Source organism: Blennius ocellaris, assembly GCF_963422515.1.
Source record: "Blennius ocellaris genome assembly, chromosome: 21".
NCBI lineage: Eukaryota > Metazoa > Chordata > Actinopteri > Blenniiformes > Blenniidae > Blennius > Blennius ocellaris.
The window spans coordinates 3,877,302-4,018,487 of record NC_137670.1 but is presented as its reverse complement, the minus strand read 5'-3'; the positions used below and the strand labels follow the sequence as shown (position 1 = coordinate 4,018,487).

Sequence of the window (141,186 nt, the reverse complement as noted above, 5' to 3'; positions counted from 1 at the left end):
AGCAAACTGGGGAAAGTCAAGCAGGTACATGTGATATTCATGCACAAGTTATACAAACACTGGAATTTCATGTGCAAATACTGTGCAGCGTGTAAATCAAATCCATAAAGCACAAATGGGAATATCAAATAAGTGGAAAAATGCCTTTATACTTCACCAGGGAGAACCTGAAAAAAAAAAAAAGGCCTTTTCCTGGCCTCCTATGCACAGATCTAATGTATCATAATGGTGAGTGGTGCAGTTTCACATTCAGGAAATGGACTCTCAAATAGCCTGGATGTATGGGCCATTTCTGAGTGAAATGAGTTGCCACATCACTGACCACTTACTGTTTGCCAATTATCTCCATCCGGCATGTTTAAGGGGGGGGTAAAAAGAGCTCACGGTGGACACGGAGGGCTTATTATCAGCCAACACAACATAATTATGGTCGATGGGCTGGCTGATTGGACCAATGATAGGCATCTTGAACGTGCACACCCAGGCCAGGCCAGAAGCAGAGAGCAGCGAGAACATGATGTCCTCACGCTCCAGTGGCCAAGAGCAGACTCTCAGAGAGGTTTGATTCTTCTTTTTTCTTTTTTGAGGTGGGGAGGGATGGGGGGGGGGGGGGGGGGTCATTATCAACAAGCATGCAGCATTCAACCCACACGCGCAATTATCAATTATCGTAACAACTCTTCTCAGATTCTCAGATAAGAACAGGACGGTTTTCCTCTCTTCCCGTCAGGCCATGATTGCAGAAGTCCCAGAGAGCTTCACAAAGCTCGCTAACTCCCATGTCCGTGCAAATAGAGTTCAACTCTTTTGAAAGCAGGACAGATTTAGGAAACACACAAACAGTCAGTACAGCTGAGGCACATTTAAACTGAAAAAATTTTAAAAAGAAAGAAAGAAAAATCCCCTGTTGGAGACATCAACGCTCTGGGGAGTTTGCATGTTCTCTCAAGTGAACACGCATTGTTTAAGAACGCAATTACATAAGACTCGACTATAAAAGTGCAATATGGTCTCGAGGGTTGTGTCAGTCTGGAGGACGCCATGTTTGTTATTCTTGTGCGTGTACATGTGCAGAAGAACTATTTACCACAGCCATGGCGCCCATGCGCAGCATTTCTGCGATCAACAAGGAGACGGGTGTTTTCCTGTTTACACGGCAATGAAGTCGAAGAATTTTCCAAAAGTTCCACGTTGAGAGCCGTGACATTTGCAGTGGCTCCAAGCACCACCAACGAAGGTTTTTCATTTTTCACTTTGGATCATTTGCTGTGTAAACTTGCCCCAAATCGCTCTGTTTTGATAATAATAATCCTAATTGCTTAAGATGAAGTAATTTTCTTGAGTATTTGTTTCTTTTTGTGAAAATATGGACATCTTCATCCCGTGTACTCTGCGCCACAACAAAGAAAAACTTTAAAGTTTAAATTTAAACACTTATATACCAATCAAGATGAAATTGGGTTGTACAGCATGTGGCCGCTGAACTAAAATGTGTCTGACTCGACAGATTATTTATATCCTCCATAATAATATATATATTATTATTTCTGGATCAGAACAGTCATTAAGAGTTCTGCTGTTAAAGAGACAAAACAGGTGGTGAATTGGTGTCTGAGCACCATCAACAACCCCCCCCCCCCCCCCCCCCCCCCCCACACACACACACACACACACACACACAGACTGAGTACCCCTGCTTTGAACAAGACATCTGTTAATGAAATAAGTAGCATTAGCAGAGGAAACAACAGATCATCTCTTTTGTCTTCTTTTATTATTGCAAGTGTTACAGCTCTTTTTAGTAATGCTTTTAAAGATTAATCCCAGTCTGGAAATAGGCCAACAAATGGCTTATTTTGGAGGCCGATAATATGCAAATTGAATCTTTATCATGTATAAAGTACGGTCACGGTGTGAAATCCCTTCAGCTCTTATAACAAAATGCAGAAGTCAGGCTTATTATTATTATTATTATTATTATTATTTTATTAACAGCATTGGTCGCGCTGCCGAATTTAGCCTGGTTTCTCATTAATCTGGCCACTCTCGGGGCTCCATGCAGCCTTGTTTTACTCCTCTGGAGCAGAAAGGCTTGTCTGAGAGCTTCGGGGTTAGTCAGGTATGACCTTGTTCTACATATTTAGAATACAGGCCAAAGAACCGGTTGTGCTGGAACAGGCTGTGAATCTGGGGTATGTTATCTTCATCTCAGAGCGCTGCACAGGGAGTCTCTGTGATTGCAACCCAAAGCACACTGGTTCCGTCACTTTACTGGACACAGAGCTCAAATTAGAACCAGCTCGAAGACGAGTGGCGTGACAATACTCTGTGGTGAGGTCGTCTTGTGTTTTTACCCCTCTTGTGTTTGGTGCGTGTGTGTGTGTGTGTGTGTGTGTGTGTGTGTGTGTGTGTGTGTGTGTGTGTGTGTGTGTGTGTGTGTGTGTGTGTGTGTGACAATATATTATATTTACAATATAATGATCACATGCACATTTGTTTTCTCTTTATTGTGAGTAAATGGGTGTAAAGTGGATGTGTGCGTGTGCAGGTGCGCGTTCACGTGGTGAAGAGAAGTAGTACTCAGAGACCGGAAACAAAAGGGAAGTTTCAAAGTTGACTTCAGAATAACAGCACGTGTGCTCGTGAGTGAACTGTACAACTTGTACTCAGGTCAAATCTGTTTCTGATCATTTAATCGTGCATGATCAAGAATATAAATGATATATTCTACTTGTTAAAACCTGTGATGTGTGTGTGTGTGTGTGTGTGTGTGTGTGTGTGTGTGTGTGATTTTAGATGAAAAAAAATTGGCTTTATGTTGAGATTGTAGTAAGTTTCTGTAAATGCATGTGTTTGTATGTCATTTCCTACTTTAATCAGTTTGTTCTTGGCTTCTCTCTATTACATTCCTAACATATGCAGAACTAATTTACCCGAAGTGCCACATGAAAAATGAATCCGAGACACAAGTTGACCTGCGTTTTATCCTTTCACTGAATCGGTCTTTTTATGTATTTCTTTTTAATTTCATTTATTTATATAGCACTTTTAAGAACAATTGTTACACAAAGGGCTTTACAGTAAAAACACACTAACAAATAAAGTTAATAAGTAAACAAAAAAATATTGTTTCATAAACAATATTGTTTTTCTCCATCAGGTTTATTCAAACTTCAGGTGATGTTTATAAATATACAACACCAGGTTAGTTTCCATGCAAATCTGTTGAATTTCCAGCCACTCATTGTGCTCAGAAGCAATTTTTTTACTAAGTAGGTTATCTTATTTTTGAAGTTCCTCACCGGATCCAGTCTTTATTATCTTCTCTTGCTTTTCTGGGTGGTATAAAACTAGGAGCAGCGTTGCTCCGCCTCCCACACATCAACACACACGCTGCAGGAAGGCGTTGCACACAAACTCAGAAACAACAGAAACACTCAGTAAAGTCGCGCATTTGTGGATAAAAGAAAAAGAAAATAAAAAGCTTGTTTGGATGCAGACTTTCTCTTCCAGGACTGAGGACTAAACACTCCACCGTGCATGGTAGGTTTACACTGGAATTGTTAATTGTATTATATTTTTAATGTATTTCTCAAATAATTTGGTTACTCCAAAAATGTTTTCTTTGTTTGTTTAAATATATATTTTAATTAAGTTCAGTTATTACTTACTACTGTCTATAGAACTTCGGCAGATGTTCATCTGTACGTGTGTGAGGCTGAAATCTATAATTCACATCAATTTCTTTGAAACGGAGTTAGTTCCTTTCCAAGCGTCACAACACAAACTAAATTAATCCTATTAAAAGTCAGAAAAAGGCACATTAAACGTGTTAAAAATGCACTTTAAAGTGGTGTGCAGCAAACATTGCAGCAGATAAAATCAACATGCAGAAATACCAGTTTAAAACGGACACAAAGGGGCTTTGAGAAGGTTTCAGAAATGCAACTGGAAAACTGATTATATGCCAGCCTCATATATGAAACTTTCTTCCTCTTAAAACAAAAAACCGAATCAATAACCCTGGGAGGTTCCCAGGTTAATTTTCCCGTGTGCAGCAGACATGACAGGTTGGGTGACTTCAGACACAACAAAGTGCTTCCAACTGTATGTCCTGACTCATTTCCTGCTCTGGAGTTTCAGTCCTCATTATAAATCAACTGTTTCCGTGTCACAGGCTTTAGTGTCCCTCTGATCTCCGAAAACAGGGTCAAGATAATGTTTAAATACTTCGTTTTTCAGCTGTGCTGCAGAATTGTCAACATTCAGAGGGTCTTGACTTGTTAAAGTAGCAAAAGTTTGAAAATGAACACCAGCTATTTATGAGAAAATCTGTTGGGGAAAGTGGGAAGACGCACATATTCCATGATTTAGAGCTTCAAACTGTTTCCAACTTGGGACAAGTTTGATCCTAGTTTCATGCTCTTCACCATTTCACTGTTATTTGCAACCAATTTTACCAAAAAATAGTCTATTTTCACATTTTGTCTTTGCACATTGTGATTCACAATGGGGTCACATTTTCCAAATTTCTTTTCAGTTGAATGCATCAATCCGGTGACTTGGTGCAAAACCTGGGAGTCGGAGGTAAAACTATGTGGGAAGTTTAAATGCTTTGTCATTATTTCCTCATTAAACGGCTTTAAGTCTTCTTCTGTTCACACGAGCCTAAAACTCTGTTGACTTTTAAGTTGATTGGGTTTCTTTGGAAGTACATTCATAGTGTTCGTAGTAACTTTAAGCGTCATGATATTCTCGGATCATTCGGCCTCGTCTGGTCCAACACATCTGTTGAACGCATTAGCTGCATTAATGGTAATAAATCATATAAATGGGAATATTTGTTCAATGACGTCAGACTATTTATGAGAAATGTTGGTGTGTCCGTGAGATTTTTTCAAAATTATACAAAATCACTGCTCCCGTCTGCACTTTACTGTTTATATGAGGAGACCAATCATCTCATAAGTGCAGAAATGAGCTAATGAAGAGATTTTAATGTGCATGGAAACGGGTTCATTGTTTGTCTTTACTTAAAAGAGAATTACAGACTGTGATCATGTAGTAGAAAGGGTTGAATGCGGTGAGTTCAGCCCAGAGTCGGTGAGCTTGTTCTGCTGCTTCCTAAATCATAGACAAAACAAAGAAACATAACCTTCCTCAGATCGATGCCTTCTCTGTAGCCACGGAGCAGGATTGTTTTTTGGGGGCTAAAAATGCTTTGAGAGCTTGGTTTTTTCCCCCCCTGAGATTTCCTTTTGGTTTAGAGAGGTCTCAAATGTTTGAAATTGCCGAGCTCAGTCGGTAGGGACAGTGGCAGATTTTACATCCGAGTGACGGGCCAGAACAATCCCCCACTCTATTTCCCAGCTCGTATGTGAGAGAGAGACACAGAGGGGTTCACAAGTGTTGTGTGACCTGCCCTGGGGTGCAGCAATAACATATGTGAATTCTTAAAATGAATGGCATTCCCACTCTGCCGCCACTTCTGGCTCCGCACAGAGACACTTTTCACAGATGTAATGCATTGCCAGGTCTGTTATGAGGCCGGTTTGTGTTTTTACTAAAGAAAGAAATAATATAAGCCAGAGTTTTGCTCGATTAGAATTCTGTTGCAGTGGATTCATGTGTGCAGAGTACTCTACCACTCTGCACACACTGAGTTTTAATAAGTGTATTTTCTTTTTGCCTCATGTGTTAAATGAAAGCCATGGATTTTAGAGGAGCTGATGCAATAAACCACAAATACTAGCAGCAGTGTTGCAGGATGTCATATTGAAGTTTCCTCATGTGAAATATGTTGGGGTTTTTTTTTTGGGGGGGGGGGGGTTGTCCGTTGCAGAACTACAGATTATTTGCATTGATAATTTCGCATGGCAATTATCCCTCAATCCCCTCCGACCACATCAGACGCAGTTTGACTTAACTTTTGTTGACATGGTTTTCAGCGTTTTTTCCATTTCCATGTAAATGGCCCTCCAAATGTGAAAACCATTCTGCAAAGAAAATGCAAAAACAATGATTTAAAAAAAAAATTTTTTTTTACTTGAAACATTGTGCAAACAAGAGCTTAATCATCAACAATGGCACAAATCAGAAAATAAAAATGTTAAAAACAAACAAATAAAAAAAACAATTTAAAACTTTGTATTGGAAGGGCCAGTCCAAGGGTGTGGATTTGAACCAGTCCTCATAGTTAAGAGTCTGGGGGTCGTCCTTGATGGCACAATATCATTCCAAGCTCACCTCAGTAATATCAACTGCTTTTACTGCTACAAATGTGTTCTGCACAGTGTCCGCGGGGTGTTTTGATTGTTGCTGAAATATAATGTATTTTATATTTAATCGGAGGAACAAAGCCAAGTTTGATGCAGCCTAATGTTCAGGACCTGTTGAATTCCAGAAACTCTTGAATTATTGTGTCTGAGGTTAAATGTTGACTCCTGCCTTAAACCCCCCCCCCCCCAAAAAAAAAAAACATAAATTTTAGTCTCTGATAGTCTTTAACAAAGAGCTGCATGTGCAGCTGATGAGCCGGCGCCTGAGTACATGCACTCCCATGTTTGTCCTCCAGTGTGTAACCTGCACCCTGCTTTGCTTATGCTTGAGCCAACGGACGTGAAATTTCCCTTTAGGCCACTCCCCATCTTTGGAAAATATTTACCCTCCCTCTCATGCATGCTGCCAGGTATTTTTGCCCTCCTCTGGCCTCCAGTATTAAAGCTCTAAAGGAGGCACCCCTCACCTTTTCACTGTTTATATATTGTTGAAGTAAGAGCAGGTTTCACTCAGCTGGAAGGTGAAACGTCGCTTCACACTGTTTTGACAGGAGCGTTTACCCAGAGATGGGCTCATGTGATCCATCTTTTTCAACCTTGTTTGGTTTGGAGATGAAGCCCGAGAAGTATAATCACAAGGCCGTATTTCTTCTGATATCGGGTTATCTGTTTTTCGTCAGCGACCCGTCTCCTTCATGCTGTGATCGTTGCCCTTGAGCAGTTCAAACTGGGAGTCAAGCCGCCCCCCAGTTGTTTGTCCGAGGTTTCACAAACTGTTTCCGGGAAGAACAAATATAAAGAGGGAAATTTTAGAGAAGCAAACAATCAGAACACGGCAGGAGCTTGTTGGACGGCGTGAAAACTGTCCAGTGTTTAGTTTGCCTCTGGCTTCATTTTGTCTGTTTCAGTGTTTCGTGGTTTGGTTTTTCTACACTTCTCACTGTAACTACTCATTTTGTGGTTTTTGATGCATCTCGAGTGACTTTGCACATATAAACTGATACTTACTTAACAAAAATGGTCACATTGGTGGTTAAATCTACATTTGTTCTTCACACTCGGTGTTTTTGAAATCTTCCTATCGACAGACTAAATTTAGTTTGGTGTTTTGTATTGTAAAGGGCTAATGAGGGGCTTATCTACCGGGGAAGCTACAGATCAGGGAAAACCTGTGGCAGTGTCATGACACGCTGAACAAAAACATGCTGAATCCTCGCGCGCAGCATGTTGACAAAACAAGAGGAACCGAGGTCACGCTAACCGACGGAGATTCCCTCTCAGTCCACCTTAAAGATGTAAACGATTAACGCTTAATTATATAAACAAGGCCTTTGTGTTTTTAAAGCTGATTTTGAAGAAATATTTTGGACTCTGTTGTTTACATTCCGGATTACCACATGGAGGGTTTCACACGCCGGGGCCCACGATGCTCTATTTCTATGTGCAAACGATGAATTGAATAATGGAGAAGATTCTTTGGAGTCACATTTCTAAAGTTGAATATCTTTCTGCTTGGCTTCCTTTTCTTGAGTTTTATGCACCGCTAGCCACCCAGATAGCTGTATATTGTCACCCCTTCTCCCTCTAGGAGAGGACTCGGGGGTTTGAAACGTCATGAAGAACATCAAAACTGTATTACTCTTTAATCAAAGCAGAAATGTTCTCCTTCTTGGTCTCTTTATTTGAAATATGTGACTTTGTATCACTATTTCTTAAACAAAAAATATAGGACAAGGCAGCCCCCAGACGCACAGGAAGACCAAGCCCACACTTTGAAAACCTGTGCTTGTTCCTTCCTGTCGTTGACTTTAACAGTCCACACATGACTTATTCAGTGTTGTTTTTCTATTCCACCATCAGCAGCACATTTCATCCCTGGAATACTGACGACTATGACTAAATCATAACAGGCTTTCTGTCTCTGTGAACTTCTAAGGTCTGCGTGTCGAAGAATAGAAATTTAAGCTCCTGTGTTTGTTTATCCAATCGCGGCTGTATCCACATTAATTTTCCTAATTGTTCCCAAATGTTTGCCCCTCCCCTCTACTTGTTTCTTTTGTTTTTGCTGGAACTTGACCCTTGTTACTGCGTCTTATCCTGCAGTCACTTTGTAAATGGGCCCGAGGAGCCGCTACGGCAGCAGTGATTAGATTCGCAGTTTCGTCCTGATAAGATGACAAATGTGGCTTGACTCCCATCATTAAGATATCTTAATGACTTGGAAAGCGTCCTTGCTGAGGAGCAACACAAAGTTAAATCAAAGTTGTGGATATTGCTGCAAAAATATCTTGAGTGATCCAGTTTACACGCACACTGAAAATCCTACCATTATCCAATTTCTGAAGTTATCGGATTATAGCAAACATCATAATGAGATCACTTTCAGATAATGTTTGATTATGAGAAATAAGATTAAGATTTGTCCCAATACTCCAATGTATTCATGGATGTATACCCATTTCTCTAATTCATTTTTTTTTTTTTTTACATCTGCTTATGATGAAAACCATCCTATCCTCTTCTGCTTCTAAATGTCTACTGATGAGAACTGCAGATATAATGAGGGGCAAGCTGAGGTATCACTGCATGAATGGACATTAATACAATAATTAATTTGTATTTATCATAAATTATATAATTTTCACTATACTTGAGATAAATACATGTGTATGAATGCATTATTCAGTATAGTTTGACCTCAGTGGGGGCCAGAGCGGTAAAAAGATGGCAAACGAGCTATATTTCGGCCTGGTTTTAGTTAAAAGAAGTAGGCTTGCATTAAAAACATTTTGCAGAAGTTAATTAAACTTAATTTCTTGGGGGGGGGAATGAGCCCTGTACTGCACAATCCCAGCTGTGAAATCTGACTTAAGTTTGCAAAAGTGTGTTCCCTAATTTCTGCAGTAGGTTCTCAGGAGCGTCTTTCATCTTGGGTCTTTCATGCTCTTAATAAAACAACAGAAAAATCCATCAAGTGCTGTTAATGATTCCGAGGTCCTGTTTTTACACGAGGACGGCATCGTTGCTAGTTTGGATTTCAGACTTCAGATCATGAAGCTTCCTCATTCTTGGTTTTATTTCGATGCTTCCTCCACAGTGCGTCGTGTCTGGAGAGGAATGTAATAACGTGAATGTGTGTCACGTCATTGCTTGTCACCCGATGATGATGATGACGTGTTTGCAAAAGAGAGAAAAGATGCCCTTTTCTCGCAAGCGGCTGTGATTGGCTGTGGTATTTAGTGTGGTGGCGACGGCAGCTGCACCGAAGCCTGATGTACGGAATCGCCTGCAACCTCTCCGACTCCTGCTTCTGTTTTGTTTATTTTATTTTATTTTTTTTCCCACTCGCTTTCAGCTGCAACTGTTTTCTCTCGTCTCTCTTCACCACCCATTTTCCCACTCACTCACTTTTCAGCTGTATCAACTCTCTGCAATCCCTCTGTAATCCCTCTGTGCTGTGGTGTCTTTCACAGCAAACATAAAAATAACAACAAAAAAACAAAAACATTCGCTTTTTGAGACGTTGCAATTTTTTTTCCTGCTGGACGTGGGAAATGAATAAGCAGAGTGGGATGCCAACTTAATGTGATGCATGTTTTTATTTTTCCTTTCAACAAGTACAGAGTGGAACTATTAAAACGCCAGCTTTACTTTGGGGTCCTTTTGAGAAAAATCGGTCTTTAATAACAGAATTGGTGTCGTCTGCTGTGAAGATGATCAGTTTCTCTTAAACCACTTCACATCGCCACTGTTTTCAGTCTCCTCCCCTTTTCTTCGCCGTGGTACAGTGTGTGATGGCGAGTAAGTGGGACGCCCCCTTCCCAGAGGTTGGTTGTTTCGATATTTTTAAGTACATTTCTCCTCGCTCTGCGTGATCCCTGGCCTGATTATCTCTTGACTGAGCGGCCTCGCTGTCGACTGAGCACACGTGCAGAAATTCAGAACAAAAAAAAACCAAACAAAAAAACGTGATTGGCTCAGAGATAAGTGGCGGTTTTTTCGAGTGGGAATGCTGAAGCTGTGTGGTGCTGAAGAGGTGGTGAGGAAGCACCAGGTTGTGGGTCAGGAGCTGCGTCACAGCGTTGCATAAGGGCTTATGCAGGCTGAGGGGGGGGGGGATGTGAGGTAACGAGCGTGGCGAGCCGCCGGTGCTGCGTGGGAACGCTGACGGGGTGAGAGACGCAGAGGATCTGAACCATGAGCTGTCCATCCAGAACAACCGATGATGAGGCACTTGACTCTTGATTTTTTTTTTTCCAAGTTTTTTCAATTTTTCCATTTTAGCTGAAATATTATGGAGGATATGATATTTGAAGATGCCATATTGACATAAAGTCTTACCAGCTGATTGTGGAGAACTTTGTTGAATTTTGGACTAAAGAGGACTAAAGTATGTCGAGTCAACCATGGAAACTATTGGATGGTGTGAAAGAGAGGTGGAGAGGTAGATCATGTATGCAGAGGATGGAGCTGCCAGACAGGAAAGGAGGAAGGCCATGGAAAAAGTTCCAGGAAATTGGTGGAGGAGACGGGGAAGTGGAAGGAGATGATAATGAATGGCTGTTCCCTTGGAATCATGACGGTCTTTATCTGATCATTTAGGGTACACTGTTGTACAATGTTTTGCTTTCATGAAAGGAGCAAAAGTATATGAGTGAATGTATGAATGAACAAACTTAAATGGGTCGACTTGACCAAGTTTCAGCTGGTTGTGAAGTTGTTGGTGTCTTTTCCCGTTAGCCGTCTTTACGCAGAAGAAATGGTGGGACGTTTGAGGTTTTGGCTTAATCGCTTCTGAATGAGGAACATTAGGATTCCTTAAAGTGTTCCAAGATGGAATGTGATGTTTTCCATGTGGGTCGACTTGTCATTGTCCAAATAAAGTTCACATTTTTCCCACGTCGGCATCTGTACAACTTCAGAATTTCTCTAAACTCCACGACTCTTCTGTGAATACGTTCCTGACAAACGTCCTCCTGTTTCTCCTCAAGCAGCCAACAGTCAAATACAAAGCGTACGAAGAAGTGCACCTTTGTTGTTCCACTTTCTTTATCCTCCAGTTTGACCTTTGTTCTGGGCGGGATTGACCTTCTGTCTGGTGTTGCGTTTATACGTTTCCTCGAAACTTTGGCACGTGGCTGAACACCTACATTAATAAGTGTTTGGATAGAGAACAAGCGGGAACACCACCCTGTTCCTCTATCATCTGCTGGCTTTGTGTTTATGGATTTCTCACGTGTGTCTGTGTGTTCATATGAAAGCCTGGAAAATAAGAGGCCTAAATTCTCATTACTTATTCTTCAGAACACTCCCTTTTTAAAAGATGTGCATTTACAGTGCAACCCAGTCCATTAAATGTAACCTGTTGACGCCTGCACAATGTGGCTGTAAGCTCACTCTGTGTTAATGATGGTGGCTGTTCATGAATGTATCTGGTGCATGAATACTGGGATTTTATTAATATTTACAATGGCCCTTTTTTGCTGTGATGCATTATAATGTCGCCTTTCATTAGGCTGTATGTTTGTTTAATGGTTAGAATGACAAACCGCTGTTGTGTAAACGGACATGCAAGAACAGTGAAAGATTTTTGTTTTTACTTGCGTCGTCGTGTGAACGGGGCCAAAGTTGTGACTTTCCAGTGAATGTGTGAGTGATTACACCGTGTTCATAAGTTAGCGGTAAAGAGAAAACCCTATTCACAAGCAGATAATATGTAGATTATACAAAGTGAGCTGAAAGTCAGCAAATGCATGCTCAAAAGAAAACATTTAGTTTTTTACAGGATTGCTACAGAAATCTGGGTTTTTTTTTTCCTCCTAAGGGCAAGGTCAAACATGTGACCTCTCAATCTCAGAGTTTTTCTTTTTTTTTCACCCTTCAGCCTGCAGATTAAACTGTAATCTCAATTCCCTTTCTTTTGTTATCTCTGCCTTTTTAAAAGTCCTTTAAACATCTATTTGTATGTTCACATTTGTAGTTTGGGATATGAACACACCATTTCCCAAAGTTTATTCTGCCTCAGATGCGATGAATGCTTTTCTTTCGTTCAGTTAGTCTTCCTTTCAGTGACATTTGCTGCTCGACTTGGCTGTGACCGCTCAGAAACTCGTGAATGATGTGAGAAAATCCTTGTCACTGCCAAGTGATGGATGGACATTATTCAATCGGCGAGCTCTGAATTTTGAGTGTGAAAAGGTAGAGGGAAAAGAGGCTTTATTGTTGAGCTATGGGAACACCTCTGAGCAGTTTTTAAAGGTTTTGCCATGTCAATTACGTGTTGCACGTGGTTTTCAAAATGTTGCCGTGTAAACGTGAAACTTTTCTGAAATAAATATATGCATTGATGCGTTTTCATTCACAACATCATTGTGTAAACGGGGCGCGGGGCCAATTTTCGAAGTTGTGTTCTCGGGCACGACACATTAATTTGTCTTTTGCATTAAATCATAGAAGTAAAAAGAAACGTAATTAATTTCACCACCATATCCAGGTTCTGCCCTCTGGAGATGAACTTGTCGCCATTTCCTTTTCACTGCTTTTGTGTTTTAGAAGGTGAAGAACATAATGAGAAGCTAATGATCGAGTCGCCCCTCTTCTTTCTTTGGATACCTTGTTGTTCGGTCCACCCATCAATTAGGATTATTCCTTATGGAGCAGCAGATGAGAGCAGCGTCTCTCTTCAAACAAACGCCTGTTTGTGACCTGGTGGGATCGACTGTTAAGTCGCCGAACTCGATGTATAGTCGCTGGCTTGGTGGGATTGCGGTGCGACAGTAAAGTAGCTGCCTTGGATCCGTCTGGATTGACCTACGTCACGTGTGGGAGGCTGCAGCGCTCCCATCTGTCCGTCACACCCCGACACAGCATGCAAGACGCACACGGATACTTTTCTTGGCTCTGAGTGACGCTCTTACTGTTGCATCAACCCTGCGAGGCAGTTGGTAACGTGAGTTTGAGCAAACGTCCCCAATGTAAACACGGTATTTTGATATATTGCGTGTTTAAGGACGCTTGTGCACATGTTCTGTTCCTTTGCAAAGATTTATAACTTCGGCAGTTTAACTTCATTCCCAGGGTGTTCATTGTTTGCCGTTTTGTGGATCTGTGAATGTATTTAGTGTCAAACAAGTCCCGTGCTCTGTACAGAATAAACAAGTACAACAAATAACTCTGAGAGCTTCATGTCGCAACACAAAGAGTCACATGAATGCATCATGTGCATCATGCATCATTTTCATAATTCTTGCCGGTCAGATGTTGAACTATATCTTAAAATCAAACTCGAGGAATTGTAGCTTGTATGGAGTTTCTTAGAAACATGCCCTTGGTCTTCTGTTGTCGAGTTTGTGCCGATATGATTATTAAACCATGCACACACGCCGTCTTTTTGTGTCTGCACAATGCGTTGCTCATATTTCTTCTTTCTATATTGTCAGCTGCTTTTTGTGTATCACATCATGTAATTGACAGGAAAACATGCCGCTGGCATGAGCAATATAAAGTTATAGCGTCAGTCGCTGCAACAGAACAAAAGTAAGCTTCGAAATAAAAGTCCCTTTTCTCCACACCTGGCCCTTTTCTCATGGATTTTTATCTCGAGCTGAGATATTGCATTACCAGTAATACGTCATTTTAATGAGCTGCAGCTGGACTCCGTACTTCTTTCCACATGTTGGCATTGGGCTTTTGTCATTATTGAGGTTGGGGTAGTAATTAATTCAGACTGCATGTGTGCCGTCTTCATTTTTCACTGAGGACTTGCATTTATCAGTTTCTGATAAAAGTCTCTGTCTTCACCAGCATGTCGGGTAATGTGCAATATATTTAACTTTGGTTTGGTGAACTTGGTGCTTGGTTCCGCTTCGGTCTCCCCTCTTGTTGACATGGAAAATCCCCCTCAGTCCGAACCTTCCGAAATGCGAAGCCTTTCTGCCGTGGTGACTCAGACTTTCCTCTTTTCTTTCTGACATCCATAAACACACTTGTCACATTTTAAGGTTTCCAGCTCTCTGCTGTGGTGGAAGTCTCTCTCTTGCTTATTTCTTCTGCTGAATCAACACTGTGCTATTTTTTTTTTCTTCTTTCTTTCCATTTTTCCTCCTTTCAGTCCCGGGGAACAGAGCGACGGCGTGAAAATGAAGATCCCCTCATCAGCGTGAGCTCCTGCGATGCTCAACAGACCTGTAATTGCTTTTCTAAGGAAGCTAAGGACAGGGTGTCATTGACAGGTAAGATATTAACTGTCCGCTGATATGGAAAGCAGGATTCAATGCCTTCTTGTCTGACCTTGATTATGCAGCCTTGTCATAACATCGATTCAAAAGTTGAGACGAAGATTTTTCTTAACTGAAGCAATTTCTCATCCAGATTGTGAATTGGCATCACAGTGCTGTGTACTTCCTGCTTCCTGTGGACGACAACACGAGTTTGCAACAGATTTTAATCATCCATCTTGTATTGATGTGATTACGACGGTGAATCTACTTGGCACATCGTCGGTGTGGTTTAGTCGGGTCAACACCGCCATCCCATTTGTGTGGATTAATTAGTGGACCTGTATGTAGTGGATCGAGGAAGGTCTTGTTGTTCTTAATTTGTGTCTTAAACTGGTGAGTCACCCTGTGGCTGCCGCTAATTCGTCTCTGTAGATTTAATCTAAGGTGGATTGCTTTGGAGGTAAGTGACCTCGCTGATGCTAGTTTTAGCTGCAGCGTCCAGTGGGAGCGGTGTCCCCGTGCCGAGGCAGCGTGGACACTGATGGATGGCCTAGCTTTCAGTCGGTTTCTGCTCCCAGGCGTGAGCCGTTGTTATGAAAATATAGAAGGAAACGGGCTGAAAGGACCGCCGAGAGATGGCCGCTGGGCTTGTGATGGATGACGACCTGCTGGGGGATCGGCTGTAGATGGAGACGCAGTAAAAGTGAAGCCTCTCAGGAGCCACTTTCAATCTTCACCAGAGAACCGGCAACGTTTTGTGCATCTCTGGAGGATGACCCAGAGAACCAGCAGACACATGTACCCAATATCACAGCGAAAGCCACACGCCATTAAAGTTCCAGCTTCGACGAATGATTACAGCTTCCTTCTCGGTTTTTCCCCTGGCAATCCTGCAGGCGAAGCCGCGGACTCGTCATCTTCTCCTGCTCCTTCGGTTTGTAAATCAGCTCCCTCAAAAGGCGCTGAGTCATGTTGTGTGCCCCCACCCCCCCTGCCCATAAACAGAGGTGGTGTTAATGGTGGCATTCACCGAGGTGATTTGCAGCCTGCGTCTTTATTCCGGCGCTGGTGGCCTCCGGGCTGCTGATTGATGGTGTTTGTCATCCACTCTTGGACTCAAGCTGGGAGCTGCTGCTGTTGCTTTGGCTGCGGCCCAATGGCCTCCGCCAGTGACACGTTCAGTGCGTCCTCCGGATCGCCCATCGAGACGCCATGGAGAGTAACCTTGAACTCCCTCCCCGGCACGGCGTCTCGCTGCCTGAAGGACAAACTCTGTGTCTAAAAGTGTGACCCAATTCTGTGAGTTGCGGGAAGAAAAGGACAGAAGTGTGTGTGTGTGTGTGTGTGTGTGTGTGTGTGTGTGTGTGTGTGTGTGTGTGTGTGTGTGTGTGTGTGTGTGTGTGTGTGTGTGTGTGTGTGTGTGTGTGTGTGTGTGTGTGTGTGTGTGTGTGTGTGTGTGTGTGTGTGTGTGTGTGTGTGTGTGTGTGTGTGTGTGTGTGTGTGTGTGTGGCGACAGCGGGGCATAGCCTACTTCTTGTACCCTACTTTACCCCCTCTCTTCATCTGGGAGCCGAGCAGAGGAGCTCTCCTCACTGCATCGTCTCTTCCTGCTGTTTTTCCCATTTCTTTTGACCATATTGGGGGGGAGGGGGGTGTTAGTCAAGGAAAAGACTGAATAATGTTACCGTTACATCTCGTAGGAGTGGGTTAGGGTTAGATATGGTTGGATTGTTATTACAGTAACTGTCAACTATAAAACTACCAAATTCCCAGAAGAATATGCACCGGGCGTCGTGACACTCTGGAGGAATTATGGTTCTTATTGTCCATCTCCTGAGCATGTGCAGAAGAGCTGTTTACTATAGCACGAAACGCATAATTTTTGGTCGTCTACACGACGACTTTGACGGAGCGTTTTCAAAAAGTAGTGTTTTCAGTCACTTCAAGCCATGTCCACCAGGTATAAAATAGTTGATGCGTTCAATCGACTTTTTAATTAGTTAATTGCACAATTCTTTTAATCAATCCCTCTTTTCTTTCATGGCAGTCTTTTGCAATGTGTCTATTTTCCCCTGATGACCTATATCGGCAATGAATTTGTGATGTATTGTGCAATCTTAGGAAATACAAACCTTATTTCAGGCATCAAACCAAAAAAACCCTTAACTTCAGGAGGAGACCTTAGGACTCACTCCTGCAGCAAATTAACCCTTTAATACTCCAATAAAACTGAACGACCTGCACAGCATCAAACAGTAAAGTGACACTGCGAAGCCGTTAGAAGCTAAAGAGACAAGTGGGGCTCTGAGTTGCTTGTGGATGAGTTCAGAGGATCACATTGCTCCATGTTTGGTTGTATGAAAGAAATGTTCTTAACTTCTATATTTGTTTCAACGAGCTCATGTCCTTAAATCACACTGGCTGTAAAAGAAGCTGTAATTAGTAATAACAGTGTTATATAATCCCATCGTTCCCATCGGGTGTTGATCTAATAACAGGATGGCCGATTGTGATCCTGAAGCACTTTTGTACGTATGAATAGCTCTCAAGCTGCTGTCATGTAAATCTGGAGGTGGTGTGGGATGTTTTTGGGGGATTTTCAGTGTGGAGTTTGCATGTTCCCTCTGTGTATATGTGATGAACTGGATGGATTTGATGTATTTTAAAGGTGTCAAAAATCGCGTGCTACTCGTTGACCGTCTTAATGTGATGAATGAGCATTTTGCCTTTTTGAGCTCCAGAAATGAACTAATCAAAGGTTTCCCTCAGAGTGAAAGCTAATTTTTAATTAATCAATTCATCTCTAATTAAAAAAACTTTTTTTTTTTCAAAGTCCTAAGCAGGAGGGCAGTAGGATCGTGATGTGTTGGATTAAATTTTAGTCTTATTTCAGTTGAATTCTCATCCACACTTCAGACGTCTCAGTTTTTGAGAAACAAAAAAGCTGAAAACCTTTTCTTCTTAACTTGGGGAGATGTTAATCTTTCTGCGTTTCCCCTTCCTTTTAACAGCCTCGTCTGTTTGAAAGGGGCCAAATGATCTTTAAGTGACAGCTCGCCTTTCCTCTACCTTCCTTTTTATTGCCAGACAAAGGCAGCAGAGGACTTTCCAGAGAGGAGTTTTGTTGGTCAAAGGAAATGGCAGAGGAGGAGTAACTGTCAGAAAGAGGCTGGACTGTGCTGAGGAGGAGGAGGAAGGAAGAAGGGGAGGGGACTGTGCTCTCATTCACATTGGCGGCATTTGGCTTCTTCTGGTACAGAGAAGTTTTGGTCAGAAACTGAGCCAAACGTCCAGCAGAGCAGGAGCAGAGTGTTTGAGCTGCAGGAGCTGGACACACACACACACACACACACACACACACACACACACACACACACACACACACACACACACACACACACACACACACCCCACAGCAGCAATGCAGGAATCTGACTGGGGTAAGAAAACGGAGCAGAAAAGAGTCAATTACTTAGGAAGATTGATAATTATTATGTTTTATTCACTGTTTTGTGATGTGTGGATTTAGTTGTTTTTTGTTTAAGTTACATTTTAAGCTCTCGATCACCAAATTTGTGACCATCTTTACCATAGATCAGTGGTGTCAAACGTAAGGCCCACAAGATGATCCAATCCAGCCGAAAGTTTTTTAAACAAATGTCTTAATAGTAATGGACATGACACAAAACTGAGGCCAGAGCTGAGATATCGCTGTTGCTGCCATGAAAAATGTCAAAACAGCTTTAAAGACATGCTGCCAGGTTGAGCCTGTAAAAACACCCACTATAGTTTTTGTTTTTTTACCTTTCGCTGTATTTTACACCAGAAGGTTTCATAAAATGAAACTTTGTGTTGAGATTGTCATCATTTTCAGTCATAATTGTTTGTTATTGCTAAAGATTTTGAAATTTTCATGGTGTATACTCTGCACCACAGCAGAGAAAAAACTTTCAAGTTTAAATTTAAACATTATTGTTATGACACCATTTTACTGGTCTGACCCACTGGAGATGATGCCCCTGAACTCAAACATGTTTTACACCCCTGCCATAAAAGTAATTGTACTGTTGTATGTTGCTCTTTTGTTCATGTTTGTTGAGAGAAAAGACGAGTCGCGAGATGAAGACTTGAATTCAAGTGCATGCGTGTGTGAATAGAAGCGTCGACTCTCTTTCAGTTCAGTATAATCATTGGCGGCATTCAGACCAACCTGCACGTCCCGCTCTGGAATTCGAGCAATTGAAAGTTAGAGTTGTCTATTTACATGCTTAAACGTATGCCCACATGCAAATATCTGACCGTTATCTGTGCATATGTGGCATTATTCATACACATTTCAATGCATACATGTAAAATACGGAATGTGACGGTATCGGCATACATGTGTCTGTAGGGATAATGCAAACTTCTTAAAATAACAACTTCCTAAACGTGTAATATTATTTAAATGTATCCATGATGGCAATAGTTAATTCTCGTGTTCTTCCAGCTGCTGCAGACCGATTTTAAAAGTGAGATTCTTTGAAAAAAGTGCTCGTCGAAGTAATTTGCTGTAAAATGTTTAAAAAATTCCGTTTGTTCTTTGCTGACATTTCATCCCCCTTTAGATTTACACCTTCAGATGGAGAAAAAGTGCACTCTCCAGTCTGTTATGAATGAGTGCACACTGAATGAGCATGCAAATAATTGCAGTTGATGGTTTTGTTGTGAATATTAACATTTGGCATGATGGATCGTCCTCAGGTGATGAATATCTTTATCACAGTTGTCCCCTTTGCTCCGGTTTTCCACGGTGGTGGGGGAGAGAAATAAGGGGGGGGGGCACAGGAAAAAAAGAGAGTGGGATTCAGACGTTTGGGCTCGGGGAGATGAAAAGTGGAGGAGGGGGATCCCCACACTCATTTGTTTGTTCCCTCATGCAAGACGCTCCCTGCTGAAAACTGAGGCGCTTCCTTTCATTCGGTCCCTTTTCTTTCTTTTTGTGTCCCCGAGTAAATCCGCAGACGATAGCCGGGACACTCACACAGCTTTTCTTTGCCGGTCCCTGCACTTCACCTGGCGTGGGGGGGGGGGGGGGGGTAGTATTTTTAGCTCTCACCTCTGAGGCTGTGTGTTTATGGCGTGGCGCTAACAAAGAGGGATTTAGTGCAGGGCTCTTTCAGTTTGTCTCAAAGCAGGTTTGTGTGACGTTGCAGGGCCAAGGAGCTGTAGATACTGTTTCTGTGTAAATGGCTTTTATACTCTTTGCTTCTCCAGTTGCCAGTGTGAGAGTCGGTCCAGCCCTGCGTAATAAAATATGAAGCTGAGACATAAGCGACCCGACTGTCCGCGTTCAGACTCGGGACTGCAGACTCTTGTTTCACATTTTGTCTTCAGTAAAGATTTTGCAGAGCGACACGTCAGCAGGATTTCTTTGAAATGCATTGATCCCCATGTATTGATTTTTTTTCTCATCTCCGCCAGGCTCTCGATTCACCGCAGAAATGAGTTGCAGCAGTGCATTTGTGAAGCTGGGAACTTAAAAATACCCATTTCTGAGTTAAAGACAAGAATCAGCAAACATACCATCAACCTCACATAATTTGAAGATCGTCATCATCTGCATAAAGAGAAACTTCTGTTCTCATGAAATGCAATGCAAATTGATTGAAAAATTCCCACTTTTTCAAAACTTAACAAGTGTTTTCTGTTTTCACTTGAACGTTGTCATGAGCTAAATTAACTTCACGTAATGGTTTTCGAGTGTGGGACAAGTTTTCTTTGGATTTGGTCGGACAACAGCCGGATCTTTATGCGCCTCTTCGTAGTGGATCAAAACGCAAAATAGAGGAGAAAAATTAGCCGGGATTGTTTGTGCTTTTCTTCAGTGTTTTATGTTAATTGGGCTCTGCAGCGCCAACTAGTGGCAGCTTGGCAATCAAGCAGCCTTGTGCAGTCATTTGTTTGAATAGGCTAATATTTCTAATGCCGACTAACGACGAAACAAACTCATTAGTTTACCTACTAATCTCCCTTTTGGCACTTCGGCTATTTAAAGTACCTCTCACAAAGTGTGTGATGTTTATTTGTATAATAGAAATAAATGGGTATAATTTTTTGATTAATGGCTCTGAGATATGTGACTTCATTTAAATCTGTAAAAAAAAAAAAAGAAGAAATGTACAAAGTCTTTGGTGCTGTCATTTCATTCTTAAAAACTGCATCAGGTCCATATTTTCCCGGTGCCTCTTCCTTTGTGCTCCGTCTGTACAAATAATTCAATAAAACTGTCGGTGCCGAGGGCCGGGGGATAAAATCCTAAAGCCTTGTTGTGACAGCCGCTCTCCGAGGTTCGCTGCTGCAAAGCAAAAGCCCTGACGCGGAAGAAACATTGCGCTCCTCCGAACATTGCCTGGTAAATGATGAGACATCAGAAAAAAAAAAAGGTGGCTGAAGAGTTTCCCTGACCACACTGCTGGTGTTGTTTAGTCTTCCCTCTCCTGATCTGCAGCTCCACACATTCCTGCTGCTGGAGGAGGGAGCGACTCGGCGAGGGCATTAAAACCTTCTGAGGGCCGTCTCGGACAAAAAAACAGTCTGCTCATAGTCAGAATCAGCTGACGCTATGAGGAGGGGAGAAATTCTACCGCTGTGCACTGTGCCGTGGCTGTATGCGTGGGAAACGAAAAGTTCTTCCTATATCTTAGTCTTGAACTGACTTGTTCTTCAGTTTTCTTTTGCTTGACGGGTATATTTGGGAATTGGATTTGCTTTTAGGTTTTTCTTTTCATTGTCTGTTTAGGAAGTTTTCACGCATCTTTTCTTGAATGTTCATGGAGTTGTTGTAATCACAAGTGAAACATCTCGATCTGCTTCTGACATCTCTTCACTTCATCTTGACCTTGAGTGCGCGTGTGAGTTCAAATCCCATTTGTCAAAGAAGGTTCCAATCATTTGCTGTAGTGACCCTGTGAAAGACTGTCAACAAGTTTGTGACGCGTGTCTTAACTGGCATTTTAGACAATCTAAGCATTTAAGTGCTTTTCATTCACCCACCCCCCGCCAAATCCATCCGTCCATCATTGCTTGTTAAAGTTAATTTATCTTCCATTAAGCTAACTGGGAGTGTATGGGTGCCTCTCGAGCTATTGAGCGACAGAAGGCTATGAGATGCCTCGGTATGGGTCCCGCCCTCCCCATCGGCCCTCTGACCTCCTCCAGTATTTGAGGCCATTGTCGCCATGACAACACAAGGGGAAATTGGAAGGGGGGGGGGGGACTTCAATTAAGTGGAGCCTGGAAAGATTACAGCTCGAGAGGATTCTGGAGGCCACAAATGATGCGTTTTCAATAAAAAAATGGCCACAGTTTGATGGTGAGCCATAGTTTGAACTCTTACTGCATCAATTTCTTATCTGAATAATATCCTTTGGGGTAGTAAATGCAGCAAAATGGATGTTTAACTCACTCAGAGACGATGATGTAATGCATTATGGGATCATTTCTCTCTTTATGTGGCGAGAAATGTCCCAGGTAACATCCCTGCTGAATTTTAAATCCCAATTTCTTGAAATGTTTTGTGCCACAGTCTCTCTGTGGATATAACTTGTGCACTGCAGCTGAGAAATGGCTGTTACCTGACGTCGTGGATGATAAAAGCGGCAAGATGTCATATTCCAGTGCACGTCTGTGGTAAAAATATTCACCCATCATCTTCAATGCTGCTTCATTTAGTGCTCGCTGACTCAAGGAAAATACATGAACATTGCTGAAATTGCTGCTTTTGACCATCATCCACAGGTTCTGTATTCTCAACCTAAAGAACCGTAGTCAACAGTTTTTATTCCCACTGATATCCGTTGGCACAATTAGCCTCATCCGCCTCATTCCAGCTGGATTATGTGTAATAAATATTGTCAGACTAATTAGCTTTGCTCGGAGAGAAATCGCACACTATTAATCCAAACGGCTCTGCTTGTTACACCACATGCTGCTCCTGCTGCCGTTCACCGTTACTTCAATGATGTAGTGCAATGATAAAGGTGCATCATGTACAAATTAAAAATTACGCTTTAGTGATGATTCATGCCCATCTGCACGTTTGTTATTTCAGATGCAACTGTTGACAAAGGTTCTTTTGCTGTATTAGAGTGGCTGGACATTGCAGTGGCTCATTACACCACACCGCCTTCTGGTTGAAAGTGGTATTACGATTCATGATGCACTATGTCGACACGTTTAGATGTTGGCTTCCAAAAATATCGCTGCAGCAGAAGACAAAAGGAGTCATGGAATATTTACTGTTGGTTGTGTCTTTCATCTGTAACTCCACCACAAAGTACATTTCCAATCACTGCATGCAATTTCCACACTTTTAACGAATAATGACTCAAATTTTTGTTCAAGTGTCGGTCTGTACAAAGGATAAACTAACAAACCTTTAAAGAAATAATACATTTGTAAAATGTGGCCAGAAGTATCAATAAAATTCTAATCTCGCCTATAATGCTTAAACAAAAGTTGTTTATCCTTAACAGAGAAGTAAGGAGATTAAACGCAGGTAGAATCCAGGGCATGTGTCCTTTAGCCTTTTTGATATTGTGTCTCTTTGAGTTATTTTTAACGTGTGACTTGTCATGAGTCCAACAACAGTAGTACTTGTTCTTTTTATTATATTCAGTCACTCGAATATATCTGCCAATCGAAATCCAGCCACCGTTTGTATCGCATTCTACGATTCAGTCAAGTTTCTACAATGAGAGACCGACCACCACACACAGTCACACTCGCACTCATAATTGATTCGAGTCACTGCTTTTTGGACTGTGGGAGGAAACCAGTGTTTTTACTATTAAGTCGAAAGCCCTTTGTAGGAGTTTTGTCGTGTTTCTTTGTATTTATCCAGTTTTTGACAACATACTGTGGAACAGATTTGTCTTAGTCACTCATAATGAGCCTAAGCAGGGATCAGCCAGATTTCAAGGGCGCTAATTAACATGCAGTAATCACCGTCAAGTCGCTGTAGTAGCCTCGAAGGCTCCCAGTAAACTTGGCAGAGTGGGAAATGACTTGGCATGGCTCTGTCCTGGCTGCCGCAGTCTCCAAATGGTGTCTGGCCGCCGCCGCTCCTGCCGTCTCTCCTTTCACCTTATTAGCCACCTTCCCTGCTAATCCCAGACACGGACCGCGTTATCCCTGAAGTTTTATCGTCTTTGGTGTGTCAACAGGTGGGATGAGAGGGTTGGAGAGCAGGTGAGAACAAGAGGGCAAAGTCTCAGTCGTTCTCCTGTACTGTGGGACTGTTGCAGTCTTGTCATGCTTTGCACGTCACGCCACTCTGACATTTCCAGAAACTCAAGAAACGACACACCTGCTGTGAGAAAATCCCTGATGTTTTCAGAGCAGAACAGGCTCCGCTGTTGGTTTTTGTTGTTGCTGCTCGGTGACCTCATCACCATGCGTCCTTTCGACCATTGTTCTCCACGCTGAACGATTCAGCGGTCACGGGACAAACTGTTGATATCACAGTCTAAGTGTTTGTCTCGTAAAATGTCAACATTTGCCGGCAGTCCTGTGACAGTCGGCAAGTAACGACGTAAGTCTACGTGTATTTATAGCTGCATATTTGTGGCGCCATTAGATTGTAAAGATATCGGTGTGTTGGAGTTGTTGTTCTCGTCTGTGCTCGGAGATGTTATCCAGTTCTGAACTTTTATTGGCTGTGATGGCTGATGAGATGTGTGGAGACAGTCGCCTTTGTTGCTGTCAGGGGAAAATGCCAGCATGTTACAAGCCATTTTATATCTGAAACGAAAAGACAGCCCTCCCTTGTCTCAGCCTCATGCCTCCTAAGCCTCAAGCCTTGTTTGTGCTGCTTGAATGGGTTCAATGAAAGGGCCGTCCTGCTTCTCTGTGTGTGTGTCTGTGTGTGTGTGTGTGTGTGTGGGCCACGGCCGTCTTGAGAGGGATATTTTGTATCCTTCAATCTACTGTATATCATCTCTGTTTGTGCTCCTGTCACAGTGACTGTGTACTTTTCTCTTTCGCTGAGGAATTCTTTGAAAGCTCTCTTCTTCTGCAAGGGTCATCATACTGTTACGCCCTCACACTCCTGTGCACACGCGCCTAAAACACTGTCGTCCTACACATCTCGTACTCATTATCTGTTTGATTACAAAAATGCAGCAATAATAGAATTACAAGCATTCAGAAGTAGTTCATCATGTCTTTTTTTTTCAGTATTTTGAGTTTTAATAGCTTAGAAAAAAATAAATAATGAAAAGCCGTTACTGAACATTATGACAATTTTATGAAACCATTTAGTTAAAAACAAAATGATGCAATTTAATGGGATTTTGGCGTTAAAACAATACATTACAGCAGTAAGTCTTCACATTAGCTACTGAAAAGCAACCTCGATTTGACAAGAACGTTCAAATATTTCTTACTTGTTTTGGGTTGTTTTTTTTTAATTGCAGATCTAAAAATAAAAGCTTGGCTTTGATCTTTGGAGATCTGTTTTGTTGATTAATTTCAGTGTGTACGTGAAAACATGGATCATGTATTTGATGTGTGACTTTAAACTTGACTTGGAACTGTTTTTAAGGACTGGGACCTGTTATTCGAGATTTAGGAAGTGACTTGGACCTGTTGTTGAGGACTTGAGAAATGACTCGGACTGGTCCAGAACCACTTAAGAAGAGACTTGGACCTGTCGTCAAGCTGTAGCTTGAAGCATTTCTCTGAGTCTCACGGGGTTTTTGTTCTCTTGCAGAGCGAATCGCCCCGCTGAGCTGCCGCCATGGCCCTGGTTCAGGCTCTGCCCATCTCTGCTGAGCCCCACAACCCCAGCTTCAGTGGAGGAGCTCGCAGAAGGCACCAATCCGGCCCTTCGCCTCCCCTCAACCCGCCACTGCCCACCACCACTCTGGATCCTATGGGATCCGTCGGGAGCCTCATCAGCACCCGTCCCGGTTTCTACCAGGACCGCCGCTCCGCCGTCGAGTCGGGGACTCGTGGCCACTGGCCCGCCCCTGCTTCCTCTTGCCTGGGCTCCGACTCGCCCCAGGATCCATTACTGCAGAGCATCCCGCCACTGAAGAATCAAAACTCCACAGCGTCCAGCAGGGGGCTGGAGAAGGACGGCGGGAACGGGAACTACGCCTATCTGAACCAGGATTATGTGGGCGATTGGAACGACAACCATGTGACACCCGGCAGCCCGAATTGCGAGGCGGACGAGACTAAAGAGGGGCTGGGTTTGAATGGGAACGTTGGGGGGCCTCCTCCAAAACTCATCCCCGTGTCGGGAAAACTAGAGAAGGTGAGTCGGATCAATACTTTCAGTTTCTGTTATCTGGGGGGGTTTATCAACATTTTTAAGAACAAAAAAGTCAATATAGGAAACCGTATTCACGGCAGTTCAACCAGGTGTTAAATGCAATGATTCACTGGAGGTTTATTGGACTTGATCAATAAAACACACGAAACGTCACCATTGTCTGCAGGGACTCTGATCATATTTCAACATCAATTCATGGAGAAAACTAGATTTCCAAAAGTCACGTTTTCTTGTCGGCGTGTATCAATAAATCGTGCTATTTGGGTAAATTAAATAGAAAAAACGTGCTCATTAGGATTATTTTGAATGTTGCTGAAAGACATTGTATTTTTGGTTGTTCTGTTTCGGATGATTATAATTCTGGTTTGTACACTATACTGCAACGCCTAGTGTATTTTGTAAACGAACAATTAGTTCATAACAACTGTGAACGTGTATTTTCCATTTCCTGTGGTTCCGTCAACATCATCCGCTTTTGTACTCCTTGACCAGAACATGGAGAAAACAGTGCTGCGACCCACTGCCTTCAAACCAGTCATTCCGAAAAGCCGCACGTCCATGCAGTATCTCTCCCCTCGCCATTGTGCCAACATCACCGAAAGCCAAAACAACTTGAACTTGTTGAGCCCGGCGCACAGAGACGTGTCGCCCTCCTGCTCTGAGAGACGCAGCTCGTACAGCAGTGGGCGGAACGTCGGCGGCGGCAGCGGCAGCCAGTCCTGCTCGCTGTCCGACTCGGGACGCTACTCCCTCTCCAGCCTGCCGCCCTACAGCGGCGCCAGCTACAGCCTGGCGTCCGGGGAGGCGGGTGCGGGACACGTGGAGCCAACAAAGAGCGCTCCTCTGGTCAGCACGCACGGACACTCCAACTCGGACAGCGGGCGCTCGTCCTCCAGTAAAAGCACGGGCTCGGGGTCGATAAGCGGGCGCGGACAGCCGCTGTCGGACAGCGGGTCCAGCGGGCGCTCTCCCGGCCCGGCGGAGGGGTACGAAGGCGTGGTGAGGGACCTGGAGGACAAGCTGAGGGAGAGAGAGCTGGAGCTGCAGCAGCTCAGAGACAACCTGGACGAAAACGAAGCTGCAATCTGTCAGGTGGGGGTGAAGAAAGAAAAAAAAAAAAAAATCATCCAGAGGATTTTATTTTGAAGAAGACCTGACGGCATTTGACCCGTTTGTGCTCCTGCTTTTCGGTCTCGTCTTGTAGGTTTATGAGGAGAAACAGAAGCGCTTTGAGCTGGAACTGGAGGAGCTGCGGCAGAGCTGTGCCACCAGGATGCAGTCCGCCTCACAGAAAGCCCAGCGTGCACAGCAGGTGCTTCAGCTGCAGGTTCGATGCCCGCGGCAGACGGCTGCACCCCCTATGCCACGCCAGTCATCTACAGAAATGACCGTTGAATTGTGTGAATGCAGGTCTACCAGCTGCAGCAGGAGAAGAAGAAGCTGCAGGAAGACTTTTCTCAGCTTCTGAAGGAGAGAGAGCAGCTGGAGGAGCGATGCACTTCTTATGAGCACGAGAAGATCCAACTGGGGCCTCGGCTGGAGGAGACCAAGTGGGAGGTGAGCGGGCGTTTCTGACCTCTTTAGACTTAATTTACTGGCCGTACCACAGTTTTAACTGAAGATACTTCAATACATTATTATTTCTATTGCAGTAACGTTGGGCTCATTCTTTGAGGTTTGATTTGACTGTTTATATTAAAGCTTTTTTCAGAAAATGTCAATGATACTATGATTACATTTACCTGCTTTTTCTTCATTTGCTCTTTACATACGGTTGACAGACACGGCGTCCCCCAGGAGAGCTGGAGGAAGTTGAGGGGGACGGAGATGCGTGTTGCATTAAGCTGTATGCTTCTCTCTTCTCTCAGGTCTGTCAGAAGTCGGGAGAAATCTCTTTGTTGAAGCAGCAGCTGAAGGAGGTGCAGGGGGAGCTGGCTCAGCGTGTCGGGGAGATCGTCTCGCTGCGGGGTCAACTCAGGGACACCCGCGGCGAGCTGACCAACGCCCAGGTGCAGCTCCAGGAGGCCCACGGCACGACGCGCACCCGCACCCTGGAGCTGGAGGTGTGCGAGAACGAGCTGCAGCGGCGCAAGAGCGAGGCGGAGCTGCTCCGGGAGAAGGTGGGACGCCTCGAGGGCGAGCTCTCTCACCTCAGAGACGCCCTGGCCAATCAGGGCCCCGGGAACAGGCAGTGTCAGGTGTTCCCCGAGGACGAGGAGCGCCTGCTGGCCTACGAGAGCGACGAGGCGAAGGCCCAGCGGCAGGGCGGCGGCGGCGAGGCGCCGCAGAGCATGAAGGTGCAGATGGACCGGATGAGATCGGAGCTGGCCTTCGAGCGGCAGCGGGCCGAGGAGCAGATGGGCAGCTTCGAGGAGGAGCGCAAGATATGGCAGGAGGAGAAGGACAAGGTGATCCGCTACCAGAAGCAGCTGCAGCAGAACTACGTGCAGATGTACCGCAGGAACCGAGAGCTGGAGCAGCTCCTGCAGGAGCTCAGTCTCGAACTGGAGAGCCGAGAGGATGACGAAGGCAGCGGCAACGAGATCAACTTTGACGAGATTGCTGCGACAGAAATTTGACCCTCTCTTCTTTTTTTTTTCTTGCACTACTGTCAACAAATTATATTTCCCTCCGAATATACCACAGATTTTTGCTGTCTTGATTAAAAAAAACCCCAACAAAAAACATGACAACTATCCACATGTTCCACACATTTCAAAACCTGCATCCACGCTCTAAAAGTCTCCCTTAAATTTCAGTTCATCCACTGTTCTCACACCTCGGTCCTCGTCGTTAATGTCTGTTAGTGTTTGCGCTGACCGGACTTCCACAGAAGTTCATGGGAACCTCTATTGCATGTAAATATCCCCTCATGACTCTGCCCCCCCTGCTGGCTTTAGCATTTCACTCCCACTCCCCCCGTTTGCAGTCGGCTGTCATCAGTTCGCTCCATTTGGAAGAAGCCCACGCTGTTGTCAGATGACGGCGAACGTGGGAAACCACACGTTCGGCATGTCGTGATTGGAAGGAGTGAATCAGAGCGAGGCGCAGATGACGGGGTGACGTGAAGCGAATCGTTTGCTCGGAGCTCCTCTGACCTTTCTCTAAGCGGCAAAACCTCATTATCCAAACGCATAAGGCACAAAAATGACTAATTTTGTTTTTCTCCCCACTTTTCTGATATTGGCTAAATGGTTATCATTTATCCTTTACGTGTGGAGTTATGTTATGTTCCCCCTTTGAGCGTCATCTGTGTTTGTGGTTTTCTGTCAAACTGTACAGGGTGTGAGCTCAGATGGATGTTTATTAGTTAAAACCATGAGTACTTTAATTTCCTGGATACTGTGGAAATTTCAGTTTGTGCCAAAACATACCAGTTAAGTGGTTCATTGCAGAGTTTGGGCAACACGGCAACATTTCTATATCTCATCACTGAAATCTGGATCTTTTGCACTGACTGATGTTTTGGTGTTAAGTAAACTACTTTTTTTTTTTTTTTAACTAACCTTTGAAGCATAGGAACTGTTTCATGTAGATTTACTTCCCTGTACAACAGAAGAAGAGTTTTTGTTCCTGTTACTGCTGATTGAATAACTGTAAATAACAGTCACTCATTATAAACGTGTAAAGTTTTCTCCCAGAGATATCTCCCCATCTCCCGATAGACAAACATAGCCACTGTGAATAGACCAAAGCAATGTTGGCACACGTTATACTTTGCTTCGACGGACACGACGCCTGTATTTTATCCCTCTGTGTGTGTGTGTTGTTTCTTCTGGTTGCACAGTATAATTTTTCTATATCACAATATTTGTATGAAGACATTAAAATGTATATTTTCACGCTGTTCATATGTTTAACAAACCTTTTGAGGTTTTAATAAAAAAATTAAATAAAATACAAACTCCTACAGTTGTGTTGTTTGATTAAGAATGGCCGCTGAATGAAACTTTATAGCGTTTAAACCTCTTCTTCCTGGGACCTTTTATCAAAAAGGTTGGATACAATGTGGACAGAAAATGAGTACAAGTATTTCAGTGCTTTTATTTTTAAACTTTTCCCTCATTAAAGAAGTCGAATCTACTTTTTTTACTCAAGTATCACTACCGAAATTGAGGATCTGACACTTTTGTCACCTTGGCCCCCCTTTTCCATGAGATGGACCTCCGTGCGTTAACAATATCACGATCAGCAGCTTCCTTCAGAGGGAGCTCAGTCTGCCCCCTTGAGGTCAAATCTGTAACTTCCACACCTGCTTTAATTTGTTATACATTATTTCGGGACTTGACATCATAAAAAAAAAATGTAAACTTGAAAGTATTATGCACTAATCTGGGTTTATTCAACACAAAATGTAAAAAGAGGATAATAAAAAGAGAATAATGGACAGGCACCTGCTCCTGGGTTAATTAAGGCACAAGGAGCAACATTTTCTCTCACAATTTCTCGATATACACACACAAAAAAAAAGCCATTGTGAAAGTTTTATTCCATTTCTTCTGTTGTTCAATACTTATTTTGTCCTTTGACCTGCTTCCAGTCACTGTGGTCCCTCGTTTCTCTCAATTTTAAGACAAAATGGCAAAAGGACACACCTGGCCTGTGTCTTGAGCTGCTAATAAACCGCGGGTCATGGTTCTACTTTTCCGATGATCGCCTCCTCTCAAATCTCTTTGGGGACTTTGAGCACAAACACCATGGGGTCTTTGGCCTTGTTGCTGAAGGCTTTTCGGATCACGTCCACGGCGTGTTGATGTGTGACTCCTCGCAGTGAGACTCCGTCCACCGAAACCAGCTCAAATCCAGCCTGGGACACAGAGCAAGGCGTCATTCAGAGACAGAAGTGATCAGAGTCGGTAACACGCCGTTAGAAATGAACTGTGAGGTGCATAGAGACGCCATTAAAACGTATGTGAAAGACAAAACAAAGCAGGTTTTATGTGTAAATTATTCCAAAACATGGTGTACATTTGGCAGAAAAACACAAGTAACTTATTATTGTTACTTTTTTCCATATTACGTAGATACTTATTTCCACATGGATTTGGAAATCTGCTGTCTACTCATGAGAAATAGCATAAATCAGGCATGTCGAGCACATTTGAGTTCAAACAGTCCAATTTCATCCAGAGTGGGTAACTTTTTAAAGTTTTTCTCTGTTGTGTTGCAGAATATACGTGATGAAAATGTCTATATCAGGGGTCGCCAACCCTGGTCCTCGAGGGCCCCTATCCTGCATGTTTTTGTTCTCTCCCTGCTTCAGCATACCTGAATCTAATGATGACGTCATCACCAAGGTTGTGAAAAAGCCCAGTAACGAGCCCCTCATTGCAATCAGGTGTGTTGCAACTGGGAGAGAGCAAAAACCTGCAGGACAGGTGCCCTCAAGGACCAGGGTTGGAGACCCCTGCATTATACACTAAAATCCTTTTTTATATATATATATAAGTTTAATTAAGCAATATTATCAAGAGTCAGTGTTGTATACTGATGGAAACCAAAAAAAATGTGCCCGATGCACCAGCCCATGTCTGTGGCTGTCTGGTTACCTTCAGCACTTCGCAGGTGGAAGCGGCTCCTCCAGGAAAGATCTTCTCAATCTTCACCACCGGCTGAACCTTCGACTCCATTCCACCAGAAATGCTGATCCCTACGCAATAACAACAACAACATGCATTTACTCCAGAGGTGGAAAGTAACGCAGTATCTTGTTGACGGAAGAGGTTTTCAGGTGAATCTACTTAATCTACTACGTCACACTCACAAGGGATTTTAAGTTGCTCTAAGCGACCGTGGCTCAGTTCATGATTCAATTCCTCATCTGGTGTCAAAGTGTCCCGAGGCAGGACGCCAAACCTCACAAGTTGCTCACAAATGTTATCTGACTGTGGTTACAAATCTTTTAAATCTTTTTTTTTATTTTTACAATTTTAATGTTTTAGGCTACAAAGATTTGGATTGCAGCTGCATGTGACCGATGCTCTTATGTCCAATCATCTTCTACAGGGCTTTAATAAAACCCGGTGGCGTGGAGCTTTGGAGCGGACGATACCAGCTGACGATGGGCGAAGACGGGTCGTCGACGCACAGGGAGAACATGGAAACTCTACAAAGAACTTGGGATTTTAATGCTGTGAGCTCAACTGTGTGACACGCTTATTAAGGTAAAGCATTATATGAATGATAAATGCATATTTGCCACCGTTTGGCACCTTTGAGGTGAAAGGGTGAATGTGACTAAGAACAATTTGACCTCTGAACAGAGGGAGATAGAAATCAAAGTACCTGGCGGCTGGATGACAACCTGTTCTTATAACTCAGCCACAGTATATCCTATATGTCAAACGTGTTTAGTGCACTTGGCTGCTGGTGGCCACGGCAGATCGCGTGGCGTAGTGTTCCGCTTTTCTGCCCTCACAACAGTACAATTACTCAAAACCCATTTACCCAGTGACTGCTTGGTTTTGGAGATGCTGACGGTCTTGAGCTGGAATTGGGTCTCTCTGCCGTTCAGCTGGTGTTCCGGCGGCGCTCGATGCCCGTTCGCCTGTCGATCGGGACTCGAGCCGAACACCTGCGACAGCGAGGGCCGATTCCTGCGAGCGGCGCTCTGCAGCGTGAACACGCTCTCCCTGCTTCCGTCCCCACCCTTTTCCTTTTTGTCTTTCGCGTGACCGTTTCTAAAAGGGGGGCGCCCCCTCTCTGAGTTCACGTCCCCCTTGTCCGAAGCGGAGTGCAGTGACACCTCGTCGAAGTGGACGGAGCGGATGGTGCCGATGTCGGTCCGGAGGGGAGGGTGGAAGTCGCTGCTGCGGGCCAGCAGCCAGTTGGGGGGCGCCGGGCTGGCGGAGGGGGGTCTGAGGTCTCTGGGTTCGGGGGCGTATCCGTCCACCGGTATGTCCAGCAGCGGGGTGAAGGACCTGGAGGTCTGGGGCGTCTCTCCGGACCGGCGAGGTCCGCTCACGCTGAGCTTCTCCAGCTCCTCCAGCAGGTGGCTCTCCTTCTCCACCTCCTCCGCGCTGTGGAGCTCAAAGCCTCCTCTGTAATCTGAGGTTTACACAGTGCAAGAAGGTTTTATCCATCATGAACTTCACCAATTCATTCTGAGACAATCTAACAACTTATTGTCTCAAATATTCATTATTTTGATTAGATTCTTTCAGATCACTACCAAAATGTACTGGGGTTCTTCGCACCTGTGTACAAATTCTTATGAAGAACCACTCCTTAGTTTTTGAGGTATTTTGTCACAAGACAGACAAATAAATGTGGATGATTTTATAACCTCTTATAGAGGGAACTGCATAAGAATGACAGAGTGATGGAGGAACTGACCTGGGATGGGCGTGATGAGGCGCCGTTTGGGTGCTCGGCCAGAAATGGGGGAGCGGAGAGGAGGAGTTTTGACTGAAACACACACACACACACACACACACACACACACACACACACACACACACACACACACACACACACACACACACACACACACACACACACACACACACACACACACACACACACACACACACACACACACACAAGTCATGTCAGAATGTCATAGTTAATGATTATTCACCTCTGTGAGGTCGACAGAATGTCTTTCCGTTTAAGATCAGACACATTTTCAGGAACCCGAAAAAGAGCAATTAATCTGATAAAATTTTCAGTGAGGAAAAACTGCAAAGTCAGATTTCTCTCATCTTGTTATAGTCACCTGAGCGATACTTGAGGATGTCGTAGGCTTCGACTTCTATCGACGTCACCATGCGGTTGAACACGCCCAGATCAGATGGAGGAAGCAGCATCCTGACAAACGGAGGAGAAAAAGTTTAGCTAAACTGCAGAACATTGTCCTCTTCTGTGCTTGGATTGGAGATGAGCACACTGATAAATCCTCCAGGATTTGTTGGTGTATAAAAAACAATTCATGAGATGTGGCCCTAAACTATCAAATCAACTGTAAATGTTTAATTTTAGCTGCAGATTCACTGGTCGTGGACTGGACGAATCTAAACTAATCACAAAAATGAAATGACTTATGTTGCAACAACTTTCTGGTAACTCATCCGGTCTTGTTAAAATTATTTCCAGTTTAGTTAGATTCGTAAAAAAAGAAGCACTTGTGGGATGTGCAGCCGATCACTATGAGAAACACTTAAAATCTTCTCTGACTATAGTAGGAGTCCCTTATCTATCGGTACACATTTCCTTTAAACACAAGCTACACACCTGACCTCCCTCAGCAGCAGCAGCTTTTCAGGTCGGTCCAGCACGACCAGCAGGTGGCGTATCAGGTTCTCCACCGAGCGCTCTGCCACATACTGCCAGAGGCGGTATCAGGACTTTAGTTTCAGGCATAATTCACAGTGTGGTCTCGGTGAAGGAAGCCGCCTACCCTTCGACACGCTGCCAGCACGACAGCCACCTCCTCCTCGCCCAGCAGCCTGCGGGCCATGTCCTCCACCACCCCGAGCATCTCTGAATTTGGCGTCGCACCACTGGCCTGTCGCGCCTCTGAACACGTCACAGTGTGAAATCGGCGTGGAGAACATTTAACCGCACACAGTTTAGTTTCACAGGCCACATTTAGAACAGTTTTATCTGGAGAGGGCCGCACTGGTAAAATGGCGCAATAGCAACCTTTTAAAATTAAGCTTTAAAGAGCTTCTACGATGTGGTGCAGAGTATACGTGATAAAAATGTCCATATTTTCACAAAAACCAAATGATAGCTATGGAAAATAACTACAACCACCACACTTTCTGGTGCAAAATACAATTAAATGTCCAGAGAACTTCTCCTATCGCTGTTGCATTCTCTGTGTTTTTACAGACATGTATACCCACACACACACAATGATATCTAACTTCCAGCAGCTGTCACGGGGCTGCAGGGTGATTTCGTGGTGACGTGTGCGATGGATGGAACTCGCTCAACCTATGAACTCAAGCCAAACCTTTGCCACCCTTGTTCGCGGAAGGAGACTTGGAGCGCCCTCGAGAGGCGTCTCTCTTGCGCCCCCCCTTGAAGAGCAAGTTGACGAAGGTCTTGGAGCGTTGCAGGGGGCTCTTCTCCTCCGGGTGCTTCCCTTTTTGCTTCTTCTCCTTCTTCTGCTTGATCTCTGTGGCGGAATGCACGAGCGGCACGTTCATCCCTTGCGCGCCACGCCATCTATTTCTTAATGCTGCCGACGTACCTGCCACCGTGACTTGGCTCTGCGACCTGCTGATGGGCCGGCTCGGCCGGCTCAGGGCCAGAAGCACGGCGGTCTTGGTGGACTCCCCGCTCCCCCGGGCCTCCTCTCCGCGGATGACGGTGTCCTTGAGCAGAGTGGTGCGGCCCAGGCTGCGAGTGGTGTCCGCACCGCCTCTCTGTGAGGGAAGGTCCGTCTGGATGGCCGTCTCCGTTCGCTCAGACTCTGACCTGAACATACGAATGCTGCGTTGAGAACAGATTTTCCTTCACTGGAGAATCGAGTGGGGTTATTTTTAGTTAAGGTATGACCTCCTGGCTGTAGGCATTTAATTCACCATGGTGCTCAGTGCACAGATTCTTGCCACTGTATTTATGCACAACTCAGCATGACAACAACACTTTTTCAAAACCTTTTTCTTGAAAAAGAAGTTTGTCTCATGTTCAGACTCATACTTTACGATTTGCGATAAGACTGATCTTTGCAACCTGCAACTTCTGGAGCCACATGTGGCTCTGTAGCCATTCTACAACGGCTCCCTGAAGCTCATTTTTAGCACATTTATACACCCGCCATTTTCAAAAGGACTCTTAACTCTTGGATAAAAAAGGGCTTTAGAAAATTAATAAATTGGGAAAAATCACTAAACGCACCGAAAAATGGGGAAAATTGTAAAACCAGCAAAAATAACTGAAAATGTCCCGACTTGCTAAAACAAAAAAAAGCTTGAAAATGAGGAGGAAAACATGGACAACTCAACCAAAAATCGTTCAAAAGCTTATATGTCAAAATATGTCAAACCAGCTGAAAATGGAATGAAATGAGTTCGCCTCATTTTAAAGGTGAACCTGGTTTTGCGGCTCCATTTGAATTTCATTTGGAGATCCTGACCTCTGGTCCTCAGTGGAGATGCAGACGTCCACCATGTCGGATCCAAACGGCAGGCTGGGCGGGAACATGACCTGCGACAGGCCGCTCAGCGAGCTGACCGGAGTCCCAGACGACAGAGACGAGGCTGAAGAGTTGGAGTGGGAACCCTGGGACGAGGACGTCTGAGCGCCGTTGGCCACTGAGGGCGAAACCAAGACGAACACGCACTCAAAAAAAGAGAAAGACGCACATTGGATGAAGGGATGGCAGCTTTGTATACGTACGTTTATTGAGCCACATGTATTCCGCCACCATCTCTTTATACGCGGGGTATCGTCCTGCTTCCTGCGGAGATATGGACGCGGATATGCAAATGAGCTGGTGTGGAGCGCTTGAAACTTTTATGGGATCTCCATATTCAATAATCAGTAACCCTAGAACCATGAAGAGGATCAAAACAAGCAATTCTTTGTCATTGACCACGCACAAGAGCACGTCTAACCTTTGATAGCTGGGATGCTTTCTGAACTCCTGACGGGAGAGAGGGAGAGAGGGAAAGATCCCCAAAACAAAACTCGCACAAAACGCCGCCTCTATGCTTTGATCAGCACCCGATCCCCGGCCACCTGGTGAATAATGCACACGGCCTGGCTATTTTTCGCAGCGCGAAACCCAAGCTCCGACAAGTAAAGTGAGCGAGGAATATTACGACTGCGTGCCAGCTGTCGGCCCGGCCGCACAGGAGCCCGGGCGAGTCTGTGTTTGCTTTGTGGCGGGCGTGAGACGACTCGAGATTAAAGGTACCCGTCAGGTCAGGTAATCCAGGACGGGTCATCTGACTGAGGCATTAATGAAAGAGCTGATGCACTTTCTGATAACAAGGAGTTGGAACGGAACGCGTCATGGCCTCGTGGACCCGACGTTCACAGCAAACATCCTCATAATAGTCCAAAATTAACAAACTGTCCATCTAAATGTGACATCATACTGACAAATGGCACATTTTCTATGATTATGTCGCACGTTTTTGTAATTCCTGGATAAACTGAGACATCATTTTTCATAAAAGTAGCTTTTTATAGAAACCGGGTGCTTCCTGATGTTCACTTTACGCCTTTTGTTTAATTTTTCTAAATTTTTCTGATTAATAAAGCTCCATAATGACCGTTAAATTGAGGCTTTAAACTTTGTATTTGTTGTAGCAGAGCGAATGAGATAAAAATGTCTATTTTACACAAAACCAAACAATTACAAGAACCTTCCACTAAAGCTGCTTGCATTATTCATGTTTTTACAACCTCCCCCTGACAGCACCATGTCAAGTTTGACACCCTTGGTTTAACTGAAGCACTGGAAGCTTTAATGCTAAAAAAATTATTACATTCTTTCGATCAGTCAAAGTACAGAAACAAAAGTTACTTAACTTAAGTACAAGTTCTCAATTGGACTTAAATACTTCAATGTTTAACTACAATCAGACACAATTAATCTTTTTGAGGCCTCTTGAAATGTTTTGAGTTGTTTATACACAATAAAGTAAAACCACATTTGAAACATCGCTTTTGCAACAGCTTTAAGCCACAACTTAAATTTTCATATTAAATTTACAGGTAAGAAAATGGCAAGACCTTTTTTGAATAAGTAATAATATAATTTATGTTATCTTTTATGAATCAATGGTATATGAATTTTTTATTGTTAACGGCTGCATGCAATGAGTACAGTACAGAACTAATACAAAAATATATTTCATGAAGTTTCTATGAATGCCTTGAGGTTTCATAACCAGATTGAATCAGCATCACTTATTGAAAGTAGGAAGTTTCATCTATGTGTCTCCTGCAGTTTTTCTCTCTCTCTTTCTCAGGAAATTGTTGCTGCTGGTGATCGGAAATAACACACCCACATAAACAACTATGTCATTTTCTAGGTATTTTACCGCTCATGTGACTTATACGGTACACTTTAGGGGTTAACAAGATTTTCCCAGAATAGTGAAACCGTCTGTGTGTGGTCACCTTGATGGTCAGCATGATGTGTGTGTGGCTCTTCAGCACCTCCACCGCGTTGCTGTGGCTGATGTCCTCGAAGCTCACCCCGTTGGCAGCCAGGATCTGGTCCCCCATCTTAATCCCGTTCTGCTCGGCCAGGCCGCCAGGATCCAGTCTGAAAACCACAGCAAGCTGTTTATTTTCAAACACTTGCTGGCCGTGCCGATGTTCCTGGCATCGGATATGTAAAGTTGCAGAGTTTTAGACAGCTTACTGAACCAATGACAATAAAATCATGGGTGTGAAGCTTAAGGTCCAAGAGGCTCCAATCAGGCCAAGCCGCCAAGAAAACATTAAGAAACAGATTTCTTAAGAGTAGTGGACACAAGATAACACTGAGACCCGAGCTAAGATATCTGAGGCTGAAATTGAATTTTTTTTTTGTTTGTTATTTCACAGTATTTTGCACCAGAAGGTATCATCAAAATTGGCTTTATGTTGAGATTGTTTAAATTTTTGGTTTTAATTGTTTTGTTTTGCAAGAATAAAGACATTTTCATCAACTTTAAAGTTCAAATTTAAATGTTATTATGACATTATTTTACTGGTTCAGCCCGCTCGACATGAAACTGAGCTGTTTATGGCCATGTGTAACACGTGTTTGACACTCCTGATTTACATAGTTCCAAATAAAGACAATTAGCACCAGCTTTTGTATGTTCTATGCATAAATGTGTTCAAGAAATATATAAAAACATTTAAAATTGCTAAAAATGTCTTGAACTACAACAAATAAAAAAACTAATGGCAAAAAAAACAGGTAAAGCAAGTTGGCAAAACTTCAAAATGGTCAAACAGCTAAAATGAAAAAAAAAAATGTTCAAGCCACAAAAAGAACGTAAAACACAGGCAAAAAAGAAAAGACAAAACAAAAATAGCTGAGTCAAAATGGTTTTGAAAAAAAAAAATGGATGACTCAGTTAAAGTTGCCAAAAAAAGGGAAATCTGTTTAAAACAGCTGCTGGCAACCGATAAAGAGCAATAAAATGTCCTATTTTACATTATAGTTATGAAATGTCATCAATGCCATTTTAGGCAAAATGTTATGCAAAACTTTATCACAAAGTGACATAAACATCTGTTTCAGGTACTTTTTTGTTTGCAGCCTTTTCGCTCTTGTGTCGTTACCTACTTTGAAACATAGATGCCCAGACCGAACTCCTTCCCTCCACGTATATTGAAGCCCAGGCAGTAATCATCGGAGGTGGTGTAAAGGTGGACGATCCTCCGGAGAGCGCTACCAGAGCTGGCCTCTGAGGGCGTCCGCCCGCTCTCCTCCACCACCATGCGTCGGTGTATCAGGTCCACCCTGGCAAATACACACGACGACCGTTTGGTTTGACATTTATCGCACAGTGGCAGCGTGGAAAAATAATGCTGCTGTATCACCAGGTCGTCTTCTCCTTGGAGTAGCGGATGCCGGGAACTTTCCCAACGCGCCTCACGACCATCCTCAGTCTGTTGTTGCCCGTCAGGACTTTGACAGCGCTGCTCATGGTGATGCTCTCCAGGCTGACGCCATTCACCTCCACCAGTTTGTCTCCGACCAGCAGGCCGGCTTCCTCTGGACACAACCACAGAACGGACGCACGTGGACACCGTGCCTCGTAACATTTGATGGCATCTGGCGTCTGTGGTTTTCAGCCATTACCTGCCGTGCTGTTGTCCTCCACCTTACTGACGAAAATGCTGAGGCCGTGCTCGGAGCCTCCACGCACGCTGAATCCCAGCTTCCCGTCCACGCTTTTATCCACTGTGATTGTGTGGAGGTCCTCGCTATCGTCTCCACCTGTGAACGGCACCGAAGTCAAACGTCAAGAGGACAATTTGCGGATATTTCCTGCAACAGCTGTATTGGTGGGGCCTGACGGTAAGATGCAAACATACAGCGTGAGAGAAAGTAGCACAAAGGTCAAATTCAAGTTTCAAGACTGATAACACATTTTCTTTCAAAAAATAGGACATCAAATCTACACGACACCTTTGAGTTTCAAGGCTTAAAATTAGTAAACAATTTTCAGTAAGCAACCCAGCTACATAAAAGCACAACTGGTTGGTGGAGGATTGCTTGGCTTACTCACATCAGGTTAGGTTTTTCATTTCACTATCAATGGTTTAATTGTCTCTGGTGTTTCTGTTGTGACTCTTGTGTGTCTTTTAGTGTTGATGTCTGAGGTTTGTGGTCAACCGTCATTAAAAAACAAACAAACAACACAGACTCTCTCTTTGATCTACAGCATTATTGTAACATAGACCACGCAAGCAATTCCGTGCCTCCTCACCGTCCACGGGAGAGTTGATGAGAATGACCCGGCCCATCGGTGAGGAGGATCGGATTCCACGCCGCCGCTGCTCCTTCTTCCGTAAGAGGTTGCGCGTGGCTGTGTGTGACCCGTGGGTCGCGGGGGTCTTCTCCCAGCGGGACGGGTCTGACGAGTGAGCCATGGAGGCTGCTGGGGTCTCCTTTCACACACACTCCACCTGGAGTGTGTGTGCTCAGCTCCAGGTGGAGGAGCCTGACGGTGAAAGTATTCTTAAGCTCATGTTTGGAATAGCGGGCAGTCGCGGAGGCGACTTTTGAGTGCATGCAGGGGGGTTTTGTTTCAGTGAATCTGACTCACGGATGAACGCTGCTGCTGTGTAGCATGATAACTGACTCCCCGGTGTCATGGAGTCACACTTTGAGCCATGCACGCCCATGTTGCATCTCTCACCTTTCTACATCTGCAAAAAGAAAAGGTGGTGTAAAGAAAAGAATCCACTCCTTTTCTAAAAACACATAAAGGTGTGCCAATTAGCTCTATTTACTCAGTCAACTCGCACAACAAACTGGCGATTTGTGGCTGCGGGTGAAGTTGGAAATAGGATTTAAAGGGTTTATTTAAGTCAAGCCTGACCCAGTTGAGAGTCAGCATGTCACATGGTATCGTTACCATGGTTACACGTCACTAAAGTTAACCCGTGACGAGCGTGATGGGGGTTCCCCCAGGTTCCTTCAGCACCCTGGACAGCACCCCAAAAAACAACAACAAAAAAGGCGTCAAACCTATTTTAACTAGAGGGAACAGATATCATTATCCTTCTTTATTCCCTCGTTAATTTGGCTTAAATTCTGGGAAAAAATTTTTTGTGTGAAATATCTTGCGTAAATACGCAAATACTCACCACGCATTTTTACTCCCTGCTCCAGAACACAAGCAGACTCTTCAAATGTTTTCTTGAACTCTGAAGTCCCCACGATGGCTTTTAAAACAAATCCCACGTTTTGAAAAGATCCACAGTCTTCACGGAGTGCCTCGCAGTGTCCATGTTTGTGTGAAGCGTCTCGGAGCGCCTGGCTCGAGCGCCTCTGACGTCACAGAAGCCCCGCCCACAACCACGTCGATTGGCTACATTGTATCCTGTTAAAAGGATCTAAATTGGACAACTGACACGTCAATCAACTGACAGCAGGGCACCTTTATACATGCAATTTATTTTTAACTTAAATCAGTTAATCCGTGCAGCCAAGACTTTTATTTATCGACTATTGATTAGTTGGTTTTTTTAGCTTAGTTCATAAAATGAATGACCAAGTTTTCAAGTTTTACTTCTTCCTACCCCTTTTCAGGAATGTTAGACTATAAATATGACGAATGTATGTATATAAATTGGATATAGAATAGTTTTGTGTAAATGTATTTTTGTGAAATACAAATGTAATAATTTATATAGATGATCAACAAAAGGATTTGTATGTATGAATTACATTTTCAAGATTTGAGGTATTAAATATTCAAGTGTGTTGTAGGGTACATGCAAAATCTGAACAATCAAAAACAAAGAAAGTGCACAGAACAGAAAATGCATTTTATTGCTCAGAATCTTCCTTATAGAGCTCTGCAGCAGCACTGAGAGAAACAGAAAGCTGAAAGTTAAATATCAGGTCCGCTTCCTCCAAAGAGTTTAAAGACAGACCATCATGAACACGTTCAGTCTCTTCTACACAGTCACACTGCAAAACACTTCAGTGCATTAAACACGTTCACAAACCAAACATTCAGTTTTTGCCCCGAACAAAAACCAAGGGTTCTATTCAAAGGATGTAAGTTCCTGTGCTATTCTCGTTGCAGCATGGATGACGTCTTCGGTGTTGACTTTATCTCCAAACTCAATCTCTCTGTGCTCCAGAAGTATCCCCTGCAGGAAAACACAATGAGATGCTGCCTTCACTTCCCTTTCAAATGCAATATGACTGAATCAACTCACTGCAACCTTTAAAAGTCATCGCTTCGCTGTCGGTTGGTTGTACCTGATATTCACGGCCGATGACAAAGACGCCACCGAGGACGAATCCCTCTCCAAGAATGTTTCCCATGAAGCCCTTCTTGAAGGCCCTCAGGCCGCTCATCCACACCCCGGCACGCAGGAAGCCCAGCAGACCCATCTTCCTCTCACGGGGTCCATAAAACCGCCTCTGTGAACCAGAACCAACCGATTCCTCACACATTCTGCAGGCCTTCAAGTGCATTGGGTGTTCGTCTAATTAAGAGGGAAAACCTCGGTATATCAGGCGCAGGATGACCTCACAATAGACCGATTCAATACAGAAAGTAAGAACTCCACCGTTTCATCCAGGAAGATCTCCCCGTTGAAGTAGGATCTGAACTCCTGGACCTCGGTACCGACGTCCTCCTTCACCACCGCGTACAGGGGAACCCCGAGCTCATCGAGCTGAGGTTTTAGAGAGGACAGCTCTGCAGCCTCCTGCAAGTTCACATGAACACTTAATGTAGTTTTAGGCGTGAATTCAGCTCCATATATTCTAAAGTTGGCCTTGCCTAGTTGACAACAAATCTTAAATATGTGATTTCAAACTATTCGGCTTTACCCAATATAAGATTATGTTGACCATTTACAAAGCTCAATGATAATGTTGCATCTTTTGGCAGATTTAAAACAAACCAGTGTTTGTCAAACTATTTCTTTTTTTTTCTTTTCTTCTTGACTCGTGGAAAGAAAATGTCCATAAATTCATTTTAAAGTGTTTTGCATCCACGTTGCATTTTCTCATGGAATTCTTGTTCATTTTTGAGAAACGCCTATCCTGGTGTGGAAGAAAATGAAAACTGAAACTGCAGGGGTTTGGGGTTTTGAAATGCCAAATGAAACACAGTGAACAAGGCAAGGTAGTTTGTTTTCTCGTGTGGGTGAATTATAAAAAAAATTCCAAAAGGAAAAAAAAAAATCAGTGTCTTGTTTTTGAACACTCCTCCTCCTCCTCTTCCTCACCTCTCTGCACAGAAATCATCCGGGCCGGCGCACAGCCATGATGACCGCCCCGGTTGTGTCCCACAGACGTTTGGCTCTGATCGTCTGTGAATCTGAGGAGAGAAATCGGGTGAAAGGCTGCGAGTTGAGCAACACGCTTAACAAATTCCTGCTGAACAAAGGCTGCATTCAACAGGCTCACATTAAAAATTATAATAATAAATCTATTGAGTTCTTTTAAGAGGATAAAAAAAAGTTGTAATGACTTACCTCCTGTCAAGGTTTTTAGTTGGGTGTCCTCTAAGTATTTGAGCGCCGCTCTACGCGGCGGAGTCAGAAACAAATCCGTCACAAAATTCATGACATTGGTGATCACACCGCCGACTGTAGCCACGGAGTTTCCTATCAGCGTAAGAGCCATTGTCCTTCCGTTTTAACTCACTTCATTCTCTAGGAATCGTCACCAGGACGCACGGACTCTTCAGACTGCGCCTCTGCGTAAAAGGACGCGTCTGAAATCCAGTCCAGAGTTTCCTAAACCCAGCCCCCTTTCCTCCTCGAAGTTCTGGATGGAAACACTGGTCACAAGTCGTGATTAAAGCTGATTTAAAAAAAAAAATCTGTGACCTCGTCATGCAGCCTGGAGATACAGAGGAAAAACTCAATACAGAGTGCGCCAGAGTGTCTCCTCCTCTTCCAGTTCAAAGGTCAGTAAAGATCAACTGCAGCGTGATTCGACCAAAAGTCAAACAAGAAAGCAAACCTGGTAACAGCGATTTATTAATTAAAGTAGATTTAAAGCCAAAAACAGTCAGTTACTCATCAATGTACAGTCATATTAATTTGCCTGTTCTGATATTTGTGCAACATTTCTCTTGCATCTACTGAATGGGTTAAAGTTTATAATCAACTGAAATCTGTGGATTTCCCAGGAGGCTTTGTCACACTGAGTGTTTCTGCCCCTGAATGAAACTTACACAAGACTCCAGGGAGCTCACACCATGTTCTTAGTTTGTTAGAGCAAGTTTTAAGCTTTTTAATGGTTTAAATAAGTCTCGGTAAACATCAAAGATGCTAAAAACACACACAAATGTAGAATGAGCAACGTTAATTATCTCATGTTGGTGGTTTAATCAAGTGAGGTCTGCTTCTTCTGCTCCACCCTGAAAAGCAACACGATACAATATATTTTTATTTATATAGTGTGTGACACAAATGTTGTGTTTTAAACAACTAAATCAAATCTCGACCTTCTGCCGGGACTCGTCCTCGTCAGGTGGATAATTTTCCAGATCCTCTTGTGAAGTCGGAGGTCTCGTCGTTCCCTCCGCCGCAGGGTCGCTCTCGGCTTCACTCTCCTGAAATGAGTTGAAAAGCATTAAAGTACTGTCTTCAACCACACCAGCAATGATTGCATCCAAAACAACAACCAAAAAAAAAAGTAAAAGCAGTCAATAATGTGGGGTTAAGAGGTTTTTATGCCACAAACATTGATGTTCAAGCGTGACCTCGACCTATACTTCTCATTCACACAGTTGTATGATAATGTTGCCGTTTCTTCTCTGTAAACATCCTTCTACAGCGGAACTGGAAGTTTATTATCAGTGCAGGTCAGCAGTGCATTAATCATCTTGTTTCTTTCTGTCCTCCATCCTTCTCTTTTACTATCTGCTGCCTCTGAGTCTGGTTTCTTCCAGAGCCAATAGTTGAATAGTACGGAAACACCGCAGTCAATTTAATCTCTCTCTCTTTTTTTTTAAACTGTAACTTGACAGTCCGTAGACTGAATGAGCCACCTTCTCCTGGTCTGGAAGCCGGGAAGAGTCCGATTGTTGTGCCGCCTGTTCAGTTTCCGTGGGTTTCTCTTCTCGGTCTTCATCAGTCGTCTGGTCTGGTCGGCGGTCTTCACTCTGTGAGGCTGATGGCGGCTCCATCAGGATGGAGTCCTCAGATTGACCACCGGCCTTCTGGTAAAGAACGAAAAGTAGTTGGGGAAACACAACAATCCTGTCTTTTCTGGCTCCTGCCTGTCTCCTCTCTGTCTGAAGCTTTGAGGAGAACCAAACATGGGATTCCTCCTTTTCTTTCTTTCCTCTCCTCTCTTTTCCTCTCCTCTGTGAGATACAAGGGGAAACTGTAGGAATATACCGTCTCCTCACCATATGTTCCTCTTTTGCATCAGTGCTTTCCGCCGCCTCTGTTTTCTCCACAATGTTTTCATTTCTTGTCTCTATGTCAGTTTTTTCATCAGGGATTTTTACAGACTCCTTTCTGATGTCGGTGCCTTGGACCTCGGTTGAGGAGGAGCTTCTGGTGTCTGCGGCTTCGGTTCCCGGCTCACCTGTCAAGTTCACCTGGAAGACACAGCATCTCCTCAAACCACCTCCAGTCAGTTGTTTGAAGCATTTGGAAACAAACGGTGAGTCATGCACAGAATTAGAGAGAGCTCGTCACTCCAGCCAACACCAAGAAGACCCCAGAAACCAGCGATTCCAAACAAAAAACAAAACCCAAAGACCACAGCAGAAACAAAATCAGAAAACGTGAGGGAGCCGCCACCTTCAGAAACACACAAATCTCAAGGTGTTCACCTCATGCTGAGGGTCGTTTTCCTGCACTGAAACTTCTGTGGGCTCTTTTTGGTTTTCTGGATCAGGAATGTTTGATTTCTCTTCTTGGTTTTCTGGATCAGGAATGTTTGATTTCTCTTCTTGGTTTTCTGGATCAGGAATGTTTGATTTCTCTTCTTGGTTTTCTGGATCAGGAATGTTTGATTTCTCTTCTTGGTTTTCTGGATCAGGAATGTTTGATTTCTCTTCTTGGTTTTCTGGATCAGGAATGTTTGATTTCTCTTCTTGGTTTTCTGGATCAGGAATGTTTGCTTTCTCTTCTTGGTTTTCTGGATCAGGAATGTTTGCTTTCTCTTCTTGGTTTTCTGGATCAGGAATGTTTGCTTTCTCTTCTTGGTTTTCTGGATCATGAATGTTTGCTTTCTCTTCTTGGTTTTCTGGATCAGGAATGTTTGATTTCTCTTCTTGGTTTTCTGGATCAGGAATGTTTGATTTCTCTTCTTGGTTTTCTGAATCATGAATGTTTGATTTCTCTTCTTGGTTTTCTGGATCAGGAATGTTTGATTTCTCTTCTTGGTTTTCTGGATCAGGAATGTTTGCTTTCTCTTCTTGGTTTTCTGGATCATGAATGTTTGCTTTCTCTTCTTGGTTTTCTGGATCAGGAATGTTTGATTTCTCTTCTTGGTTTTCTGGATCAGGAGTTTTTGATTTCTCTTCTTGGTTTTCTGGATCTGGAATGTTTGATTTCTCTTCTTGGTTTTTTGGATCTGGAGTTTTTGATTTCTCTTCTTGGTTTTCTGGATCTGGAATGTTTGATTTCTCTTCTTGGTTTTTTGAATCTAGGGTGTTTGATTTCTCTTTTTGGTTTTCTGGATCGGGAACATTTGATTCCTCTTCTTGCACTGGGTTTTCATCGACAGGATCTTCCGTTGCGGCTGCAGTTTCTGCATCAGGCTCTGGAGGAGTTTTCTTATCAACCTGTTAAAATAACACTCATACAATCTTGAAATACTTTCAATAACTGTCATGTTCGGTAACAATCCACAAGGAAAGACAATAATAATAATAATAATAATAACAATAATACTGGGCTCTGGCTTCCTGAACCTGGACGTTAATAGCTGCACTGAAGAATTCACAGACCCTGGAGTGAAAATTTACATTTGGAAAGGTTTAAAATACACTTAATTTCAGCCACAGTTTCTGGTTCAGTAAATATCCAGAAAGGGTTTTATGAGCAAACTTACGTCGTCAGATGCTTCCAAAGTGCTGCTGACCATCGTCTCCTCCTCCTGCAGGTTCTCCTGGTGCAGCGCTTCTTCTTTCTCTTTGGCTCTCTTCTCCTCCAACAAGGCCAAATGGGCTTTTTTCTGCTAAAGGAAATACGGTACATTAATCCCTCGAAATGACACACAAGTCCAATCAATTCAGCACCTATTACTGTACATCTGAATTTTTCCCATGTTTTAATTTTTTTACCTCTATAGGCACACCTTTTTTTGCCTACAGGCGTTGTATCATTCATCCTGAGGAGCTTAGACTGTCTAAGCCTCTGCGAGCTTTGACAGGAGTCCTAAAACTAGTAATTGTAGATCAGAGCTTTTAGCTGGTAAAGTGGCGGCAGAGCAGGAGCAGCTTCTGGACTTCCAGTTTAATTTTTCAAGTACGTTCAATGTACAACACAGTAGAATTATTAAGTACTTTAGTACTGATTTGTGATTTAAAACCAACTGTATTACTTTCTCCTGAACTGCTTTCTCTCCTTTGCCTCAACATGCCTGGATATAGATGTTTCCTGACAAAAGCAAGACTGGATTTACGTTCCAGAGGACAGTTGTTTTTTTATAAATCATTTATCCACTTATCTTGTCCTCATCAATAATAATATGTTCAAGTATTTCTGTTATCATATGATCCAATTTCTGTCAAATTCAGTTGGCCACCATCTTTTATGCTTCATCAAATGATCTCTAATGAATATTTATTACCTTTAGTTATTTATTTATCAATTTAATTGATTTTTAAGCTGTTCTTACTACGGTCCAGTTTTGTTTTCTCTTAAGAATGTTTTAAAAGTTGTTTTTTTATACAATCTCATATAATTACTACAACATCAAGAATACTGGGTAAAATACATGCAGGATTGTATATTTTGTTCCACATTTATTTTAATTGTAAAGATATTGTGATGATGGTGATGCTTGGCGCATGGTGAAGCAATGGTTAGTGTTCTAGCTTTGCAGCGAGAAGGACGTGGTCCAACGCTCTCTGTTTCTTATTTTGAATAGGATGAAAAAAGTATGTGTTTTTTTGGATGGTATTTTAGTTGTCCGGCTTCATCTGACAACATACGTCGTATTGAAAATTATTCACTGTTCCAGTGTCCAGTTATTGTCATTACAGCACCTGTGCTTTAATGACAATAGACCCCCCCCAAAAAACTGAAATTCTAATCAGTTGTCTTTGTAGTTGAGTTGACTGTTTGATTATAGAAAAGAATGTCGATTGTCTATTCTATTCCAGCTCTCTTTGCTGGTCTGGTGTGAACTGTTTGTGCTCCTGTAACCTTCAACCTCTAACATATACAACCGGTGTCCAACTACCGTCACCCTGTGTTTAAAATAATGCAGCAACAAAACATATTCAAATAACCAAAATAAGCCGACGCATACCTGATGGAGAAAAAGCGCCTTTGCTGCAGACAGTATGTGGTGCAATGCTGCCCCCTGCTGACAGAAACACCAAAAAGCGTCTCACCTGCGACGCGTGCTTCTGGTTGGACTCGTACTTGTAGAGCCAGCGGGCCAGGAACAGGACGGGATCCGCAGGCCGCTGCTCGGCCACTTCGGCCAGTCCTTCCGCCAGACATCGTCCCAGATGTTTCTTTATGTACTCCGAGTCCATGTTGGTTCGTTTTGACGGTTTATATCCGCTAAAACCAACAAGATGCGTTTTAAACCCGAGAACGAGTCGCTCATATCCAGAATAATAACAATACAGATGTGAATCTCAAAACGTGAATGCCTTGTGGCATTCACATAATAACAAATAAGAGGACAAACGCACAAGAAGACAGACCTTTTTCACTCTGCGACACTGTGGTGGATTCGTCTCCATGGTAACGGCGTTGACGCGTAAACACGGCGACGCCATAGAGCAACCTCGAACTTGTTATTCACGTTATTTTTGCACTTTATCATTATTGTATGGATGTTGAGAAGTAAAGCAAATATTACTATTGACCAGCACATTTTACCAGGTGACACAGGCTGTATTGTCCCCCTGTAATTCTTTCACCCTGACAGAAGTAAGATTCCTCTCATGTCTTCCCAACCACACTGACTGAGAAACGACAGGACACCATGTGACTGGAGAATAGATTGAAACACTCACAGTTTCAGCAGCTTTGGTTTATTATCAGCATATATGAATCAAAATATGAGTTTTGTTGAGGTGTGTGCGCGTTTCCTCATTTTTGCTGGAAAAGGGCAGAACCTGCAGAAAAGCTGCAGAGAGGCTCTCTGTGTGTCCAGTTGGGAGTATGAACAGGTTATGTTAGACCGTACTTCCTGTTTCCAGCAGGTGGCGCTATGGATGAAGGATCGTCATATGGGTCTGATCAGAATCGGATTCGAGTGCAACATGTACAGTTACTCGACACTTCCTGTTTCCAGCAGGTGGCACCATGGCTGATGGTCATAATTGTTGTACGCTGTAATGAGGGCAGGGCTCCAATGCAACATGTCAAGTTTGAGGTCAGTCGGACCATGTTCAGGCTATAGTACATTGGACTTCCTGTTCCATGGCAAACATGGCCAAAGCCATGCCCTCAAATGATGCCACGACTGAGAGTCATGATGTGGTTGTGATGAGAGTTAGACTGTGATGCAGTGTGTCAAGTTTTAAGGTTAAATCTGACCATGTTCAGGCTGTTTACAGTGCACTTCCTGTTCCATGGCGAGCCATTTTGGGCCAAAGTTGGTGAAAATCCGATATATATTTCAAAATAGCAGACTTCCTGTTGAGTTTTCAAATTTTGCAGCTTGCGCAGTTGAGCCACATAACAGTCACATCCCCTCAAATTATCATTTTTTTTTACCATGCCTGATGAGTGTAAAAGTTTTGCAAAAAATTAAGTACATTTAGGCCCTGAAAAACGCATTGGGAGAATAATAATAATAAACCAACGAGTTTCGAAAGGGTCCTTCGGCAATCTCAATGCTCTGACCCTAATAATCGCTCCAACATACTATTATACTTTGACAACTTAATACATTATTATCCATTATTACATTATTGGCTGTTATAAGAAAGAACATCATGTCCACCCTCATTCATCAAGCACACACTTTATTCATAAAACACTTTTCACACAGTCAGAGTTCAACACATTTGGCTTTACACAATAATGTTTGGGTGAATTTAGGCAAATATAGAACAGCAGAACCATCCAATCATGCGGTAAAATACTATAAAAAAGGGCCTGTAAATAGCTGTGCTGGACATTTTTGCCTTGGACATGTTTGGTGCTTATAAAAAATAAAACCCTAATGCTTTATGTTTGGCTTCATGTTTGGCTGTGGCCTTTCGTGTCGATGTCTGTGGAACAGGTTTCTCCAGTGTCCTTTGTTGTTTCAAGAGTATTTCATGTCCACCTTGCCGTGAATCCAGGACACTTTACTCACAGGGAAAAAGAGAAGGTGGGAAAACTGTAGCAGGCTCAGTTTCCAAGAAACTGATGACACCCAGTTAACATTTGTAATCGCAGATATCATTTTGCTTGTATAATCATAGTACACACCTTACAGCCAAATATAGACCCCATATATCGACGGTAAAACTCTCCGCGTCGGACTGTAGTAAGTCGACGCAGCCATTTTCCTCAAACTGAATCGCTTGATGTGATCCAAGCGCAGGATCTTTACGTATATTCATCTTTTTGTGACCTTTCCTGACAGCCTTTGTACCATTTCTCTCATCGGTACATAAAAATAAATATTGTATTGGTTCATGCATGCACTCTGTTGGTTTCGATTAATTTATAATGAAAAAAAAAGTTAGTTTAGTTCAATTATTATAGACATAATTAGTTCAGGAGTTACACAAACAAATCATGTCAAGCAAAACAGAATACAGCAATTCAAAAGCTGATGATTTCAGGTGACTTTAAAGGTTTCCGGGTTTAGTGGGCCTTAAAATATGTTCTCAGATTTTAGATCTCAGTTATTTGTGGATATGTGACTCAAGCAAGCTGTTAATATGTCTTCCTGCAGAGTCGATAGTTTTTATCCCTCCAGCTTTGTAATCAACACTTTAACATCATCTCAAAGGAGAGTCTGGACTTGAAACTCTTTATACACCTTGACCTGAAAAGGAAACTTTTAAACAGAACAGAAATAATGTGAATTCTTTAAATAATACTCACAATATTAAAAGTTAACATGGGTCTATTTAAAACACCTGGGTTAGGTTTGTATTTGACTTGACATATTTAAACTACACAATAATTATTTAATGCAGAAATAAGCTCTTTCAAGCAGATTTAAATTACATTCACCAGAATTTGAATCTTTGTGTTTTCAGAGTATGTACATTACATGATTTACACCCTATTTGCAGTCTCATCTAATTATATTGATGCGATTATTACATAATATAGCCTATTTACATTGGCTATATATGCATTCATGTCCTCCACCTAATTCAAAACATGCATTAATCCTTATTTCTTAACGTTAACTGCAGCAAAACCTTCTTCATCAGCGCCTGAGCCATTTGGGAAAGTTATTGGCAACTACCGTTGAGTTTCGTAGAGCCGTGAACAAGTAGAGAGGTGGATAAAAATATATGCCTTTTAAAAATATAATAATAGAAATCAGACTTTCTTCTCAGATTTCACAAGTCAGAAAATGGCCCTGATCCTTTTTCGTAAACAAGAAATGAAACAAGGATATGAAAATCACCAAGGAGGCCTGTGCACACCGCCCGAACTGAAACACTGCTATGTAAAATACATATATCCCGCAGTGTTTCGTTATGGCGCACTATTGATCCACGATAATAAGGGAGTGTCTTCAGTTCAGGATGAGAATATTCGCGCATATGAATTCGTGGTATAATAAAAGCGTGATGAATTGCATCAATTGTGTTATTTATCAATTTTTGTATTTTTTTTTTTTTTTTTTTGTGGTGCTGCTGAGGGATCAATGTCCGGTGAGGAGATTCTGCGTCCCGGCTGCTGCTGCAGGAGGAGCAGCAGCAAACGTGCGACGCGACGCGACGCCTGCATGCGCTCGTTCCGCTCCGTCGCGCGCCGCGGCCGCCACTTCGGCGTTTTTTATTCTGGCTTTTGACGCAGTGACACCGGAGTCGTAAATGTGCTTCACCAGCTGTGTGGGAACGGACAGGAAGCGCTTCCGCTGCCGAAAGTGTCAGCGGTCTGATGTGATCCTACCTGGAGCGACTCCTCCGGTTTCACTGCCGGACGCCACACTGCGTCAGCAACAGCTGTCCTGCAGGCTGCAGCCCCGCGCCGGCTGCCAGAAGGGGCACAATTACACCCCAAGTGTAAGGCTTTGACGCAAGACTTTGGTTTTTTTTTTTTTTTTTTTTCCCCTCTACTTTCTTGGATTCTGTGGGAATATTTGGTGTAACGTGTAAGGTAACGACCCAGCTGACTTACTCTCTCTAATCCGTGCGTCAAAGTCCTGTACGTATCTCCTGAGCGTTGAAGAGGTTCTTGTCAGGTTGCAGGTTGGAGTGTTTGTCTGCAAGTTCACCATGTGATAGTTGCCATTTGATGGATTGCTTTTGCTTTATGCTCAAATTAATCAGAATCAAAGGCACATATTAATCATCTTAACGGCTTTGGACTGGTTTTAAATCATTTGATTGTCTTTCTTTCCATTCTAGAACTGGGGAACACCTATTTGTTCAGTTTCCCAATAGTCTAATGTTTAATTTTAAACTAAGTATTTTCATCTCTTGCTTATGATTATGTGAAAGAGAGTCTGCCAATTCCTTCATTGATATGCGTCAATTTGTTCCCATAATAAACAGAGCTGCATTTGAGCTTTCGGTCAAACTGGAATCGGTGTCCAATTGAGTTTTAAACTGCTGTTTTACAGTACATTATGAGAAAACTGAGCATGAGCATCATTTATTCACCTGCCAGACATGTGGCCTTAATGGCACTTTGCAGCCTTCGCAGCCCTCCGTATACCCTCTTCCCTCAGGGGGCAAAGTTTAATTTTTATTTTTAGCACCATGTCTTCATAGCAGGTGGGCAAGATACTGTGATGCTGTGGATGCTCACACCGCAGCGTTTCTCTGCCGTTAATCCATGTTGCCCAAATCAGAGGTGCGGGACTATGGAGACGGCCTGGCTCCATTCAGGCAAAGTAGATCTGTGGACACACCGGAGATCATGTCAACAGAGTACCTGCAGCTTCTTATGTAACCGGATTGGCTCCTACAAGCCCATGCGGCAGGGCTGAGGCACACTTCATTATGGATGGGGACCTTCAGATGGTGCCTTTAAACTCCTAGAGTGAGTTGTATTTTCAATATTCCACAGTTTCTGAGATACTTTCATTGTATCGCCTCCGGGAACTCCTGAATGTTGGTCTTCTTTATCGTAGTTGCAATCTGATAGCACAGACACCCTGCATTCGTAACTTTTAACATGCATATTGCAGAAAGATGTGCATGGATGTGTTGTATTCCTGCGCCGGAGTGTGTTTGTGGGTCCAACCATCACATGTTCTTGGACGCAGAAGGTGTCGGTTTTGAGTTTCTTTCACCAAGTGAACCCATGTGACTGCTTGGCCAGGCTTCTGTATTTTCCAGAGTGTTCAAAAGGTGAAATAAGGTTAAACATGAGTAAAGCTTCTTTTTTTTTTCTTCTTCTTCTTCTTCTTCTTCTAAACCTTCTAAATTTGCTGAGTGATCAAATTCAATACGCTAAAGTTTGATGGAAGACTTTGCTACTTAACACATACATTTTTTTTTTCTCAAAGGAATTGTCCGTGGATCATTTCCACATGTAATCTACTCAGATTTCTGTGCAGTGAGAGCAAAGGCCAAATGGGTCAGTTCAAGAGAGCAGATTTCCATCCAGAATGACATCTTTCGCAGATATGGACATTATGTTTACTTCCAAAGCAGCTTTGTTTGACTTTACTAGTTGCCGTTGGGTCTAAGACCTACCTTAAGATCGAAATGAAGGAGGGGTAATCCATCCAATAAACACACGAAGAACTAAGATTACTGTGGAGAGCTGAGCTGTAAGATTTTCTCAGTTCTGCTCAATGTTATATGATTTTAAAAAAGATGCTTCTCTATATCAGTGGAGTTCTTGTATTTATTTACATGTTTACCATAATAATGGTAACAAGTCTTATCTAATGGATGATATTCTGTTCGTAGCTTTAAGTTGTCAGACGGCCATTATTAAGGAGACTAAGCCCGTCGTCAAAGCGTTTTACCAAAGCCTCGACTGTCATCGGCCAAGAGAAACATTGTTAGGCCCTATTAAAGGTCTGGATTTATTCGCGAGTGGATCTATACGTCCGGCCGTCCGACTCCGGCCGAGGGATTACGCCGGGCCTTCACAGCTCCTCGGTATGCAGCGACGGACGCATACCGAGAACGACGGCAGCTGTCCTCTTAGCCGCAACATAATGCCGGCGAGGGAATGGTGCAACCTCTCTGCACACATCCGATAAAGACGTTGACAAATGAATGGGCGTCGATCATTTCTCGTCTGCTTGCAGATTTTGTTTGTCGGCAGCGTCTGAAGACGCGGCAGGAAGCAGCGACAGGTGGCGCGGGCCCGTTTTAATGCGGCTCCCTATAGGGTTTGCAGCACAAGGTTAACTGACGGGTGACAGGGTGTTGATTGAGGCCGGGAGAGAGCGAACTACAGTGCTGTGATTTGACCCCGTGAGAAAAACAGGGAGCAGGAGCACGGCAAATGTCAAAGGACGCGTGGATAAAAAGCCCTTGTTTGCTCTGCAGATCTGTCGTTTACAACTTAACCACATTCCAAGTGCTGCGTAAAGAGGGGACTGTCGCGCTGCGTCGCCGTTCCAGATCCCCCAGCATCAAGTTTTCCACGAGTTATAAAAGCGTCAACAGGAAACCGTCTTTTTTTAATTATTATTATTATTATATATCAAAGTGGAGAGCTTCAAACTTCTTTCCAGCTCGCCGTCTTCCTGCCGCATGAACTCGGGTTGCCCTTGTGACAAAAGCCAGAATCTGGTTGGGCTTGTTTCCGGAGGTGAATATTGGTATTCGCATTCCGCGGCCGGCTAGTGTGACGAAGAGGTGTCTACATTACCCCGTCTATATCCTCAACCGGAATGTCACAGGTCACATGGCCCTCACCGACATGCAAGCTGATATATACATTACTGTCAAGGAAGGTTTCTGAAATATAACGTCGCCTCGCTCTTCCTCGGGTCGCCACACATGTCTAGCGTGGCCCAGTGAGCACGGTCACTCAGAGAGCTGTACCCCTGTCAGATGAACCGTCCCTCAACACCACGCCGGCACTTTACAGTCAAGTGTCGCTCGTTGCCACTCTCTAAAAATCTATTTTATTTGAATATTTTAAACCCTAAAGTGTGGCTATTGCATGGCTGATATTCAATCCTACCTCACGTGAAGTGACAGCAAACTGAGCAAAATTACATATTTTCACCACTTCTGATTGTGTCCAAATGGGATTTAAAGGTTGTGTCTATACTTTAGAATAGAATAGAATAGAATCACTATCGTTTTCAGAGGAAAATTCTTTACAGTGTTGGTCCACACAGAATAAATATATACGAAAGTTAAAAAATTAAACAAGTAATACTAAATATTAATATGTACCAGGCTAAGCAGTGACAAATATATGCATGGACACAACACAACACAACAATCAATATTTGCAAAGAGGAGTTATAGAGTCTGATGGCCGCTGGACGGAAGGAAGAATTTCCTGTTTGTTTAGTAATAGTTACCATTACTTACAGTAGTTTAGATTTCAGTTTAAGTCTATTGAAGACACAGTTTTATTAACAACTTATTCTTCTAGTTGCAATAATATTAAATTAAGGTACCAATTAAAAAAAACAAAAACATGTGAATCATTGAGATTTTCTCACTCTGAGAATCAGACTTCAGTGCATTTATCATTGTTGTTGGCGCATTAAAAAAAAAAAAAGAAAGAAAGTCTTTTTTGGGATTATCGTTCAAATTCTGATAGCAGAAAAAGCGGCAACATTTCGGTGAAAGTGAAGTTTCGGTGACTGTTAAATATGAAACTACCAAGTCCAAAGAGAAAATGAATTAGGAGTCATGATGCTCTGGAGGAAACATTGTTCTGATTGTCCGTCCACTGAGCATGTGCAGAAGAAGTGTTTACTGTTACCGGTGCACATGCACAGTTGCAAAGATTCATAAAACTTGAATTTTCCACCCGTTTACGACGACAGAGTCAGAGTATTTTGAACAGTCCTGTTTCCAGTGACTCCGAACACCATTGCCGTGTAAACGGATGTACAAAACACACAGAAATGTTAGCCTTTTAACTTGCAAAAATTGTATAGATGGGATCTAAGTTCACACAAGTTTTCAAGATGCTCCTGTTTAGATGAGATAAGGCACACTGGCAACATCGAACATCAAGATGGAGAATATCATGGACGCAAACTGTAAAATGGAGTCAGTTTTTATTAGTTTCCACAGTCGCTTATGCGTGTTCATGTGGATTTGTTGGATTTCTCTCTGTAAAAGGCACCTAGAAATGACTGTATTGTAACTGGCGCTATATAAATTAAGTTGAAATGAATTGAATTGAATTTCTATTCTGAAAGGAAAGACTCAATCAAGCAGAAAGAAACCTTTGCAGTCGTGAATCCTTTTGGTATATTTATGTGACTCGCTTTGCATTTCAGTTTACTGAATGTATTTTTATGCCATATATATATCTCAATTATTTTATATAGTTTTACTCCTGTAGTCCACAAACATGCATTTCATGTTAGCGTGTGTCCAGGCGGGTAACCTGCCTTCCTCTGTAATCATCTGTGATCAGCTCCAGTATATAAAGGCACAACTGGGATAAATCAGTTTAGATTTTATGGTGTGTATAAATATATATATATATATATTTCATGATTGTGTCTTCTAACTTCTGATTTCCTTATTTTAGTATCTTAAAAAAAAGAAAGAAAGGTGGGCTGCCAATTTGATATTTGTTGTGGCCAGCATGAATTTATAAATGTAGCCTGTATCCTATAACAAAACTTTCTGACACACACACACACACGCACACATATCGCTGTAGCCACAAAACCTCCCCTGATGCCAGCAGGTTGGCTTTACTTACCGAACTGACTGCAGACGCAAGGCAACGACTGACTGGACGGGACTTTTTTGAGATTGGCCGGCCGTCAATAAAGAGACTTGGTTCCTTTAAAAAAAGGACCTTTGATGGCTTCAGCAGTACCGGTGTGACGTAATGCAATCAGAGGTGTTCTCCATAAGCCACAAGAGAAACACATCCATTCTCAGGATGGGTATTTTAAGGTTGCCTCATGGCTGCGGGGCCCACGGCCCGAGTCCGGGGTGGGGTGGGGGGGGGGGCTCGACATGGGGATGATGAGAGGGGGAAGTTGTGTGGATGGAGGAGAGAGAGTGAAGGAGGGCAAGCGTTTCGACACGGTACCCGATGGATCGGCTCAGAGCCGCAGTGTGCATGATGAATTAGGAACGAGGGGCTTTGGGGTCAGAATGAAAGCAGCAGTGGGGTTTGTGAAGTGTGTGTGAGTGCATGTGTGTGTGTGTGCACAGACACAGAAGCTCAGTGTGTGTGAAAAAGACGGGCAGCAGAGTAGAGTCGGCTCGGTAAGATGAGTTGGCGTGCCGTCCTGTTTACCGGAGGGATGTGAGGCACACCAGCGAAGACTCGGCCAAGAAGGAATGAGCAGAGTCATCGGGCTTCTGTAACACGACGCTCCGTCCTGATGGCCTGGAGCAGCTGGTCAGCCACCGTATCCGTGCGAGCGTGTGCGTCCCCTCACATGTGTGTTAATGCATCATTTTATGTTCAAGTGGGGTCGCTGGAGCGACGCTCCTGTCGGTAAATAATAGGCGCTTTCACTTTGCAGCAACCTGTGTCCCGACCTGTGAACTCAAGAGCTCCTTTGTGCATTAATTGCTTTTGGTTTGATGTGACGATTGTTTTTTTTTTTGTTTTGTTAATGTGCAGTTCAAGCCACAGTCTACCATGGCAAAGCCAAATATTGATAGGTTTTGATTTTAGTGAAATTAATGAACTTTTCATTGTTTTATTTTCCATTTATGACTGCTGCTTATTTGGATTTTTCAATATTTTCTATTCAACATCTTCGGATATATAAGATAATATAAATACATATATTTTTTTAATTTAAATCAACTTTTACGAAGGAAACATGTAAAAAAAAAAAAAGACTTCACTGTACATTTTGTACAACTAGTTCACTCTGATCTGCATTTTTTTCAATTACATAAACTACCAGAATTTCTCAATACAACCTTCTGTGCGACTCATGGTAATAAAAAGGCAAATTACAGGGAACTATAAAATCACTCACAAAGTTGTTTATTTATGAGTGAGGCCAACGACACAGAATAATGATTCTTTTTCTCTGCTTGTTTGTAAGTTTTGTCAAGTTTTGTCACTTTTTCTAAATGTAATGACTTTGAGCCTGGTTGGATGACAAACTGGGCGACATCGTTCGGGACCTGTTCAATGCACTTTCTCCATTTCTGCAACCAGACAGCGCTCCATTCATGTCACAAGCTCTTGTAAATACGTGGGAGGAAAAACAACTTCTGTGCAATTCAAAGAAAACCAAGGTGTTTTGTCCACATGGTGGAGTTCACATCCCTATATATAATTTTTTTTCTTCTTTTAACCAAACATTGAACATCATTTCATTCTCTTCACTCACTCCTTAAAAAAATCTGAGTAGTTAATGTTTGATGAAATGACACTTTAAAGAAAGGTAATCCTCAATTTGTAGTCCAGCAGGTTCTGGAGTGTCTGGATTAATTCACAGCTTGAATATCTGAGTATAGCAGGAGCCTAACCGCCTAACCTCAGGAGGGAGAGGGAGAGGGAGAGGGAGAGGGAGGGGGCTGGACTTGGATCAGAGGGGCTACAAGTGATGATCACTACTGACCAACACAACTTTTAGCAGAGTCTGCCAGCATGTGGCCTTTTACTGAATCGTCATCGAGTTACTAATGTTTTTTTTTTTTGTTGTTGTTTTTTTTAACAAGTTGCTGAGTTAGAGAAAAGTTGAAAAACATGTAGTGTAGTGGAATTTAGATGATAAAATTGTACTAGGTTGCTGATTTCTAAAATAACTGTTCATCAGGGTACACTATAAATAAAACTGTAACTTCATTCTATCCGCTTATTGATTCCACTTGTTAACAACATTTAAAAACAACGGGAGCAAGTGGGATTCGGACTAAAAACCAATCATATATTTGCAGAAGTGAACTTTGCGTTATGCTCTTAACTTTTTTTCTTCTAAACTGTTTTACATTGCCTGCCTGTTCAGCTGAGAGCAGAATCTAAGATGCTTGAGTTCACCTCCAAGTTATTGGTTGTCATTTCATTTTCTTTCATGGCTGAACTTTTCAAACTTTACATTACAAATGTGAGGAAAAACACATCAAGCTCAAGTCTTATTTTATATGTCTTCTTCTTACCAAAACCACCAAGCAAATGGTAAAAATTGCAAAGAAAACATAGGTTTGTACAAACTTTTTTGGGGGGATACTTCACTGTATTTGCACCAGAAAGCATCCTTAAACTTGGCTTTATGTTGAGATTGTAGTAATAGTGATAGTTTGACCGTCATGTCACACAGTTTTTCAACACTTTCACATGGGTTTCATTGGTCCAAAAAATCTTGTTTTCAAGGTTTGTTCCCCCAAATTCAGATTTTCATTGATTTTCAACCATTTGAATATCGGGTCATCGGAGCTGCATTCAGAATCGACTGCGTCTGTGTGAGCTGGACTGGCTCCGCCCACACATGCCCATCTATGGAAAGAGGAGGAAGTACTTCCTCTCATGGTGCCAGAGCAGAGCTGCCTAATTGTGGGAGGAGTCAAAGGGAGACCCTACCTTGATTGGGACTGGCTAAACCCCCGATGACAGTTTATAGGGTTTGATTTCGGATTGGCTCGTTGGAGCAACACACTTTAAAAATTTTTAAATAAGCCAGGGAGAGAGAGGACAGACTTTTTACAGGTATAAACTTGGACTGTCTGAACTAAAACCTGTTTCACGCCCACTCGAGCTGGATCGATCTCAAACCTTCGGTTGGTCACACATTCTGCTTCTTCATTTCCCCTTCAAGCTCCTCTCAGGGGAAACCCCGGTGTGGTGGTATCGCTTCGCGATGCAAAGATGGCGACCCTGCTCCCTCCCCCAGGCACCGAAGTGTTTCGCCTCTTCACCCCGGAGTCACTGGTGGAGATCGAGAGGCTCGCGGAGGAAAGGAAGAAGTCAGCCGAAGTAGAGGAGCATGGCCATGAGGAGGACGAAGTGCTGCTCCCGCATGCTGATCTGGAGGCGGGCAAGAGTTTGCCCCTCATCTTCGGAGACCCTCCACCGGAGCGGCTCAACACGCCTCTGGAGGAACTGGACCCCTTCTACAAAGCACAGAAAGTCAGTCCGAGCTCCCGCCGTGTTCTCTGGGCTTCATTCTGCTCGACCATGAAATGTGACAGACTGTATCACTGAACATAAGTTTCTGTTATTACGACTGCACACTCTATCGCTTTCTCAAAGTATACAATTTCACATGTGGCATGCATGCAATACATTGACATTTTACAGCATTATTTTAGGTTTGCCATTACAAATTCTTTATGGAGACGTTATTTTGGGAGATGCCGAGTAATTCTTGACATGATCCGTGTCTTTTTTTTTTTTTTTCCCCTGCAGACATTCATTGTGATCACCAAAGGAAACACACTCTACAGGTTCAATGCTGAACCGGCTTGTTACATTCTGAGCCCTTTTAGTGCGGTTAGAAGAGGAGCCATCAAAATTCTCATACATTCATATCCTTTCACCTGTTGTGAGGTGCCTGTGAATGATTCATTAATAAAGCCACTGCACCCATGGTTGTTTCCTTAATTCCTGAGTTAAATTATTCAGCATGTTCATCATGCTGACGATTCTATCGAATTGTGTCTTCATGACGATGAGCAACCCACCAGCATGGAGTAAAACTGTAGAGTGAGTCCATCGCCACTAATTTTCAGGGATTAGTGCGCTGAAGCTGCTTTCATCGCTTGATCATTTCTCCGCAGGTATGTTTTTACCGGTATTTATACCTTTGAGGCGACAGTCAAAGTGCTGTCGAGGGGTTTCTGTATGGGATCTTTTACATTCCTTCGAGATGCGTGGAATTGGCTCGATTTCATGGTGATCAGCATGGCGTGAGTATCTGAGACGACCGCCTCCCTCACTTCTCACATAAACGAGGTTTTCCATTAATGGCTTCATATCCTCCCGCAGATACGTCACCGAGTTTGTTGATCTTGGCAATGTGTCGGCACTCAGGACATTTCGTGTACTCCGAGCCCTCAAAACAATCACTGTGATTCCTGGTACTTCCACACTCATTCACGAGTTGATACCTGTGAATGGCTTTCAGAGGCGCTTCACTTAATGGTTTCTGCTTCGCTCTCAGGTTTAAAGACTATTGTCGCCGCTTTGATTCAGTCGGTGAAGAAGATGGTGGACGTCATGATCCTGACCGTCTTCGCCCTGGCGGTTTTCGCTCTCGTTGGGCTGCAACTTTTTATGGGCAACCTGCGACAGAAATGTATCCGATGGCCCATCGAAACAAATGAAACATTTTTTAACACCACCTCTGCATTCTCGGACACATTTTCCATCAACAACACTTCGGGTGTCAATGACACTATGTATTCCAATAGTACTTTTAACTTCATTGAATATATTGAAAACCCAGGTATGTTGACCAAGCGTTTTAATTGATGTATTGTCCACAGTGGAGTTGATTTAAATTAGTTTTTTATTTTTTATGCTTGCAGACAATCAGTACTATCTGGAAGGCAGCCTAGATGCTCTACTTTGTGGAAACAGCTCTGATGCTGGGTATGTATTGTACTTTTTGCAGAGACTGCAATGTGATCTGGACTTTTCTTACGGTTGGTTAAATTAATTCATGAAGACACTGCTACCTGATTAGTCATTTTACTCTGATCCTGTTGCTACAATCTCAAAATAAATTCAATTTTAACTAAACCTTCTGATGCAAACTACAATGATGTGAGATATATATATATAAATATATATATTATGCAATTCTTTTACAAACACACCCTGACAGCATGGAGTCTGAGTGTTGTATTTGTCTGCTACTCTTAAGAAATGTGTTTACAAAAATCGATGTATTCTTTGAAATATTTACAATTTGCATGGTTGTTTGGCCTGTTTGGAACGTCTTGCTGGCTTGTTTTGGCCCACGGGCCTTATGTTTGACACCCCTGCCTTAGACAATGTAAGATCTCTACAAAATTCAAGATCTATCCTCAAAAACACACAACGATGTCAAATAAACTTCCAAATATTCACATTTGAAGTAATCTCGATAGAAGTAGCAGAAAAACTCTCATTCCACGTTTTGTTTTATTTATTTTTTCCATATCGCAGGATGCTTTTATGTATTTGATCTAAGCTAAAAAAAAAAATTAGCTATTCCACCTTTAAAGATGTTGGTTGTGTTTTGGAGTTTGGTAAAGCTCATGCAGTTTGCTGACTCCTCTTCCCTGTTGACAGAAAGTGCCCAGAGGGATACACCTGCATGAAGGCTGGGAGGAACCCAAACTATGGCTACACCAGCTTTGACTCGTTTGGTTGGGCTTTCCTTGCCCTCTTCAGACTCATGACTCAGGACTACTGGGAGAACCTTTTCCAACTGGTTGGCAATTGTTTTATTTCTTCCTTTTGCACTTTACGATGACTTGTAACTTCTTCGTGTGTGATTTTGCGAGAACTTGTCCTTAGTTCTCGTAGTTTCTTTTTTGCCCCCATCACAGATCCTGCGGGCGGCTGGAAAGACATACATGCTGTTCTTCATCGTGATTATTTTTCTGGGCTCCTTTTACCTCATCAACCTCATCCTGGCTGTGGTAGCCATGGCTTATGATGAACAGAATGAGGCAACTCAGCGAGAGGCCATCGAGAAAGAGGAGGAGTTTCAGCGGCTTTTAGAGCAACTCAGGAATCAGGAGCAGGTAATGTTGCATTCGGAATCTGTGCCAATACTGACAATAATCTCAAAACAACACATTCAATTGATAGCAATGGCTGTTATGTTGTACTTTTCAAAAAGTCAAAAGTCGTAGCATCCCCAAAGAGGCAGTTTACACAGCAAACAGTTTTAATACTTCTCAGTGAATGCATATAAATACTCAATATTTTATTGTGATGACCTTATCGCGTTTTACCACTTCCCCCCCCCCCAACAGGCTCACGCTCTTGGCAGCCAAGCCACTCTAAGCAGTAAGAAGTCAGTGAGCCACCACACTGCGTCTGAGGTGGCCGGCGACGAGTGGAACCTCGAACGCGATGAAATCGTGAAAGATTGCAATGGGAGAATAATTCCACGTCTCATAGTCAGAGCACCCACCATGAAGCAGGTTCGTTCGTGTGCCTACAGATGGAAATGCTTACACATACTGACGTTTATACGTCACGTGACACGGATGTTTGTGATCATAAACTATTTTGATTTGGCATTCTGAGCGTTTCTTCCATATATCTTCCAGTCTGCTTTAGATTACGAATGCAAGGAGAAGTCCATAAGCTCTGTGCACAGCATGATTTATCTGGACGAGCCAGGCTTGACTCGGAGAACCGCGAGTGTTGCAACTGTGCTCACTGCAGCTGCAATGGAAGGTACAGCGACCGATGTAAATAATAACCATATCCATGACTTCAATATGACAATTGATTCATGTAGATAAAACAGCACACACAGCAACACTTCATCTATTTTGGGGGCAGCAGTGAAATATAGACATGGAGAGGCGTCAAGTGCTTTAAGGCAATGACGAAATACACACGGCTTAGCATTAGATGCTCTAATGTGAGCTGTGATTGCTTAGATTATCAAGCAGTACAGTAGCATTGTCTCGAGATTGGCACAATTTATACTGAGCGCATTTTGCGTAGCCAAAAGTTCTGGTGAACATTTGGTGTCGAGCCCTTTGTGGTGTTAAGCTACAGCTATTTTGGCCCAGCTACATCACCACAGAGTGATCTTTACTGTCATTCACGACTGGACTGTTAACTGTAATGCACATACACCGACCAGCAACCCGGTCATGAGTGGGACTTAACCTTATGTCTGAGAAGAAGATACCCGATAAAAATCACATTTAACTTAATGTCATGGTTTCTATTTGTGTAATTTTAACTCCTTTTATACTCTATTTTAAGTGTGATCCCACCTTATTTTGTCCTTCTGCCTGTGTCTAGAGTTGGAGGAGGCTCAGAGGCCATGCCCGCCCGGCTGGTACAAGTTTGCCGACACGTTCCTGAAGTGGGACTGTTGTACACAATGGGTGGTCTTTAAAAAGTGGATGTACTTTGTGGTGATGGACCCTTTCGTTGACCTGGGAATCACCATCTGCATCGTGCTTAACACCCTCTTCATGGCCATGGAGCACTACCCCATGACTCCAGAGTTTGACCACATGCTCTCCGTGGGGAATCTGGTGAACATGCACCCTATGAGATGATCTACTGCAGAACAGAAATGTTTCGATATCTCAAACTTCATTGTGCCATCCCCTGATGAAATTAATCTCCTTTTAGGTGTTCACTGGGATTTTCACAGCTGAAATGGTTTTCAAGCTCATTGCAATGGATCCCTACTACTACTTTCAAGTTGGTTGGAACATTTTTGACAGCATAATCGTCACTCTCAGCCTGGTGGAGTTGGGCCTTGCGAACGTCCAGGGGCTGTCGGTCCTGAGGTCCTTCCGTTTGGTAAGACACTTATTGAATACATTTCTACCCATTTGGACTAGTTCCCTTGTGTACTTTGGTAATACTCATTGTATTTGCTCCTGTGTGCCCTGTGTTGGAGACAGCTCCGCGTTTTCAAACTGGCCAAGTCCTGGCCCACACTCAACATGCTGATCAAAATCATTGGTAACTCAGTTGGAGCGTTAGGAAACCTGACTTTGGTGCTGGCCATCATCGTCTTCATTTTCGCCGTTGTGGGCATGCAGCTCTTTGGCAAAAACTACAAGGACTGCGTGTGCAAGATCTCCTTGGACTGTGAGCTGCCTCGCTGGCACATGAACGACTTCTTCCACTCGTTCCTCATCGTGTTCCGCATCTTGTGCGGCGAGTGGATCGAGACCATGTGGGACTGCATGGAGGTGTCTGGAACCGCCATGTGTCTCATCGTCTTCATGATGGTCATGGTCATTGGAAATCTGGTGGTGAGTACAAAAATGATCTTTCCCTGAGTCCGTGTCGGCCACACCAACCTGTTGATGGTTTCAGATGTCTAATGTATGGCAGTTTAGATATAAAGTTAAAGATAGTTTGGACATGTCCTGCTGAGTTCAGGACTTCAGGAAAGAAGGGCTTTTTTTTCTGATTAAATTGCTGGTGTTGCACAAACTATCTGTTGCTGCTCGATATTTTGGCAGAACACAGTCTGCCGTGCTTTTGTCAAAACTGGGGACATCGCTCATGCTCTTTTGCATATTTCTATTTAATGTTGCTGATGTGCCAGAGTATCGGTCCAGTTCGGCCAGCGCAGGCGTCTGGTTTCCACACATTCCAAAAACATGCATTTGAGACGAGTGCATGATTGTAAATTGCCCAATGTGAATAAGTGTGTGTGTCTCTCTGTTTGACTCTCATAAAGTGTCTTATGGGCTTTTTACCTGCACACCCCCAAATGAACCTGTTGTGCATTTCCTTTTCAAAGAATTACACATCTAGAATAAATATCTATTTTGTTGCTGTTGGAGGCATTCTACTTGGAGCCTGCTCTAAGAAGAAAAATCACAAACCTTATTGTGATGGCCGCCTATAAGATAAAGGGTGCTGCACGGTCGGTCAGAATACAACTTCACAACAACTGTAATCACTGTGAAGTTGTAAATCTGTCAAACCGTTTCCTGAAATCTTTCTAAATCTAACAGTTATCTTTTCATAATGCCTGGAGATTTTGTGGCTTGCATGCCTCGCAAGTCTATTGTTAACCTCTCACCAGAGTTATGCCAAGGACATTTCCAGCTCAGGGAGAAAATTCTTTCCACTAGGGGGTATCACTGCCCCTGAAAAGGTGATCTGAAAGGTTTTTGGTGCTACAAAATTATAATTATATATTTTTTTATAATGACAGCTTTTTGATAGATCTTCCCACACTTTTTTAGGAAGGTTGCATGAAGCGGTATCCGAGTTAGTGATGCTTTGGGAAGAATCCAAAGTGTCTGAAGCATGAAAATACTGCAGATGACCTTTTATTTTGGCCTGGAAGATCAAGGCTATACATATGATCACTTTCAGACATGATTTCAGCATCATATTTAATGACGGGTGCCAAAACCATTTCCTGTGAGGTTATTCATAGAAATAAAAAGGAAATGGCTCATTATCAAGCACTTAAGCATTGTGCCTGCCGCACCATGCCAAAACGATCAAGCCTCTCTTGTGTCTTGCGTTGTACGCCCTCCTTTTATTCTCGCCTTGCACGTGTTTTGCCACAACATGGAGGAAAATTCTCGACGGTTGTTAACGCGTCATCAAAGGAGGTTTCTATTTTAAATCAAATGACTTGAGCCACCAAACAGTGGTTTTGACCTTGAGTATGTGCAAAGATCCAGCTCAAGTAGGCACGCTGCCGCTGAGGGAACAAACGCAGACAGCTGAGCGAGCAGAGCTCAGGTGGCAAAGGGACCAGCTGGATAGGAAAACTCATCTGACAGCCGATAGAACTGTAATCACCTTCGGGCTAATCGCTGTGTGACGTGAGCTATATAAACGCTGTGAAAGTTGTGCACTGAGTTTAATATGCATCGGTTAGATCGGTATCAGCTCTATGAAACTTTTACTAATACAAACAACAGAATTCCCACAATCTCATTTGTATTCTTTGACTTCTCATTTCATTATTTTTCCCATCTGGTTAGGTGCATACTATTTACTATTTTGACTTACTATACCTATTTATTTATGAATTACTTTTTCAAAATTAATGTTTCAGACATGTCAAAACGTGTACAAAATATAAGTACATATAAAAACACACACACACACCAACACTTATATATGCATGCACACACACAAAAGGAATATATCTAGATCCAATATTCACACACCTTTTTTGACACGCGTACTTGTATACATACATACACATATAACGCTTATCTGGGTAAACATGACAAAACTTATTTCATCCTAGCCCCTTATACAATATTCAATAATAAAGTTTTATAGTCATCCTCGTTATTGATTATAATTAAACATCCATATATAAACAAATACTTTAACATGCAGCATTTTAAAGAGTTAACAGTCCAATAAAATGCCATATGTTTCCATTCATTTATTGTCAAGTTTGATTCTTGGCAGCTCATGCCATCAGTCAGCACTCTCAACTGATTTACAGCTCCTGCGCTGTAATGAGAGCGATCATCCCGCCCCTGTGCACGTAACCATGATCTGCCGCTAAACCAGAGAAACAGGCACCGGGAAAATTGGCTAACAGGTTTAAGAATCTAAAGATAGTTACATCTGCAACAGGAGGCAGACAACATCGTATTTACTGATGTGCCATCACAGGACAAATTTGATATGTGATGTCTACTTGAGCTCGCCCAGACTTTTTTTTTCCTCAGATCAGCAATGCTCACACACACACTTGACCAGTTGTCACGGAGACAGGCTCCATCACAGTGGCTACGCTTGAATTCTAGGTTTTACATGCATGTCTGTAATATCGCTCATCCCCAGGTGTTGAACCTCTTCTTGGCCCTGCTGCTCAGCTCGTTCAGTGGAGACAACCTGGCACCAGGAGACGAGGACGGAGAGATGAACAATCTCCAGATTGCCCTCGGAAGAATAACGCGGGGCATCGATTGGCTGAAAGCATTTGTCGTTCGAACTCTCCAGCGGTCTCTCGGCCGAAAGTCCAAGGAGGAGCCTGACGAGGGCCACGTGGACGACGTCGACCTCAAAGCGGAGGAGATTGAAATGAACCATTTGGACGGCAGCCAGACTTTGAAACTGGCAGACGGAGGATCCAGATCTGACGCTGAAGGCCGGCTCTCTGGATTGATTTTGGACGGAGAGCTTAGTCTCAATGTGCCAATTGCAATGGGAGAGTCAGACTTTGAGAACCTAGATGATGATGATGACGATGAAGACGATGCTGATGATGCTAATGACTCTGATGATTTAGATGAGAAAAATAACCCCCGGCCCACAGTAAGGACGATTTTGATACCAACTGATGTGTCCTACCTGTGTGTTTACCTGACACACTTCCTTCCCAGTCATGTACACTTTAGCAATCGGGGTGAATTTGTTTTTTTAGGTTTATTTTTTTTTTTTAGTATTATCAAACTGTGATAGATCTCCATGTGTAGGCACCTTGTGATTGATTGGGCCGACCATATAGTCAATTCTCCAGGGGTGTTGCCCATAAAGCCCGTGGGCCTGCAAAAGGCTCCAATCTGGCCAGGCCACCAAGCTAATTGTAAGAATAGATTTTTTTTCAAACAAGTTTAGTTGTGGACACAAGCTGAGGAACTAGCCTTAAAGCCATGCTGTCAGGTTGAGTTTGTAAAAACACCCGTAATGCAACGGTTTTGTTTTTGGACCTTTCACTGTATTTTTCACCAGAAACTTTCATTAAAATTGGCTTCATGCTGAGATTGTAGTAATTTTTAGGGTTTGCAAAAATATTGACGTTTTCATTATTTCATCAGCAAAGAAACACTTTAAAGTTTGAATTTGAAAGTTATTATGTATTATTAGATTTTACTACTCAGGATGAATATGGCCTGTACGTGGCCCCTGGGCTGCAATTATTTTACACACCTGAAATAGCCGTTCCCTAAATTAACATCACTTATATTGCACATTTTACTGCTTGACAAGCCTCAACACCAAGATAGAACCTCTAACCTTGTGATTTGAAGATTGTCCCGTTTTTCTGCTCTCCTGTCTGACCTTTGTATCTTTATCTACTGCATAGTTCCTCACATATTTCCCAAGATAATTCTGCATCTATATGTGAGATAATCACTGCAATACTCATAAATGATCTCTTCTTCTGCTCTTTCAGGATGTCCTGGGAGAAGAAAGTAGTATAAAGGAACATACTAAAGTGAGTTACACCATGTACAAAACTGTATAACATGAAATGACAACATTCTTATAACCAGAGTTGTTTTTTAACTGTACTTTATCGGGAAATGTGTCCAGCTGATGGGTGCTTTGAATGACGGAGACTCTTCAGTTGGCAGCACCGTGGACTATCAGCCGCCTGAGCCTGAGCCAGAAGAAGAAGAAGAAGAAGAGCCAGACCCAGTGGAGCCGGAGGCCTGCTTCACCGATGGTACCAACACACAACCACGATGACGATAATAAATTCAACTTTCTCACAAACGGCTCATTAAGGTGTCTGGGATGCTGAAATTCTGCGCTGATGAAGTATCGACGTTGCCTTTTCCCCTCGTCAGAGTGTGTGCGGCGCTGGCCGTGGCTCACTGTGGACGTCTCCCAAGGCAGAGGGAAGCAATGGTGGAACCTTCGCAAAACATGCTTCAATATCGTGGAGCACGACTGGTTTGAAACTTTTATAATCTTCATGATCCTCCTCAGCAGCGGAGCTCTGGTAAATCTCGTCATCGCTGATTTGAAAATGGCGACGCGTTATCGTCAGGTTCCCAAGTGTCGACTGTCCCTTTTTGGCAGGCCTTCGAGGACATTTACATAGAAAGACGGCGTACCATCAAAATTATCCTGGAGTATGCGGACAAGATTTTCACCTACATTTTTGTCATCGAGATGCTCCTCAAATGGGTCGCGTACGGCTTCAAGACGTACTTCACAAACGCCTGGTGTTGGCTGGACTTCTTCATTGTAGATGTAAGTTTTCAACTTGTTCCAGCTCCGGCCCGCTTCTGGCAAATGTCCAATAAGGTTTGTGGTAACACTTGAATAGGAACTGTTTTGATGCCGCCGCAGGTTTCCCTGGTTAGTTTAGTCGCCAACTGGATGGGCTATTCCGACCTCGGGCCGATCAAATCCCTCAGAACCCTCAGAGCGCTGAGGCCTCTTCGAGCTCTGTCCAGATTTGAAGGGATGAGGGTAAGCTCACTCTTCATCGAGAAGCTCGGTCTGTTATGACTCCACGGTGGCATTTGCACGACTAACAGCGACGACGATGTGCATAACCCGTGATGTGAAATGCATTTCTGTACTAATTCCATTGGCTCTCCTCTGCCAAGTGTGTTTGAATGCATGCTTCCGTCATGGCTGACTGGCCGAGGTAAGTATCGGTTTGAAATGAATGACTAAGCATCGCTCTGACTTCTAACACCAAAATTAGATTTTTTTAATTTTTTTTTTATATATATACAATTGTAATAAAGTTCTCTCTCATGGGCAGGTGGTGGTGAATGCTCTTGTTGGAGCGATTCCCTCCATCTTCAATGTGCTGCTGGTGTGTCTGATTTTCTGGCTCATCTTCAGTATCATGGGGGTTAATTTGTTTGCCGGGAAGTTCTACCACTGCATCAACACCACCACGGAGGAGCGTTTCCTCCTCTCGGAGGTCAACAACCACAGCGACTGCATGGCCATCCAAGAGGCCACTCAGGAGGCCCACTGGGCCAACGTCAAAGTCAACTACGACAACGTTTTGTCCGGATACTTGTCCCTGCTGCAAGTGGTGAGGAGCGCTGCTTTAAACGCTTGCTATGTTATAAACAAACTGTTGGCTTTAAAAAGAAATGTTTTCCTGTGATTTCAGGCAACTTTTAAAGGTTGGATGGATATCATGTATGCGGCTGTTGACTCAAGAGAGGTTTTTATCGTCCAAATACCCAAGCAATAAACCACATTGTGTCCTTCACTGAGGATTCACTGCACAGTCATTTACTATTCAACACGGGTGTATACTTTTATTTTTCCTACGCTATTTTTTTGTCTTTTTCATTCAGGTTGGGGAGCAACCTTCCTATGAGATCAACCTCTACATGTACATGTACTTTGTGATCTTCATTATATTTGGCTCCTTCTTCACACTCAATCTTTTCATCGGTGTCATTATCGACAATTTCAACCAGCAGAAGAAAAAGATGAGTATCACCTTTGTGCATCTGCTTTACTTTATATTTGAATCTCAGTGAGTTTATGTCGTCATTTATATAACCATAATGATCCCCGTATCGGTTTTTTGTTTTGTGTCTGCACTTTGGAGACAAAGACATCTTCATGACTGAGGAGCAAAAAAAATATTATGAAGCCATGAAGAAACTCGGCTCCAAGAAGCCTCAAAAGCCAATCCCGCGCCCAACGGTATGTCAACAATTTGCAGCACGATGAGTTAGTGTAAATATATGAGCTATACGGACTAAACTGTCTCAGCAACGGCCTCAAAGCTCGCTGTCTACATTGAGGAGTATGTAAAGCTGCAGTAATGACACACCAGTTGTGCACGTTTGGCATGGCCATGTCGTCAGTGACCTATGCACTGACCTTTTCTGCTCACTGCTGGTGTGAACAGGCCAAATGGCCCTCCCGGATTTGTATTTCGGTTCCCCGCGCCTCTTGTTAACCCCTCTCTCTGCTTGACCTGCAGAACCTAATCCAGGGCATGGTGTTCGACTTCATCAGCCAGCAATTCTTTGACATCTTCATCATGGTGCTCATCTGTCTCAATATGGTCACCATGATGGTGGAGACGGACAACCAAAGTGCCGAGAAGGAGGATTTCCTCTTCAAAGTCAACGTGGCTTTTATTGCTGTCTTCACTGGGGAGTGTGTGCTCAAGCTTTTTGCCCTGCGGCAGTATTTCTTCACCAACGGGTGGAATATTTTTGATTTTGTTGTGGTCATCTTGTCAATAGCTGGTGAGTACTACAAAAAAAAAATACAATATTCATTATATCCTACGTACATCTGATAATAAACTAAATGAAATAATAATTAACATAAATAAAATACAATATTTAATACTGAAAATATGATTAATTATTTTTGAATATGTATATGGTGCAAGCAAAATAACTGAAAAAGAGTTTACAAAGCTGAGTAATGCTGGGGAATAAAAACAAAAGAAGAACCACGGGACTTCTCACAACTACCTCACTCAGAAAATGGACTGTAGTCGAGTTCACACATAAATCGTTAACCCTATGTTGTCCTTTGAGGGTGTGTTATTTGAAATTAACATTTCATTTCATGACATTAAAGCAGCTGGGGGATCATTTTGTAGGATCAACAGCTTTATGTTGAATTTATTTCATTTACATTCGGCAGAGGGCAGGTGACGGCACGGTTCTTCTTCTCCTCTCATTTCAGGCACAATGCTCTCCGACCTGATTGAGAAGTACTTTGTGTCACCAACACTCTTCAGAGTGATCAGACTGGCCCGGATAGGAAGAATTCTCCGCCTCATCAAAGGAGCGAAGGGCATCCGGACGCTTCTCTTCGCCCTCATGATGTCGCTTCCCGCCTTGTTCAACATCGGCCTCCTCTTGTTTCTCATCATGTTCATCTTCTCCATTTTCGGCATGTCAAACTTCGCCTACGTCAAAAAGCAGTCTGGGATCGACGACATGTTTAACTTTGAGACGTTTGGCGGGAGCATCATCTGCTTGTTCGAGATCACGACGTCGGCAGGCTGGGACGGCCTGCTCCTGCCGATGCTGAACCGGGAGCCGCCGGACTGTGACCCAGACTTTGAGAACCCGGGAACCGACGTGAAGGGGAACTGCGGCAGCCCCGGCATGGGCATGATGTTTTTCTGCAGCTACATCATCGTCTCTTTCTTGGTGGTGGTCAACATGTACATTGCCATCATCTTGGAGAACTTCAACGTGGCGCAGGAGGAGAGCGGCGACGCGCTCTGCGAGGAAGACTTTGAGATGTTCAACGAGACCTGGGAGAAATTTGACTTGGATGGATCTCAGTTCATCGAGTACAGCCGGCTCTCGGATTTTTGTGACACCTTGCAGGAGCCGCTGAGGGTCGCCAAACCCAACCGCTTTCGCCTGATCGAAATGGATCTGCCCTTGGTCATTGGAGACCGGATACACTGCCTGGATGTGTTGTTGGCCGTCACGCAGATGGTGTTGGGAGACACGGTGGAGATGGCAGCGATGCGGGAGAGCATTCAGGCGAAATTCATCCTGAGCAATCCCACCTCGGACTCGTTTGCGCCGATCACGACGACGGTGCGCCACAAGGAGGAGCAGAATGCCGCCGTGGTCATCCAGAGGGCTTACCGTGTCCACCTTCTGAAGCGCTGCGTACGTCACGCTGCCTTCCTCCACCGCTGCAAGAGGCAGGGGGAGGCTGGAGATCCGCCAGAACAAGAGGGGCTGCTCGCACGAAGGTTGGGAGTGCTCTACGGGAGCAACGCAGACCTCGCAGAGGAAATGGAGAGGGCGGATTTGGAAGTCCTAGCAAACCAACAACTTCTGAATCCAGAGACACTGGCACAGGACAGAGACAGAGAGGCGGGTGACAGTTCAGAAACCCCTGAGCCAAATATCATTGTTGTGCCTGTGGAAATCACGAATGAGGTTCGACTACATTCTGCCCCTGTTCAGCGTCTTTTCTCCATACCAGCAAACCTGAGGGAGTCCATCGTATGACAAGAACATTGCTTCCTAACTCTTAATTATAAACTGTTGGCTACAGCTTGAGCAGAGGTTATACAGTGCTAAAAGGAGCTGTAGACATTTTTTTTAATCACTAAATCTGAAAAAAACTATTTAAATTTTTTTCAAATAATAAAACTGCATGTATTTTAGTTGTTTGTTTTTTTTCTTCTCCCCAATCAGGATATAGGCATCAGGAACAATAAGGGGACAACTGATTTCTCAAAATGTAAATACTAAAGACTCCGTATGCTTATTTTACTGTCAAACAGTAGGGGGCAGCAGCCCAGATGTGACTGAAAGTTCAGGGTTTGAATCCCTCAGAATTTGCATCAGGAAGGCCATGTGGCATACAACTTGGGCCCAAGTCAAACATCTGCATCACTTTTCACTAAAGCGACCCCAGAAACAATCATTGTCTTTATTGTGGGAAAAAATACAAAAGGGTTTCTGCCCCATCAAAGGGTGAAAATTTGCTTTGTGCCAGAATCTGAGAGATTTCTCATGAAATTGTGAAACGGAGTATTGGTCTGTTCACGTCCTGCAATCTCCACATCCATTTAAAGCTTTCACAGTAAATACTTGATCATTATCTCTTAATGTGAGATGATTTGTGAAATCTAAATCCAGCTGGGGGGTGTGGGGGGGGGGGGATCTTCTCGTCAACTCACTACATAGCAAGATCAAACTTAATATCCCTCTCTGACCCACTTTTTATTGCACTATTTATACCCCTTCCACATCAAGTAAGTTATACTTCACTGTTATATGCAAGTCTTATTCTAAATGTTCAACCTATTTTTTTTTCATTCAATCACAAAAAATCAGAGCAACTAATTTCTTTCCATTTCGGTGGATTTAAGCACTAACTGTGATTGCAAACATTCAATGTTTACTGCATAGCCGAGTACCTATAATTATGTGTAATTAATGTCTTGCCTCAGGTTATATCAAGAGCAGAGTTTGTTTTAGATCTGTAAAATGATTACAAAACCTCAAATTCAGATTGATATACCACTTCAGAAAGATAATAAATGGTCACCTGTATTTAGAATTTCCCTTATTTAATTTTTTTCTTTTGGTAGAAACTTTATGCTTATGGGTTTTTTCTGACCTTGTGTAGAAAACTTGCTTCACTTGCTGTTGTGTAAGTCTTAACTGAATTTAAAATGTCTTACTTCGACTGTATGGTACTGTGTAAAAGATTAGTAAAAGGCAATTAAACAATTCCCACATTGCTTCGGTGGATTTTAAGCTGTCTCAGCAGTTTGTCTCCACATTTAAATCTTGACCGACGAGAGGATTTTAAGCTCACGACTGAACAGTTTCCCGAAGTGGGAATATTAAATGTTTTCTTCTCATCCAGATGAATATCATAAGCACTTTTTTTCTGTTTGTTTTCTACATTAGACAAACGGCTGTCTCTTATTTCGAGCCCTGTTTAAACCAAAAGCCTTTGAGTCGGAGACACTGCTGCATCACTGGAGCAGAGTCTCTTCTGTCGGTCAGGCAACACATCATCCTCCTGTTGTTTACGTGTTTACTGGAGGAAAAGGGGTGATTCACTGCTTCAAATCACAATCACCATTGCCTGTATATACTTTTTTTCCTTTGTATTGTACATTTCTATAATTTTGTTATTGTAAAAATTAAGTGTAACTACCTTGTGAGAATAAAATGAATCTTATGAGGAATATAGTCTTGATGTGAGTTAATGGGTCAATGCCATGTCTGATAAGCCACACTTAAACACTGAGGGCCTCTAGTGGCCAGACAAGGTTAAAACGTCACATTACTTTATTGATTCACAACTTCTTTGTTATATTCTTTTACTACGAGTTTCTTTTCTCTGAGTATAAACTCTGTGGGTTCAGTTCTAAATTTGTAGAATTGATGAAGTCACATACTCTGTAACTCTCATTTGTTTTTCTTTTTGACATTCACCTTTGTCTTTAGCCTGATGCGCAGCCATTCCCCCCCACCGCTTATCCTTTGCAAGCAGGATAGCAGGATGTTTTGCATTCAGCCCCCCCAAAGTTTTAAAACTTTTAATTCGCAATGATATACTTTTAATGTAAACTCTCGGTGGTTTCGTGACATAAATGAATTAAATGCTTCCTCACCTATATTTTACACATTAAATAAAACAACTGTTGAACGTTTAAACTCCACACAGAGAATTACCCAACAACAGGACAATCTCTCTGAAAGAAGAGAGTGGTAACTACTACACACTATTGATATACATTTCAAGTGCATTTGCCATTTTTTGTGTATCCATGTCATCAGACATTAAACCAGATTTACTTCAACGTGATTTTGACATATGATATGTTTTGCATCTCGGTGAAGAATTTTCTGTCTGCTGGACAACATACAACAGTTGAAGTTCGTTGACATATGAAGCAAGAGAGCATTAGATGTGATTTCATCTTGCTACGGCTTTATTATTATTATTATTTGACTCAGGCTTTTTGAAATCTCCTAACATTCGCTGACTGTTTCAGTTTCATCAGTTGTTTGAGTGGGTGACACTGTGCTCAGCCCCTCATTTGCCTGCTGGGAGTTTGCGTGGCGACAGACTAACAGAACAGCCATAGCTCACGCAGGCACTTCCTCCTCACAGTAGAGAGACTCGGACACTCATCAGCCTCTGCAAACACTTTTCTGTCACATGTCATCATGCGTTGGATGTTAGCTGGATGCTGCGGCCTTGCATTGATCAGTCTGTCGGGTAAGTGTGAAGTTTAATGTGATCTCTCCACTTTGTGCACGAAAGATGAAAATGACGCCAAGAAGTTGTGTATTTGTAGTGAAGGACCTATTAAGGTCATGCTTACACTGTGAGAATCGTACTTCAGTTCGATCCGGTGCATTAAGCCTTGATTTCACCGTCTTTTTAACCACACTGAATACAATTCTTTTGCATGTTATTTTGAGACTTTTGCTTCCTGCCCATCTGGACGGAAAGAGGAAGTTGTTACTTGAGACAGTTATTGTCATGTTAATGAGCAAATGTCATCTTCCTGTCACTGAGAGGTTAGAAAGATAAACATTATTATTGTAAACTTTAATATCATATGACAGACTTGTACGATGTGTACATTGGAAACCTGCAGAACCAGACTTATCTTCTACCTTCTTCCCAGTCCAAATAAGTCAGAATTTCTTCATTTGCCTCTGAGAAAAGGAGCTGCTGCCACTCATAACCATTTGCTCCAGTGTCTTGCATTTTCCTCATTGTCTTGTTGTCTGCGTAGTTGCAATGGACGACAGCATCCGGGTGAAGCAGCGGCCTCGGTTCTATGGTGTGAAAACCGGCCGCTCTGCGTTCTTCACCTGCGACTCCGAGCCAGACGTGTCCGGAACGGCAGAGTGGTACAAGACCAGTCAATACGACGTCCCCTGGGAAGAACGAACACTGATGCAGAAAAACAAGAGGATTCACTTTCAGAGCAATCATCTGATCCAAAACGGCTTCCTCGTCATCTTTAACCTGCAACCGGATGACAGTGCGGTGTACTTTTGCAAAATAAACGGCACACCGGGACCTGGAAGTCACCTTCAAGCTGCAAGTAAGTGGCCCGGGGACAATCTGCTTCTTATCCATCCGTCTCATGTGACACTTCATCCAGCCCAGGTTCACTGAAGCCGAGACCAGAAGGACTAGCAAACTCAACATAATCCCCAGAACCTTCAACCTTCTTGCTATGACAACAAATAAACAAATTGAAGGTAGTCATGTCTGCCCTTTTATCAAGTGCTCATATCCCCCCCCCCCAACAGATCCAATTGATCTGACTCAGGCAGAATACCGGACCAACATGAAGGATGGTCTGATCGTGCTCCAGGGTCTGATGGTCGCCGTGGGCCTCGCCGCAGTTCTCATGCGCAAACAGAAGCTGGTGAGGAAGACTGATTTCCCAATTCACTTCAGCAAATGCTATGAAAATCTTGTGGAATACATCTGCCGCTTTGTAATCATCTGGCGTCCGTACCGAGTTGACCAGTGTCCAATTTTATTTTTACAAATTGGCATTTAACCAAATTAACCAGAAAAATCCCCAAATTAAAAAAATTTGAAGAGGCTCTATTAAATAATCCCCACACACTTTAAAGCTTTTCTTTAATAACTGATAGTCAACTGAAACAACGTAATATTTTGTTCCTTGGCTTATGTTTAGCCACATGTATTTTTCTGTATCAAACGTGACACAGAAAAATAATAACAAAGAAAAGATAATAAAAAAAATAAACCCTGCAGGAACCAGACTTGTTATCTTGAGAGTAGGACCATATATATATATAATGATTACAAAAGATGAGGAAACATGTTATGATAATGTAAGAGTTTAAAAGTCTGTTTATCAAATGGTGACACATTTATAAGGCGCAAATAAGGCTGAGCAGCAGAGCTGCTGTTGTTTTATTTTCTTTTGAATGGTGACCTTGAGTGATCTGAAAGGCTCTTTTTAATTTTAATTTTAATTTTAATGTGCTCGTCATACAATATTCACCCACAACTACTAACCAGAGTCACACCACAGCAATTCTCAATCCTAAAACAGCAGTTTGGCTTGTTTTTGTGTAATTGACATATTTGGAGAAAAACGAAATACACACAAATCCCTGATGATTATACCGGTTATTTCTGGTTCACATTTTGGGAGTTACACCGTTTGAGTACTATTGATGTTTTGTACTCTCAGTATGAGAGTAAGTCTTTTCTCACGTGTCCTCCATGTTTCATCCAACAGCAGGAAAAGAACGACAGTTTCTACGAGGAGCCCGACACCGATCACATCTATCAGGTTCGTAGACGCTTTTGTGTTTTGCAGTTTGACACTCCTGTCAATCACAGTTCGTAGCTGTCTGCCACGCCAGGCCGAGCACACAGCTGTGCACGTGTTTTACATAGGCTAGTGCCTCCGCGCATCAATGAACTTCAAAACAAAATTGTTCCGTTTGGAGACATAATTGTAAATTTGACTTCCATTTTTTTTTTTAATAAAGAAATACATGTATGGAAATAGATCATCTATGTTTGTCTTAAATGAATTAAATGTTGCAGAAATCTGTTGCACTGGGAAAATGTGGTATCAATCAATCATCAATCCCCCTGACAGCATGGCTTTCAGACTCGTTTGCTGTCTTTTGTTGTTCATCTTTCATGTCTGCTACTCGTAAGAAAACTGCTAAAAGGTTGATGGTGTCATTGCAAGTATTTTCAATTTGCCATTTTCTCACAGACCGGTTTTGGCCCACAGGCCTTATGTTTGACACCCCTGGTTAAAAGCAAGATGGTTTTTCAGGCTGGAAAAAAAACCAAAAAACTTTTTGGATCAGAAAGTTTCAGCATCTCCAACGTGGGGTCACAGATAGATTTTCTCCAACATAGCACCATTTTAAATATGGATCCTTGGATAACTGGTGACATGTCCAGGATGTACGCTTTTCTTTCTTTAATGATAAAATGTAACTATATTTTCAGATATATGTTAATGCAAACAATATATACTTACAATATATACTCTTTGTCTTTGAATAACACAAATTAAAACTGCTCATCTGCCTGAACTGGATTTTTTTTATATATTTTTGAAAAAAATTCTAATTAAAGTAAATGTTATACTCAGAGCGAGGTGAATGTAACCTCTCCATCTTTTAGGGTTTGGAAATCGAGGCTTGTGGAGGAGGACTGTATGAGGAACTCTCTGTTTACGCCCAGGCTGAAGGAGCTGAGGCCCCGTGGGAGTGAGCCTCACCACCACCCAACAAGCGTTGGTATTTTGTTACTGAACTCGAGTGGATTTTTCAGATATCTTTGTTTGATTGTTTGTTTTTAATTGACTTTTTCATTTCCGTTTCAAGTGAAACATCTGTGCGTTCTCTTCCTCGCTTGTCAGTTGAACCTCTATGAGGACGATTCATTTACACTGGATTCACCAAGTGGAATTTATTTTGTGTCACATAAAGTCCAACCCGATCGTCACAGTCTCTTTTTCTCTTTCGCGTTCATGTTGAGGGAATAGTTTAGTGACACAAACCTCTGATGTAAGTTGAATTATGATCACTGCTCATTATCAAATATTCCACTTTTAATTACTACTACTAGTACTACTTAGTACTAATGTGTGTGTACACATGGACACACGTGTTTGAAACTCAACCATGAAAAAACGGTTCAACATGTCTAAAGAAAACATTTTGTATTAGAACAGTTAATAAATGTACTCTTTTCTTTTTGTGCTTGACATTTTGCAATTGTTTGTACTCATAAATCAATTTCTTTGTACTCCCATGTGAGTACATTTATCGACTACTTGGAAGTAAAGATTCCATAATCTTATAAGAAAGATCCGGTTCATTCTGTAATTATTTTACTTTAACTCACTGTTAAGTTGTCTTTCGCTTGCTGTAGGAGGGATTGTTTCTTTCTAAACTTGCACCAGCTTCATTTTTCCTAAATGCTGAAACGAGACGTTAATCTGTGTTTATTAGTAAACAACCGGACCGGAATTAATCTGTCCTGAAACTGAAAATGACATTTTTGGTGCTTCATTGTGTTTTCTATTATTTAATATTTACATAATCTCATGATGACTCTGTTGCTTGACATTAACCTCAGTGATGACAGCCAGTGTGCGGTTCCACAAAGCCCAAACAATAAACCTTGTTTATTCTTGTTCGTTATTAATGAATATGAGTTTGTTTTATGTATCAGAATTCAACACAGTTCAATTCAGTTTGCTGAAGAAAGTCTTTTTTTTAATTTTCTTGGCAGAATTTAAAACGGTAAATAAATACATAATTTATTATATGATGAATAAATAAGTCAATAAATAGTGGATCAAAGTCAGTTTGATGAGATGTGCAGGCAGGTTTCAGTTGGGGATCAGAGATGAAGCCAGCAGGTCAGCTCTTATGAGGTGAAGTTGAATTTCAGTCCTGATCAGCTCCCAGGCTTCAGCACTGTACTCCTACACACACAAACAAATCACAGTGATCATCACCACATGACACAAAACATGTTAGTCCACCCACAATCTGACTTCAACTTACATTTCTCTTCAGGGCGAGCTGTGACAGTCTCTTGAAGTACATTTGGAGCTTTGCACTCTTCTTCTTACGACCACGACTTCCAATCTGATTCGATTGCAAGAAACAAACAAACAAAAAAAGGATTTTTGATAAACGTTCATCCTGTGGCAGAGGTTCACGGCACCACAAGTCAGATAAAATGAAATGTAGAAGTGTGATTGATTATTAACTTACACAGGAGCTCAGTTCATCAGCCTGCTTGTTCACAACAACGAGAAAGTGTTCCACTGTGCTCTCCTGCCATGATGCAGCGCTGTAATCCTCCTCAAACAGAGCAGAAACCTCCCTCAGGATCTGAACAGTGAAAACGAGTTTATCCTCAGCCTGGAAAACAAGAACATCAGGAGCCATCAGACACGTCCATCCCAGCTGTTTCACAGTCACATGACTATATTCTCACGATTGTGTGATAAAGGTGCAGTGGACACTAGTTGACGAGGACTTACTGAAGCTTTTGAGGCCAGGTCGTACAGCTGGTCAGGAAAGGCCAGAGTGTCCAGCTCAGCATCCTCAGTGGTGTTGGTGGAATTATTAGTCTGCAGCACAGACACACAAGTCAAGTTTTTAACTGGGCAAACACAAAAATAAATCTTTGACAGTGTCAATGCTACTGGACGCAAGAGTGGAAATAAAGCACTCACCATGTTATCAAGCAGAGCCAACGAGGTTTGACTGTGTTGTTTGAATTTGTCATTCATCCACCTGCAGCTGAGCGAGGCGCCTGCACTGAACAGAGCCACGAACAGGCACACAGACAACGTCTTGTTGAGCATCTTCACAAGAAATTGAAGTTTGTCTTTGGTATGAAGCAAATCTTCTGGTGTCTCCTGGTGTCGTGATGGAGCAGACCTGCAGCGCCTCATTTAAAGCCGAGCGCACCTTTTTCGTTTTTCGGACATCCATCTGCGGGGATTCACTGCGCGAGAATTAACCGCGGCTTACGGTTCAATTGAAAAGTCAGACACAGACCGAAGTTTAAATGTCACACATTTTCCGTTTGAATAAGTGTCCTCCTGTGCGATTTGTGCAACAATAAGTTGTGCATGATGACAAAAATCGGTGCGTAAAACCGCGTTGCGTAATAATGAGGGTTTATTAATGCCTTTTACTGTTATCAAACCGGACGAAGCCTGCAATTAAAATTTGTCACACATTTAAGCTTTGAATTGGTGTCGTAGTGCAAGATTTGTGCCACGATATCATCATATCTCTTGAGAAATGTTGGCGCGTAAAAAGCGCATCGCGCAAATGAATGAATTTATTATCAAACCAAAACCAAACCAAACCAAACCAAACTCACCATGTAATAATGTATAGAAGAATAATCTAAATGTTATTATCGGGTAAACCCACAACTTGTTGTGAGCTTTTTTTTTTTTTAGAAAGGACTTCTGACATATAGAAAACGTGAAACAAGATAAACCAGTCGAACCAGTCGAGTTAAAATTAACTTAGCTCATTAACTTATTTTTAATTACTTCCATTAAAGCGTTTAATACGTTCGTGGATGCGAAAATCTCCAGACACAATAAATAAACTGCAGCTGATGATTATGCTGTTTTAATCAATCTTGCTGAAATAATTTATATTATCAATGAATGGTGACATTATCACTGCGTTAAATGATTTGTGGATTCACAGTTGCGCGGCTGCAGCCAGCCTATTGGCACGGAGTGAGTCTGGATGAATGAATAAATCAATCAATGCTGAGGTAATAGTCATTGCGAAGTAAAACGTGCTTGTAGGCAGGTGTGGCTGCACTTTGTCCGTGAGGGAAGTTTCAGCTCCGAGAAAATGAAAGTATGTCCGTGATCTGCGGCCTGCGCCGTGACGCGCGTTCAGGCGAATTGGTCAGTGATGTTTCGTGTTGTTTTCCCCTGAAAGAGCAGATTCACCGTGGGAAGTAGGAAACGTGGGAAGAAATGCATCCTCGTGCACCTTCAAACTTCTAGATAAGAACAAAAGTTTTAGCCCGAAACGAATCAGAATGAACAAAAGGTTTCTGGGTTTCAGTAAATGGCTTTCGAGGTTTAATAAACTGGACTCCACCTTTTTAAATGCCATTTCACTCGTGTCGCTGATCTGTTCCTGAACTACATGATTTCTCTTTCGTAAAGTTTCTGATTACTTGAAGTTGTATTTTTCCGACGATATTTCACATGCAAGTATTTGTTATTTCCTGCTCCATATTTAAGTCCACTTGGACGAGACTCTAAAAAATAAGACCCCAAAAGACAAATAAAACAACATATTTGACCCAACTGAGACGAAATTACAACACTCTAATCAGAATTAGTCGCTGGCTGCTGTAACAAGATATATTGACATAATTTTCTATCAGTGACGAAAACTGTGTCCAGATTTTAAAGAAAACAGTAAAATGCATAAACCTATCAACACATGTCTGGTCCTCTCGTCACATTTTCTTTCAAGTCATTTGGTAACTTCCACATTTTTCAAAGTTCTTTGTTGTTTTTTTTCGTGTTGAAATGTTCAATGTGTCATTAACTGTGGTTGAACACTAGATGGCTCTCAATGACAGCAGAATATCGAGCAAACCAAATACCCAACTGAAGAAAAAGACTGCAAGAAATGTTTTTTCTGCAAATTATGATTTGTAGAAGGTTATGAAAAGAGGAAAACATCTTAACATGTGAAATGAAAATATTCCAGACACAACTTTAAAGCTCCTAACTTTTCCAACAGAAAGCAAACAAACAGGATTAATAGACACATTTAATCACGATCTAAAATTTTAAATAGTTTCATTATAATTTCTTTAGCAAAAAATTGTATTTCCATTATTTAAAAAGAAAACGCAGATAAGCAAAATATACATAATTGTTCTGAAAATAAATAGGAACGTCCACATGACGAAATATAATAATGTTCATTATTGGGGGGGGGGGGGGGGGGGGGGTGATGTCTTTCAACCTAAATCTCTTTTTCCTTTCTCCGATCCTGTAAATGTCCATTTCTGTCGGAAGTGGCTGCAGGCCTGCAAGACGCAGCTTCATTCGCGACTCAACCTGTCAGAGCGGAGTGATGACAGTTAAAGTATGCGACACTTCTGCTTTTCACTTCCCACATTTCCTTTGACACAGCATACAACCTTCTACCAAGGCACACACAAAAAAAAACAAAAAACTTGAACAATCCAAACATAAAAACAAAGCGGAAACACTTTCATTTTCAGAATCCAGAGGATGTTTCAACTTCACATCAACGTATGAGAGTGGATTCAGTGATTTTCTTTTAAAGCTTTAAAGTTTCAAATAGCGGGAAACATATTTTACTATATTTAAATCGCATTTCAGCATGTTTTCTTACAGTTGCATGTTTTTTTTTTTGGGAGGGGGAGTAGATTTTTACATCGACTTGAATGACCGGATCGGTTTTGTGTTCATGAGTTATATTTATTATCATCAGTGAGTGTAGTGAATGGAGCTCTCCATTATGTAGCGATCACGAAGTTGGTCGCTGCAAGGCATGATGGGAATTCATGTTATGTGTTGCTGGAGGTTATTGTTGGGGTTGTTGTGTGTGTTGATTGTGCTTATGTTGTGTTTTTGTTCCTCAGTTCAGGGTGTTAATTATTTCATCTAGTTCAGTTGGTTTGTTAGGCGTTGGTGTGCAATGTGAGTGAGGAATGTGTTGTGTGGAGCGTGATCCTGCTATGAAGTTCCGGTTGCGTTGGAACTGTCAAAGTAAAAGCATCTGGCGATCAGCTGGCGGAAAGGAATCGCGAGTCAGAGCAATTCTTCCACGTAGCTCGCCGCAATAGTTTTATTCTTATGATAGTGGAAAGATTTGGTAGTACTAGAATAGATTGAACATTGTTCAGATTCATGTAAGTGATGAATAACGAGAATGAAAGCATGAGAATGTGTGTGCTTGCCTGAAGAGGCTTTCTTTATTTTAGGAAAATGTCATACAAACAATTCTGGCCATTGAACATAGAGGAAAAACAGCAGGATAAAAAAAGGATTGCTTTCAATAGACAGATACATTGACAAATACATAAATACTTAAATAGATAAATAAATAAACCAATCATCTGATGGACATGGTGGCTTTTAGTAAGCAGATGAAACCAAATGGTCGACTTGGAACAGGTGTAGTTTGATTTCTCTCCTGATCAGCTCCCAGGCAGCAACGCTGTAGCTCTGCAAACAAAAACAAGATGATGGATGGATGGCTGGATGGCTGGATGGATGGATGGCTGGATGGATGGAGGATGGATGGATGGATGGACTCACCCTGTGCTCCAGAACATGCTGTGACAGCCTCTTAAAATACATGTGTATCTTCTTGATTGTCCTTGTTTGGTGCTCACTCACAATCTGTAGAAGATAGAATAAATATAATAAGACAACATAAGATGCATTTTAACTGGTCATCAAGAAAATAACTGATTATTTGATTTTCATTAAACTAACAAATGTATTGTATGTCATGTACTCACACATGAACTGAGTTCATCAGCCTGCCTGTTCACAACGTTGAGGAAGTGCTCCACTGCGATCTCCTCCCATGGCGCAGCGCTGTAGTCCTCCTCGAACAGAGCAGAAACCTCCCTCAGGATCTGAACGCTGAAAACAAGTTTGTCCTCAGCCTGGAAAAGCAAGAAGAAGGAGGCAAATCGTCAAAAATATTCTGTTTTGGGGGTTTTTCCTGATATGCAGTCAAACACAATAAAGGAGCACTCACTGATGCTTTGGAGGCCTTTTGGTAGAGATTATAAGGGAAGGGAAGATACACGTCCTCCGCGCCAGCATCCTCAGTCCTGCCCATGGCGTCCAGCAGAGTCAAGGAGTTTCCACTGTACTGTGAGAATTTCTCATCCATCCACGTGCAGCTGAGAGAGGAGGCGGCACCGAGCGCAGAGAGAAACAGACACGCAGAGTAAATCCTGCACGGCATCTTTGTAAAAGTCAGGCTTCTTTGCTTTGAGCACAAAGTGAATATATTCAAGATGCCCAGCGAACCTGCAGCGCCTCATTTATAGAGGAGCGCACCTTTTTCGGTTTTCAGTCCTCAGTCTGGAGGGAAACTCCTGAGCTAACAGGTACAGGTAGACTACGAGCGACAATCAACACTGCTCAGATTCTTAAAAAAAACAACAACATTCAAACACGCATATCCCACTATATTATAAATCCAGAAAATACAACATCACACGTTTAAACGTTTTATTCCGCACTGCAAATGAATAATGTCATTTGTCATTAGCTGTCAGGGGGAGTCAGCTATAACTTTCCTTGTTTTTTTTTTCTGAGGTGAAATCCAGATTAAAGAGAATTAATCTGAAGATTATACAATTGATACTTTACTCGAAAATCACATTATTATATTTGATTCGGTGGAATTATATAAGACGCTCCCAAAAACAATTGAATTTAGAAAACTTACCCGTTTTTCTGATTGTGTAAGTTGTAACAATCAGCTCCTTCAGGGGAAAACAACACGAAACATCACTGACCGGTTCGTGTGAGCGCGCGTCACGGCGCAGGCCGCAGATCACGGACATACTTTCATATTCTCGGAGCTGAAATTTCCCTCACGGACAAGGTGCAGCCACACCTGTCTACACGCATGTTTTACTTCGCAATGACTATTACCTCAGCATTGATTGATTGATTTATTCATTCATCCAGACTCACTCCGTGCCAATAGGCTGGCTGCAGCCGCGCAACTGTGAATCCACAAATCATTTAACGCAGTGATAATGTCACAATTCATCGATAATATCAATTATTTTAGCAATATTTATTAACACACCATCATCAGCTGACAGCACAGAAGCTTTAGATGAAACTCAGCTGCAGTTTATTTATTGTGTCTGGACATTTTTGGATCCATGAACTTATTAAACGCTTTAATGAAACTAATTAAATATTAGTGGCCTTGGTGGTTTTTCTGTTAATGAGCTGGCTTTTAGCTCGACTGATTTATCTTGTTTAATGTTTCCTATGTGCGAGAAGTCCTTTCTAAAAGTAAAGCTCACAACAAGTTGTGGGTTTGCGCGTTAATAACATTAAAATTATTCTTCTATACTGGAGCTTTTTTTCCCCTCACAACGCCCGAAATTCAAAATTCATTATACCTTTATGCGGAGGCATGTATACATCCATATATAAAGCGTCGCAACGTTATTGCATGATAATTTTTGACATTAAATCCATTCATTTGCACGATGCGCTTTTTACGCGCCAAGTTTACTCGTGACATATAATGATGTAGTTGCACAAATCTTGCACGACGACACCAATTCAAAGCTGAAATGTGTGAGTAAAGTATATGTAATGTAATGTTAATTACAGGCTTCGTCTGGTTTGATAACAGTAAAAGGCAGTAATTAACCTTCATTATTACACAACGCGGTTTTACGCACCAATTTTTGTGAGCATGCACAACTTATTGTTGCACAAATCGCACAGGAGGACACTTATTCAAACAGGAAATGTGTGACGTTTAAAAGTGCGTCTGTGTCTGACTTTTCAATTGAACCGTAAGCCGCGGTTAATTCTCGCGCAGTGAATCCCCGCAGATGGATGTCCGAAAAACGAAAAAGGTGCGCTCTGCTTTAAATGAGGCGCTGCAGGTCTGCTCCATCACGACACCAGGAGACACCAGAAGACTTGCTTCATACCAAAGACAAACTTCAATTTCTTGTGAAGATGCTCAACAAGACGTTGTCTGTGTGCCTGTTCGTGGCTCTGTTCAGTGCAGGCGCCTCGCTCAGCTGCAGGTGGATGAATGACAAATTCAAACAACACAGTCAAACCTCGTTGGCTCTGCTTGATAACATGGTGAGTGCTTTATTTCCACTCTTGCTTTCAGCAGCATTGACACTGCCAAGGATTTATTTTTGTGTTTGCCCAGTTTAAAACTTGACTTGTGTGTCTGTGCTGCAGACTAATAATTCCACCAACACCACTGAGGATGCTGAGCTGGACACTCTGGCCTTTCCTGACCAGCTGTACGACCTGGCCTCAAAAGCTTCAGTAAGTCCTCGTCAACTAGTGTCCACTGCACCTTTATTACACAATCGTGAGAATATAGTCATGTGACTGTGAAACAGCTGGGATGGACGTGTCTGATGGCTCCTGATGTTCTTGTTTTCCAGGCTGAGGATAAACTTATTTTCACCGTTCAGATCCTGAGGGAGATTTCTGCTCTGTTTGAGGAGGATTACAGCGCTGCATCATGGCAGGAGAGCACAGTGGAACACTTTCTCGTTGTTGTGAACAAGCAGGCTGATGAACTGAGCTCCTGTGTAAGTTAATAATCAATCACACTTCTACATTTCATTTTATCTGACTTGTGGTGCCCCGAACCTCTGCCACAGGATGAACGTTTATCAAAAATCCTTTTTTTGTGTGTTTGTTTCTTGCAATCAAATCAGATTGGAAGTCGTGGTCGTAAGAAGAAGAGTGCAAAGCTCCAAATGTACTTCAAGAGACTGTCACAGCTCGCCCTGAAGAGAAATGTAAGTTGAAGTCAGATTGTGGGTGGACTAACATGTTTTGTGTCATGTGGTGATGATAACTGTGATTTGTTTGTGTGTGTAGGAGTACAGTGCTGAAGCCTGGGAGCTGATCAGGACTGAAATCCATCTTCATCTCATAAGAGCTGACCTGCTGGCTTCATCTCTGATCCCCAACTGAAACCTGCCTGCACATCTCATCAAACTGACTTTGATCCACTATTTATTGACTTATTTATTCATCAAAATATTTCCAAAGATGTATTCATTTGTTGTTTTACTTATAAGTAAAATATAAAGTTTCCTATATTTCTGGTATATTGCTTACTTAATTTGTAATTAATTCATTCTTTCATTCATCTATTTATGTATTTTCTAAATCAGCTGTTTGTCAGTTTTTCGTAACATTAAAAGACAATAAAATATATTTTTTTCAACAAATGGACACTTGTCTGTGTTTTTAATTGCTGCAAACATTTAGGATAGTTTCTGTTTCTAAAACTAAATTTAATTGGATTGTTAATATTTGTGTTAGAACGTCTGTTTTTTTGTTGTTGTTTTGTTTAAAGAACATAGCTGTACCTGGGCCTGTACTGTTCTCATCACACAAAAAATTTTTTTTTACATTTGGGTCTGTTTTTAGCCTCTAATGTGGAAAAGATGAATGTTAGAGTCTGAAAAGAGTTGAGACTAAGGCGGAGGTTCACCTTGGATGAGTGAATGAATGAACTGCTGATCACAGGCGCTCTGTATCCAATGTGATTGAACTTGAGCTTTTTTTTTTTCAAAGAAAAATGGATTAAAAAAAAATTCAGTGTGTCGATGTGTAAAGCTGAAAGACGAGAGACAGACCCCAAAAGACCTGTAGCTGTGATTTTGGCTAAAGGAGGCCATACAAAGGTATTGCCTCGGGCGTAGAGGAACACTTCTGCACTTTTCTTGACATGTAAGCAAAAATAAATTCATAAATGTAAGCATGTAAATATAAAATTGCATGGGTCACTTTTGCATGTTGGCCGAAAAAAAAGCAAGTACTATTTTCAGTTTGTTGGAAGTATCATCCATAAAAGCCGCACGGTTAACTGAGGCGCATCGTTCATGACTAAAGCTGCTGATGTGCAGAGAATGCGGTGTGTCCACATTCCACCACAAAGGAAAAATGAAAAAAAAGTGCGCGCGCGCCGTGCGTCACCTGACACTTTCATTCTCCTTCTTTTTCAGACATCACAAAAATTGTAGACGCGCTTCTGAAGAATGACCACAGGTTTAAACTAGTGTTTCATCACTTGCTTTTGCTTTTCGGTGTTTCGTTTAGGTGTCTTGCAAGTACAGCGAGTGGTAGATTCCTGTATTATTTAAAGTGGACATGCTTGAATAATTGTTCAGTTGTTGTATCGTCAACTGTCTTTATTTATGCGCGTGTTTTCCCTGGGCAGTATTTGTACTCTTTAATCTCTTGTCCTTCAGAGCAATTCATAAACAATTGTCTTATTGACATTTTCGCAGAGAAAAGAAAAAAAAAAAGCGAAATATCCTAAACCTGGAAATCAAAGACATAGCAATTGTCGTCTTACACTTCCTGTTCAAACTTTCAAGTTTGAGTCTCATTTCCGTATTACAGTGTAGTAATGGGTGGCAGCAAACAATGACTAACGTCACACCGCCCGAAACATTTTGCTGCATATTGTTAATGTCTCGGTTATGTTTATGTCTGGATGAAATCTGCTAAATTATTCACTCTTCCTTTTATTTTTCATCGGATGAGAAATCTTTCTTTAGGAACCATTTATACTTATTTGACAGGTGATTTCGAAATATTTTTTTGTTGTTGTTGTTGTATTATTTTTGGACACATGGTGGCGGTAGTTGGTCACAGATTCTTGCTTCACTGCAGGGATGTCCCAAGTTTGGATCATTGCATGCAAACTTCATGTTCTGGGTTTTCTCAGGTTCTTGACAGTAAAACAGACAGTTTAGATTATTGATTCCATCATCCTACGTGTGGATCCTGTGTTTTTCTTGCCTTGTGCTGGACTGGCAACAATTGTGCCTCAGCCATTAGTTAGCTGGGATCCTCTCCAACCCCACAATGCTCTTCTGGCTAAACTAGATACAATATTAATTTACTTTTCTGGGTGTGACGGGCATTTTGCAGAGTCATTGTAACTTATTGGGTCACTTTGGATACTCCATTACTTCAGACAAACAAAAAGCAATGACGTGTTGCTTTTCAATGTTGAGTTTTGATGAAGTCACACGGAGTTTATTTATTTATTTATTTTTAACAGCACTGCACAGTTTGAGGTAAAGTTTTTTTTTTGTTGTTGTTGTTGTCAGTCTCATCAGGGGGAAACAATTTGTAATCGGTAATCATGTGTAATCTGTCCATATAGGGAACGCGAAATAAACTTTTCTTTCAGTGTGATCAGGGAACACGAATTAAACTGCTTGTCAGTGTTGTCAGTGTGATCAGGGAACATGAATTAAACTTTTTTTTTTCAGTGTGGCCAGAGTGTACAGGGAACACGAAGTCCTCACGTGTCAGCTCTTAAACAACATCAACACGCCTGGAAGACTTGCTGCATTCAATGTCACCGTAAATTACATATTCGCAGAAAGCTAACGCATTTCTTTTGCATTCAAAATAACTCAAAAATTTATAGTCTACCATTCGTTCTTTGAAAATGTATTCATATAGGAAGATATGTGTTATCTTAGACCTTTTAACGCGATGTTTAATGTCCGGAAAATATTTATGATCTTCTGATACCTAGTTTAAGTGTATTGATTCAGTGATGGACGTGAACGCATCACTCGTCTCGCCGTGTTCCCATGATGCATCAGTCCTTCAGTCGGAGAGTGTCAGCAGGGCTGGGGGCGCCGCGGTTGTCTCCTCATGGTTTTAAATCTTTTTTTTTTTACTTTTTGGGGGTCTCTACCAACAGCTATGGAGAGCGACTGTACGGATTAATGTGCCTTAAACGGACCGCAGTTGTGTTTACGGTATTTTTTTGAAAGAAACACGTCTGTTTTGCCAATCTGTTCCGGTGAGGAAGCTAGCAGCTCTGTCCGCTGCTATAATGCTACTTGTAGTGTGAAGTTGTGTATTTTTTGTCTTTAAAACAGCTCGTTTTTAATAATTATATACCGTTTTATGACAGAATTAGTGAATCCCAACAAGCATGTTTCAAGTTTATTCATGCTGCTTGTACAGACTCGCCCAGCACTGGGTGGGTTAAATTGAAACTCACAAACCGTGAACACAAACTGTGCATTAAGTTAATCTATTTATTTAAGGCTCCCCGGGTATTTAAGGCTGCCTTAATCCGTTATGTGATCATGTAAAGTAATCTGTCATGTGAATCCTTGTTTGCCCTTCACAGCCTCGCGGTGCCATTGTTTATGTTTCAGGAGGGAAGGTTTTTTTTTTAAAGTGAGCTTTTATAGACACTTCCTTTCAGACGTCCTCTTTAATCAGATCACGTGACCGAGTGGTTACTCACTGAAACCGTGAAGCTGCAGAAATGTCACGGATAGCCTGTCCCGTGGTGGGAAGTCATCCTCACACTGGCAGCATATAGGATAAGGGGAACTAAAGAAATGCTTTCTTATCATCACATGTTTTGCCTGTCTGACTGCAAGCTTGCACAACTTGTTCGCCCATGGAAGAGGCCAAATGTCATGGTCGTGATGCGAGTTCCCATACAAGATTTGAATCTTTGTTTTTCAGAGTGCCATGAGAGAGTAAACCTTCCACAGAGGTGCCATGCTCGCCACGCAGACACCAGAGACGCCACCTGAGGCGAAAGATGTCAGACAGGTAAACTCACAGCAAGTGCATTATTGTGAGAAAAGATTTTAACTCGACCTGTTTTTTTCCCCCTCCTCTCTTCATTTCGTTGTACAGTGATTTTAACGCTCTTCAAAAGTTACATGACCTGTACACATTGTATACCCATCCATCTATCATCTATATTTCCTTGTCCTACTATTTGAGTAGTGATTATTCAGGGCAGAGTACATCCTGGACAGGGTGCCAGTCCATCACAGAACAAATACAAAGAGACAGACAATGATGCACACATTTACCTTCACACCTATCACACATCTTGTTTTTACACTTTCAGAAAAGCTTTGCGTTGGCACAGAAATGAGAGAAATGCTAATAAAGGTGTAGTAAGCATGCTAGTGGGTGTTGTTGTTTGTTTCTGTAATGAAACCAGACACACACACACACAGGCTAGCAGAACTGGCGACTTGAGCCCAAGCGTTTCCAGAAAGTTGCGTTCCAGGGCTCGTTTACATATTTACATAGTCATAGATGAGCTGCTGTGCTGAGAGGTTGAAGTCAAGCTTCAGGTATGAGGCGTTCATGTATGGAAGCACTTTCTCTGAGTTTACAAAAAAATGAATTTTGTTGCAGTAAAATTATGTTTTAACTGTAGATATTGGCAAGAAAGTCTCAGGCAGAACTGCCTCCAGGCAAGGAACAGCTTTAGTTCTCAAAAAGTTGTTTAAAGTGCCTAAAATGTTTGTATCTAAATTATATACGACAAGCTGAAGTAACCCATGTCAACACAAGAAAGGGAAGATAATCAATGCTGTAGTGATTGATCCAATTTAAAGATTTTTTTCATTCGAAAGTACAGCTGTTATGCACAAATGTAATATCTCGCTCCCCTATGAGGGAGAATTTGACAGGTTATATATTCCTGCCACCAACTTGCTTCAGTAATGAGTTCATGTTGAGGGCTGGGCCCTGCAGGCATTTGTTATTGTAAGGTTTAAGTCCTTCCCAAGTCAACCACAGCCAGAGAAGAGTTCTCCAGAGTGCAGCGTCTCAAACTTTTAAAGTCTCTGAATGTTGCTTAAGCTATGGCTTTCATTCTGCCAGCCATTTCATAGTATAGGTTTGACAATTTTAGTGTATCTTGTTTCCATGTAACCATCAGGAATTTACTGCCTTTACTGTCATCACGATCACTAACGTGATCAAGAGAAATATAAGATTTCTTTTTTTTCCTCTTTCACACACAGATCAAGGAGAGGTTGGCACAGTCGCTCAAGGCCTTGCAGAAACGATACGTGACGTTGGACGCGGTGGTGACCAGTGAGGATGGCGACGCTAACCTCCTCTGCTGTGCCCTGGAAGCCATTTTCATTCACGGTATCAAGAGCAAGTACATCCGCACCGAGGCGGCGGGCCGGAGTCGTAAAGTGGCTCTCCCGCAGCCGTTTTTCTGGAGTCTCCTCAAGACCGTCACCCACCGGTGAGTCTGGGCAGAGGCACAATAATATGACTAATGTCGTTCCGTCGAATGTCAACTCACGTTGATCAAATTGTTGAAACCTCAGCCTAAATCTGCCTGTGTCATTCCCCCAGTGATGTGATCACAGAGCTCGAGAAAATCAGCTTTGTGGGCACGGATGTGGGTCGCTGTCGAGCCTGGCTGCGGCTCGCCCTCAACCACGGCCTCCTCGAGTGCTACCTCGCGTCCCTGTTCCGGGAAGACTCCAAGCTGCGGGCCCATTACCAGCCTAGTGCCTTGCTCCTGAACCCGGAGGAGCGAGAGGTGCTCATCAGCTACCTCCAGGGTCTGGCTTCGCTCACGTTCAGCCTGTCGTACAAGTCTGCCGTCCTCAACGAGTGGACGACGACGCCTCTCGCTCTTGCCGGACTCTGCCCATTCTCCCAAGCGGACGTTCTGGACCTGCCAGTCAACGGCGGGAACCACCTCGTCCCCAAGCCGCCGTGTAAAGAACTGTGGGACTCGGCGTCTCAATCATCGGGCTCCTCCGACACGTTGGATAAAGGGTGCCCGGTGCTACTTGCGAGGGGGTCGGGGCTGTTGCAAGGCGGCCGGACTGCCCACCACTCGTCTAATTTAAGTCTGGATACCACAGGCTCCTCTCAGCTCTCCTCCAGCTTGAGCTCCGACAGCCTCCTGCAGGGGCAGGACCCCCGCAGCCCGGCAGGCGAGCAGTGGTCGTCCTGTGATCAGGAAATACCTATCTGCGTCAACCACAGCACCAAGAGGCCAGAGAAGAAGTACGTATGTCTCTTCCAGTGAACGGTGTGTTTGGCCATGGTTGATAGGTGGAGTGATGTCCTCTCACAAAGCCAGCTGGTTTTTTTGTTTGTGCTTTCTTTGTGGAAAATGAGAAAAGAGAATCATGTGAGCTTTGTTTCGGACATCAAGAGCTCCTGCTGCTAAAGTTTGTTGGCACAAGCCACACCAAGATCAATTTGATATCGTTTACCCAGAGACGCTGTAATCCCAGCTCGTCTGAGAAGAAGACGCTGCTCCTCTTGACAAGCTGCACGAAATCCTTCCACTTAATGTTGCTAAGATTCAAGCTTTCAGAAAGTGAATGGAATGAATAATGGTTAGGTATTTAAGAACTGTCATGATGCGGTTGATCCTGTTTTCATGCTGTTCTCAGGATAATTGATTAGCATTATTGTCTTATTTTTAGTAGAATGTCTATAATGACGGGAAAACTCGTATCTGTATCCAGTTTTTGGTGAATTCTGATATCCTCTTGGTTCCATATTTATGAGCTTTCTATTGATTTTCTGGATTGTTTTCAGGCAACAATTAATCTAACAGTTGAGGATACTTTGGCAATTTTATTTGCAAAAGATAGTTTACATGTCATCACTTTTCTACATTTCTGCAGTTCATTGACTGATTTCCGGGAGAGTGGCCACTGCAGTCAGGACTCCATGCGCGAAGACTCGTTTGTCTCCAGCTCCGGCCCCGACCAGTTCTCAGAGACGGCTCTTTTCAGCAGCTCGGACAGCGAGATCCACGGTTCTTCGACGCCTTCCAACGAACCCGAGGACCTGCTCCCGACCTGCGTACTGCCTGATTCAGAACTCCCGCCTGCTGAGAGCACGGATGAGCAGTGTTCCCCTGAAGCCTCGAAGAGCGTCTCCGCTGAGGTGGATAAAGACGCTGACGTGCCGACTTCAGTCAGGGAGTCTGCGGAGCAGATGCAGGGGACTGGAGTTCAGCAGGGGTGTCACTCTGTCTCGGATGGGACGGAAGCCGCAACATCAGAGAGGAGCTGCTCCGAAGCCAAGGAGCATCAAGGGCCACGCCGCTCCACGAGCATCCTGAGCAGGAAGGCGTCCTCGGATTCACTTCCAGTAAGTGTATGAGATTTAGAGATGTCACCACTTTCATTCTGAGACATTGCATTATCCTTTCATTTTATAAAAAGAGGAAATACAGGATACAACCTAAGTGCCAATTTAAAAAAAAAAGAAGATATATTGTCTCCAATTTCAATCAAGAAGTATATATTTAACATTTTATAACTTGGAACTGTAGTACTTGTAAAATTACTATTTTTGCAAAATTGGCTGGTGGGTTGGAAAGAGAGGATACACCATGCACACACACACACACTCATTCATTCCCATTCAGAGTCACCAGTGACCTCACATTCATGTCTCGAGGCTGAGGTAGGAAACTGGAAAAAGAACACAAAAGCACAGAAAAAGTATGCAAGCTACTTAAAGAGGAGGCTCTAGCTGGAGTTGAACCAGGGATTTAACTGTGAGGCAGGAGTGCTAACCACTTCACCGGTATACCACCTTTTTACGAATATTTGATTAAATATTGAGCTGTTGCATTAAACTGTTATCAACTCGTAAAAGTCAGTAATGCATGATGATGTGTTCACGACCGAGTACTTCTACATTGAGTTTTTTCCCCCCCTGAGGAAGTCACAAACAAAATGTTTGACTCTCAATCTCTGGAAAGTTTAGTGTCATAGTGGAAACACAAGCCGTACAATAATTCTTGGAAAATTGCGGGTTCAGCGAGTGACTTATTTCCCCCCCTCAGCTCAAGCTACACATGGAGATCACGAGGAGTCACACTAGTCTTACTGTGTTTAAAAAAAAAAAAAAAAAAAGGTCATACTGGGCCGTCACAAAAACACTGATGGCAGATAAGGATTGAACACTTCCCCTGTGACAGGATGTTGTGAATTAAATAGAACTACAATCTTCTGTAAGCGTGTGATTGCCTAAACAAACGGTTGCAGGAGATGTCACAATGATTTCCCCTCTCAGCCGATTTCTTTTTCAAGACCTTACAAACAGATAAAATGAGTCAAACAAGACCTGAAGTTTTAGAAACAATAAAGTTTAACTTGGCAATTCCTACAGTATAAGTATAATCAGATGGTAGACAGGTGATGACAGTTGTGTGAAAAAAAAAAAATCATATCACATCTAACATAATTACTGAATAACCTTCTGATTCCAGAAATACGATCAAATCTTATAGATATTAATTAATACGAGCCCTGCGTTGGTTCGAATAGCAATAAAAACAGGTTTTTTTATTTGTAGCACTCGCGTTCTTGGATCTCAGAAGACGACATCTACAAGCCTCATCTGGAGGAACTACCAGACAGTGATGATGCGTCTTCCTCAGCACCCACGGCGGACCTCCAGGCTCCTCCGTCGCCTCCCAGCGTCGTCCACCGCCGACAAATAGGTAAAACTGCTTCTAAAAGCTTTCTTTAAAATTGTCTTTATGTTGATATTATAGTGATTTTTGCAAAAATGTCACCATGTGGATCTTTTGTGTCGGGATCAGTTCACACATCCAGTGAAATTGAGGAAGTCAGGCAAAGGGAAAAAAATCAAAGTAAAGAGAAGTATTGAGCAAACTCTTGTGGCTGTGTTTTATAATGGGAACTACTCAGACTTATTTTGTAAATGGAGAAGCACTGACTGTTATCTCTGCTCATCTCATCATCAGATTTTCTGTAACCACTTCCCCACTCAGTTTTTAACTTAACTATGAGGGAGATTTGATGGTTTCTGTCAGGAACAGCCTCGGCTCTTGTGTTGGATTGGACCGTATGAGCCAGCCTCAACTCCCCACTGCTTCACTTCTTTCCCTTTCTCAGACAACTTGTGATTGTTATTGACTGACTGCAGCCTGGAAGCGTCCCACAAAAGATACAGTTTCACAATTTGGTCCTCCTTAATTCCAGTTCTTATGCATTTTACCTTCTCTCAACACTCAACAACTCTGAAGGCTAAATGTGTGTTTTCATTGTATCCCGGCTCACAGCTGCTACAATAAAAGGATTATCAGCGTCATTCCCTTCAGTCTATCAAAGTAATGTTATGTAACAAAGGTGGTCAACGATAGTTAAGAGAAAAGCAGAGAATCCGTTTCTGTGAAGAAGAAAATAAAGAAAGCACGTCGAAAAATTAACTGGCGGTGATGAACCAGGATCATCAGCGCTTAAGTTATGGAAAATCCAGATGTTCTTATACTCGGGTGCGTTTTATACTATATGTTGTTTTCTTCATGACCCCAATCATACTGAGGCGTGATTATAGTCCAGAAAATATGGTAGCAAAGAAATGCAAAATAGCATAACAGTGCATCAACCTTCTGTCATTTTCTGTAATATAACATGCCCTTTCAACATTTTTCTGTATATTTAAAGATGTTTTAACACCCATGATCTAAGTTGACGTATGCTCACTGTCAATGTCCTCCTGTTTGAATGACCAGGGCTGTCTAACCCCTTCCGTGGCTTACTGAAGCTCGGCCACCTGGAGCGACGAGGGGCGATGGGAATGTGGCGCGACTACTACTGCGAGCTGTCGCCCTTCGAGTTCCGCCTGTACGTCAACGCGGAGGAGCGGACGTGTTGCGACAACTGCTCGTTGCTGCGGTGCGAGGACGCCTGCATCACGTCGCCGGAGGGCCGCTTTGAGCTGGCCTTCCCCGGGAAGCGGCTCCACCTCCGGGCCGCCAACCACGACGAAGCCGAGGACTGGGTGGACCGGATAGTGGAGGCCGTGAACAAGTGCCGGCCGGCGCCCCGCGCCGACGAGCAGTGGGAGGTGCTGCAGCCGAGCAGCGAGAACGGCGTGGACGACAGATTCTCATCGCCCTCCTCCGCTCCGTCCAGCCCCGAGCGCCGCCTGTCCTCCTCTGACACGAGTACGTGTGGAGCGCAGGAGGCTCCTCCTCCCTCGCAGGAGCTGGACTGGACTCGGGCCGCCGACTTGGAGACGGACGCCATTAAAGAATCGGTTCTGTACTGTTCCACGGACTCAGAGGCTCGGACGTGGGCGCCCTTGGTCTTCTCCCTCTCGCTGGAGGCCTTGAAAGGCTTCAAGGTTCACGAGGGGAGGAAGTTGCTGCGGCTGAGCCACCCCATCGGCGACATCCGGGACGTCGTTCCCGACGTCTCTCTGGGGGGGCCGGCCTTTTTCAAACTCTTGACAGTGAGGGAGACGCTTCGACTGAGGGCAGAGAACCCGGAGGAGGCTCGCTCGTGGAGGGTCATTGTCCGCGGGGCTCTGGACTCCTACCTGGAGAGCGGGGAGGACGCCGGCCTGGAGGAGCTTCCCGTGGGCCATTCGGGTCTGACGGGAAACCTCCACAGGCTGGTGCAGCACAGACTGAAAGAGGACGGTGAACTTCTGGTTCATCTCTGCACAGTTCCCTCAGAGAGAGGACTGGACGCTCAGAGCTTCAAGTGTGCAGGTAAATGTGTGAACAGTACGATACGGAATGTTATAGTTCACTGCAACTGTCACCGTTTTCTAATGTGCTGCTTGCATTTCAACCCAGCTTTTCCTACTCAACCCAGCACAATTCATTCAGCAGTAGACATTTACACCACAAAACTGTGTAGAACCAGCAGGACTGACGAGTTCATTCAACCCAATGGATCCAATCTGGACCTACGAAGCCTCCAACCATAAAGAAACGGAACCAAAACTCTAAAAGCCAGACAAAGGGGAGCCTGGCACCAACGTGACTAAACACTCAATGTACATCCAGTAGAGGCATTTATAGAACAGTCATTGAAATACCCGGAAATGAAGATATATTATACTTGGGGCTTTGGGATTTGGCCCAAAATAAAAACGAATCTGATTTAAAAGAAAAAAAAAAGAGTTTAGATTTGATTTTCTTTTCTAAATGTACTTAAAAATGACTGCAGACATCTGATATATTGTCAAAAGTGCAACTTTATTGCTGTGATTGTCCTCTCAGCTAAAGTGCATATAAACAATCCCAAAATAAGAAGTAAATGAGGCTCTGACATTCAACAAATTCAAGCTTTAACTGAGGTTTAAGCAGAAGTGCAACAGCAACTACGGAAACCCACAAGGATTGGTAGAACAGAATGCAAAAAAATGTAGAAAAACTGGAAAGAAAAAAAACTTTGAAATTTGCAAAATAAAAATCATTGTTGGCTACAAATTTGAGTAACAACATTGTACGAGTGTCCCAGCAAAAAATAAGTCAAGTGTTGTGTTCTCTAATGGCTATTTTACTTACAACAGTTGACTTTAAAAAAGTTGAAAGTTCATATATGGTTATTGATTACTTAAGTGGAAGCTTGGGTTTCATTTGGTCAGGTTTAAACTCACACAACAATTTGCACTTTAAACTCTTTCTTGATTAGTATTGTTGAACCTCATTGGCTGCCACCGTTTCTTATTGGAGCAACTTCAGTCAGTTCCAGTTGGAACATTTAGGTATTTATTTTCTATTTCCCGTGTTCAAAAACGACTTCTATTTGTGTTGTATATGGAAGATGAACATAAAGACTTAGTGTTGTTCCTGGATGTGAATCAAAATTCGAATTCGACACTCCGCAGGTTGCCCTCAGCAGATCGGCCCGTCCCGCGGCCGAGCCAAGTTATGCGAGTTCTCTGGCCAGTACTACTGTGACACCTGCCACACCGGAGAGACCAGCGTCATCCCCGCCCGCATGGTACACAACTGGGACCTCACGCCACGGGAGGTAGGAACGGCACACGCTCACATTTAAAGCCCAGTCTGAATTAAATCGGGAGTTTTTGGCCTCCGGTAAATGACGTGAAGTAATGTGAAGCAGTTATTCCATGTTGGTTAATATCACTTGAGTTGAATGTGTTTGTGCATTCTTTGCCTGTTTTTTCTCTTCATTTCTCAATGAAAGTACAATGAAACTACTGGTCTAAGAAGAAGACGCTTCTTCAGCTTTTGCTGCACATTTTGACGATCTCACATAGACACCAGATCTTCTATAAAAATGTGAGACTACCTTGTTGCATGAGTAATTACCACATCATCTCTAATAAAGTACGATGTACAAAAGACATTTTTCACAATATTTTGACAATAAAACTTCTTGATTCATCATAACTGCATAATTTCTCATAATATTTCACGTTGTTTTTTTCCCCCTTATCCTGCACAATCATTTTTGGGGTAAAATTAGGTACTTTTTGGACATGCAACTTTGTATGAGGCCTCCGGATCTGCACGTTTTGTGGTCAGCATTGTGAAATTCACCTGAAAGGGCACAATAAGAAGGTGTCGCCAGGGACGTGTGTCACATCAGGACGCCAAACTCCTTGAAAAAACAAATTAGAATCCAGACACGCTTCACAGAACTGAGCCGTTCTCCAGCAGTTCTCCGATTTCACCTTCTTTGGGAGCGTCGTGGTGATGTGACGGCTCGCCTCTCCTCGTCTGTCCAGGTGTCCGCGAAAGCCGTGCGGCTGCTTGCTCAGGTGGAGCAGGAGCCCCTGCTGAACCTGGAGCAGCTGAATCCCGAGTTGGCGAAGCACTCCGAGTCCATGGCTCAGGCCCGGGGCCTGCGGCAGAAGCTCCGGCTGCTGGGAGACTACCTGCTCACCTGCCGCAGCGGCGCCTGCAAGAAGCTCCAAGCAAGGTGTCTGATACTGTGACTCGTGACGAGAGTTACCAGCGATCTCAACCAGCCAATCCCGTCTTGATTGAATTTTTTTCTAATTCCCTCTCTCCAGAATGGGGGAGCGGACGTACCTGTTGGAGTCGAGTCACCTGTACAGTGTCCTGGACCTGCGACAGGTATCCACCGTGTTGCACAGAGACGGCGCCAGCCTCCCTCTGCGATTCACAAATGCTCCGCGAAAGAAATGCAGAACTCAAGATAACATGTTACCAAATTCACATGCTGAGCAAACTACAAATAAATATGCAATTACAATCAACATCAAGCAATTTAAATAACCACACAGTTTGCACACAGTAACTCCATACATAAGCTACATTTACTCTTTGCAATAATATACACATAGTTATTTGAACTAATGTATTTACATGTATATATATATACTTATCTACTTATTTGCTGTCATCATTTGTAGTAATACTAATTGGCCATTGCTTTACATTTGAATCAAAATGTGAGCTTTTCCATTTTAAGAGTTTCTAACTATTTTGAATTCAATTCTCTTGAAGAGGTTTTTATTTTTCCTCCATCTTGTGGCGCCCCCTGGAGGGCACATGCTGCATGGGCGAGCCGGCTCTGATGTTGCGGCGCATCGCTGCTGTAGAACCCGCTGAATGGGTGTCTCAATGTCTTTTCTATTTTTGAACACAGATGGCAGAGGGCCAGTACGCAAACTTCCTGTTCACACTGCTCCATTACGCGTCCAACCACGTGTTCCAGTGCGACCTGTGCACCCAGCGGGGTTTCTTCTGCCAGATCTGCCACGCCGACGACATCATCTTTCCCTTCCAGCTGGAGACCACGACTCGGTAGGTCACCGTGAGCAGCCTGCCTTCACCTTTGACTCCCCCCTCTCACATTGGGTTGCCTTTTTGATCTTTCCATGCATCCTGCCGTCTCTGCGGCAGACGTCGAGCCACAAGGCGCTTTTACTTTAATTCTAAACATATATAACAAATGAAAACAACAGATTTCCTCGACAGTTCTTAGGCACCGTATGCACAACGGTGTCAGAAATGCTGAAAACAATGTAGTTAGCTTGTAAGACCACGAGTGGCTGCTGTTGTTTTGTTTTTGTAATGAAACTACACACGTAGTGAAGGATGAGCATTAACAAAGGGAGTACACTGACATGGACAGATTGTTTTTAAAGTGACTGTCAACTATAAAACTACCAAGTCCAACCATCCACATTTTCCATTTTCACTTGAAATTGTTGTCACGTAAACGAGGCCCGAGGTAATTTTCCTTGTTCATTCAGATTCAATGACCTTTTTAAACCCTCAAAAAAAGAAAAAAAATCTACAAAAGACAAAGGCTGCTGCCTCATAATGTCACAATGTGCAAACGAGATGAATATTGTAATTTATTTAAATTACTTAAATCACTGACTATTGTTCTTGTTTACAGTATGTTTTTATCTAAAATGGCCTTAAAGTTACCTTCTTTTGAAACGTTTATGCCAAAATGTAATATTTAATACTTCCACCGGAAGTCAAACGGTCATGTAAACAAATGAACTTCTTAATTAGAATTTTTTCTTCTTTCCACTGTCTAACTTTATCTTCCTCTTCTTATTTTTTTCTTCCGTTTTCCAGGTGTAAAGATTGTAAAGCCGTGTTTCACCTGGAATGTAAACCCGCCGGGCGCTCCTGCCCTCGCTGCGAGCGAATGCAGAAGTACCTGGAGAGGGATCTGGAGGACTGAGAGCAGCCACGGTGGGCCGGAAATACAAAATCTAGCTTTTTACAGAACCTAACCTCAAGTGCAATTACCAGCGACTGATGTGAAAAGAAAAAGCGTGCGGCGCGAGAGCCGCGCTGCTGCAGTAGCTACACTCTCTTGCACTAATGCAGAAGCACTTAGAGCCTCGTGATGCTGACCTAACGTAGCCAAATGTTTCTGACCAGTGACGTTAATACCTCTGTGAAGGCCGGGAGCTCGCCGCGCTGCTGGGATCCAGCTCGTCATTATTATTATTATTCACATTGGAGTTCTTAGCTATCACGTTTACAGGAGTTGGGCAGACACAGTAGTGAGGCTGAAATAACACGTTTTGATTGTGCCTTCTTTTGTTTTTAAATGGAAGCTTTACACCATTTCCTCAAAACGCATCACTTACTGTTTTTTTTTTTGGTTGTTTTTTTTAATTTTCATAACCAGGAAGTGAAATCGCACGGATGCATTACATATTTTTTTGATTTAATGTAAATATGGAGATGTTGTATGTTGACTCTGGAACTGGCACTACAGATGTGATTCACATACATCACTGCAGTCCCAAAGGTCCACAGAGGAAATAAAAAAGAATAATAATAATAATCTTGTTATGCTTGAATCACTAATGAAGCAAATAAGTAGAAGATGAGACACGTGGTGATGATTCAAGGTTGTAGTGGGATTATTGGAATTCACAGTTGGGTTTCACTGAAGGTTTTTCTTTTTTTGCATATTTGCACGACTGTTAAGTAAACATTTCAGCTCGTTTTCAGCTGTTACTTCCCTGAGCACATGAAATAATCCACGGGCAAAATAATATATCTTTCTTTTTGTTTTTCTTGATTAAAAAAAAAAGAAAAAATTGAGCCTGGTGGGCTCGACAATCACAGCAAGTTAGTAACGTATGAAATTATTATAATACACTTAACTTAAAGAATGATGTTTTGACTTTATTCTTAAACAGAAAGAAATAATCTCCTGTCACATTTGAGCCAAGAGAATCAGTTTTCAGTATCTTGTTTTGAGCTTTAAGCTTAAAACGTAGTGCCACATTGAAGGATACTTTTTGGTTTTACATAATGGTTCAACTATATTTTCTTATGAAATTAGTTGAAAAAAATATTAAAATAACTTAAAATAAGATTTAAGTTATTTTAGAATGAACAAAAACTTTTTTTTCCCTTTCAGTTGCACAAAGTTGTTTTTATATAAAAAGTTACAAGTCAACAATCCAGTGTTGAGACGTTATTCTGAATATACACATTATTCATTATTATTTATTTAAATTCTGAATTATTTAATGAAAACAAATACTTCCGGTCAAAGAAACTTGAGATTTTTAAGAATAAAGTTGAAATACTAAGACAACTGTCAAATATAATAATGATCAAAAACATTAATATGAGTAATGTATTTATTTCTTGAAGTGGAACTGGTTTGCTGTCGTTGTTGAGCCTTCAAAACGCCCTTAAAGATTGAAGAGAACAAATGTTGGAACACGATTTACTCCTTATGCAGAACATATCACATCCAAATGGGAAATTCAGAAAACTATAGTACTGTTAATTCAGGTCTGTATTTATTTCATCTCACCTTGTAAGATGTACAACTATTGAAATAAATGTCAGTGTGTTACATCCTCTCCTCTCTCGTGTGCTTCATTTGAAGTTGTGTGACGAATGTGAAAAATGACACTTCTTATAAAGAATTGAATGATGAGAATAATGGAACAGATATTACACATATCCTCGAAAAGACGGTGGAATTTTCTCAAATTCAAACTCGTGAAATGTTTTAACAATTCGTTTTTGAAAAAAAAAAAGTTACATTTTCTACTGGCTGCTGCCTTAAAATGAGTTGAAGCATGACCTTTGACCTTGGGTGCCGCCCCTCTGCTTCAGGAATGTGTTCTTCAGGTTAAGGATGGATGTTAATGCAGAGGAGGAATTTCCCCAAGGGGCTCAATAAAAAGCTTACTTTCTCCTTCCTCTACCCAGGATGAACGTGGTCAACTTTTAGCACGAAAACCAGTTTCCCAAAAGAATTGAGGTTGATTTACCAAGTTTTAACCCGATACCATTTCCAGTTATTTTTTTAAACATTATAAAAGTACATTTTGAGGTTGAAATGATCAAATTAAACTCTGTACAGGCGACCGAGGTAAAAATGTCCTGGTAGAGAGGATGGAGACCGCAGGGCCGCAGGGCTGCAGGGCTGTTGGCCGCCATACGAGGCGCTCGGTTCAGTGGATTGCGCAAAGACACGTTGACAAAAGCGCGACAACGGGCAATCACACTGGGAGCCACCTGGCTCTACCAACTGACTCTTAGAAGTACACTTAACAAACAATGGTTACTAATTTCTTAATTAAGAGGAGGAAATGGAAAATGAAAGATAGTTTTCCCAAAGTCACATGGCCACATTCCTGTGATGGCAACAGTGGGTGTGATCATTGGGTGGAACTATTGACTGTATTTCATTCATATCCAATGCAGAGTTTGGACAAAACTCACACGTGATTCTACCAAGAAGACCAAAACAATGAAAACCCAGAATGCAGGAGTGACCTGGTTGTCTCACGACTACATCCTCAATTACTTTTTGACTCTTCATAAGATTGTGTGAAAACGGGTTGCGAGGATTCCAGAAATGTTTACATCCATTATAACAATCAACTTTTATATTTATTGTGTGTGTGTGTGTGTGTGTGTGTGTGTGTGTGTGTGTGTGTGTGTGTGTGTGTGTGTGTGTGTGTGTGTGTATTTGTTTTTGTACGACAGTTCCGCTTCCGCCATCACACACAGCACCGACGCTATATGGCTGTTGCCTGGCAACGAAGCACATTTCTTCTATATGACTATATTACGGTAATGTCTCCTGCTATTGATCATGTCGACATTCATTTCCTTTCACATCCTCTGTTTTATCTGCAGCCAAATAATATAGTTTCTGTTGTTCCCGGCTCTTTCGCCTGTTAGTCGTTTATAGAGTCATCAACTCCATTTGAAGCACCTGTGAGGCGGAGGGATACAGAGTTGCCGTGCGTGTGAATGGGCGTCATAATAATAATAATAATAAACTTTGATCAAAGTGATTAAAAGTAGTTTGGATTGTATGTGTGCGATCCGCTGAGGAGGCGAACCTGCTTAAAGGGATCGTGTTGACGGGAGGAGGAGGAAATCCAGAGGACAAACACGCACGCCAGCCTGAAAAACACGTTCATCAAAGTGTCTCCCTCCGCAGACGCGTCTCCTCCTCCAGCCGGTCAGGTGTTCCGTGTTCCTCCGCGGCTCCGCTCTCCTCCTCCTCCTCCTCCTCTTCCTCTTCCCACTTCACCTCCTTCTTATACAGTTCTCCCTGCAGGCTGACGGTGTCGCAAGCCCCGCCGCACCGGGATGGAAGATGCCCGGAAGGACGCGCCAGTGGGTCCGCTGGAGAGGAGCAGCCACCGGGCGTTCATACACGGCAACACGCTGTACGTGTGGGGGGGGTACCGGGTGAGTACACACCTCGTGTGTGTGTGTGTGTGTGTGTGTGTGTGTGTGTGTGTGTGTGTGTGTGTGTGTGTGTGTGTGTGTGTGTGTGTGTGTGTGTGTGTGTGTGTGTGTGTGTGTGTGTGTGTGTGTGTGTGTGTGTGTGTGTGTGTGTGTGTGTGTGTGTGTTAGTGTTCGTGCGTGCGCGCAAGGAGCCACGTCACGACAGAAAAATTGTTCACTTGAAGATCCAGATAATCAGGTTTTGTGGATTTGTTCAGATCGTTTTAGCCACACACACACACACACACACACACACACACACACACACACACACACACACACACACACACACGCACACGCACACACAATTGTGTCCACAGGGAATATAAAAAAAAAAAAACATGCTGTCTCAGACTTCTTCAATTAGAAAATCAATCACCAATCTTTAGTATGTTATGATATTGAACTAAAGCTTATTTAATAATGTAATATTTTATTCTTCACAGTTTTATTGTCTTTTTTATACAAGTGGTGTTTGGAAAACATTTTGTATCAAAAGAACAAGTGCAACAGTCATTTTCTGAACTGGAGCTGATAATTTCACTCAAAGCAAAACCTTTTTTTTTTTTTTTTGGTTTAATAAATTGCAAGTAAACAATACAAAGCCCTCATGTTGACAATTTAATGTCTACAGTGTATTCTATCTGCTTTTGTGGGACACACTCCCTGATGGCTCACCTTGTTGCAAACCCTGACAAGTGTGTGAAGATCAAAAACAAACGAGCTCAAGGATCCTTGTATGAACTCTCGCTGCAGTGACAAGTTTTAACAAAACATCTGTGCGCTGTGTTCAGATTGTTGCTATGCTCATAGTTTAACCTGCTGACATGGGTCGTTTCAGGGCAGGTTTCGGCGTCTGTCACGTCAAACTTGTAGAAAATGTGTTTTTATTTGAAGAAAGGTTTTGTTTTTTTGGTGTGTCTTCCTGCAGATGGTGGGTGGAGACGATGTCATCCTGCCCAGCGATGAAATCTGGTTCTGTGATTTGGACAGCGGGACATGGTGAGACGGAGAAAAGTCTTGTTTATCAGCTAAAGTAACACCGGGTCACCTTGACATGAAAAGCAGCGGATGTAGTGTGAAAGCAAGCCTTATTAAAACTGCCCATTCACAAAAGGGACCATTCAAGATATTTAAAGTGTTCCCCACAGCTCTTTGTTGCTGCCGTTTTCTCTCTTCTTGTTGTGTTCGTGCAAATCACAATGTGCTTGATTATCTTTTTAATCTGCTGTGTATCACTTTGCCAGGGACAAACTGCAGGCCACAGGAGACGTCCCCTCAAGCTTAGCCATGTGCAGCAGTGCTCATGTCGATGGCACACTTTACATATTCGGAGGCTGGTTGGAACCAGATGGATATACAAATCAGGTGAGAAGATGTATTTTTGTAGTTTTAACAGTACTGATCCTGAGAGATAAGCCACTGTTCTGCAGGTATGAAAAGCAGCAGGAGAAATCGTTTTTTTTTTTTTTATCAAATCAATCTAAAATAGTCACATCTTTAACATTACTGGCCCATATTGCATTATTAGTTGGTTTCAGCATCTTGGTTAGCAGAGCTAATAACTTGCCTTGCAAAATAAGAGTTTCACAGTGAGAAAAAAAAAAAAAAGGTAAATGAAGAAAAGCCATAATTTCCAGACCAAGGCTGTGAAAGAAATCATTTGTAACAATTGTTCATGAAAATCGTGTTTAAAACTAAAACTAACAGCTTTTTATTAAAATATAATCCTCATTGAGAAAAAAACTATATTTAGCAAAGAGAATCCCCTCACTTCTAAACGCGACCTTATAGATTGTTTGTCTTGAGGGTTCGCATGAGGTTTCTTATGTTTCTTATTCCTGCCAGCTGTCAGACATAAAATGTAATCCGACATGTAGAACTTGCTTCAACTTGATTTTCTTTAGCAAGGCTGTGAGAGTCTGCATGACGACTGAGGAAAGAAACAATCAGCTGTTTGTCTGTGGTTTACATTGAACTTTCACCTGCTTCAAAGTGTGTTGCATATTACAGATTGTGTTCTTTTCCTTGTTTTCTCTGCGAGTTAAATTACATGTACTGGAAAATCAAGGCAACATCTCCAGTGAAAATGCAAAATAGTAACTCTTCTTTACTTTTACTGCTTACTTGGTTTGGGTTTGTTATTATTCTTTAGTCTATGTAAATTTGCTCATTGTGCCGCAAATAAAGGAATATCTCATCCTGGGTTCCAATATCTACGATTTGTTTTTGTGGGAAAATATGTTGGGAAAAGTAATACTCCATTATTTGGGAACATTTCCTCCCTCTCTGCCCGTACGTTGCACCCTGCTCACACCAGACAGACACTGTAGACTCTGGATATTATCCGCTGCGAAGATCAGCTGTCGTAGCAGTTTGAAGCAGATGCAGGGTGATAAAGTTGTCAAGTCTCACGGCATAACAACTGAACCTTAACGGTAAACAGATCTTGAACATGGCGCTCCTTTGTGTTTGACTCTGAACCTTTTTATTTTTCTGTGTCAGATGTTCAGCATTGACGTCTCGCAGCAGCCCTGCTCGTGGAGGAAAGTGACGGACGCCAAAGGGACGACGCCGTCCCCACGCAACAAACACTCCTGCTGGGCGCACGAGAACCGGTCAGTCCTGTTCGGGCCAATCTGATATAGAACAACCCTAAATGTGCAAGATCCTTCGATGAGACAATGCTGATTCTTCAGGTTTTTTCTCGAGTTTTGATTGTGAACGAATTCCTAAAGAAAGTATTTTTGCCCTTTCGGTCCAGGTTAATCTTCTTCGGTGGATACGGGTGTAAAACCATGGGGGACGTCCGCAACTCCTGGCCGAGCTTCGTCGTGGACGAGATGTCCTGGGTAACTCGTGTTTGGAAAAACACAGCTTTCTGGAAACGGTTTCTAAAATGATCGTCAGATGTGGATGACGCTGGTGTGGTTTTCCCTTCCAGTCCACAATCGGAGGTACTTTGTTCCGGTGCTGGGGATGGAACAGCGAGGTGGTCGTGTTCGACATCCCCTCTGCCACCTGGAGCAAACCGGAGACTCAAGTGAGCGTTCGGTGATGGATCATTGGTTTTTTTTTGGTTGATTTTTAAATTCTGATATGTGGTTTTTGTCCAGGGCTCCGCTCCCTCGGCCAGAGGCTGCCACGCCAGCGCGCTGTTGGGGAACAAGGGTTACCTCTCCGGTGGCGTGGTGAGTTCGCACGCCGCGGGTCCGAGTTCGTAGTAACCGTTTGGTGGCGGGGGGAAAGCCTTTTCCTGTTTCCTTTTCCTGTTGTGGATAGAGACACTGCCTCATCACGAGGCCAGATCCTGTTTAAGAAAAGTGGTTCTTCTGAGATTTGACCGACCTTTTTAGCCTCCCGAGGGGAGAATTCAGTGTCGGACCATATCGGTGCCGCTCATCTACCTGGTTCCACTCGCTCCCGTTCAAAGATGTTGAGCATTTTCCCGCCGTGTCGGCGCTGCGAGACGTTCAAAATGTGCACAATTAGTGCAGAATCCGACACTCCTCGACGTGAAGGGGGCTGGAGGCTCCGACAACACTTGTTGATGCATGTTTTGAAAGTCCTTTTCCCCTTTTGAAAACAACAAGTCTGTTTGCAGGAAACAACAGAGTTGGACTTGTTCTGCTTAGACCTGGAAACATGGACCTGGACTGAACTGTAAAGTACCTTCTTTTTCTTTTTTTTCCCAGTAGTTGTGACTTCCTGTTAGATGCATGTTTAACAGTTCTCTAAAACAGAAGTTGCTCTGCGTTGTTTTGCATTAGCATTATGCCCCCTTCCTTTGCACCTCCGGGGCGCTCCATGCACACCATGACATCGGTATCGGACCACACGCTCTTCGTCTTCGGAGGTCTGGGCGTAGATGGAAGCACCCTCAGTAAGTTGTTTGTTTGTTTTTGTTTTTTAATAAACTCTCTGGTATGAAACAATGGCTGCCCCATTGAAGACAACAACAAAAAAAACCTCGTTGCATAGCTCAGTTGGTTGAGCGGTCGTCTCCCAATGGGAAAGTTGGAGGTTTGATTCCCATCTCTCGCCGAAGTGTCCTTTGGCAAGACGCTGAACCCCAAACTGCCATTGGAGTGACGCCTCCAATGGTGTGTGAATGTGATGAATCATGTAAAGCGATTTGGGGGCTGCTCTCAGCGAAAATGCGCCATATAAGTGAATTCCATTTATCTTTACCAAATTAGCTCGTCATTCATCAAAGTTTCTCTATTTTGATCGACGTGCATCTTGCAGAAGACGCCTGGAAGTTTGACGCAAGAACAAACGAGTGGACCGAGGTGAAGCATGAACACAAAGACAAGGCAAGGTACCGGAACTAGATTTTTGTCATTTTCGTACTGAAGTTTAGCCTCGATATCAGAGAAGCTGCATCATTTACCCCAGCTGGGCCTCCTGCTTAATGTTCCTGTACTGTAGAACTTCGAAGGGGGAAGAAGTCTGTGCTGGCTTATGTTTCTTAGCTTCTATTACTGTGGGTTTGAAGAGAGAAAATATGAATTTGTAGCTCATTATTTTAGTAAACTAGTGCCTTGATAACCATAAATTTAAAGTTTTTCTTTGAAAAAGTCTATATTGCAAACCCCTGTTTAAGATGCTATAAGTACTAATCTCTAGAGGTGTATATCTCCCCCCCCCCTCCAGGGTTTGTCACACGGCGTGTCTGGGACAGGACAGTGACGTCGTGGTGTTCGGAGGATGCAGCAACCTCTGCGTCATCATGGACACGGTATGGTTTCAGAGTCATGAGCACTTTGCATGGCAGCCGTCACCATTTATGTGAATGAGACCCTCTGGTTTCTCCAACCTTCAAGCCACCACTGCCCCAATAATCCAGAAAAACAATTACTACTTTTATTTCAGTGCTTTAATGAGAATTTTGTTGCCGTTACTCTGATGAAACAGCGATCAGGGCTGGTGGCTCACAGGACTGTAGATCATAACCTGTATTTTCTGTGTGATCCTTTCACGTGTGTGTTGTGGACAGGTTGTTGTTCTGAGAGCTCCGTCACAACATCACTGCAGCGACATCCTCATCTTCCAGACGCAGCCTTACTCCCTGTCCAGGTACACACTGCTGCCGCCTATTTAAGGCCGCGCCGGCACAATGCCGCCTTGTTGACTCCATTCACTCACGAATAAGTAAGCCGTTCCAACCAAGTGCCTGCAAACACCTGCGGCTATTTTTACCCTCCCTGCAACAGATTACAGCCGAGGACGACGGCTTATTCTAATGAGCTTTCACTTGGTATAGTTTGTGTACATATTGGTCAGGTTAACCCTTTTTCTGACTACAGAAGAAAGGGTGCAATCTTTTAGCATTGTCGCCACCTGCTGCTGCATTGCGACGTTAAATCTTAAACACTGCTGTTCACTCAGTGAGAAATTGAAGTGACTGTCACATTTTTCAAATTTTGTTTTGATCCGCGGACGCCGGCAGGCAGATTGAACCGTGTTGCTGGTTTCATGTCTGACGTCCCGTTTTCTTTTCCAGACTGTGCGAAGATTTCATCGGCGAACACCAGCAGCTGTTCGGACATCTGCTGGACTCTCTGCCGTCGAAGCTTCGCAGCAGAGTTGACAAGAGACGAGCCTTTTTCTCCACCGTAAAGCCTGTTCTTAACGCTTGAAGAGGATGGGGTTTTTTAAGTAGTTTTTTTTTTTTTTAAGGAGAAACAAACTCTGACTTTGCTCCTAATGATTTTTAAATGATCTTGTTTTAGATTTTGTAAGTGAAGTTTCTTATTTTAAACGGCCAGTTTTCATTAGTTGGATTTTTACTGTATTTACTGACTTGTTTTTGAATAAAGATGATGGCTTTTGCAGCTCTGTGGTTTTATTCCACGAGAGGATTTTCTTTTTTAACCACTATGAGATTGAAATGTTTTTTTTTTATTTTTTTTAAGAAACTTACCTGTAGCAGCACTTGAACCAATTTAAAGTCCACTCTGGTGAGCGGACCAAGTTTGGTTTCATTGTGTCTTGAGGTAAATCACTGACTCGAGTCTAATGCACAGCTTGTCCTTGGATATATCTACCTATTAATTGATATAAGATTCCAACAGTTGATGCCCGTCCTCTTTGGGGTGAACCCCAATACTGAGTTCCTATAAGTCCAATGTTGCGTATGATACTTGTCTCAAACTGACACCCTGATATGATTCAAAAACAGACGTCATTACTTTATTAGATTAATGAAAAGTAGAAATGCTGCTAGAAACCGAGCTGACACGCAGTAAAATAGTCTACTTTTTATTAGAATTTTGTATCCTGCATTTTTGTGGGAAAAATTAAGCTTCATTTGATTTATGATCTGTTTTATCAACTCAAAGTTGCAGCTATGCATGATTACTGCTGAAAGCCACATAAAAAAAAAAAAATCTTACCTGAGACACATAAAAAGCAAATTATAAGTGAAATATTTACTTTCAATCAGTTTCATGTTGTTTGGGGTGAATCTTTGTGACTTTTCTGTAAAGTGTCCTTGTAAAATGAGATTAAAGCAAAGCACCGTCGAGCGGAAGTGCTTTTAAAAACTGCAGGCAGGCGTCGACTCGCCTCGCCCGCACGTCGTCTCACATGGACCGGATGTAATTGGCGGGGAGCATGCCCCGCTGGCCCGTGCGCTGGTTGCATCCGAACACCCAGCCGTCGTCGATCGGCTCCACGTCCGAGATCAGGTCGCCTTCCTGGAGGGAAACCTCGTCCGGCTCTGCTGCCACGTAGCTGTACATGGCCTGGTAACGCTTCTGAAATGACACAAGGGAGTTTTACTATTGTGTAGATGATTGACCAGACGGTGGCGTGGCGGTTAGAGAAGACACAATCTGGATAAGTGAGATAAAGTGATGTATATGATGGATTGATGTCTGCAGGCTTTCGTCTGATGGCGCTTTTAGTTTGCCTATCGGATTAAATCAGTTGAACTTCTTTCTACACCTTTTCAGACATTCAATTCGATATGTTTTGTGTGTGTGTGTGTGTAAACTTCGATTTTTCTGTCTATTTTGATAAAATATAGATTTATTTATAGGTTTATGTGCGTGCCTGTACGCTACCAGTCAAACTTGGACACACCTCATTTAATATTTTTTTCCTGGCTATTTACATTAGAAATTCTCACTGAAGGCCTCAAAACAATGAATGAACACATACGGAGTTGTGTAGTAAATGAAAAAAATGTGAAATAACTGATAACCCATGTAACTTCAGGACGTTTTTGTGAAGCGTTGATGACGGAAGTGACGACGTCCAAAGTGTAAAGAACCTGCCGCGTCACGTGACGGGAACAGGAAGCGTTCTCGGCTTGGCGCGTGATTCGCAAAACAATGGATGGCTCTGCCCTCACTCACACCCTGTGGATTTATCGTGCAAATCTATTGTTCATAACTGACCACCTGTTTGTCACAGGAGCAGCAAGAAAGAGGAGATTTTATCCTGTTTGTGAACATTTTGAGCCGTCTCTCCTAATAAGGTAGGCACAGAATAACAGTGTGATATATATCAAATATTATAAATGAATATAAATGTGATAATGTATTGCATAATCCTTGTACTAATATCTATCTGATGATCATCCAGACTTTAGGACCACAAACTGTTCCTCTTATACACACATGTTAATACCCTCACCCCTCCAGAAGGTGGTGCTGCAGGACCAGGCCGGAATGGTTGACTGGGCCTCGCAGGGTTGGGTGGCTGCCCTTCATGGTCTACAAAACACACACACACACACACACACACACACACACACACACACACACACACACACACACACACACACACACACACACACAAAGTTAATGCACATGTTTAAAGTCACCAACAACAAGGGAGCGGTAAGAAAGTGTTTCACCTTGTCTGTTTTCAGGAGGCGGTGCGTCGCTTCGGATCTTGCTCTTCTCAAACTCCTCATGGTACTTTATCTGCACACGCACACGCACACGCACACGCACACGCATTTAACTTTTCACCTAAACAACCCCCCCACCCCCCTGTGAGAAGTTAGTTCACCATTTTAGGAGGTGCTGAGGGGGTAAAGAGAAAATCTGAGCTGCAGGAGGAACAGCTTCAGGGCAAGAGAGCCAGAATCCACAGAATCCCCCCCCCCCCCCCCTAAAAAAAATTCTTAGCTTTTTTTTTTTTTTTTTTTTTAATGAAAATAGAAAGGGTATTTTGTCAGGAGGAAATTGATGTGCTCCCTTTATGTGCACAGATACAAGATGAAAGCTCTGTAGAACGACATAAAACAAGATCAAAGTGCATTAAATGCGACAATATGACTTGTGGAAGTTTTTTAATAATCAATATATAATATTTAGTAACAGATGTTTCTGTCACATTTTATGAGATAATCTAACAGTTAAAAAAAAAAAGCCCCAAACACCCTCCCCAAAGAAAAAAAAAAAGAAAAAGAAAAATGAAGAGATTGTTTAGTTAGGTTTGACGCATGATTGTGCAACGCACAGTGGAGTTCATTAATCAAATGGAGGAGAAAAGTGAATCTCACACAGGGAGGCAAAAGAGTGTGTGTCCTCAACAAACCTCAGGAGGAGCGACCACAAACAGGACCGTGTGGGAAACAGTTTGAAGGAAAAGGAAACAAGCACAGAGAAGAAGAAAAAAAGAAAAAAAAAAGACAGAAACAAGTTTGGAAAAAAAAAAAATCTGATTTTGCCCTTCTGACATGCCGCTTATCATCAGTCATTCCTTTCTGCAGCCGCTGCTCTCATGAGAGAACTGTGTGTGTGTGTGTGTGTGTGTGTGTGTGTGTGTGTGTGTGTGTGTGTGTGTGTGTGTGTGTGTGTGTGTGTGTGTGTGTGTGTGTGTGTGTGTGTCCACAGCTGAGAGACTTTGACCATATAGGGCAGCCGCTCCTCAGTGGACACAGAGAAATGCCTGAAATGTTCCTCTGACATCCTCTGCTGCCGTCTTGAGAGCACCATCCTCTCTCCGCTCACTTCCCAGCTCCTGAGCCTCCAACTATTCTGCTAAAATATCCTCTATCAGCGGGGGTTCCTGTCTGCATCGCGTTTTAGCTGCACAAGTAAAAAACAAACTGTGAAATGAGAAAGGATGCGTTCTCTCCTGGAAGCCAGTATATCAGAAATACACGTCGTCGTGTCTGATTGAGTCGCATCAAGTGTCTGTTTGAGTTGATCTCCACTCACGTTACTGATCTGGTCTTGCGTCTTCTTCAGTCTGGCCATCTCGGGGGTGTCGACCACCACGCTGAAACCTTTCCCCTTGTTCTTCTCGAAATCCTCTTTGTAAAGCGCCTGCATGACATCAGCCGGGTTTATATTTGTGAACGTCGGCGGAGTTTGGGATGTTAAGATTGATGCCACTCTTTAATCTTTCCTTTTCATCAACTTAGTTTCCTCGAGATTAAACCACATACTATTCTTTTTTTTGTGCAACAAAAGTAGAGAAAATACGGAACCGCAGACATGACAAAATAAATAAAGCTTTAAATTGGGACCACAAATGAATATTTTGTGGTCACAAATTAGTATTTCACAGCCACAAAATATAAAATTTTGGTCACAAAATACTAATTTGAGGCCACAAGATATTTAATTTTGGTCACAAAATACTAATTTGAGGCCACAAGATATTTAATTTTGGTCACAAAATACTGATTTGAGGCCACAAAATATTAATTTTGGTCACAAACTACTAAATTGAGGCCACAAAATATAATTCTTGGTCACAAAATACTGATTTGAGGCCACAAAATATAAATTTTGGCCACAAAATACTAATTTGAGGCCACAAAATATAATTTTTGTAGCCACTAAATAGTCTGCAATTACACATTTATCACTTGTCTTCTAAAACGTCACCATAGTGGAAGTGTCTGAGGCAGTTTGCCGTCATCTATAAGAAGGAGTAAATGTAATAATGTTAAGCTGCAGTGGTTCTCCAACCTTTAGATGACCAATATTTCCTTGTACTCTTTATAAGCAAAGCCGATTAGACCTGGGATACTCTTGAGAGGCAGCAACCTTCCCATCCGTCGCTCATCATGAGTAAAACATTACAGCTGCACTTCATTTGGAATAATTCATGCATTATTTTAAGAGCAGAGAAACGAGACAAAGCTGCATTCAGTGCTTGTTGGTGGCACTGATCACATTTTGCTGTCAAACATGTGACAGTAAAAAAAAAAAAAAAAAGTAGAAATAAAATGTTTTCCCAGTTATACAGAGGAAGCTTGTATTCTTCTGAGATTATTCAATTGAACTAATTTCAGAACAAAATATGATTTGAATTGAGAAACGATTCAGAGAAATACAAATTCCCAGAGTTAATTCAACCTTTCACTGTATTTTCGAGGCCTCCTCTTGCAGCTTTGACGCTCAGTCAAAAGCAGAAAAGCCCAACGGGAACCGAACGCAGCATTCGATCCAAAACCAGTTGGAGAAGATCAAACAGAAGTTCATGCAGGCATGCAGACTTTTTTTGTCACTAATACAAAACTTCTACAAAGTCTCCAGTGAGGAGGGGAAACTTGTTAGAGGGACGAATGACGTTGACATTCGGCGTTATTAGACGGCTTTGGAAGCTCTGGGACGTTGACCAGACGTACGTGGCTGATCTGGTCTTGTGTCTTCTTCACTCTCTGCATCTCGGGAGTGTCGGCCACCACGCTGAAACCTCGCCCCTTGTTCTTTTCAAAGTCCTCCTTATAGAGCGCCTGGAAATCCGTCATTCATCAGAGTTCAGGAAACTATTGTAATTAACTCCTCAACCCAAACTGGGTTGTGCTCTTTGAAACGGCCGCGGCGACGCGACGCGACGCGGCCATGTCGTGTCGCTTTTTGCAGAGTCTGAATTGAAAATGCACACAAATATAATCCTTCTGTGCTCAAACAGAGTGTTAGTCAAAATTAATTCGTAGGTTTTGAAGGACTCGGGGAGACACTCGCGATCCTGAACAATGACAAAATGTTTAGGTGAAAGTAAATCTGAGAGACACACACACACACACACACTGACTCATGTTGTTGCTATGAGGAACATGCTGCTCCAGTGAGCGAGCGCAGCTGCCGAGACTTTTATGGTTATAAACATAGAAGTGGGTCGTTTGGATGAGACTGGAGGAAAGAGCCGTGAGAGAGAGAAAGAGAGAGGAGGAAATGGCTTTTGGTGTGAATTTGATGACAGTTATATCTGAACGCTCATGTAGCCTAATAGCGTAGGTATGTTCCAAGACTTTTGGAAGTAGTTTTCGCCAAAAATGGACCCTGCTTAGGCCAGTTTGTGCACTTTAATCAGTTGTTGGAACAATACGCCGAGGATCTAAGACTGTCTCAGATACCATTTCATTAGTTTAACCTTAATACTAAAACATTTAGTCTATGCACCAGGTTGTAAATAAAATGTCTCCTCTAAGTCCAGCAAACATTTTATGCATGTATAAGTCGACTTAGCTGTTTGTGAGTAATTTATGTAGAAAATTAAAACACGGCAACATGTATCCTCCACTGGAGCGATGCACAACTTATATAATATTGGTTTCTGTATGGATTTTTTGTGAATGAGTGAACAATAAAAACAAGCTCATTTGTGACCATTTAGAGAGAAAAAAAAATGTGAGGAACTTAATATTTAAAAAAAACAAAACAAAACAAAAACATCACTGCGTTTCAGGCTTTGTTTACACAACGTCTCAAGTGAAAAACACAGCGTTTTTTGTGTTTTAGTTTGAGAAAAGTTTCACGTTCACATGGCAACATTCTGAAAACGATGTCAAACATGCTGAAAATGATTGTATTTGTCGTGTTTGGCCACGAGCGGGTGCTGTTGTTTGTTTGTGTAATGAATGCCCACTGGAATGTCCATGTACTCCCATTGTTAATGTTTATAGGATATTGTTCTCTGGTTTGTGTGGTTTTATTGCAAAAGCCAGCAGTGCCAACTTGCATGCCAACTGCATCACTTTCAAAATGTTGCCGCAAAATGTTTCTGAAACGTAAAAACGTGTTCCCCTGAAATGGGGGTCCTCGTCTTCCAGATATGGGTCGCTTCAAAACTCCAGCCATAAAGAATTCCTCCTCTTTTCCACTCATAATCTGCTTATCAAACAGTGCGTGCAGCTGAAAGTCTACTCCCAGTTTCCTATGAAGCTGTTAATGTCTGGAAATGTGTAAAAAGTATTGATTTCCTGAGTTTTCATCAAAAAAAAAAAAAAAATCCACCTGGTGATGCAGTGTAAGCACATTTTCCTCTTCAGGCATATTGAACGGTTTTACTGCACCTCCACATGTGATGGTAAGTCTTCAAGAAATGCAGCCTTAAAAGGGCGAGTGACTTTTCATTTCTACCTTTTTTAGAAGAAATGCCAAGCTTTACCTCCAAACGTCGACTGGCAGGAAAATCCCTCAGGGGGTCAAGTTTGAAGTGAGAGGGAATCTCTTTAATTTTATGTGACTTGGAGGACTTATCCCTTTGATGGGGTTAAACCGCCGACACGGATGCTGTGATTAGATTACAGTTTATAAGATGGGGAAGGGCGGGAGGGGAGGAGGACGGGTTGAGGTGGGGCCACACGAGAGGATGAACGGAGGAGAAGGCTTTGTACGACTATACAGACCACAACTCCACTGCAGGGGCGTTAAGTCATTTCAGGTCATATAGTGTCATAATAACCTTTAAATATAAACTTTTACGTTTTTCTTAGTTGTGGGGCAGCGTATACGCGATGAAAATGTTTGATATTTTCACGAAATCAAGTAAAATACAGTTAAGTATCTAAAAACAACAACAAAAAAACATTTTCCTCTGGCTTTCAGGCTACTGCTAGTTTGCTTGTTCTCATGGCGGCGTCACTAATAGCTCAGCTCGGATCCGAGGCCCCATTTGCACAACGTTTTCAAGTGAAAATGGACATTCTCCCTGCATTTTGAGTGACCGTTTACATGACAGTGGTGCTCGAAGTCACTGAAAACACAGCTTTATGAAAACACCCGGGCTCCGTGTGGACAAGCAGAAGCACAGCTACTGCACATGCTCACCACGGCCGTAGTAAATAATTCTTCTGCACGTGCTCAGTAGGTGGACAATAATAACGATGTTTTCCTCCGTCGTGTGATGACTTCTAGTCCATATTCTCATGGGACTTGGTAGTTTTATAGTCGAAGGTCACTGTAATAACAATCCAACTTCGTCGTCTGTCCACTACAATGTCCGTGTTCTCGACATTGTTCATGTTTGTCCTGTTGCATGTGTGTGTGTGTGGTTTCAATACAAAAAAGGAAAAAAGAAAAAACAACCAACAGCACCCACAAGTGGCCCAACATGTTAACTACATCGTTTTCAGCATTTTTTTTCTGTTGACATTGTTTTCAAAATATCGTGCGTAAACGCAAACATTTTAACTTGAAATGGTGTTTTGTAACCAAAGTCTAAGTGTTGTGTTTTGTCCGCTACTCTTACGAAATTCATCAAGAAAAAAAAAGAAAAGATTTCTTAAGATTTCAACAATTTGCTTGATGTTTTTTTTTTTTTTTTTTTTTTTTTGTCTCTTGCCCCTGACCGACAACGTCGTCTACCTCCAGCTTCACGCTCATTGGTAAGATTCCATCCTATCTTGTTCTCTTTCCATCTATAATGCCGTTTGCTATACTGCGAGTTTGTTAAAGCACTCGTTTGCTTTCACTGAAGGAATCCAGTTGCCATGAGCTGCGAGCCGGGTGGGGTGAAGGAGCCAAGCGGAGCCATGATTACATAACGAGATTAGGTGTGAGACCTGAGCTGAGTGACGGGTGCGACTCTCACCTGGCTGTTGAGCATGGTCTGCTGTTTGAGGCGCAGGTTCTCTGGAGTGTCCGTTACAATGGTGAAAGAGGATTTGGGGTAATGCCTGTCAGGATGGAAAGAAAGAAGGAAAGCAATTAAAAAATGTTTAACTTGATGCAGTCACCAAAAACACTTAATCTATGTCAGTAATATCTAAGTTATGGTTTAAAGGGGAAAAATCATTTAACTACAATTTTTAGCCATTCTGACACCAAAACACCTGATTGAACGAGACCCATGGTGAAAGATGGTTTAACTGAGCTTTTTATCAACCTTTGAGCTTATTTAAGTGTTTAATTTGAGCTACGGGTGGAAAATTTCTATATTTCTTATCATCATAGTGGAAGTAAAAAAAAAATAAGAAAAAAGAAATAATGAATCCTCTTTTTTTAATCGTAGAGAAGGGGTGTTAAATGCATTTTATTTCAGAGGTCACTTTCATCCTGAGTGGCCCGGTTCAGTAAAATAGTGCCATTATAACATTTGAATTTATATTTAAAAGATTTTCTTTGTTGTGGCGCAGAGTATATGTGATGAAAATGTCAATATATCTTGCAAAAAAACCCCAAAAGAATTTAGAGGACTAACGCAAAATGAAAGATATTCAGCAACAAAATAAATATTAAATGAAACATACAGTAAATTAATGAAGAATACAATAAAAAATATTCGGAAATAAATCAAAAGCAATAAGTGGAGTGGGAGGAAAAAGGTGATTAATTCTATATTTAACACAAAAATGAAGAAGTAATTGTTCATATTTCCTTTGATGAGTGTTGTGATATAATGTAGACAAAATACAATGTAAGAACTATTTTTGCAGTTGTTGATTTGTAAGAGAGTAAAAGTACATGTACCTAGAAAAGGACGTCGTGGATAATACTTCGCTCAAAGTAAACAAATGAATAAATATAGTTTTAGAAATGGACTTAAGTGCAAAATAATGCCTCTACACCTTCGCTATTATCAATGACAGAGATCATGGTTCAACGTCGTAGAAAACCATCCAAACTGCAGTTGTACTGAAGTAGAAACAGTTTCCACCTCTGCTTTTCAGTCGACCGAAATCTAACCACAATGTGGACCTATAATTGTAAACCTTGTAGTTGTGAACACTCACATGGTGCAGTATGGCTTCTTCTCGAAGCCTTTGTAGTTCGACATGCTCAGGGCCATCTTACACACCTCACAGCTGAAACAACCTTTGTGCCAGTACTGCAAAGAAAAACCCACAATCAGTCACCATTGTCATGCACAAGAAAATGTATGTGCAACTGCTAAAATGACCACAAAAAAATTCATGTTTTTTTTTTGCAGTAAATTCAAAAGGTGCACACATTTAGAAGCAGAAAGTGTTTTATGCAGAAGAAATCAAAATATTCATGCAGAATTACAGTACTAGAATTAACCTCTAATAATGTACAGAAAGGTAAGGTGCAGATTTAAAGCTGAGGAAAGACTCCAACTTCTCTGATAGCCTTTTTACATGATCCAAAGTGACGTGTGGTCACTTAAAAAACAACCAGAATGTCCCCTAAGACTTTAATTTCTGACAAGGCATCTTATTATGTGCAATGAAGAACATTATATTCAATCAGCTACGATGCATTTAGAGGAGAAAAATAATCTATAAAGCTGTAGTGAAGATGCTCTGACTGAGTGTGGTCGCTCTTACTGTCTGAACAAGCACAGTGTTCATGTGGTCTTGTCTTTTTTAGGCACCACAGCACGTTTGTGGACAATGTTTGTTCAGGATGTGGTATTTCAGCTCTTCACTGCTTTTACATATTTTGGTCCACAACTATTGTATCGAATATATTTTCGTCTTGTTGGGCTTTTAAACATCAGATCAAACGACAGCATTCGCAGATAAAAAACTATTTAGTGCAATATATGAATTTATAAACACACATTGCAGTCATTGCATCCATCATTGATTAATTTAAGCCTGTCAAACTTGTCGATTTGTAGAACTTTGCAACACTACAGGTGAAAAACATGTAACAAAGCTTCCATTATTTTATTCAGTTCATTTATTTCCATAAAATGTTCAATAACTTACCTTATCGAGGCAGTTGATTTTTTCTGTTGGGTACACTGGCTTATTGCATCTCCCACAGGGCGGATTCATTTTGGCCCTGGTACTCGTGAAACTGTAAAATAAAAAAAAGTGGAAAATGGTCCAGTAAAAAACGTTTTTAATGAAGAAATATCGGTGGGAATCTGGGACTCGGACAGTCCTCCAGTTTTCCTGCAGGCATGAGAATTAATTTATAGACAAACCTCGAAGTGAGGAGGAGTCAGGCGCAGCGCCGTGCTGCCTTCATGGACCTGCGTTTATTACACAGTTACCTGGTTGTATGGATAATAACTGTTCCCAAGAGTGAGGGGATTGAAATAAATGCATATATAAAAGTCATTCTAATGCCCTTAACAGTTATTGAGTAGCGATGTCATCAACTGCATTGCTTTTTCGTATCGGTACACAAAAAAAAATACAATTGTTTTATCAGGAACTAAGATTACATCGCACCAAATTAGGGAGTACATAATAATTTTTCTAATTTATATAATTCTCAATTTAAAACTATGCCACATTAAGTACAAAAGCAGCTTTGTACATGAAATTGAGATATTGTTTCGATATATAAAATAAAAAAAACATTCAGAAATGCGGTATTTCTGAACTGCACCTGAAGACAGCATCGCGTGCAGACAGGAAAATACAGCAAAAAGGAGTTTAACCTCGCAAAATGAATCATTATGATCAATATTGAAAGAATATACAAACACACGCGTTTCTCTGAAAAAATATTAAAAAAATAATACATCCGTAGATCGTCCAATTGTAGTTTTAATATGCTATACTTTGCGTCTTAAACGCATCGGGGGTATAGCTCAGTGGTAGAGCATTTGACTGCAGATCAAGAGGTCCCCGGTTCAAATCCGGGTGCCCCCTCTTTTTAGGACTTATGTCTTTTTTTTCTTTTAAGATATCTATGTGACACCGACAAAGTAGAAAAACACACGAATACGTGTTTTTAATATGAGCTGAGCGCCAAAATGCAATTCTGTGCACGACCATACAACTTTTAATCAAATGGAGCAATACTGCCCTCTAGAGGTGTAATATATATTTATTATATTATTTATTACAGATAAAATAACCCAGTTCAGCCAATATATCGTGAAAATGAGATCTGAATAAACATGACAATATACAGAAAACATAGCATATAGTAACAGTTACAGTTATTCCAAACAATAACCTGAAATGGGTCTACAAGTAGTGATTTAGAAGTAATAATTGATTTTGTGTGCATTATTTCTACAGGCAAATAAATAATTCCAAGGTTGAGCAGGAATTAGCGGCGTTCATGTCTACCTGATTGTTTCAGGCTTGAAGCTGACGAGGAACTTTTTTGCCATTCAACAGAAAATTCTTAAAATTAAAATGAAAATGGCACCGAAAGACGTGTCCGGTGTCTTTAAACAGCCTCACCTGCACAGTACACCACAATCAGTACTTCAACACAACAGTGGGAGAAGGTTTAACGCTGAATGGGGGGGAAACAGAAAAATGAGGACGGAATAGTTTGTTCTTGATATTTTATGGTGGATACAGTGAAAGAATATACAAATGGCACATGGCGAGTGTTTTCTTACACTGTTTGCACATATATTCGGAGATATCACGGAAATATATGCTTTCTGCTTTTAGGTAGATTCTTTAAAAAGAAAAAAAAACGTGATTCTGTTGAAAAATGTGAAAGTTCGTTTAACTGGATGCGTCATTATAAATAACTGCATGTAGCCTTGTATGTGGCCAGCAGAGGACGCGTCAGCACATATATATCATATCAGACTGCAAGGAAACTGCTCAAATCTGATCAAGTAATCAGAACTATCCTCTCAAATCCTCACAGAAACTTTGAGTTGAACTTGACTTATGTGCTGGATTAAGACAGATTGGCTTCCTGCCGGCTATATCGGGTTTTCTCTGCAGAAAACGGGTGAGTTTCCTCATTAATCGCATTTGCTCCAGGTGCGATCTTAAGTTAGTTTAATAAACACATAAAGCTACAAAAACAACAGTCGGTGACGTGAAAGTGCTATGAAATGTTGAATTTGGCTCAGTCAGTACATAATTGTCATTATTATAATGGACCTTTTATTTGGGCAAAGATCCATCGTGTGCAAATAAAGGCTCCATTATTTGCGCAGCGTCATGAGTGAATTGCGCCCGTCAGTCAAAAGCTTGCGACATTTATTTCATGTTGTTAATCATTTAAATGATACAGACAATAATTAAGGATGCTATTTGCTATGCAAACTTTAGTCACCTGTATTGGGCATAGTTATAGTTATAGTTTTAGTTTTTGTCCCCATTTTAACAGTTAATTCACAGCTGTTGTAAATGGTTTTGAAATTGTAAGTGGTTTTAATTTCTTTATTGTATTTCAAACATGTAAATGCTATTGATATAAGAAGAAACTGGGACAGTTGGGGTGGCCCTACAGAGGGACCCTCATGGGCCACCGTACATAACAACAGAGAACAGGCACCAAACCACTTCAACTCAAACCACTTCCAGAGGTGGCCAGGGACGCATCTGACCAGTAGGCTTTGCGGTGGGAACAGTCACTGATGCTTCCTGGGGTGGTGGCGGCGTCACAGGAAAATACCGAAGCGTCATCCTTGTATTCCTTTAAGATAATGTGACAGTCTGAATTATACAGTCTTTCCAAAGAAACAGTGGAAAAGAGCAAGGACTGTGGAAACACGGTGCTTTCTGGTGTTATGGGCAGAGGAGACCATCGAGCGCCATTCAGCTGAATGACGTGGACAATCCGATCTCAAGTGGTTACCCTGAAACGCATGATATGGATGCATCAGGGTTGAACGGCCCTGGGTGGCCGCTGTGTGATCCTATTAAATCTGACATTTGTCTTATTGGACTATAAACCAATTAGATGCTGGATTTACCGGACTGGACAGTCTACTGCTACGGATTCAGTAAATATCAATGGAAAAAGCATCATATCATTAAACTTTTCAGAATTCCAAACTTCCTAAAGAAGGAAACTGCATACGGAGCCTTTAAAGATCACTGTAATCTTTTTCAGTTCGTCATATATATACCAGATTGAGATTCAAATCAACACACTCGCCACCATCTTTTATTAGAAGACATTTAAACATAAAGGAAAGTTCTCACAACTTGACGTTTCTAAAATTCAGTCGAACAATAAACCTCCAGGGAAGTTCAGCATGGTCATTCTAATCACTATCAGTTATAGAGCTAAATATCTGTTGTAGTGAAGTGTAGTGAAGTCCACAGCGGTATAACGTTTTATGAACCAGCCATCGCTTGAGTAGAAGTTTGCCGTTAAAACTCCATGAACTTGATAAAAACAAATGCGTAAGGTTTAGCTGTACATCGGTTTGCAGTATGAAGGCTAGTTTTGAGTCGTTCCCTGACATCCCCTTGCATTGATTTTGAACAGTTACACTTTTCCACCTCATCATTTCTGTACAGTCTTTTTTTTTTTTTTTTTTACTTTCCTCCAACCTTCAGATCATATGGCTGATTCCCTGTGTGATGGCAAACAGCAAGAGCGACCAGTGTGGCTACGGTCAACGCTGTCGCCGCCACAGAGGTCGGAGCGAGGAATGGTCTCGCATCCCAAAAGTCCATATTCGTCCATTTGTAGTACCGTCGTCCCTCCACGGGGTGGCGTCCTCTCCCCCGGCACCCTCAGCAGCACTGCTCCGCTTCGATGAACCCCTCCTTCTCGTGGCCCCCGAGCTCCACTTCCGCGTAGCTGTTGTGACAACCCTGGTTCCGAAACTTCATGGAGGGCCAGTAGTTGTTGGTGCGTCGCTGAGAGAGCGAGAGAGAGAGAGAGAGAGAGAGCGATTTAGCCGTCCGACCAAGGTGGCGCACAGAAACCCGACGGGGCGCTGAAGGGGAGATTTTACCTGCATGAGGTAGAACGGCGGGGCGACCGTAGGGTGTGTGTTGATGTAGTAGACGGCCAGCAGGGTCAAAGCCACGAGCAGAACCAGAGCGGCCACGACGCCTGCAATGATGGCGGTGTTCTCCGTTATCCCCGGGTGGCTCGGGGTGCCCGTCTGTAAATCTGCAGGGGAGGAAGACACATTGCGGTAACGGGAATTAGAAGAAGTGACCGTTTCACGTGAAAAACCATCGTTTTTCTTTCTCATTTCAGAAAACTTTTACATTGTGAAAATGATGTCCGTCTCATTGGCCATCTACTGAGCATGTGCACAACTATTAATTACTACGCCTGAGGTGCACATCCACAGTAGCAGTGTTTCAGAAAAATGCAACAAAAGTTGAACATTTTTTTCATTTGTGTGGTATCTTACGTTTGTGTCGCATCTTTAAAATTCATCTTGTGGCTTCTGTATCTGTGTTGTGTCTTTTGTAGAGTGTGTTGTTGTTGTAACTTTAATATTTCTGTATTTGTTTTGTAAAGTTTCAATTTGTTGTTATAAGTTTAACTTTTGCATTGTGGCTTTCGTATATTTGCGTCTTGTGGTATTATATTACCTGTGTCATGGTAAGATCGAGTTTGTCTGTTGACAAGATGGCTCAAAAACTAACGAGCGGATCGGTACACGGGTGCATTTTGATCGAAGAAAGAGCCCATTAAATTTGAAGGTGTGATCCAGATCAATGGATGGCGATGACATCCAACCGACAGATATCTTGTGTTCAGAAACTCACCCTGAGTGACCGGCTGGTCTTCAGACTCTGTGGAAGACGGAGTCGGCTGTGGGGACGAGTGGTTGAAGGAGGTCATCGATCCTTCTGGCAGCACTGGGTTGTAGTCCTCGCACGTGCCTTTAGCCTGAATGAACACGCTCAGGAAATTACTCCGATTTAAGTCTCCATTTTGCACGATGGTGTCACGTGTCTCACCTCTTCAGGACAGTTGTAATCCAGCCACTCTTGTCTGTGTCGGTCGATGCCGTCGGAACATCTGCAATTCAGGCGGCACATTGAGGAAAGCCAGACTCTCGGTCGCCTTCAGAACACGATAAATCAAACGTCTCCTCACCGCTGCAGCGTGTTGCACCAACCGCAGCCGCTCGTCAAGTTGGACGACACGCAGAGATCGCAGGACGTGTGCTGGAGACAAGCTGTGGGACGCAGATGTGTGGACGTTGTTCGACAGGTTACAGAGGTGAAGGATTCGGTTGTTGTCACGTGAGAGTCGGGCTACTCACTGGGCAGCGGCGTGAACTCGAAGGCGGATCTGCTTACAATCTTTGTGGTGTTGATTTCAACGCGGTGATATTCATAGATGGTCCGACGCTTTGCATCTTAAAGGCAGATTGAAGGCAATTCAAAACACGACTGCAGAAGAAGTGGATGTCTTTGATGCAAATCATTCAGACCGTCCTTCTGAAGAAGGTGCGGTGCTGCATCGTCAATCACTGTCGAGTCTGTTTTCCATTTTCATTGGTCCATAATTTGCACTTTTGGGTTTTCAAGCATTTTTGACGGAATGCCAAATGAGTAGTTTGCCTGTGGAGAACTGACCTGAGAGCTGCGCAGCAGGGAGTAGAGCCATGAAGGCGTCGGACAGTCCCACTTTCACTGGATGCTCGGTGGAGTTGATCCTCTCCACGGGTACAGGAACCTTAAGAACAACCGCAGAGTTTGTAGCCTTAGAAAAAGAAGTTCAACCAATAACACGACGGGCGGCGCCATTACCTCTCTGTAGTTGAACACGATGGTTCCGTTTCTGTGGAGGGCCGCCTGGAAGGTGAAGGGTCCTTCGTCTTCCCTGTCCTTTAGCCGCACTTTGTCCCACTGGACCACGAAGAGGTTTCCTGTGCGGAAGCAGACACAGAAGCTGCTCAGGCCTCGCCGGTGGCTCCCCCGTGTTCCGGCCGGCGCTCAGGAGCTCAAACGTACCGTTGTCCAAGTACCTCACCGTCGAGTTCTTGGAGAAGCTGGGGTCAAAGTTGGCCATGAGGGGAGCGACGTACTGTGTGGCCGTCAGCATCCGATGAGTAACCTCGCCCATGAAGATGAAGCCTGAAGGGGGAAGAAGAGGCCAGAAACACAGGCGCATGTTTGAAAGAGACTTCGTTCAGGAGTAGCGTGAAGAATTTCAGGCGTCCGCGGCGTGCTGTCCCTGTTCCTGATGGAGCGGTGAAGCTCCTGGGGTGAAAGGTGAAACGCTGTGCTGTATTTCACACCACAAGTTTTCATTAAAGTCAGTCTTATGTTGAGATTGTCATTTCCATTAGCAATTGTTTAGTTTTGTGAAAATATCGAAGTTTTATCATGTGTACTTGGTGCCACAACAAAGGAAAACTTTAACAGTTATTATGGCACTGTTTTATCAGTTTGGCCCACAGACATGACGTTGTACTGCATGTGGCCTTTGAAGAAATGTATCTGAAATACTTTCCTCAGGAGAATGATTAAATAGGTCTATTAAAGTACAATAATTTGTCAACAAATGTGTGTATATATAAAGAATAAAAGTTCATTATCTAAGATGTCGAATGTACGGTATATTGCATGATGATTTGACTCAAATATGAATAAAATTGCATATCTATAGTTAAAAGTATCCAATAATGCTGCTTATATTAATGTGACTATTTCTTCCAACTACTGTAAAAACCTTGATTGGAAAAGTGGTGGTCCCTTGATTAAATTACTGGTTCAATTCAAGTAATGTAACCCATTTGTATTTTCATTAACTGCAGTTCTGAACAAATAATTGACTTCCCTGAAGGGACCGTGTCTATCAATCATAATGTGGGATAAAGATAACAAGGCTATAAGCAATTAAAGCAGAAATGGTGTGAAGTGAGAATCACCTCCAGTGGCTACGATGGTTTGTCTCACGTAGTGTCCATAAAAGGGAAAATCGAAGGAAAGTGCTACCATCTGTTAAAAAAAAAACAAAAAAGAGAGACAAGAAATCAGACGTGAGCCGGAGTTTGGAGGAGGGGTTTGTGTTTTTGTTGTTCTCCTCACCGCTGCCTGTCGGTGTGCGTTGGACAGGATGCCGTGGACTCTGACTTGGCTTTGGTGCAGGTTGTTCAAATCCACCCACAAGTCCTCAGTGCGACTGTCAGTTGGACCAAAGCTCTCCCACCGGTAGTACTTGTGGGTGTCCTCCTGGGAGAAAGAGGCAGAGAAATGAAGCCAATGGAGAGAGAAACCACCCCAAGATCACAGCTGGGGTGAATTGGGGGGCAAGAGAAAGAGCACTGTTGTACGTCGGCTCTGCACAACGGGAGGGATTGTGAGCCGCTTTTCTCCTGGGGTAGTGGTTGAATCTATATCCACAACAGCTAGAAGGTTGTGGGTTTGAATCCCAGCCAGGCCCAGAATCTCCAGTTTACCCCATATTCAGAAAACTCGCAAGTGAGGTTTTTTTTTCGGGCTCTGTTTACACAACAACGATCCATCTTTTTGAAAAAGCTCCGACTCTGGACGAGTAAATGGACCAAATTCACAAATGACGGCCTCCGGAGTGTCTGAAACATGTCAGCAAGGTGAAAATCATCTTTTCATCACTTGTTTGTCGCTTAAAAAGCAACGCTCTAAAGTAAGAAACCACAAAAATGAACACAAGTCATCTATTTACTACGGCCGTATCTGCCTGAGCAGGAGTAGTGTTTCCATGGAGACGAACTCAAAACCTATCACCTTAAATACCGTTTTCAAAAACTTGCGTTTTCAGTGGCTCGGAGCTCCGTTGTCATGCAGACGGACGCCCAGAACGCAACAAAGGTTTTGCGTTTTCATATGGAAACCTCGCCGTTGAAACGGGGGCCTGAGCCTGGAGAACAGTTTTAACTGATGAAGCCAAGTGGACATTTAAAAAGAAAAATAAAGAAAGAAATAAAAGGCATCGACACGTGTTTGGTTCATGCCTTAAGGACTTCTGACACCACACTCTGGTTTAGCCCTCAAGCCTCCCGCCTCCACTTGAGGGAGCCGTTTTGCTTGTTTACACGCTGCTGTGACAGGAAGGCTTGGCACCTGCATGCAGGTTCCCTCTGCTGACGGCGTTATTAATGCACGCCTCGGCCCGAGGTGACGGAGAGCGATGGTTCTGGGGTTTAAGTACGGGCCCAGAAAGTGGAGCAGTTAAATGCAGCACGCTCACAAACCTCTCCGGCTGCTCCACATACAGCAAGTGACCCACTTCTTCCTCCCATCTCCACCGCCTGACAGCGGTCTGTGTTTTCCACAGAGGGGGGTCCGGGGGGGTTTCAAGTTGGTGGTGGGGGGGGGGGGAGTTAAATGCACACTGTGCCTCCACAGCTGATTGATCCGCTGAAGACTTTCTGATTGGACGGGAGATGCCAGTGTCTTGGAAGTTGTCGGATAAAAACAGCTGCAGCAGCAGCAGCAGCGGTGCAACAGGGCTGTTTGTGATCCTGTCCGAGTGAGTCATTCACAAGCACACACTCGTGCACACGCACGTGCACGTGCACACGCACCGTCACGGCTAAACAAACAGTGTAAGTTGGCAGGAGGAAGACAGCGTCTGTTTCTCATTTGAAATGTTGAGAGAAAAATACCCGACGCTACACAATTTATTTGGGCTAAGTTTTACTGAAGCTAATGAAAGATGAGTCTGGGTCATGCAATGGACACACACACACACACACACACACACACATACACACACACACCACACACACACACACACACACACACACACACACCTGTTTCTTTTTCAAACTCTACCAACAGCTGAGTTACTTTTGCATCAACTTTTATTTTACTCATTAATGCAAGTAAACAGTGACAATCTTTCTCATGTGCATAGTCACACACACACACACACACACACACACACACACACACACACACACACACACACACACACACACACACACACACACATCTAGTAATAATTGCTGTGATCATTATGGCAATGTGTGTATTTTGGATGTCGGTGTTGGAACACCAATCTGTCTTTTGACAGATCTCTTGCAGTTCAGATTACAGCATTTCCATTTGATTAAGAACATGTACAGTACCTGCTTATCACATCTACTTCACTACTGCGTCATAGCAAACGTTTCAGCCATTGTTGTTGTCTATTCTTCCTACTGCTTCTTTGAAGGACTCGATACACCCCCCTGTGGTGCAAACGCATACTGCAACATTATGCTGCTGAATAGTTTAGTTTATATTCAATCGACATTGAGCAAGAATGTGATTGCACCTCCAGAGCTCCAGTATTTCATGACTTGTATTAAGAAGCGACTCGCATATCAAAATGTTTTTTTAATTCACTTTATGATGCTTTTTATTTTTGATGGATACGACATACTGCAGTTTACGTGACAACCTTTCAAGTGTAAAACTGTTGAGTTTTTTTGGGGGGGGGGCCCCGTTTACACAGGTGAAACGACTCCCACAATTATGAAATATGATGCAAATGGCATGTGAACCTGCGGAGAGTTTGTTGTTTCTGTCTCACCACTATTCTGAACATGTTGTCCGGCAGCGTGGCGAATTCCACTCCTCCTCCTCCTCCTCCTCCTCCCTGTGCGTTTGGCGTTCCTCGGCGTTGCGTCTGCTCGTCTCTCCTCACTCTGGTGAAACTGGACGGACCGCCATCTGTCCGCAGAGCCGTCCCACCGTGTGCACCTAGAACCAGACCGAGTTAGCAGAAACATCCATCAACAACCAGCCTGTTTAAACATTTGACTCACTTGCCACTTTTCATTTGACCCTTGACCTCTTGATTATTTTTCTTTGGTTATAACCATGCTGGTGGGGATTCCACTATTGGAAAGCTTGTTTTACTTCCCTTTCATACCTGCACATCCCACAAATGTGTGTTGCTAACAAACCTCAGAAAGATGAACTGTCAGGCTCTCTATTGCCAAAGACCGTGAGATAATCTACTTAACACACATTTCTTTACTTCTTAAATATAGTAAATAATTTCATAACCATTAATCCTGATTATCTTTAACATGAGGTGAACCAAAAGCTGAAGGAACATGCAAATCTGGTAAAGGGAAACATGTATGACAATTACAATAAATGACAAGGAAGTTACATTTTTATATCATTAATTTGTTCCAATCATGTCAAAAGATCTACAAAATACAAATGGAAAATCTATTGATACGAAGTTGATTATAGTTTTACACGTGCACGCACATATGTACACATACATAATGCATATATTGAATCCAGCATGTCTGAAAAAGGATTGCAAGAAGTCAATCTTATTTAATCCCTCCCCCTTCTCCAATATTCAAACTTTACAATCACCCTGCTTCCTGAATCCTAAGTGTTAAAAAAAATTACTAAATTATAAAATTAAGGATCATGGGGTGAGCTATCTGTGTATATATGCATTCATATTGCAACTTTTATTTACCCATAGTTTCAGGTATAAAAAGAGAATAATATAATTTCATAATTCAGGAAAAAATCATAATAATGAAAAATGGGCAATGTTCTTTTGTACTCTGTGATTATATTTCCTGTTTATTGGAAACTATTCTTTAGATCCTAATCAAAAGCTGCGAGGATTTACACAAGCTCACCTCAAACAGTACTAGTACCAGAGTGAAAAAAAAAAGTTTTCTTTACGTCTCATGTAGAAATTGAGATGTGATTCCTTTTTAATCTTCCCTTTTCAAACTAAATGATGTACTGTGTGTATCTTGGCTGCTTTTTAAGGAACAGCAGCTCACGGCTCAACTTTCTGTGGTGCCAACGTTGAACTTTCTAAAAGATTCCCAAGCTTTTGGAGTCTTTCTCTGTTGGTGTGTGTGTGTGTGCGTCTGCACACCACCTACATCTGCTTGACAGATCATACGGCAGCGTTTATATTTCCCCGGCTGATCCGTGTCTCGCTCTCCACGTTTCACAACATCAGCAGAACGGGCTGATTGTTCATTTCAGAAGCTTTCTGTCTGGATTCTTACATGAGCTGTTATTTCACCAAACTGAGCCGTTAAGTAACAGCGTGTTATGAACATCTCCATGATGGGAAAGATTAAAAAATAAAAATAAAATCAGCTGTAGGGCTGGACCCCCGGGTTTGAAACGGAGATATTTAGACACTCTGGATCACACTTGAAAAACGCCAGATGTTTTTTTGCGCTTTTCAGTCTTGAGCTGGTTTTATTGATTTGACATGGATCATTTTGCTCCAATCAAGTTGTAATGCTTCAGCACACAGCGTTTGAATTCATCTCTGAATTTGAACATGTTTTTCTTTCCTGTTAGCAGTTGTTGGGCTAGAAATTCTTGCTGCCAATTAGTTGGAAACAAGATTTACTTTTACAGGTCGCAACAGGAAATCCCCTGAAACATTCATAATATCATACAGTTCACTGTTCACAGTTGACCAAAACAATTTAAACAGGCTTTTTAAAAAAAAACAAAAAAAAACAAAACAATTAAACTCAGCATTTAACTTATTTTTCAGGTTTTGTTAGAAGTCAGAATGTCTTGACTGCTTGAAAATGCATAAAGGTATCAATCTGTGCAGTGACCACAGGCGATCATAAACGTACTATGTGATGTAGAATGTTAGCTCAGAAGCAGCTGAGAGGTAGGAGGGCGATGGGGTGGATGGATGGATCCAACACCAGACCTTCATTCACTGAAGGAATTTAAGTAAAAAGGTGATTTGGAGACATTTAATGCCTCAAATAAAGTTGTAAAAAAAACAAAAAAACAATCTCGCTTGAATCTTCCCTGTAGAATAAGATTCCAGTTTATTAAAAAAAGCAAACCTGTTAACACAGCATTTTAAATAAAAATGCGTCGTTTTTGTTTCAGAAGATTTTGTGTTGACTAAACTCTCCATTTTACACAAATGGTCGACCTGCAAAGAAAAAAAAGATGTGGATTTCCTTTCATGCCACTGGTGGGTGCTGTTTGCTTTCGTAATGAAAGCACAGATGCGCAGAGAACAATATGCTATAAACGTTAACAACACGCATCAATTTATATGGACAGACGATGAAGTTGACAGTTTTATAGTTGACAGTCACCTGCAGATTTGTGGTTTCATTGAAAACGTTCCCGCCTTATGAGGACACTTGCAGTGGAATTTTCTATTGTTCAGTAGATTAAAAAAAACAAACGAAAAGGTCTTGGGAGACAAAGTGGAACAAAAGATTGAAATGCAGAGAGGTTATCACGGACTCCAGGGAGATCTGTCTAATGAGGGATCCTGTTTGATTACGGTGCAGTGGAAGCTATTTCCTCCGCTTCGTCGCAAGCGGCTCTTAATTGGGTCAGATAGGCGCTCGTCGTCGGGCCTAAACAGCTGAGGAGGTGTTAAACGGCAGGGGGAGAAGGAGGCGGAGGAGGAACACTGAAAGCAGCGGATAAGATCGTGTCACAACAGAAATCAAACCGCAGTGGCGTTCACGAGCGTGCCCTGCGCTTCTCTGCAAACCTCAAACTTTATAGGTCACTCGGAGATCCTGTTTTACAAACTCGCTAAGTGCCGGACTTGCTTTCTTTCCTGGAACATCTCTGCCCTCGTCTAACTGTCTGCATGTGGGCCTGGATGAACGTCCAATGAAAACGGGGCTAAAAAGAGTTCAAGAGTGGGCCGGGCTCTCATGACTCACGTCAGGCTGACCTCGGTAGCGTCAGATCTGGCAGACACATGTGGATGCTGTGCTGGGAATGTGCAAATCTGGTACAGAGAGAGGAAAGGGGGGGGGGATGGAAGAAAAACCTCTTGATGACTTTGACACAAGGCTCAAAGCTGCAGTGTGTGAAGTGACAGATGTGACAAGTCGGCTGATGCTTTTACCGTAAATTTAAACCGTTTCATTCATTTGGGCTGCAAACGGAGCATCCGACAGGTTACCGTGTGAATCGAAAACCCTGCGCGCGTGAAAAGCCTGATTTTTAACGCTCTTTTGAGTCCTAGTCATACCTGTGATCCTGCCAGCTCATTTTCTATAATTAACAGTTACAGCAGAGCTATTTGGAGGGGACGGGAACCTGACCACATCTTCTTCTTCGTCAGATCTCTCTGCATTGCAGCAACAGCCTTGCATATCTTGTGGGAGTGACAATCGAACTAGGTCAGTGGATGTTGAACCATATAAAACGTGCTATGGATTCACAGTCCATTCATTCCTTTACTGCCACTTGCTCCGTCTTCATCTTTTCACATAAAGAAACAGTAGCTTTGGCGCGTTTCCAGGAAGGCCAAACGTACAACATCCGAAGAGGAAAAAGGGCCCCACTTTTTCACGCTGAAGGCGAGACGGCCGCTTAAAGCAGACTCTACATAAACCAGAGCCACGTTCCGCGACTTTGGAGTCAAATGGCCTTTCAGCCTGTTCAGATGGATGAAATCCATGGATGAAGGATCAATTTCCTTCTCTTTCTGAATAAAGAAACTTTGAAGTTCGAGTGGTAGCAGAGACGCGTCTGGGGGCACGAACGTCACGTACCCGGTGGTGAAGCGGGGGAAGAGAGAGAGAGAGAGAATTATCTGCAGACCCGTGAGAGGGGAACAAAAAGCTGACATCTTTACTCCAGAGTCAAACCATCCGGGGAGAGTGAAAGCATTGTGTTCCTTCCAAACACAGCAGAAGGAGAGATGATTAGATCTCAAGATGCAAAGTGTCGACCCAGCGGCACTCGGTGGAAGTGAATCGCAGAGTTGCCGTGAGGACGGACGTGTGTACATCAACGCTTCGCATGAAGGAATCGTTGACGGAGGATCCATCACGACGCGGGGTCTCGGCTTCCTGCGACGCCGCGGCGAAGTGCATCGGGTTTTATAACCAGACAAGGAAGCCACTTGGCTGCATTGTCCGCAGGAACAGCAGTAACCATAGCACACGATCACAAACACTGGCAGCTCCAGCGATAAGGATTCAAAGAGCAAAAAGCAAAAACGAGGGTCTTTAAATAAATACAGACAAATTGATCTGTTGAGAAACTCATTATTTTGGGAGGATTTGTTTACATTTGGAACCGCTTTTCCCATTTTTTGCTTCCTCCGACATGCGATTCCAGTTTGCAGATTGGCTCGGGCAGTTGGAGTTAACAATTTTTTTAGTGGAGTAATATTTGTAGTTTCTTCTGTTTGGGATTATTTTGGTTAGAAATGAGGATTAAGCTCTGGCTAACCAAACTCGAATGAAAATACAGTTTATTCCTCAGCTGGAACTCTTTTAATTTCCACTGCGATGCTTAACAGAAAATGTTTGTTTGGATGGATAAACATGGCAGCTGCAGTGGTACCACCAGGAGAAACACTATAACTGTGGACCGACTCATTTCCTGCAGGCTGAAGTCATAACACTGGAGATATTTGTAGTGGAAATCCAGGACGGGCTGCAGAGAAGAGCCACAAAGCTGTCAGCGCGCGGGTCGGCTTCTCGTTGTGATGTTAGGTGCTTTCTTAGGCGCGAGTACTTCCACAAACAGATTTCACTAGAAAACCGTGGCGACAGGCTCACGCTGTGAAAATGACCCATAGTTTATGGAAACTGTCTTTCCAGTGACCACAGGAGATCATAAGTGTGCTATGAGAGGTCACATGTTGGCTGAGGGATAGCTGGAAGCTGGAGGGCTATGGATGGAAGAACAAACCTGCACCCAGTGAAGGAATTTAAGTTAAAAAGATTAGATTTTTTATTTGATGCCTCAAATATAGCCACTTTAAAACAGACTAGCAAGTATCTTCTCCTTAACCTAACCAACCTTTGACTGCTTAAAACTTTAAAAGAGATGTTTCTGCCTGTACTCAGGCCCCATTCACACCACAACGTTTTCAAGTGAAAACCAGAAAAATTCTGTTTGATTTCGGGCGTCCGATAATGACAATGGCGCTCGGAGCCACTGAAAACACAACTTTTTGAAAACGATCGGACTCCGTCTCCATGGAAACGAGGGGGGGGAAAAAACGCAACTTCCTGAAAACACTTGGGCTCACACTGTGTAGACCCCGGCAACGCTGGTACTGCTCATGCACACCACGGCCGTAGTAAATGGCAGTTCTGCACATGCTCAGTAGATTAACAATCAGAACAATGTTTCCGCCGTCATGTCATGACTCCCAGTCCATAATCTCCTGGGATTGGTGGTTTTATAATTGACAGTCATCGTAATAACAACCCAACTTGGTTGTCTGTCCATGCGAATGTCCGTGTGTGAGAAACGGATCATACAGTGTAATTCTTTTTTTGGGGATGGGGAGGATGACAGAGAGATGCTCATTCTCTAATTTAACATGAGAATAATGTCTGAGGATAAGGTAGAATTGAAGATAAGGCAGACTATTCACTGGGAAGTAAGTTTGAGTGGAATTTCAATGTAATGGTGAGACGTAATCGGACAATATTAACTGATAAGATCGGAGATTAACCTGAAAATAGGATGGACTCGTCCTCGAGAGATATGTACATATTATGTCATTTAACGTATTGGATAAATAAGATGAGACAATATGAGACATAATGAGACGTATCAAGATATCACAAAGGAAAAGTGGTGTGATTTTTGGTATTTTTACCGCATAGCAAGTATGTTCAAAGTTGTAATCCTGGTTACACTTAGAGTTTGCATGTTTCCCTGAGTTAGTTTCTCTTTTTGTTAATTCTCTTTTTCCCTGTGTTGGTTCTCTTTCTGTTAGTTTCTCTTTTTGTTAGTTCTCTTTTTCCCTGTGTTAGTTCTCTGTGTCTAACTAACATAGTTTCCTGTGTTGGTTCTCTTTTTGTGTAAGTCCTCTTTTTGTGTTGGTTCTCTTTTTGTGTAAGTTCTCTTTTTGTGTTAGTTCTCTTTTTTCGTCCCGCGGTCCAACCACAAGGCAAAGCTGAAAAGACCATCAATTTTTGGGAAACGTGTTCTGTACTCATGGATGAGATCTGTTTTGCACGAGATAAAATTACCGACTCTGTTTGCAAAGTGGAAGTGGAATTTAGCACAACACTCAAAAAGGTCCAGCAAAATATCAAAATGTAAAGAATTTACCTTTTAAATCTTCACATTAGAGGTGAGAGTAACCCTATAAAAATTTAATGTTACAAAGACTAAGGCCCCGTTTACACAGGAATGTTTTCAAGTGAAAATGTTAAACTTTCGTTAGGTTTTGGGTGACTGTGCTTTGAGCTCGTCTCCATGGAAACTGGGGTAAAAAAAAATGCAATTTTGGGGGGAAAAGCTGCTGCCGTGGTAAATAGTTCTGCACATGCTCAGTAGCTGGACAATCGGAATAAAGTTTTCCTCCATTGTGTCATGATTCCCAGTCCATATTTTCCTGGGACTTGGTAGTTTTATAGTTGACAGTCACTGTTATAACAATCTAACTTGGTCGTCTGTCCGCGAGAATGTCCGTGTTGTTTTCAGACACCGTTTTCAAAATGTTGCTGTGTAAGCGAGAAACGAAAATACACAAATACAAGCGTTGTCACTTGGGACGTTTTCGTGTAAAACTGGGACGAAACTTCACGTCTGACTCGGGCAGTGTTGTGTAAATCATTGTGGCTTCGCTTCACTGTAAACAACTTTTTGGTGAACTTTGAAATGCAGGCTGTCTTCACCGTCCTGACCTCGGAAGAAAACCGGGGCGACCATTCAACAGATTTTCAGTTACTCTATCACGGTATTAACATTTGCTCAGACGTGAGACATCAGTGAAAGTGAATCAAAGTGATTGAGAGTTGGTTAATTACAAAGCTGCCTGCTTCAAAAAAAAAAAAAGAAAAAAGAAGCTGTTCCGCTTTCTGTCGTCAGCAATCGAAAGTTGATTGATTGATCTTCCCAGTGTACACAGAAGAGTTTAAAGTTGCGAGTAGATTTTATTCTGGATTTCAGGGGTTTTGTTGAGAGGAGGCCGGCGTCTCTGGTCTCCGTTGTGCAGGGGGTGTCCTCTGTAGAGCCGGGGCCTGATCACAGAAAGTGGGACCACAGGAGAGGCCAGAGAAACTGGAGCATCGCTGATTGTCAGAGGAGGAGGAGGAGGAGGAGGAGGAGAGGCAGCGGAAGAACGGGGCTGGCTAAAAATAATGCATCTCCAAGGAGAACCAAAATACATGTCATACACATACACATATAGTGGATGGCAGAGGAGTATATGACATCTTAATGTAGGAAATTCCAATAACAAAAAAAAAGTGCATTTCAGGTGATGAGAAAAATAAAAACCTCCTCGTTAAATCAGCTGTTGCTCTTATTGAATTTGTATTCAGCATAAAACCCCATTCTTTGAAGTTCGTCACATGATCAAGCAAAGGAGCACAAGACATTGGATTTTTAGAGATTTTAGGACCAGCATCCTCAAAAAAAAAAAACCTGCAGTCCCTCTTTCATGTGCTTCCTGTGATGGACAGAAAAGAGACGTCAGGCGACCTGTTCGCCTCACACATGGACGTATGCGTAGACACACACACACACCAGAGAAACACTGCACTAGTGTCTGCTGCTGACATTAGTGGCAAAAGATTCGAGAAATGTTTCTAAACCCTCCGGAATGCTTGAACGCCTGCGCTGAAGAAAAAAGTTGTGTTATTGCGAGTGTGCATGCGAGCCCCGAGTCAGTCAGCCCCGGTGCATTTGATATTGACATTGCAGTACAAAAAAAAAAAAAAAAAAGAGGTGGAGGCTTACCTTCACCTCCATGCTGGTGAGCCCAGCCGTTCAGCAGCTCGGCCTGGGAGAGACAGACGAGGAGAAGCGCCCAGAGCCCCATATCCAGCCGACTCGTCTCCCTCCTTCCCCGACTCTCCGGCACACTCCTCTCTGGCCTTCCTCCACCCTCTCAGAGGAACGGGGCGCCTCGCTCCACTCCCCTACCTTTCCTCTTTCCTCTTCGCCTCCGCTTCTCCCGCGCGGCTGCCTTTTTCCTCACCCCGGCCAAAGTTAACTGCTTTCCTCCCTCCTCCGTGTCCTCGCCGGGCCCTCACAGTGAAGTCTGGGATGACAAATCCATGGGATGCAGTGCAGCTGGATCAGCTGTGTCTTCTTGATGTGCCAATGTCATTATCCTCAACTTTTTAGTAACTCCTCTCTCCGTCTTTCCTCCCCCCCTCTTCCCGGGCTCTCTCTTTGTATCCTCGTTTCTTTCTCGAGCAGAGCTCAGGATTATTCTGACACTTCCCCAAAGAGGAGATATTTATGTGTTGTACATTTTTTCATTCCTTCTAAACTAAAAGAGAGCGAGAGAGAGAGAAAGAGAGAAAGGAGGAGCTTGTCTCCCCCATGTGGAAGCGTGTTGAACAAAAACAAATGGATAGATATATAGATAGATAGATGATGTTTATTTGAAAATATCGATTCCTCCCTGCCAAAGCTGGTTGATCAGAGAGAGAATGTGCAAACGGGCTCGAACCGGGGATTCCTTCACCGTGAGGTGCGAGTTCAAACCACTACGAGACCATGCAGCACCTACTTCTAGATTCTGTAAAGATTAAGTTCCCGTCGAAACATTTTCAAGTGAAAAAGCAAAACTTTCTCAAACTCTGCATCTCGCCCTGTGTCTCACTTCATCTTTCCAAACCTCCGGCCGTCACTGAAGAGCAGAAATTATCCACTACATTGGGGTACATTTGTGGTATGTGTACACATTTTTTTTTTTAAAACAACAAAAAAAAGCATTTGCCCCAAGCGTCATTGTCATGCAAACAAACAAAACGTAACGCAAGTTTTCCATTTTCATCTTGTTAATGGAGAGATCATTTTTGCCAATACCTCCTCAGTGCATTTGCTGTGCCCTCTTCTGAACCGCAGATAAGTTCACTTTTCTTTTTTTTTTTTTTCTGGTAACATGTCGGTGCAAAGCCTGCAACACCGTGTCCAACAGCCTGACTCATTTATGTGTTTTCAGTTGTTTCTGTTTTCCATGGCACGGAGGAACGAGATGCATCAGGCTTTGGCTACGCCGACTTGCAGCCTTTTGGTCTTTTCATTGGATTTTTTATTTTTATTTTTTGACTGTGTGAGAATATAGAAAAGCACCAGCTTAATCTGTGCCATCGTTGCATTTATGGCTGCCTTTTCTTTTGATTGTGAA

General features: G+C 42.6%; 9 protein-coding genes and 1 pseudogene across 16 annotated transcripts; 6 read left to right on the top strand and 4 right to left on the bottom strand.

The window, feature by feature from the left end:
* The first annotated feature begins 3,422 nt into the window (after positions 1 to 3,422).
* Positions 3,423 to 29,690, top strand: LOC308145845 (leucine zipper putative tumor suppressor 2 homolog). Of its 3 annotated transcripts, none has more exons than XM_080517425.1 (7): positions 3,423 to 3,543; positions 14,389 to 14,509; positions 25,251 to 25,799; positions 26,310 to 26,909; positions 27,022 to 27,129; positions 27,228 to 27,374; positions 27,686 to 29,690. In XM_080517425.1, exons 3-7 carry the CDS (start codon positions 25,278 to 25,280, stop codon positions 28,394 to 28,396), a joined length of 2,088 nt encoding a protein of 695 aa, XP_080373551.1. In that variant the 5' UTR covers positions 3,423 to 3,543; positions 14,389 to 14,509; positions 25,251 to 25,277; the 3' UTR covers positions 28,397 to 29,690. The 3 variants fall into 3 exon arrangements, with proteins under 3 accessions (XP_080373551.1, XP_080373549.1, XP_080373550.1); XM_080517423.1 differs by having other exon boundaries at positions 27,022 to 27,144; XM_080517424.1 differs by lacking the exon at positions 14,389 to 14,509 and having other exon boundaries at positions 3,429 to 3,543; positions 27,022 to 27,144.
* A 790-nt stretch (positions 29,691 to 30,480) lies between these two features.
* LOC308145337 (PDZ domain-containing protein 7-like) lies at positions 30,481 to 40,379 on the bottom strand (the record flags this gene model as incomplete). Its single annotated transcript, XM_080516729.1, has 16 exons — positions 30,481 to 30,624; positions 31,367 to 31,467; positions 32,265 to 32,864; positions 33,153 to 33,224; positions 33,535 to 33,626; positions 34,050 to 34,141; positions 34,216 to 34,334; positions 34,777 to 34,941; positions 35,017 to 35,243; positions 35,905 to 36,082; positions 36,168 to 36,228; positions 37,902 to 38,049; positions 39,067 to 39,243; positions 39,324 to 39,498; positions 39,586 to 39,723; positions 40,217 to 40,379. The coding sequence occupies 16 exons, from the start codon at positions 40,377 to 40,379 to the stop codon at positions 30,481 to 30,483; spliced, it is 2,652 nt and encodes an 883-aa protein (XP_080372855.1).
* Positions 40,380 to 41,764: 1,385 nt separating this feature from the next.
* On the bottom strand, positions 41,765 to 43,628 carry LOC308145734 (peroxiredoxin-like 2A; annotated as a pseudogene). Its single transcript, XR_013937241.1, has 5 exons — positions 43,455 to 43,628; positions 43,206 to 43,297; positions 42,540 to 42,680; positions 42,226 to 42,390; positions 41,765 to 42,113 (listed from the first exon to the last, which is right to left on the bottom strand). The product of XR_013937241.1 is annotated as a peroxiredoxin-like 2A (transcript).
* Positions 43,629 to 52,220: 8,592 nt separating this feature from the next.
* On the top strand, positions 52,221 to 74,342 carry scn4aa (sodium channel, voltage-gated, type IV, alpha, a). 2 transcript variants are annotated; one of them, XM_080516808.1, is made up of 27 exons: positions 52,221 to 52,321; positions 60,169 to 60,479; positions 60,759 to 60,879; positions 60,968 to 61,055; positions 61,130 to 61,258; positions 61,338 to 61,429; positions 61,513 to 61,797; positions 61,880 to 61,943; positions 62,628 to 62,769; positions 62,888 to 63,085; positions 63,320 to 63,490; positions 63,620 to 63,749; positions 64,332 to 64,570; positions 64,671 to 64,844; positions 64,949 to 65,305; positions 67,833 to 68,306; positions 69,169 to 69,210; positions 69,309 to 69,441; positions 69,566 to 69,720; positions 69,801 to 69,974; positions 70,074 to 70,196; positions 70,498 to 70,779; positions 70,861 to 70,914; positions 71,051 to 71,188; positions 71,304 to 71,408; positions 71,692 to 71,962; positions 72,414 to 74,342. In XM_080516808.1, exons 2-27 carry the CDS (start codon positions 60,219 to 60,221, stop codon positions 73,709 to 73,711), a joined length of 5,700 nt encoding a protein of 1,899 aa, XP_080372934.1. In that variant the 5' UTR covers positions 52,221 to 52,321; positions 60,169 to 60,218; the 3' UTR covers positions 73,712 to 74,342. The 2 variants fall into 2 exon arrangements, with proteins under 2 accessions (XP_080372934.1, XP_080372935.1); XM_080516809.1 differs by lacking the exons at positions 52,221 to 52,321; positions 60,169 to 60,479; positions 60,759 to 60,879; ... (3 more) ...; positions 61,513 to 61,797; positions 61,880 to 61,943 and having other exon boundaries at positions 62,657 to 62,769; positions 62,865 to 63,085.
* A 2,015-nt stretch (positions 74,343 to 76,357) lies between these two features.
* On the top strand, positions 76,358 to 79,475 carry cd79b (CD79b molecule, immunoglobulin-associated beta; the record flags this gene model as incomplete). The annotated part of the gene is made up of 5 exons (XM_080517808.1): positions 76,358 to 76,451; positions 76,978 to 77,292; positions 77,504 to 77,622; positions 78,475 to 78,528; positions 79,386 to 79,475. The coding sequence occupies exons 1-5, from the start codon at positions 76,400 to 76,402 to the stop codon at positions 79,473 to 79,475; spliced, it is 630 nt and encodes a 209-aa protein (XP_080373934.1). The 5' UTR covers positions 76,358 to 76,399.
* Positions 79,476 to 87,498: 8,023 nt separating this feature from the next.
* LOC308145526 (interferon a3-like) lies at positions 87,499 to 88,488 on the top strand (the record flags this gene model as incomplete). Its single annotated transcript, XM_080516990.1, has 5 exons — positions 87,499 to 87,630; positions 87,736 to 87,825; positions 87,948 to 88,097; positions 88,227 to 88,310; positions 88,393 to 88,488. 5 exons carry the CDS (start codon positions 87,499 to 87,501, stop codon positions 88,486 to 88,488), a joined length of 552 nt encoding a protein of 183 aa, XP_080373116.1.
* A 2,747-nt stretch (positions 88,489 to 91,235) lies between these two features.
* plekhm1 (pleckstrin homology domain containing, family M (with RUN domain) member 1) lies at positions 91,236 to 104,389 on the top strand. The gene is made up of 12 exons (XM_080516885.1): positions 91,236 to 91,354; positions 92,038 to 92,127; positions 93,345 to 93,577; positions 93,691 to 94,356; positions 94,989 to 95,460; positions 96,676 to 96,823; positions 97,862 to 98,845; positions 99,973 to 100,118; positions 100,840 to 101,033; positions 101,128 to 101,191; positions 101,727 to 101,884; positions 102,674 to 104,389. Exons 2-12 carry the CDS (start codon positions 92,074 to 92,076, stop codon positions 102,780 to 102,782), a joined length of 3,228 nt encoding a protein of 1,075 aa, XP_080373011.1. The 5' UTR covers positions 91,236 to 91,354; positions 92,038 to 92,073; the 3' UTR covers positions 102,783 to 104,389.
* Positions 104,390 to 106,189: 1,800 nt separating this feature from the next.
* LOC308145525 (kelch domain-containing protein 1-like) lies at positions 106,190 to 112,167 on the top strand (the record flags this gene model as incomplete). The annotated part of the gene is made up of 13 exons (XM_080516989.1): positions 106,190 to 106,291; positions 107,262 to 107,332; positions 107,578 to 107,698; positions 108,836 to 108,948; positions 109,095 to 109,182; positions 109,275 to 109,373; positions 109,447 to 109,521; positions 109,935 to 109,993; positions 110,101 to 110,213; positions 110,579 to 110,651; positions 110,987 to 111,071; positions 111,330 to 111,409; positions 111,837 to 112,167. The coding sequence occupies 13 exons, from the start codon at positions 106,190 to 106,192 to the stop codon at positions 111,970 to 111,972; spliced, it is 1,215 nt and encodes a 404-aa protein (XP_080373115.1). The 3' UTR covers positions 111,973 to 112,167.
* Positions 112,168 to 112,618: 451 nt separating this feature from the next.
* LOC308145254 (LIM and SH3 domain protein 1-like) lies at positions 112,619 to 122,367 on the bottom strand. Of its 3 annotated transcripts, none has more exons than XM_080516621.1 (8): positions 122,208 to 122,367; positions 121,266 to 121,360; positions 120,125 to 120,209; positions 116,934 to 117,041; positions 115,513 to 115,620; positions 114,198 to 114,267; positions 113,975 to 114,054; positions 112,619 to 113,091 (listed from the first exon to the last, which is right to left on the bottom strand). In XM_080516621.1, exons 1-8 carry the CDS (start codon positions 122,274 to 122,276, stop codon positions 112,918 to 112,920), a joined length of 789 nt encoding a protein of 262 aa, XP_080372747.1. In that variant the 5' UTR covers positions 122,277 to 122,367; the 3' UTR covers positions 112,619 to 112,917. The 3 variants fall into 3 exon arrangements, with proteins under 3 accessions (XP_080372747.1, XP_080372748.1, XP_080372749.1); XM_080516622.1 differs by having other exon boundaries at positions 112,619 to 113,088; XM_080516623.1 differs by lacking the exon at positions 116,934 to 117,041.
* A 2,942-nt stretch (positions 122,368 to 125,309) lies between these two features.
* On the bottom strand, positions 125,310 to 140,227 carry LOC308146140 (plexin domain-containing protein 1-like). 2 transcript variants are annotated; one of them, XM_080517811.1, is made up of 13 exons: positions 139,785 to 140,227; positions 131,647 to 131,816; positions 129,177 to 129,320; positions 129,017 to 129,086; positions 128,097 to 128,219; positions 127,893 to 128,011; positions 127,719 to 127,818; positions 127,403 to 127,498; positions 127,234 to 127,315; positions 127,095 to 127,155; positions 126,900 to 127,023; positions 126,128 to 126,288; positions 125,310 to 126,029 (listed from the first exon to the last, which is right to left on the bottom strand). In XM_080517811.1, the coding sequence occupies exons 1-13, from the start codon at positions 139,864 to 139,866 to the stop codon at positions 125,904 to 125,906; spliced, it is 1,458 nt and encodes a 485-aa protein (XP_080373937.1). In that variant the 5' UTR covers positions 139,867 to 140,227; the 3' UTR covers positions 125,310 to 125,903. The 2 variants fall into 2 exon arrangements, with proteins under 2 accessions (XP_080373937.1, XP_080373938.1); XM_080517812.1 differs by having other exon boundaries at positions 139,791 to 140,227.
* Positions 140,228 to 141,186: the final 959 nt, after the last annotated feature.

What these genes read in the sequence shown, in the direction of transcription:
- LOC308145845 (XM_080517423.1), top strand. Translation starts at nt 25,278, where the DNA reads ATGGCCCTGGTTCAGGCTCTGCCCATCTCTGCTGAGCCCCACAACCCC. An exon ending in TGTCGGGAAAACTAGAGAAG is followed by an intron (nt 25,800 to 26,309) that starts GTGAGTCGGATC and finishes CTCCTTGACCAG; the next exon opens with AACATGGAGAAAACAGTGCT. An exon ending in TGGAGGAGACCAAGTGGGAG is followed by an intron (nt 27,375 to 27,685) that starts GTGAGCGGGCGT and finishes CTCTTCTCTCAG; the next exon opens with GTCTGTCAGAAGTCGGGAGA.
- scn4aa (XM_080516808.1), top strand. Translation starts at nt 60,219, where the DNA reads ATGGCGACCCTGCTCCCTCCCCCAGGCACCGAAGTGTTTCGCCTCTTC. An exon ending in AACTCAGGAATCAGGAGCAG is followed by an intron (nt 63,086 to 63,319) that starts GTAATGTTGCAT and finishes CCCCCCCAACAG; the next exon opens with GCTCACGCTCTTGGCAGCCA. An exon ending in TGCTCTCCGTGGGGAATCTG is followed by an intron (nt 64,571 to 64,670) that starts GTGAACATGCAC and finishes ATCTCCTTTTAG; the next exon opens with GTGTTCACTGGGATTTTCAC.
- plekhm1 (XM_080516885.1), top strand. Translation starts at nt 92,074, where the DNA reads ATGCTCGCCACGCAGACACCAGAGACGCCACCTGAGGCGAAAGATGTC. An exon ending in AGGCGAAAGATGTCAGACAG is followed by an intron (nt 92,128 to 93,344) that starts GTAAACTCACAG and finishes TTTCACACACAG; the next exon opens with ATCAAGGAGAGGTTGGCACA. An exon ending in ACCAAGAGGCCAGAGAAGAA is followed by an intron (nt 94,357 to 94,988) that starts GTACGTATGTCT and finishes ACATTTCTGCAG; the next exon opens with TTCATTGACTGATTTCCGGG.
- LOC308145254 (XM_080516621.1), bottom strand. Translation starts at nt 122,276, where the DNA reads ATGAATCCGCCCTGTGGGAGATGCAATAAGCCAGTGTACCCAACAGAA. An exon ending in AAGAAGCCATACTGCACCAT is followed by an intron (nt 120,210 to 121,265) that starts GTGAGTGTTCAC and finishes CCATCCTGACAG; the next exon opens with GCATTACCCCAAATCCTCTT. An exon ending in CGCAAGACCAGATCAGTAAC is followed by an intron (nt 114,268 to 115,512) that starts GTGAGTGGAGAT and finishes GTGCGTGTGCAG; the next exon opens with ATAAAGTACCATGAGGAGTT.
- LOC308146140 (XM_080517811.1), bottom strand. Translation starts at nt 139,866, where the DNA reads ATGGGGCTCTGGGCGCTTCTCCTCGTCTGTCTCTCCCAGGCCGAGCTG. An exon ending in TCGTGTTCAACTACAGAGAG is followed by an intron (nt 127,819 to 127,892) that starts GTAATGGCGCCG and finishes GTTGTTCTTAAG; the next exon opens with GTTCCTGTACCCGTGGAGAG. An exon ending in ATTACAACTGTCCTGAAGAG is followed by an intron (nt 127,024 to 127,094) that starts GTGAGACACGTG and finishes GTGTTCATTCAG; the next exon opens with GCTAAAGGCACGTGCGAGGA.